This window comes from Gavia stellata, chromosome 4, assembly GCF_030936135.1.
Source record: "Gavia stellata isolate bGavSte3 chromosome 4, bGavSte3.hap2, whole genome shotgun sequence".
In the NCBI taxonomy this organism is placed as follows: domain Eukaryota; kingdom Metazoa; phylum Chordata; class Aves; order Gaviiformes; family Gaviidae; genus Gavia; species Gavia stellata.
Genome location: NC_082597.1, coordinates 16,640,508 through 16,767,749, shown reverse-complemented (window position 1 = coordinate 16,767,749; position 127,242 = coordinate 16,640,508). Strand labels below are relative to the sequence as shown.

Genomic DNA, 127,242 nt, shown 5'->3' with positions numbered 1-127,242 from the left:
TAAGGTTTGAAGCCTTAAACCTCTACCATCACAACTGACAGCCTTCAAAACTAGCTGTGCTGGCTGGTCGTTAGCACAGCAGCTCAGTAAGGAGCTCTGGCTGCTTCCAGGAGCGTGGAGTGAGACAGCACAAAATAGTGCCCAAGGGCAGGCAGATGACAGACTTAGGACCTATTTCTAAGTTTGGCTTGGCTTTGGAGGTAAAAAGGATGCGCAATACCTATAATCTATACTTTTGGCCTTAAAGAATACCTCTTCCACACAGTATCATTTTCCTTGACCTCGTTCAGTACAGCTGCTGTGGCTCGTAGGCTGGGAACAAGGGACGCTGAGCGCTTGCATGAAATGGAACACTCCTGTGCAGTTGCTAAAATTATCATGATGACTGAAAGAGAGAGAATGGAAATAGCAATTAACAGCTTATAGTTCCCCAAATGCTGATCAGAATTCTGTGTGACGCAGCAGAGACACTCCTGAAGCCCAGTGCATCTCCCCTGTTGGATATCAAAACCCTGTTATGAACTGAAGAGTTATGAGGGCTTCTTAAAGAAAAGGCAGCAACAGCCCTTAGAACTTAAATCTATTGCTGATACCAGTCTTCCCATCTTCACTCCTCTTCCTCCACCTTCCTTAATAAATGGCTTAAAACATTCAGTGCTTGAACATACAAAGCATTACATTTACATTGAAGTCACTAGGATTGTCCTTCTGTCCAGGCAGCACTTCAGCAAAGACCCGCCAGTAACAAGCATTCAGATACCAGAGAACTCTACCCACAGAATACAAACAAAAGCACCCTCACGGTACATAAACCCTCTTCCTAACCTCCTAAAGGAGGTTTTACAGCGTGTTCAGATGGCAGAGAGATCTTGCTTTTGCAGACAAGCTGAAGAATCTATTTATTTCAAATCATAGGTGTCTTGTAGGATGACCTGCTATTGTTCAATCTCTTTTATAGCAGGTAATTTCTAACTCACTACTTTCAAGGGCGGTTTATCAAACATCTCAAACAAGGTGATTTCACAGAGAAACACCTTCTGTCTTGTTTGCATGCTCTCCAGCTATTTGGAGCCAGCACTTTGCTGAATTTACAGTTCACATGCTTCTTAACCTTGCTCAGCTTCTTCTAGGCAGCAACTAGTGACAATTAGTCCTTGTCAGCCTCAGGCGTAGACGCAAAACCTACCATGCATCTAGATGCTTCCTTGTGCTTTTGTAGACGTTTCCACCTTCCGCATGGGGCTGACAGACACAAACGCTGCTCACATCACATAGCTACAAAAATGCCTCAGGAAGAAAAACAGTCTCTCAAGTAACATGTCCGCAGTTTGTGAATAGTGACTTACATGAAGAGAAAAATCAGGTACAAAAGAAAAGCCATGTTTCTTCTCCCATTTTCAATGTAATATTTTTCTTCAAGGGAGAAAATACCAATAAGAAAATTTTGCAAAGATTGCTTGCTCTTAAGTACACCACCCAAGATACGGGTTGCCCGTTTCACCCCAAAATAGTACACTGCTTTCTAATTGCCTCATCTTCTGAACATTGGGAGCCCAGAGAAATAGAGGCAATAAGGTGCAAGTGCCTAATGTCCCAGCCTCCTGGAAAACCAGGAGGACTGCTGGTGAGAGGAGGGGATCCCATGAAGGCCAGAAGTTGATCCCCTACAGGCAAATGTCCCATGGAGGCATTTGTGGTGACACATGCAGTACACCAGCCAGGCATCTCCAGCCCAGGGCCTCAGGGCCTGGGTCTCCCTCTGGATGCTCCTGCACACTTCTCCTTTGCAGTACGTCCAGGACCCAGTACTGCCTGGTCTTTTGCCATTTGCTGTATTAATATGAGCATTTCTGTGGAAGGGACCCTATGAAAGCAAAGGCTGGGTTTGATATGGGGTTGGAAATGTCTGTGCCAAGACGTTCTGATGAATGCTGACATAAGTACTATCCTTCCAGTACAGCCTAGCGTACACGCTCCGTAAAGGAACTACTATCACCCCATCCAGGTGTGCACAGACATCTGAATGAGAATAACAGACTTTTCTTCTTCAAGGGACATCTTTCTCTATAACCCCATGGAGGGCCCCACCTCTCCAATACATGCAGTAGTCAGGCTTTCCCCTCCCTGTGAGCATAGCGGTCACTGTGCACTGCTGGAGGGACAGCCACGCTGGAAACCAAAACTGGAACCCCTTCCAGATTTTATGGAGCGTGGGAGGTAAAAGGGAGAGGGCCATGGACCTCTGAGCCTGATGATAGTTCATTTAGATGAGTAGCCAGCAGGATCATTAAAGCTGCTGGTAACAGGCGGCCGTACTCTGACCAGCCGCAGACAAACTCATGCTCATCTGCAAGGTGTGCAAATGCGCCTGAAGCCCGTGAAGATACTGGGAGAAACTACTCTGCAGTTTCAAAGAAGAGGTGTAGTCTAAGCTGATGTAGGCATAGGGATGAAGTGGAAATACCTGTTCTGCAAGGATGCACGTGCTGGAGGCCAGGACCACGCTGCTTACTTGTCTTCAGGTTTTGCAATTTTATTGCTGTACTGCCACTTGTTACAGATTTAGTCCATGCTCATTCATGCAGACCCTGGCGACTGATAGTCCTCTATCAGCTAACCAGTACCTGCATGAGCTCTACTACAGTACCACGCGAGTTCCTCAGCCTGACCTTTGGCTTGTCTGTGCAACAGAAGCTCAGAGAAAGGGGCGTCAGCTTTTTATTTCCCCAAGGAACTAAAGACCAAAGGAGTCACAAGTTACAGTTAACTTGGAGCCGACTTTCTGAAATTGCACAGAGCCAGCAGCTTCTTCAGCACCAGCACGATGAATGCCTCTTGGGAAGGAACAAAATGGGGGAAAAGGCAGCACCTGGTAGCAGCTCGTATTTTAGTACATTCCTGTTAAAATTGGCAAAGAGGGGCCTAGGAAACATTCTTGGCAGCTTGATATTTATTTTGTCTTTTTCTGAAAAGAGGCAGATATCGAGGATGGGTCTCTCTTTGAAGTAATCTGCTGTAGCATTTTAAATGCAGCCTGGGATCATGAGCTACAGCCTAACTAGTAGCTAGCAATTGGAAAGAGCACGCTTTTAACTTTGCAGACATAGAGGCCTGTCAAACTGAGAAGAGCCATAGCATCACTTGAGAAACTCAGAACTGAAATGATATGAAAAATAGTAATAGCGTTTTTGAGTCACAGAGGTACCGCATCGGGCCCAGTACAGGCATGGCTTCTGAGTGTCCATCCTCAAAAGAAATTGGAACTGAAACTGCATTTTAAGATGCATTCATACCCTCTTTTCCTGTCACATTTACACCGGTTGAAATTTCACAACAGCGATGCCCACAATGAAATGAATAATAACTTTTCAAATAACCACTTGCTAAAAAGCAGCACAGGCCTTCCCACAGCTGATACCTCAGCTGTTTCCCAAGTTGGAAAGGACCATTCCCAGCATCTGCCTCCATGACTCCGACATGAACAAAATTGGACCATGGCAAGGAGTGGGAGAGAAAGAACGTAAAAGACCATTTGGGACAAGGAGTCTCAGGGACTCCTTATCAGCCCCACTAAGAAGTACATTCTAGCTTTGCAGTAGTATGGCTCTGGGAATAAGATGCTTTTCTAAGTAAAATATCCATAGCTACTTGTGGATAAATGTTAATGAAAATCTTGCAGAAATGACTGCGTATCTTTAGGTTTCAGTTTCTGGTCACGTAAACTATTTCAGCCTTACTAATTGCTCCTTAAAATCTGACAGTTTCAAAAGAAATTGCTATTAAAGTGAATTGCTAATGTGGAAAACAGCCTGTGATGCAAAGGAATTAAACCTTTCATGAAAGAAAATGTGGAAATCAAAATAAATGGTGGGAGTTGATGTACAGTCAAATATTCATTGCCAGAAATGAGACATTTCCCTCCCTACCCAGCAGTGTGAGCAGCCACCAGGCAAAAGCCACCACAAACAGGATTCTGGGGAGTCTTTCCCTGCACCTCTGTGACTGTGCTAACATAACCCATGGGGGACCATCCTGGTCACTAACCATCCCGTGGGGAAGGGCGGTCAGCCTCCGGTTGGCAGGAGTAAATGCTATTTGCAGCTTCCAAAAGGAGCAAGAATTCACATGCCGGGGGTCAGAATCATCCCCAGGGCATTTCAGGGGCCTGTGCTTATTGCACTTCTGGGGAGAGCCATCAAGACATGGCCTCAAGATCCGGAAGAGGCAAAAGGAAAACGGCTGGGACAGGGGTTTGCACATTGCAGCACTGAACAGCCGATGATGCAGTTTGTCTCCTGTACCCAGAAGGGCAGTAAAGTAAGACACAGGGCACTGTTCTGCCTCTGTGCAAAACCTTGCTGAGCTCTCATCTCAAGCACCATTTGCAGCCCCACACTCCACATCTCAGGAAGGAAATGGAGAGAGATAGGGAAGAAACACAGAAGGGCAACTAGAATGATGAAAGGGAGAGGTCAGCTGCCTTGCAAGGAGAACTAAAAATGCTGATGGGGCATACAAGCAAAGCATACAAAATCATGAAGGCAGAGGGAAAGTTAAATGCACAACTTATCCATCAAATCCTTCAAATACCAGAACTATAGATCACTCACTGAAAATAGCAGGGGATCAGTTTAAAACGTATGAACTGCTTTTTTTTCATGGGTTGTAGTGAACTTGTGGAATCTGTTGCCACAGGAAGCTGTAGAGGCAAAAGGTTCGAGCAGGTATTGTACCAGTTCATGTACAACAGGTCCATAAACAGATACAGAAGGAACAGATCAGGACTTTCCCCTCTAACATCCCTCGCACAATGAATGTGGCTATTAGAGGAGTACAAGTGGAATGGATGGCAGAAAGCAGCTAGATTTATGTGTTATCCCTAAACAGCATTTCTGATTGCCACTGTCAGAGACTGGTCTGACCCCATAGTGCACTTCTCGCATTCTTGGAAACCCAATGAGATATCCATGAGATTTCCATCAGACTTCAACTGATTCCTACACACCATCCAATAAACAGGTAAAGCCTTTGCTGATGAAGACTTTGAGGATGGAACTGAGATGTTCATAACTGGTGGAAGAGGAATAAGCTCCTGTCAGCCAACTTCAGGAACTCTATGAAGAAAATCACCAAAACGACTGGGGCACAAGCTCAGAAAAGAGCAGGATTAGTGGCATAATTATGGACTTGACTTGTGCAGGGTGCTGGAGGCTGAGGAGGGCAGGAGGCCACTAAAACACTAGTCTCAAAGTGGTCATACTGTGAAACAGGATAAAGCATGCTGCTTAGTGGTATAGTTGAAAATTTGGCCCAATTTCAATTTTCACTTAATTGGTTCAAATAAAGGTAACAAAATAAATACATAAATTAATAAAATAGAGATATAGCTTTCCCCTGTGCACTTTGGCTCTTTCTGTAGTCTTAGGTCTTCCCAGGTATAATACCAACACTACTACAACACTTACAACACTAACCTTGCTTACCAACCAGGGGCCGGTGATGTATACAGTATGACAACAGCACTTGTATTCAGGGTTTTTTACAAAACACTACTTTTTGGTTTTTTAATACCCGAGAAAATACTGTATTAGGGCAGATAGCAAGTCCTCAAAAAAGTCTACTCCTTTTGGACTTTCAGCAAATGCTTAATTTAAACACAAGGTGAACGTTACGTTCTTAGTCCTATGCCATGCAATTGTTCGTCCATGAGTCCTTTCATCATCCAGCAGGGTTTGTTTGGGTTTATTTTTGTTATTTTAAAATTCTTTCTCTTACTCTTATTTTTAGTAGTTGTTTCTCCTTTATCAGCCTTGGTAGCCACAGGTTCCAGGCCTGTCAACCCCAAATAACTAGGCTATCCATACCACTACAGAAACTACTTCGCCTTTTCCTTTCCATCTGATCCTGTCATGATGCTTTTTCATAGCCCTCTCCCAGCTACATTTCTCCCTGGCTGAACCACAGGCTATGGCCAGAAGCTACTTTTAGTGTTCCAAGTCTGGTGCTCATTTGCTTCAGCAGTGATTAGCCTAGCCTAATGCAACCATATTTGCAAGTTTATAAGGACAGCTCATGCTCTGATGATCTCCTCCGTGCTCAGAGGCTTGCCTGGCTTTTTAACTAAATTTAGAGTCACAGAAATATGTTTATAAATATTGTAATATATTATAAATATATTTTATATTGAACTGAATTTGTATTTCACTCTCTGGTAGTGCTTATTAAACACTAACTTTTATAAATATCATAAAACACACATGACATAAAAGGTAATAAAAATAGAGACAAAGGAAAGTTAGTTTCTCAAATAAAATTTAAAGAAACAGAAATCAGATCCTTAATCCAACCTTGTTATTTATTTCAAACTGCTCAGGAAGTCCACCCAAATTACCTGTATTATTAGTTATTACTGAAGAAGTTATTTTCTATTGTTGCTATGGTGGCCACATCTGCAAACCCAGCTTTGGAGTGAATGTCAATAATCCTGAAAGATTGGTCCTGAAAGAAATTGTGCTTAGTCAGTATCAGAGCTATTTGGAACTATGGAGATTAAACATGGTATCTACTAAAGAAGTATGTTTTTCTTCCTTTAAACTGAGTGTCAGAAGGAAAGGTTAATTCTACAGTTGACTTGTCTGAAGAGAATATTAGGAAAATTTCATAGTACATGAACCAAGAGCTGGACCCAAATCCTGACAGAGCAATGCTTGGGGCGACAGTCTGGTTCTCAATCATATGGAGCTCCATGTTCTTTTCAAATAAGTTTTGTTTGCTAGCATGAGACCAACCCAGTAAGTGCTTCATCTTCCACAACGTTTCTTGGTACTAACATTCTGTTAATCCAATCATTTTAAATTTACACAGTACTATGGTATTTGTCAGATGTTAGGAACTGGCTTTGAGAAAGCTTCAAGGCTTTATTTTAATCACATGGCATTTAAGAACAACAGACATGAACTAAAGCTGCAGAAATGGCCAAGCAGGAAAGCAGACCATTTTTTGAAAGCCAGCTTGCTAGTGAGAGAGCGATCAGCTTTTCAGAAGTTTAAGTTAAAATGGCAAACTAAAGAAACCTGAAAAACAGAATCTTTCATGGCCTACTTTGTAATGCACAGTCATAGCCTGAGATAGTTTAAATGCACAGGAATTATGCATGCACCATAAGTCTTTTCCATCTCACTCCAGAACAGATTAATACACGGAAAAAAATCATTTTCTAATCAAGACTGCAAGGTGAATCATAACCAGGTTTCTCACTTCTGGTATACCAAGTGATGTGGGTAACATTTAGCATGAGATAGCTCTTAGGTTTTCACCTGCTGCTTTTTAGTAGATTTTCTTCTGTCACTGACAGGTGTTTTAGATTACTTTAATTTTAAGCCTCCAAAGAATGCTATTAAGAAATAAGTCTGACGGCAGGAGTAGCAAAGAAAAGATATGACAAAGTTATGCTACACGTTAATGGAGACAGGTCTAAGGTCACACCTTATTTTTGTGCATTTGTGCCTCTCAATGCAATGGTTTAGGAACACTCAAAGTAGCAAATTAACTCAACAGCTGAAAGAAGAGAATAGGGAATATGAAATGCAGGTCACGGTAGGATAACTCATCTGTTTTTTTTTCTTACCTTCATAACTACTCCAGCCATTTTTCTACCAGTTCTCCATCTGCTACAGAACAGATGCAATTCACCAAGAGAATAAGGGCTGTATGCTCCCTGTTAAGATGGAAGACGACCACAAGAGAGAAGCTTGCATGGCTGTAAATCACAGGGCTTTGAAATGAACTGTACAAGTCCTATCAAAACATATGCTAGAAACCATCTGCGTAGGAAAGGGAACAGGAGGAAGAAAGGAAGGAAAGAACTAGAACCTAAATTTCAGTGCTCTCAAATACATTTTTGTTTTAGTATTTCCTCTTGTGTGTCCAGTAAAAAATATTTTGTAATACTAGAACAGGGTGCCAAAAATGTATAGTTTTCTGTCTACAATAAGTGGGTGACGGTATGAATATCAAATATCTAAGACATTAGATTGTTTAAGACAACCTGTACATCAGTAAAAGTAATTGTGTGTGATTAATCTAAGTCTGAGCAGTAACAATTGCAACATTCTGAGCTCTAACAGTATGATTCATCTAGCAGATTTACAATCTGTTAACACCTGAACCTAACAGCAACAACCAAAAATCAATGTGACTATTAATGATTTGAATTTGACCTGACAAGAATGGTATTTACATAGCATCCAAGAGACTATTAGTTAAATCATGCAATCAAAAAATTACCTGAAAGAAATACTGTATTTCAGGGCATAAGCAATCCAGGAGGTTCCTGGAATGCACTGATGATAACTTCCTTCTCCAAGTGACAGAGGACCCAACGAGGAGAGGTGCTGTGCTGGACCTTGTTCTCACCAACAAGGAGGGGCTGGTGGGGAATGTGAAGCTCAAGAGCAGCCTTGGCTGCAGTGACCATAAAATGGTGGAATTCGAGATCCTTAGGGCAGCAAGGAGTGCTCACAGCAAGCTCACTGCCCTGGACTTCAGGAGAGCAGACTTTGGCCTCTTCAGGGATCTGCTTGACAAAGTATCATGGGATAAAGCCCTGGAGGGAAGAGGGGCCCAAGAAAGCTGGTTAATATTCAAGGATTACCTCCTCCAAGCTCAGGACCAATGCATCCCAACAATAAGGAAGTGAGGCAAAAACACCAGGAGGCCTGCATGGATGAACAAGGAGTTCCTGGACAAACTCAAACACAAAAAGGAAGCCCACAGAGGGTGGAGGCAAGGACAGGTAGCCTGGGAGGAATATAGAGAAATTGTCCATGCAGTCAGGGATCAGGTTAGGAAAGCTAAAGCCCTGATAGAATTGAATCTGGCCAGGGACGTCAAGGGCAACAAGAAAAGTTTCTATAGGTACATTGGTGATAAAAGGAAGACTAGGGAAAATGTGGGCCCTCTCCAGAAGGAAACGGGAGACCTGATTACCTGGGATATGGAGAAGGTAGAGGTACTCAACGACTTTTTTGCCTCAGTCTTCACCAGCAAGTGCTCAAGCCACACTGCTCAAGTCGCAGAAGGCAAAGGCGGGGACTGGGAGAATGAGGAACTGCCCACTGTAGGAGAAGATGAGGTTCGAGACCATCTAAGGAACGTGAAGATGCACAAGTCCATGGGACCTGATGAGATGCATCTGTGGGTCCTGAGGAAACTGGCAGATGAAGTTGCTAAGCCACTATCCATCATATTTGAGAAGTCGTGGCAGTCTGGTAAAGTTCCCACTGACTGGAAAAGGGGAAACATAACCCCCATTTTTAAAAAGGGAAAGAAGGAAGAACCCAGGTAATTACAGGCCAGTCAGTGTCACCTCTGTGCCCGGCAAGATCATGGAGCAGATCCTCCTGGAAACTATGCTAGGCCACATGAAAAACAAGGACGTGATTGGTGACAGCCAACATAGCTTCACTAAGGGCAAATTGTGCCAGACAAATTTAGTGGCCTTCTATGACGGGGTTACAGCATTGGTGGATATGGGAAGAGCAACTAACATCATCTACCTGGACTTGCTCAAAGCATTTGACACTGTCCTGCACGACATCCTTGTCTCTAAATTGGAGAAACATGGATTTGATGGCTGGACCACTCGGTGGATAAGGAATTGGCTGGATGGTCGCACATAAAGAGTTGAGGTCAGCGGCTTGATGTCCAAGTGGAGACCAGTGATGAGTGGCGTTCTTCAGGGATTGGTATTGGGATCAGCACTGTTCAACATCTTTGTCGGTAACATGGACAGTGGCATTGAGTGCACCCTCAGCAAGTTTGCCGATGACACCAAGCTTTTTGGTGCAGTCAACACGACACACTGGAGGGAAGGGGTGCCATCCAGAGGGACCTTGACAGGCTCTAGAGGTGGGTCAGTGTGAACCTCATGAAGTTCAACAAGGCCAAGTGCAAGGTCCTGCACATGGGTCGGGGCAATCCCAAGCACAAATACAGGCTGGGCGGAGAATGGATTGACAGCAGCCCTGAGGAGAAGGAGTTGGGGGTGTTGGTTGACAAGAAGCTCAACATGAGCTGGCAGTGCGTGCTTCCAGCCCAGAAAGGCAACCATATCCTGGGCTGCGCATCAAAAGCAGCATGACCAGCAGGTTGAGGGAGGAGATTTTCCCGCTCTACTTTGCTCTTGTGAGACCCCACCTGGAGTACTGCATCCAGCTCTGGGGCCCCCAACATAAGGACATGGACCTGTTGGAGCAGGTCCAGAGGAGGGCCACCAAAATGATCAGAGGGCTGGAGCACTTCTCCTATGAAGACAGGCTGAGAGAGTTGGGGTTGTTCAGCCTGGAGAAGAGAAGGCTCCGGGGAGACCTTCTAGCAGCCTTCCAGTACCTGAAGGGGCCTACAAGAAAGCTGGAGAGGGACTTTTTGCAAGGGCATGTAGTGATAGGACAAGGGGTAATGGCTTTAAACTGAAAGAGGGTAGATTTAGATATTAGGAAGAAATTCTTCACCGTGAGGGTGGTGAGGCACTGGAACAGGTTGCCCAGAGAAGTTGTGGATGCCCCAACCCTGGAAGTGTTCAAGGCCAGGTTGGATGGGGCTTTGAGCAACCTGCTCTAGTGGAAGGTGTCCCTGCCCATGGCAGTGGGGTTGGAACTAGATGATCTTTAAGGTCCCTTCCAACCTAAACCATGCTAAGATTCTATGATAATATGTTGTGTTAACGCACCGTAAACACCTTGCTGTTCCCTGTCCAACAAGTTCCATGCAAAAGTACAGGTTTCACTGTCTGAGATCTTGTATGGTACACAACTAAAAATCCATCAGTGTATATACTTTGAATATCCTTGAACCAGACCTTAAATTGATAGCAAAACACCTCAAACAAAAAGTGTAGTTTTCCTTTTAATACTTAACCCATCATTCTAAACATGACATATGTAATGTGTCCACGAGTCCTGGAATCTTTCACAACAGAAGGTTCATCTTTTAATTTATTTCCATTCTCTTAATCAAAAGTCACACCAGAGAACAGACTCACCAGAAATATTTCATGTGGCAATAGTCAGAAAACTTAAACTTCCAAGGAAACAGAAAAAGTCCTAAACAAATGCAAATAAGGGCAAGTGAAGCAGATATCCAAATTTAGGAATCTTGTAATTATATCTACTTGGAAGTGGTTGCTTTTACAATGGTCAGCATTCAACCACAATTCAAACAGAAAGGCTATAAAAATATTTATAATGGTGACAGCTTCAGATTCAACAGATAGAGAAATTCAATGTCTGTTTGAGATATATGGTTCCATTTTCAACTGTGATTGTTGACGCAGATAAGACTATTGCAAGCCAAATGACATCTTACAAAAATTATGTCCAAGTCAGTTCAGAAATATCTCAGTTCATTCACCCAAACTGAATGATATCTTCTATGCAAATAGTGCAATTGGTAATGATGAAGATGCTTTCATTAGCTCATTGCTAAGGCAGTATACTTTCTGTGCTCTGCATCACATTAAAATCTTCCTTTTAACCCTAACAGGACAAATAAGGCTTGGCTGGTAGGTAATTTCAGAACTAGCAAAGGACAAATTCATTTAAGGAACCACAGATTAAAAATTATCACCTGGAATTCTCTTAGATTTCTCTTGGTACAAATTGTCTAGATGTGTACAAGGACTCGACCTGTTTACTTCTGATTGAATGAGATTAAAGCGCTTCTGTTACAAACTGAGAGCTTCCGTCCATTAATGGGACAGTAGAGAGGAAGCTGACAATATATCCTGCAATGCCCAGTACAGACAGGCTGCAGAATTAGTGTTATTTTAACCCTCCCAATACCAAAACACCCCACATGCAACTTGAAAGCATGTCTGGGTGGGAGTCCCCAGCTATCTGTATTCAGTGGGGTTCAACCCATTCTGCGGTATAATTCATATGTCAATTCTTGTAACAAGTGACTTCGCAACAACTCAGAAGGACTTTTGATTTCAGTTTTCTTTTTTCTTTTTTCAACAAATGATGGAAAATACAGAACTACTTTCCAAAACAGAAAACCTCTAACTCTTTCTAAGAAAAAGTAATTACAGTTGATCTGAAAATACTGTGAAACAAAACATTAAGAATCTTTTCTTATTCTTAAGTTTTCTTCACTGTCCTGGTGAAGTCAGCTTAAGAAACAAAACTACTTGCCTATCAGACAGTCGACTCTTCTCTGCATGATAAATCTGTTGTTTCATTACAGATTAGTTTGGTAAAAAAAGGAATCCTATTTTGACATACATGGCCTTGAACACTACCATCAGGCAGACGCTTACATCTCAGAGACAAACACTTTTAACATGCTATCCCTGCAGTAACTTGCAAAGTAGATGCTTCCTCTTGTCACTGAGTTTGGTTTCAGTATTGTGCAATCCTGGTCAACTTTGGGTTCCTTTCAAAGGCTAGGAGGGACTTAATGACTCTTTGAGGAGAGAAAAAGATATATCATTCAAAGGTTAAGGCTTAAATTCCCATTATCTCCCTAGGTAAGCAATGTTTTATCATAGCAACCTAACAATGCTTCTAGGTAGGCGCAGTGCTTCTTCAGCAGCAGGAAAGATAACAGGCTCTGAAAACAGGTTGTCTGCTTTAGTGCCATAAGCACGGTCCTTGCAATGCACAAACCATCCAAGTGGTCTGTGAGACCAATTTTATAATGCGCTGAAATATGATGAAAGTCAATCTTCATTCCATGCACACTTCCAGCATCAGATGCTGCTTCACTTGACAACTGGTACCCTACTCATTAGTGTGATCTGCTGTTGTCCTCCTGAGTCCACTGGCTTGTCAAAAGCCCTGGATCCTCTGTTAACTCAAGGATGGAATGATTGCATGCTTTTTAAAACTGCTGTCACAAGAATACAGGAAAGTAGAAAAGTGTGGTTCAAGATGATGAATTCACAGTGGAAATGTTTGAGCAATACATTTAATTAGCTAGACATTCTCAATTTGCCCCTACAAGGAGATAAAACCATAGTCAACGCTTCCAAGAAACTAAATCTTTTCCAAGTTTTTTTTCTTCTTTCAGCTGATTTCAATTGCCAAAACACCCCAGTTTCCCAAAGCTGGATAGATCTAGCACACTGTCAGCCAAAGTACCCAATGTAATGCCAGTTTTTTTGATCAAGCTCAACAATAGTTCAGCTGACAAACGTCAAGATTTTCACGAGCTTTAAGCCCACAATGTTACTTCACCAAAACATGATTTTGCTTCAAATCAAAAGCAATTGCTGCTGCCTTTTGGCAGCAGTGTGATTTTAACATGAGCAAAGTCGGTAACGACCTGTCCCCTAGTTTCACAAGGAGTAAGTGGAACTTCCTAAACTGAACTTGCCATTATGCTTCAACTAGGTCACATAAAATGTTAATATACTTGCATTTATAAAGATTATGGTAAATATTAATGTTATGCTATTACAAAAGTACTAGTTAGCATTTGTAAGTCTTTGCTATAGTAAAATTTTGCTTTACAAAGCAATTCAGAGTCTAGGAAGAATAACTAATATAAAATAAATTAGGCCAGAAGAATTCCCTCTCATTGTGATTTAATGGCATACAAAGTTTAGGCTCTAACTACAAGTAATTGGCTAGTATCCTTAATAGTATACACTTGTTTTGAAAATATAAGATAAACAGAAAATAATTACACATGCTGATCAATAATTTTAAACAGTCTCATGATGAAAATGCACAGAGTTTTGCAGCTCTCCTAGTCGTCTTTATCTGACTTTAATAAACCAAAGATATAACTGTTTTTCCCAGCGGTGGGAGCAGAGACGTGTACTCTAAAATCTGTTTATATAAGAGAGAGATAAAAAGAAAAAAGGAATAGTTCTTAAGGGAAAGCTTTCCAATCATTTTCCAATTAAAAACCTACCCTGAAACAATTCTGAACTTAGATAATGAGAACACTAAGGCAAGCTGTTAATTACTTTTTATTTCTGTGAAAATTGCAAGATTTTGAGAGTAATTGGTACAGCTCCTCTACAGTATTACTCCAAAGGCACTAGGAGGAGCTCTAATTGTTCCCCAAAAGAGACTAATTACCACTTAATAGCTGTTAAAGTCAGCCCAGTTTACTGGGTTTGTTAATGTAGATTTTATGTAAAAAGTATGAAATACATCCATACCACAGAAACGTAAGTTTATTACTAGAGATAAAAAAGACCTCCTACAGAACAAATTTTATCAATGTTTCTTGTTACTGTGATCTCTCTTTCTGAACACATTTTTTATATTTCTCTATCTATATATCTGTTCACACTGTTTATCCTATGCACATACATTATGTGTTCCTATCAGAAGCAGAATGGTGATGGCTACAGTTGATGAATTGGCCTCCCAGGCTAGTAACACATGCCTGAGCGGATATATAATGATGTACATATATTATATACAAACTTTTTTGGTTTGGAAGAACACTATGGCAACCAGAGGTAAAAGGCAACACTTTGTCGAAACCTGGTTTAAAATACTTTCTTTACACATGGCTTTTAATAATGTCTTTAACCCATTAGACTTACATATTTATGCTATATGTGGTTAGGTACCAAAAACTGTATTACAGTTACCTTAGGTTACATCTACATGGCCACAAACATCTCCCCTGTGGAGCATTTTCCTTCTTGCAGCCCAAACAGCACAATACAGACCACATCTACTCTATCATGTCCACACTGCACTTGCAGTGCTCAGTATCCATTCCACGATCTTAGGTGTCTTCTTCTCACCTGCACACTTCCTTAGTACAACACATGCACTCTGTGCACCATTTGCCTGCTCATATCACAGAAACAGATGCCTTAAGGATGGCTCCTACCTTTGCGTAGCACTCTTTGCAATGACATCTGCACACACTGGTCTTGATACCTCTACATCCACTGCATCTGCTCCTTGTAGTCCTGCCAGAGAGCTTCTGACATCTCTCCCCAGTTTGTGGGCCTGGCCTTTTCCTGCAGATGGAATCACAGGAACTGCTCCACAGATCCTAGGTTTTACTCCAGATTAAGGACTTGAGCTGCCCATTCAGGTACATGGTACTGTGGTGGCAGGCCAGCTCACCTGAGCCATCACCGTTCTATTTCTGATGAGAATGACTAATATATACACACATGATGAACAACAACGGGACCGCAACTTTCTGGATATCAAGGAGCCTAACATCTGCTATTCAGCACTAACACACCATGTCCCAGGATGCTATACGGCTGGAGATGAGAGTTACCATTGCTCTCCAGAGCTATGCCATCACTGACTCATAAAGGAGAGTAGGGAAACCCGTGCGTGTCTACAATGAGCCTGTTTGTGGGTGAAGATTGAGTAATTTGAATGTTGGCTTCCAAAATATATATTACATAAGATCGGGCAGGCCATACCAGCCAGGGGCTCCTCAGCTGCATTGGGGCCATCAAGAAGAACTATATCCCATTTGTTATCTCCCATAAGGTTCCTACCAAGAAATCAGTTGCAAAGGCTACCTCCCCATCACGCTTGGAAGACTACTGAGAAAGATGAATACAGCAGCTGCACTTATGACACCAAGGTCTTCAAGAATTCCTCTCTTTACCAGAAAGGTAAAGCCAAGATCCTCTTCCCAGGCACAGATACCAGCCTACCCAAGGTTCAAATACCAGTCTAAGGCTTGGCAGATACTGTGCGTGTCCTTTCAATGTAATCACACAAGCACTCACTGATGCACTTCCACTAGCCTTAACCACCTGCAAGACCTTGACCAGTGTGTGCATTTGTCAACTGACCATATGATGGCAAACCTTAAGGGACTGGGTGAATGCCAACAGCCCCAATCCCAGGTGCGGCTGCTTCCCCAAATATGCAAAAGTTCTGCAGTAGGCCCTGAGATAGTTTCCTAAAGGAAATTACTACAATTTTGAATTGAAAGGGCAGTACCATCAAGTGAAGAGCCATTTGCACACAACTCAAATGCTGGAAGACGCAGGTGTCAAAAGCAGAAAAACAAAGTTTCAGGGGCCCAGCTCCAGATGTAATTTGTACTTTGAAGATTAAAAACTCTGCAGCTGGCATTAGTAACAGTCTGACAGCCATGAAATCTGTAAAGAATCCTGACAGTCCTGAGGAAATTATATTTCTGCCTACATTCAGATGCAGAAGACATTGCTATACAGATCTGTGGTTAAAGAAACAGCGAACTTTGAAAAAATGGCCTGGGCAGCTGTTACTGCCAGGACCAATACTCTGGCCCTGAGCTTACGCTCATACAGCTAAACAGGCTTCTCCCACCAAAAGTGGCCTCATTCATATCACCCATTGGGAATAAACCTTTGCCTGCGTTAGCGTATATCTGTGACGAGGCCCGGGACTTTGCCTGCAATTAGCTGACTCTGATCAACTGCAAAACAGTTAAAGGAGTTCTTGAGTCTGGCTAGTAAAGAAGGGAGAGAGGAAGAAGAGCATTAGCTCAGGAGACAGACTGAGCCAACACAGTATGTACAAGAGTCACAGAAGCACTTTAGGCTCTCTGTGTGAACAGCTGAAGAACAAGTTCAGATATTGACTAAGAAGACAGTGCATCCCAGTAACGTCTGTGTACTGGTCCCAAAGAGAGAGACATCCTCCATTATGTAGTTTGGGCTTATAAAGTACACAGCTGAAATTCTTCATGGACTTTAGCAGCTACAACTGTGATTTGCAACAAAAAAATACCACCATAACTGAACTGCTGAGTGACCTGACTGGAAGCCAGGTCTGTTCACGTGAAACAGTCTGGAAAGTTCAAGGGCTAACAAGGAGATCCAGAATCACCAGACTACAGACATTCCTCAGTCTTTGTCTTCACTTCATCCCGCATGCAGCAAGACATCAGCATAGGAGAAGTGAGTGCTGTGCTCTCATTGCAATGATGCATCAAGGGTCAGGAACCACTGGCCTTTGCCAACCATGGAAAACTCTGGTGGTGAGACTGGATCATTCACAGCGTGGAGTTCATGAACTTAAAACAGGCTCTTTCAAAAAAGTTAAGAGGTTATATTTATGATGTCGACCTGAAGTGCCAATAACCAACAATTCTGTGCTGCAAAGGGTCCAGCTAGATGTTCCCATGCAAGATGGGTACCCAGTGAGTTACAGATTGAGCATTCTCAGCGTTCACACAGTGATCCATGATCTCAGCAAGATTCTGTTAATTATGTTGAGGAATTAATGCCCAGGGCCAAAAGCAGTTTTGGTGCTTGAGTAGAATGCCAGCCAGGAAAGACGTGCCTGAAGTCAGGACCACCTTCTAATATTTGGTTGAGAGGCAAACAGCACTAAAGGAGATGCAAGTGGTGGGACTCAGTGGTGTGTGCCTAAGTCTCAGTTGCTTCAGTCATAAGTCCTTCATTCTTCGCTCAGCTTTTGAACAGCATTATTCATTTTCTTACCTCAGGATTATCTTTGAAACTCAGTCTCTCGTGTAAACTTGGAACCTGGGTGTCTCCTCATCTGATTCTGTGACAACCTTCCAATAAAGTTACCAAATGTTTCAAACTGTATGTAATGCAGAGAGACCGCTTTTCTTTAAACAGGTATGTTTGCTACCACTGCTGCTTGGAAAAGAACCACACATCTGGGCACTGCTCCATCTATACATAGCTCAAGTCTCATAACCTTTAGAGAGCACTGTCAATAGCACTGTTATAGAACAACTGGCAGAAAGGTCAGTAAGGCCGGTATCTGCCCATGCAAGCTTGGAGAGAACAGCCCAGCCAATAACTCTAATTCTGAAAAAGAATCTCATCTCCAGCTATTGTAGTACCCATTTTTGGAATTTGCAGCACAGATCCAATCACCTCTACCTCAAAAGATGGGGTCTAAGACATACCATGCTGTATTGAGTGTAAGAGATGCTTATGAGTGCAATGAAATGCCCGCATGAGTGCCCACCATGGCTGCATTATTTTCCGTGTATCCATTCAAAGCCCACGACATAAACATTTTTTTTCCTTGGTCCAGCTGATGATCACCAAATGCTACTCCCACAACCATGTAGTTTTCCAGCATTCTACCTTCATCTTGGCATCAGGTATCTTGCCTTTGCATCTCCCTTCAGCATCCAGAAGGAATCTTCTTGTGCATGAGTGACTTGGATGACTCCCTCAATTCTCTGTTGTGTCTGGTTTTTTAATCTGCCTCTTCTTTGGCTAGATAAGGCTGCAGAGACACTATGGCTCCTGCTACCACTTAGCTTGAGCATCTTGATCAAGCCCAACATTCCCCCAAAAGAGGAAAAATAAAGCTGCTAATCTGCCACCTTGTCATGCATCAAGGCAACATCCTCCTCTTCTGCTAGAAGTCCTTGAAGTAGTTAATCTGATGAACATCTACAAATTCAAGCTTAACTATATTCAGTAAACACTATCCCAAGCTACACTGTTCCAATAATCCTGAAAATAACCTGCCCAGGAGGAGTTAGCCCTCTAAGGCAAGTAAGCCCTTCTTTACATACCTTGGAGTCAGTGGATATACTCCACAATTCTTACAGCCTACTGTTTTCACACTTGTAGATCTGGTTTTGCAGCATCTGGAAGAACATGGGCATCCTTGGAAGTCAGGAGTTAACACATGTCAATGGGTGATGCAAATTTTTATTTTGTCACCTGAACTATCATCTGTGGTAGCAGACAAGAGAGCTGAGGAAGCAGAGAAACGGTACTTCTCTAAAGAGAGATTTCAGATGTATTGGATGCTTGTGACACTGAGCAAGAGCTGGAGGAAGGGAATTAGAATCACTTTGTGGTTTCAGAGCTGTCACAGAAAACTGAATTTTAGGCAGGGGAATTTAAGAACAGGAAAGATGAAGTGAGCCGTTTGTAGGCAGGTCAAAGGATAACACTCAGAATATCAACAGTATGAAACTGTATAAAATGACAGCCTTTGCCTCCATCTGCCCAAACAGATTTCTGTGTTGAGTTTGGTTTTGGCAGGGAATAGAGATTAAAGAGCTTAGACAGGGACTCTAGTATTAAAACCTTTTCTCTAAGTCCAGAGCTGCACTTGAAGTCTGTTGATGAACAGAAGAGGATAGCTTTTCCTTCCAGAGTGTCATTGCACTGTCCTTTGAACCCAAGACTTGCTCCAGCTGGCAGTACCACCATTCATGCATACAAATCTAGCTAAAAACTCCAATTGCATGAGTTTTCTGTGTTGACTACCCAAGTATTCAGTAATAACCAGGGACTCTACCTGCTGAACTACTGACATTTTTTATACTGTTTCTTGACTTCAATAGCAGTTTTAGCATTATCATCACACTTACCCACTCCAACTTGAACTGCTCAGCACCAGTACAACTTGTCATGTATCAGTTATTTTCAACCACTACCAATAATCTCACACAACTTTGACTGTGCTTCAGTGTTGTTTGTTTCCTGCTTCAACTCACAAGACAGAGCTTCTTCTAGACTTTCATTGTAGATATTGGCTGGCCCAAACATCATGGCTTCAGCTCCTAAAAACCAATTGGATTCCACAGCATCATCACAGCAAGTTTTATCCTGACGTCTGGTGTGCAATATGGCACAAAGATGGCAGCATAAACCTGTCTAAAATCATGTAACACCACAGCAGGTTTACAGGAGTACTACAAGAGTATGAATGACATAAAACATCTTTAAGAACAGCATAAAAAACAAAGTCTTCAAGATAGTCAACACAGCCTTGTAGGTCTTCTACCTTGGCTCCTCATCAACAATTTCATGTATCACTAAGTTCTATTTATGTAATGCCATAAGATTTTATTAATTGCTGTTACCTCTGCAGGAAAAAAATGAAGATTTGGGGAGCATTTAGTATTATGCATTAAGTAGCTGCTGAATTTTGGCATTGACTGGATCACATCCATAAGACCGCCCTACATACAGCAGCCATAATTCCCACATCCTTCAAATCATACTTGCTGAAAAGTCATATAATTATATTCTGTTCAATCATTGCTAGGATTCTGGATATCTTCACACCATCTTTTTCTTTTTTCAGTAGACAAAAACATTAAATAAATTCAAACTAGTGCTTGACCATTTATTTTATATAAAACCATTGGTTTTCTATTTTTCCAGACTCTGGTGCCCTCTGTCATGTCATCAAGCTATTAGCTATTTCCATTTTGCCTTGGAGTCTCCATAATAATATTTGTTCCATGCTGACACTAATACAAATATTTTCTAGGTTGGAAAGGAAGAATTCAGTGAGTTAACAAAATATAGGGAGAGACTGGGATATGCATTTGGATGAAGGAAAGCAGAACAGAAAAAAGGAACCCTTTTTAGAGTCTATCTTCAGTAAAAAGCAGTGCCCACCCATCACTGCCCAAGACTTTAGCCCCTCTAGGATCTGTCTCTTAGACATACACAAAATTAATTCCTTCTCCAGTGAGGCTGGATATACCATTGCTGCGTGTACTAAAAGTTATGTCCAAGATCTACCTGAATCACATAACGCAGCTGCCTCAGCTTTGTGCCTAACCTCATGTGCTTATGAGCTGAGATAGTCCTTCACAGGCTAGATGTCAAGCAGTTCTTACTCACATACCTCCACAGGAACAAGATTCTCGCATAGTTACCGTCATTATATTGCCACTAGTCAAGATATCAAAAGCCACATAATCACTGAACAGAGATAGCTGTAAGTTTCTAACGTTATGCAAGCATTAGGAATCGCATCCATTCAGCTGATTGTCATCCTTAAACAGCTATTAGCTCTGGAGAAAGTGCAATAAGCAGCACATGTCCACATGAAGCCATTAGCAAACTACAAATCTATCACATACCATTTATACTATTCTTGGATAGGCAGGAAATTAGCCTGTCTAAGAGAAACTTTCAAAGTTTTCTGTAAATAACACTGATTCTTCAGGAAGCAAGGATCAGGAAAAGGCTGTCAGTGCTGAAATGCCTGTTCTGAAATCAACCACAAATACACTTTCACCGTATCAGAGATGGAAGCCTCTGTACTGCTAGTACAAACATCAACCTTTTGGACTGATACACTTTTACACCCACTTCTACACCAGTGCATAGGTATCATTGGTATTATTGGAATTTCAGATCAAAAAGGTGGTTTAGGCTTAGCCAACTATGCTCTAAATACCTCCTCACCCCTTCAGATGAGTACAAGAGTGGGGAGTGACAGAGTCAATAAGCAAAGGGCATGGGATGATGTGAAAGGAAGGGATCACAACATCAACAGCACGGGGCTTAGGTGGGGTCACCTCCAGCATTTACAGGTACAGCAAGGAAGTGCCTGCAAGGCACCATTATGGAGAAATTCCCAAAATCCTTTTTAGTAAGTCAACATGCTTGGGTGCCTCACTGAAGTGCCTCTATGCTAATGCACACAGCGTGGGGAATAAATGTGATGAGTTATAGATCTGTGTGCAGTTGCAGGGCTACAATCTCATTGGGATCATGGAGATGTGGTCAGGTGGCTCCCGTGACTGGACTGTTGCAATGAAGGGATGCAGGCTTTTTAGGAAGGACAGGCTGGGAAGAAGAGGGAGGGCAGTTGCCCTTTACGTGAAAGAGCAGTTGGAGTGCATGGAGTTAGCCTGGGGATGGATGATGAACCTGAGGGAGCTGGCTGACATCATTGTGAGGCTACTCTATATAGTCTTTGATTGACCACGGTGATTGGGAGAAGTGTCTGAAGACTAGAAGAAAGCAAATGTCACTCCTATCTTCAAGAAGGAGAACCCAGGCAACTACAGGCCAGTCAGACTCAACTTGATCCCTTGGAAGGTGATGGAGCAGCTAATCCTGGAAACCATTTCCAAGCACATGAAAGAACACAATCATTAGGAAGAGTCAGCATGGATTCACCAAGGGCAAGTCATGCTTCACAAGCTTGATAACCTTCTATGATGAAATGACTAGCCTGGTAGACAAGGGGAGAGCAGTGGATATAGCCTACCTAGACTTTAGTGAGGCTTTCAGCACTGTGCCACAAGATCCTCATAGAGAAGCTGTTGAAGTATGGGCTGGATGAGCAGACAGGGAGGTGGGTTGAAAACTGGCTGAATGGCCAGGCCCAGAGGGTGGTGATCAGTGGCACGAAGTCTAGCTGGAAGCCAGTAACTAGCAGCGTACCCCAGGGGTCAATACTGGCTCTAATCCTGTTTACCATCTTCATTAATCATCTGGATGATGGGGCAGAGTGTACCCTCAGCAAGTTTGCAGATGACACAAAACTGGGAGCAGTGGCTGATATGCCAGAGGGTTGTGCTGCCACCCAGAGGGAGCTTGACAGGCTGGAGAAATGGGCTGACAGGAACCTCATGAAGTTCAACAAGGAGAATTGCAAAGTCCTGCATCTGCGGAGGAACAACCCCATGCATCAGCACATGCCAGGGGCCTCCCAGCTGGAAAGCAGCTTTCAGAAAATGACCTGAAGAGAGTGTGTAAAGAGGATGGAGCCAGACTCTTTTCAGCCTTGCCCAGTGACAGGACCAAAGGCAATGGGCACAAACTGAAAAACAGATGATGTCATTTGAACATCAGGAAACAATTTTTCACTGTGAGGGTGACTGAGCACTGGCAGAGGTTGCCCAGAGGGGTCGTAGAATCTCCCTCCTTGGAGATATGCAAAAGTCTGGTCATGGTCCTGGGCAACCAGCTCTAGGTGGCCCTACCTGAGCATGGGGCATGGACCAGATGACCTCCAAAGGTCCCTTCCAGCCTCAACCATTTTGTGATACCATATTTATTGGTTCCCACATTGCTTCCCCTTCAGCTTCACTGAGCCATTGGAACTATTTCTCATTGTGGTGATACCTTCCATTTCCTCAGCTGCACAAATATTTTGGGACAAATTTCTCCCCAGCATTTGCACAATAAAGCCCTAAGTCTCAGATTACAGCACCACGCAAATAAGTAAGAACAGACCTGCCAGACGTCAAGGTTTGATCTGAGCAGTCCAGGCTTCAGCACTGCTTCCAGGAATTACCATCTCAGGGACTTCCTGAGCCAGAAGTGAATCTTTGTATTTAATACTCATTGACATATTTTTCTTCTATGAATTAATCCAATCGTTTTTGGAACACATGTAAATCTTTAGCATCTACAATGTCCTGTGATGAGCAGTTCCACGGCTAAATAGCATGTTATGATGTATTATATTTTGCATTTTTTTTGAACCTACCACGGGCTAGGTGGCTTTGACACCCACTGATTCTTGTACAGAAGGGGATGGAAGAAGTTCCCTATGTAGTTTGTGCCATTCACAGATTTATACATGCATAACCCAGATCAGTTGTCTCTTTGAGACCGAAAAGCCTGGATGAGGATTCAGTGAACTGTTCCTCATACAGGAAACATTCCATTCCTTCATCAGAAAATCAGCCATCTATTAGATAGAACATTTCCAGTGTTACTATATTCTTCTTGAGATAAGAGGACCAATTATAAAATGTTCAAGATGTCAGTATACCACAGATTTACACAGTAACATATCCATTTGGTGATGAACAGCTCAAGAAATCAAAGAGCACAAGCAAAGGATGTTGCTGAGAGAGGATGATGTTAATTGCATCTAAGCTACACAATGGAGCATGATGGCTTCAGAGCAGTGAATAAGCCTGGGAAATGCAACATTTCTACACAAGGCAGTGAAAAGGACTCTTGTGACAGAAACAGCAGCTGCAAAGAGAGGAACAAGTAGCATCCACAGAATTTATTTCAACCATTCATGAGGTGTCACAGCCACAGTGTTGATGTGCAAGACCACGGAAACAGAAGTTACAGCTGCAATATTCAATGACTTTTCCACTGTGTGTATAATAAAATGTGAACATACAAAGACTGAGTGAATTTTTGGTCTTCCATGAAGAAAAAACTATATTATAGTCATTTTTCATCAGCAAATATATTAAACAAGAGACCAAGAAACTTTGTTTCTCAGTTACTTATTTTCATAAACAAGAAAGCAAAAAGCCTCCAGATTTTTAGGGAGACATTCATAAAACCTCCTTGACTATACCACAGCACACAGGCATGTGCCATTTACAAAAATGCTGGCTGCTCTGGTCTGTAGCAGTATTAGGTTTACTTAAAATTTGGCAACCACTCAAAATTTGCTTATCCTGACTCCACAAGAAAGGCTTTTCTCATAAAATTTCCACATTTCCACATTTCTTGTATTTTCAGACTGCTAGCTTCATCATTTCTATGCTTTCACTGTTTGCCAAGCAATTGAAGCCTGAAAAATAGCATGTTAGCATGGAATAGCAGCAGTCACTAGATTTTCATGGTAACTATCTCCAAAACAAGTTCACATTATTCAAAGATGTATTCATCAGCAGGAAATGCAGACCTGACAGTAAATATATGGTGCATGAAGCTCTTCCAAATAAACAATGATTTTAATTTGCTAAAGATAGCTCAACATATTATGGCAATATCAGGAAGCAATAGTCACACTGATTATTTTCAGCAACATCTGTAAGCAATGTGCACACTGAGCATTTTTGCCCTAATGAACACTTTCAGGTCTAATACAAGAAGTGGAACAGAAAATTAAGTTCTCAAAACAGAGCCATGCTTAAAACAAAACCTCAGGTTCACCTCTGATGTTTACAAAGGAAGTGGAAAAACAATGCAAGATTGAACAATAAATACAAGGCTAAATACAGTGATTATTGCAGCGAGTGTAGTAAGGCTGATGAATGAGGATGAATTGCATCAACTTTTTCATTAGCCCTCTCTGCACTAACAGGATAATGTGGATATGCTAACATGGTACATTTAAGTCTCACCTGTGAATTTTTCAATTAGCAAATAAAAAAGAAGGAACAATAATACCTTTGCCATGAAAAGCAGACTTTACAATTTTTTTTAAATCCCTAAAGAGAAGCAATCTGACAGAAACAATGATAAGAGAAAATTACTGTCATCATAAATATTCTATTAAACTCATCTTGCAGCCCTAGCCTTGTAAAACTTCATACTTGAATTCTGAGCTTATTCTGGTTTTGTCTATGACAGAATTTAGTAAGTATATGATTTATGTATAGATTTGGACAATCTAGACTGCTAGCCCACAGTCCACCAGTTGTGCACACAACTGGTGCTCTGCTAACTAAGTTTTGTTTGCAGCAACAAAGAGATCTGTCATATATTGATCTAACCTTAACGAGTTAGGGCATATTTGCTTTCTGAGATTTCTGGCTTCACAAAGCGCAAATTGTGCCTGACCAACCGGGTGGCCTTCTATGATGGAGCGACTGAATCAGTGGACAAGGGAATAGCAACTTATGTATCTACCTTGACTTCTGCAAGGCCTTTGACACAGTCCCACACAACATACTTGTCTCTGAATTGGAGATATGGACTCTTCTATGGATAAGGAATTGGGTGGATGGCCACATCCAAAGAGTTGCGGTCAACAGCTCAAGGTCCAAACAGATCAGTAACAAGTGTGTCCCTCAAGAGTCTGTGTCAGGACTGGTGCTGTTCAGTATCTTTATTAATCATGTAGACAATAGGATTGAGTGCACTCCCAGCAAGTCTGCGGATGACACCAAGCCGAGTAGTGCAGTTGATATGCTTGAGGGAAGGGATGGCATCCACAGGGACTTTGACAGGCTTGAGGATTGGGCCCATGTAAACCTCATGAAGTTCAACAAGGCCAAGTGCAAGGTTCTGCACCTGGGTCAGGGCAATCACCAGTATCAATACAGTCCGGGTAATAAATGGGTTGAGAGCAGCACTGCAGAGAAGGAGGCAGGGATACTGGTGGATGAAAAATTAGATATGAGCCAGCAATGTGCGCTTGCAGCCCAGAAAGGCAATCATATCCTGGGCTGCATCAAAAGAAGTGTGGCCAGCAGGTCGAGGGAGGTGATTCTGCCCCTCTACTCTGCTGAGACCCCACCTGGAGTACTGCATCCAGCTTTTGGAGTCCCAGCACAAGACAGACACAGACCTGTTAGAGCGGGTTCAGAGGAGGGCCACAAAAATGATCAGAGGGCTGGAACACCTCTCCTATGAAGAAAGGCTGAGAGAGTTGTGTAGCTTGGAGAAGAGAAGTCTTCAGGGAGACCTTATTGCAGCCTTTCAATATATAAAGGGGACTTAGAAGAAAGATGGAGAGACACTTTTTACCAGGGCCTCTAGTGACAGGACAAGGGGCAACAGTTCTAAACTAAAAGAGGGTAGATTTAGATTAGATATAAGGAATATATCTTTATATACTTTTACTGTGAGGGTGGTGAGATACTGGAACAGGTTTTCCAGAGAAGTTGTGGATGCCCCATCCCTGGAAGTGTGAAGGTCAGGATGGATGGGGCTTTAAGCAACCTGATCTAGTGGATGATGTCCCTGCCCACAGCAGGGAGCTTGGACTAGAAGATCTTTAAACATCCCTTCCAAACCAAACCATTCTGTGATTCTAAGACAAGAGCAAATACTGAAGGAATGGAACACAGACAGACTTCACGAGGCAATGAACATCTCACTGCTGCAGAATCTGTATCCTCTAGACACAGAGCAACTGATAAGGTTAGACCTCCATGGGTCTGTGCATCTATCAGAAGGTCACTTCTTGACTAGAGAGCATAAAAATCTGCATTCAGTCATGAGCTGGCCAAGCACAGAGATAGCTGGAAGGGAGGCTATGCTCTGTGTACCGTACCTAGCGGCAGTGTCAAATGCTTGTCCTCGGAGCAGATCTGATAACAACTGAACCTTGAGCTATTTTCAAGCTAAATCTGGGCTGGCCTTTGAAAACTTGAGCTTTGGGACAAAGAGGGGTGAACTCCTCAATCCTGCAAGAGAAAGTCTCCTCCCTTTTACCTAAGTACTCTCTAACTGACCAAATAATTTTGGAATCCCTGTCCACAGGGGCACAGATCAGAACTCACATATCCATGACTGGACACAATTCATCTCAGGATGTGCAGATATGTGTGCATACAATGTTGCTATAAATATCTATACAATTACAGGTAAAAGTCATGACCTGCTATTCAAATCCAATTACTTCAGTGTTTTTGTCATCCTTTGGCCAGTGTCAAAGTAAATCACAGCCTGCAGTTAGTTCTGGATTATGATGTACCTGAAATGAAGTACATTTCATCCAGCAGTGTTTGTAAATAGCTTGTCTGTGATAAGTCCTGTAAAATCAAGCTGAATTCTGAGAAGTTACTGAAGACTTTGACAGGAAAATGGGCAAGATGTACATATGCCATGATCCAGATCTGGATCTGTCTGTAGTCTATGTTCCACTACAAATATTCTGTCCTATATACTTAATTTTCAAAAAATTCCATTTGTGCTGGAATGATGAAAAAGATAGCTAATTACAGTTTCTTAAATTAAACCAGGTCTGTAACAGATATTTTGGAGGAGTTGGCTATGTTACAAAATGCTTCACAGTCCCCTTTATGACTCTGTCCAAAGCCAAAGTCTGATTAATTGCACAGCAAAAACCTTGAACAATCTCCAGACAAACAGAAAATAGGATATGCCAAAATTGTTTGAATCCAAAATCTTCCAGTGCACACATTTCAAAATAGCTCAAAGCAGAATTTTTTTACCAATAAAAAGACTAAATCAAGGCATAATTGATCAAATAAGAACAAGGCTTATCTACAACCATTTCCAACCAACGTGATCAAAGGCGGAAAAGGAAAGCTATAATAGCAATACAGGGAATTTTAACTTTATTTCAGTGGGGCAACCAATACAGTCACATGAAGAAATATTTTTCTAATAAAATAGGAGTGAAATCATTTCAGCTAGTAGTATTAAAATTAACTCTCAGCTTCAAAGACTTCTTAGTCATGCCCAATGCACTGACATACTACATTCTATCCACTATTTTGTGGGAAAAGATTAGCAAAATACAACTGCAAGAGGCTGCACAAAAACTGCACAAAACAAGGCTTTAATTTGATGCATGACAAAAAATGACCAAAATAGTCTTCCCACCAAAACTTACTAACTTAAAGACCGTGCAATATATTTGGAAACCTCTGACAGATTGAAAAGCAATGCCATTCAGCAAGACTGGACCAAGAAATTGTTGCCTGGCTGCTGACCCCAAAATTCAGATGACTAGCACAAAACTACACAGAATTGAGAAGCAATACTAAAACTTTGAGTGTACATAAGCAGAGATTAAGACTTACTGAAATTTGTCAGCCACTAACATACATTAAGTCAGTTAAAAATGGCATTTTTTCTGTTCAGAGATTTTCATAAATATTTTAATAGCTTATAAAGCTTCAACTATTTTTGCTTCACTGATTCTTTAAAGAGAGTTCTGACAATAATAATTTCTACTAATTGTCTAGGTTCAAAATCTTTGCTCATGTTCATTTTGTCATGAAACAAAAGAATCCAAAAGCACGGGCTTGGATGGGCTGGACATGAGCCCTACTGTGCAGGAATGCTGAGAGAACAGAAATGAAATATAAATAATTAATGAAAGTCCAAGAATTTTTAATCTGCAACTAAGGGATGAGATTATCCAACTGTGAGGTTGGGACTGCCTTCCTTTAATAGAATGGATGTATTTGAGATTTGGGCTTTGCAAATGAGCCATAACTGAGGAAAGGAAATTTTTGCTGTGAGAGGAGAGGAATATGGTGATGTGGCTGCTGTTCGTGGGATCCTCTCTAGTACTGGACAAATTTTGTTGCAACTAAATTACTCTGGAAGGGAAAAATGAGGTATTATCTGAGAGTATCTAAGAAGGTTTATCTTATGGATAGTACAACTGCTGGCCAACATATTGACAACACAGGAACTTCTGGAATACTCTTGCAGTCCCCAAATAGTCACTCCTGTCATTATACCCCAACTCATGCATCTAAATATGGACTAATTTTATCTTGATAATAGACATGTGGAGACAGTATTCACCAAAAGGTTGAGGCCATACATCAACAAGAGTAAGTCTCACTTCACTGATTACAAAAAGCTAAAAAAGAAATTGGAAGTCTTCTTGTAGAGTACATTTGCGGGAACCAAATCTCACTTTTTACCATGGAGGAAGAAGAATGTCAGATCTCCTGAAAGTGTTAAATGCAAAGGGATCAAACAGCCAACTAGAAACTCTTCAGGCAAATCATCACGCTTTGAATAGTAACAGAAGTCCACGAGGAGTCTTTCATATTAGACTCTCTTACACTTGCACAGCAGACAAAAACAGCTCAGCTAATACTGTTAAACAGTACTTGTGACTGAGAAATGAAGTGCTACAGTTTGTGTTGCGTGGGACTATTGGCTGACTATCCAAGAGAAAGCAATGCAGCATTCTTCTATACCAACACACGCCTTCTATAACTTCTTTAGTTAAAACAGTTTAGTTTAAACACTTCTATAAGTGTTTAAAGACACTGGCTGCATCAAAAGTGATGGCTGATTATTCAAGCAAGTTCAAAGATACTTGCCAGGCAGCCTACAGATGGGTTTCACAACCTAGTTTTGTGCATTAGAGAAAAAAAAATAAAAGAAAACAGATCAGATCCAGGCTTGCTATTTCTATGCAGGGGGGAGGAATATCTCTGCTTTCCTCCTACTCTTTAGGGGGAGACTAACTGCAAGGTACTTTGTCACTCGTAGCCTCGTTCATGATGAGTCAGACACATGAAATTCTCACATGAACAGTTGCAAACTTTCTGAACCAGCAGCAGTGAGTGTAGCTTTGCACACAATTGCAAGACTCAGAATGTACCGCCAACTGATTAAACCATTCTCACACAGGAAACAGCAAAAAGTCCACACAGGCTGTGTCCATGTTACAAAATAGCCCTAAGAAGCAAGTCTGGGAGCAGCCAGCCTCATCATCCACATAATAAATACCTCAGTGATTCAAGTGACTCAGTCTAGAATGAAACCTTGGAGTGACTGAGGTAAGATGATAGCAGGGATTGCTGTTCAGAGGTTGTATGGACAAGACCTTGCTAACATCCCATCACCTTACTTGCCACTTGCCTGTCCCAATAGACTTGAGGCTTCCCAAGCTCAGACACATCTCAACACCATACTCTAAGGCATCCTATATTAATCGTTCCCATCTTTCTGTATAAACACTAACCTAGCAAACTGCAGAGTGGCCTTACCCATTATTTTGGGGCACAGCCTGTCTCTGCAAGCATAGCAGGGGAATATTAGAGCCCAGTGCTGCAGTCTATACCAACATCACACAGAAGAAAATGAAAAGTGAGCTAATAACACACCAGGGAGGATGGTCAGATGCCTTTCCCTGCTATGATAAGCTGCTTCAACAGCAAGCACATGTGTCAGCACTTGATTGTGCATGATCACTGGCCTAAGACCAGGTCTCTACTACTACCAAAGCTCAGGACAGGGAAGGGTAACAGAGCCTCTATGTCAGGCCCTCACTTGACCATGCTTCAGCCCTCCGAATGGAATCCCATCCTCCCAGTCAGGCTTCCCTCCCTCTCCTCTATGCAAAGCCTCTCACCTTCCACAGTGCCAAACTTCTTTGGTCCTCTTTGTGGGCCAGGACTTGAGCAGTGGCTTGGGGACACTCATTCCTGAGGCAACACAGTACTCAGGTGGACAGGGCAATGACCAACCCATACGAAGGCCTCATTTTCCTTTTGGTTTAAGAACTCAGCTGAGACAAAGCTTATTTAAATTAATATTTTTCCCTAGTAAACATCTGGCTAATTTTTTTTTTTCTCCTTTAAAGACATGGCTGCAAAAGGGCCACACATATATTCCAAATAAATGTTTTCTTCCCTGTGATCTTGCAGAGCCCATTGCACACTTCTCTTTCTAGCAGGTCCTGCTGTGAGTCAGTGGACAGGCCCACTACTGCTGTAGGTAACCAGCCCCTGATACGACTTAGAGTGTTATTCAGGGACTGAAGTGAATGCCAAATCAGTTCTGAGAGGCTTAATTACACTGGCAACACAGAGTAAAACAATAAGAACCTTGTACACAGTACTCTTGTTAACAGAGTGCAAGGAAAAGAAGTAAAATTGTACCCTTTCATTTCCAGAGTTGGAACATCACCCACTGATGTGGTAGGAAGCCTGCCAGAAAGCCAACCACTGCCAGTATTGATAACACCAAGATAAATGCACATAACAGCAAGCAGCTGTGCTACTGGAAGCACTCAGTGTTGCACCCCTGGTGCCAAAGACTCTGTTGTTTTTCTCATGAGCACTTCAATACTCATACCCTCTTTGGAAAGAGGCAAAAGCATGGAGGACCTGTCACACTTGCGGTGAACATTAACTGAGATATTTGACTGACTTTCTTGTGGCTCGTGGTTTTTATCTTATTGCTAAGATAAGATCAGCCAGTGTAAATAGTCTACAAAGTCTTCCATATCACCACCACAAGCAATATAGGAACTGTGCAACTTTGCTATGTTTACATATGCAGTATCAGTGACGGCACGTTGAGTATCAGATTATACTGCTCACACAGCAATGCATTTACTGAAGTGATTTAAGAAGTTTTCTGGTAACCGCAATGTAATTTCAACACTATAATCAGTTATGCACAGTAGCTGGAAGTGTACCATATATAGAGCTGGAAGTTTATATACCATAATGCTTTTCAAATCAGTTTAATAATGCTCTATCACAGTATTTGACAGTGCCATTATAATTTTTTTTGTATCAGTGTTGTCGAAGATCCAAGACAATCACTACTGGGAGCAGGAACAGGGATGGCAGGCACCTGGCCAAGCTGGAAGAGGGAGGGGAGTGATGGTGCAGCAGGACGTGACAGCAGAGCATGACCCTCTTGCCAAATGGGCCCCCAGCACACGTCCTGCCTTGGGGCAGGCACCACTCGTGCCTCCAGCGGTCTACTGAAGGACCACAGGAAACAAACATGCCAAATTCAAGCCGGAGATGTCTTGGGCAGTAAAAGTAGTTCTGTGAGGGACAAGAGTCAGGAGTAGGGAACAAAGACTGGAGAATCTCCCATCATACCGGCAGATTTCTGGTCTAATCCAAATTACACAATGTGCAGAGTTGGCGTCTTCGGGACTTGTTGTAGCACAGCCCTCATTTATCTCCAGCAACTTTTGCAGCATATGGAGCATCAGCTTACCCTGGAGTCAACACATATATGATACATATGACAGATTGCACAGCCCTTGAATATATTTAATTCACTAATGACAAAAAAAATAACTTTTTGCTATCAACGGATAAGGACTATAAACATTGTTGTGTTACTCAAATAATTTCTGAGATGAACCATATACCTCAGCCCCTCCCCATACTGCCTTCTGGCATGTCCAGAAGTTATATTCAAGGTAAAAGATTTTAGAATTTGCTTATAATTAAAAAAGAAAAAGGAGAAAAGAGTCCATTTGGCAGAACTGACAAGATAACTTAAGAAGCTGGACAGAGAATATGCAGAGTCTGTCTTTGAAGAAAAGAGAGATGCTAACTTATGCTTTGAAAATTATGGACTGGGGCTAAACCAGAGGAATATTCCCTTCGACGCCTGTTATTTGCTTCACCTTTGATTTGTTATTGTGATAAAAATTAAGAACTATAATAAATTAGAATAACAAGATTAAAATATTTCTTGATCCCAGCAGCATACTGTTACACAAAACCTTGCAAAAATAAATAATTAATGCATTTGATACAGTAGGTAATTTGTGGAAATATTCAGACATTAAAATTTATTGGGACTTAAGCTGCTCCAAAGATCAAGGGAGAAAATATTGATCAGTACCCACGTGCAGTGACAACAGACTAGTTTGAAGCACTTAAATATTAAGTTTCCGAAGAAAATTAGTGAAGTTAACACTAGTCTTACTATCTTAACTAAGGAAATAAAGGTGACAGGCCTTACCACTTCCATTGCTAACGAAGGCTAATCCAAATACAATCAATATTTTAAAGAAAGTGCTTGGCTAATTAAGAGCATTACCAACTTGTATTCCTTTATTTTACTTTGAGAATATTAGTAGATTGAAATTTTTTTTTCCAGTTTGAAAAAGGCAATAAATAGATAAGCAAATATTTTATAGAGATGTCCTCTTGGTAAATGGAATGGGAAGTTTTATACTATTTCAGTGGTAAGCTAGGACCTGCTACATGATAGCTTAATAATCTTTCAGTTACTTGAGATAGCACCAGAATGCTTGGAGAGACATAGGGACCCTGACTGTCTAATTGTCAATCATTTTAGCCACTTGCAAATCTGGTGAGTGCCTCTTAGAACAATTTTTATATTTAAACTAATGGAATAGGCTCTAGTAAAGAAAATGCCTTTGATTTATAACTAGTGCAAAAACATGTATTGGACAACACCACATTCTCTGGAAGACCTAAAACCAGATGTACTAACTCTAAAAAAAGTTTTGTAGGAAGTGGAAAGTTTGTATTTTATAATCATTGGCAAACCCAGTAAGATATTTTTTCTATTAACCACCAAAATATATCTAGCATAAATACTGAACCCACATGAATAACTTCCTATATAAGAGCCAAGAACCTCCTTCCTTACTAAAAACAGCGTCAATCAATTCACCAGTAAATGAAGAGACAGCGAGGGGAAAAATTATGTTGCTGGATTATGACTTGTCTTGGTGCCACATTCTTAAATTCTGCTTCAGGGATTTACAGTCATTTGCATCCCTGTCTTTATTTGCACTCTTTATAAAAGTTGATGACGGATAGCCGTTACACTACAATTAAAGAGACGCGTAAAAATTAAATTGGAAAAGACAGACAAAGCTGTAGACATAGGCAAAACACATCATACCTGGCCCTGTAAACCCACTGGTACTGTATAGTATTAGCTCCAGTTATTAACAAACTACTTAAAAATAAAGTAAGAAAGAAGTGATATAATCCCAAAATGAGCGGTGCTACCCAGGTCAGACAGAGTGCTGGCCTCTAGCTGGTGAGCAAAGCCATTTCTGTATGCATTGTAGTGTAGCTGGGATGGTCTAAGCTATAGGAAAGTAGTATAAGGAGAGGTATTACTTTCTAGTAGACCAAACATTATGAAGTAGACCATATTGAGTAAAACAATGCCCCACATTTCCTATTATATCCAGGGTCCATATGTTTCAGCCACTCTGAAAATGTTCATTCTTCCTGGCTCTAGTTTTCATGCACTCAGTGCTGTTTGATCCTCAGCCGTGGGGACCTCCTTTTTAAACCTACATCCCCTTGCAAGTCCATCACGACCAAGTGCTACATCCCCACAGATCAGCTGCTCCCTCTGGATCTGCTGGCCTTTAACCCTCCTTCTCCCAGCCCTCTTCAAAATAACCTTGAAGCCAGTGCCCAGGAATTTAGGCTTTACGTTGCACCTCCTTAGAAACCAGCCACAAGTCCCACTTATTAATTGTTCAGTTGCGTTTCTTTCCTTAAAGGTCTGATCAAGTGAAAGCTTTGCCTCTTTAACAGAAGCTGTTTAATCAGCTGGATACCAGCAGAAAACATCCTGATCATCTCCTTTGGTTTCTAATTTAGACACACAAAGTGCATCATCAGCTATTCAGCAGGAAAGAGCAGGAAAAATTGTTTGGGCTTTGAAGTACTGTAGTAATCTTATCTGCTCTGTTAACATACAGACCTAGCAGTACATGGCAAAGCAGTGCACCCCAAAGGATGATGAGAGGGAAAAGCAGGCAGGAGGAAGACAGGAATTTCAGGAAAGGTGGAGGGCAGAAACTCCAGGGACAGCCCTTTTTTTGAGCAAATCCAGGTCTTCTCTGGCATCTCCCAAGAAAAGCATAGTTTCAAGCAGCCTTAGCTTAACTTAGAGAACCCACAGGACCAAAGGATCCATAGACTGTGTATTACTGTATTAGGAGTACACCCACCACTAGGTGTCAGCTCAATTTAAGATATTATAGATAGATACACGTATCTTTAAATAAAATCTCACTTTCATTATACTTTAAGCTTCTAACTATATCATGGAAATATTTATACATACATATATAACACCCTTAAGTTGACTTTAAGGAACACACCTAATGACATTTGCAGAAAAACATACTGTCAAATACCTAGCACCTTTTTGAAACTCAGGTAGGGCACCTGCTTTCACAAAGGTACATTTGATACAATTAATTAATCATTTGGGTTGGAAAAGGCCTTTAAGATCATCAAGTCCAACCGTTAACCTAACACTGCTAAGTCCACCACTAAACCATGTCCCTAAGCGTCACATCTACACATCTTTCAAATACCTCCAGGGATGGCGACTCAACCACTTCCCCGGGCAGCCTGTTCCAGTGCTTGATAACCATTTCAGGTGAAGAAATGTTTCCTAATATCCAATCTAAACCTCCCCTGGCGCAACTTGTGGCTGTTTCCTCTCGTCCTATCGCTTGCTACTTGGGAGAAGAGACCAGTACCCAGTCTACCTAGACTTTAGTAAAGCCTTTGACACCATTTCACTGGAGAAACTGACTGCTCTTGGCTTGGACTGGTGCAGTCTTCGCTGGGTAAAAAACTGGCTGGATAGCTAGGCCCAAAGGGTTTTGGTGAATGGAGTGAAATCCAGTTGGTGGTCGGTCACAAGTGGTGTTCCCCAGGGCTCAGTATTGGGGCTGGTCTTGTTTAATATCTTTATCAATGATCTGGATGAGGGGATTGAGTGCTCCCTCAGCAAGTTTGCAGTTGACACCAAGTTGGGTGGGAGTGTTGATCTGCTTGAGGGTAGGAAGGCTCTGCAGAGGGATCTGGACAGGCTGGATCGATGGGCCAAGGACAATTGTATGAGGTTCAAAAAGGCCAAGTGCGGGTCCTGCACTTGGGTCACAACAACCCCATGCAACGCTACAGGCTGGGGAAAGAGTAGCTGGAAAGCTGCCCTACAGAAAAGGACCTGGGGGTGTTGATTGACAGATGACTGAATATGAGCCAGCAGTGTGCCCAGGTAGCCAAGAAGGCCAATGGCATCCTGGCCTGTATCAGAAACAGTGTGGCCAGCAGGACTAGAGAAGTGATTCTACCTTTGCGCTGGTGAGGCCGCACCTCGAATACTGTGTTCGCTTTTGGGCCCCTCACTACAAGAAGGACATTGAGGTGCTGGAGAGTGTCCAAAGAAGGGTGACGAAGCTGGTGAGGGGTCTGGAGCACAAGTCTTATGAGGAGTGGCTGAGGGAACTGGGGCTGTTCAGTCTGGAGAAGAGGAGTCTGAGGGGAGACCTTCTCGCTCTCTACAACTACCTGAAAGGAGGTTGTAGAGAGGTCAATGTTGGTCTCTTCTCCCAAGTAACTAGTGATAGGACAAGAGGAAATGGCCTCACGTTGCGTCAGGGGAGATTCAGACTGGATATTAGGAAAAACTTCTTCACTGAAAGGGTTGTCAGGCATTGGAACAGGCTGCCCAGGGAGGTGGTTGAGTCACCATCCCTGGAGGTATTTAAAAGAGGTGTGGATGAGGAACTTAGGGACATGGTTTAGTGGTGGACTTAGCAGTGTTAGGTTAACGGTTGGACTTGATGATCTTAAAGGTCTTTTCCAAACTGAATGATTCTATGATTCTAGAATACCTGCCCTACCACTGTAGGGCAATGAATCCATTAACACCACAGAGACCCTGCTGGCTACAAGAAAAAAGCAGATGGACCATTTATCAGCATTTTGTCCAAGAGAGAATCAAATAACTGTCATATCACTTCTGAACAGGCCCTGTCTGAGCACTTTCTGTCATTCAAATTAAAACCACCCTCTTTCCAATCGCAGGGCTTAGAACACAGAGAAAAATATTCAGAGTATTATGCCTTCAGTCATAAATATGCATGGGCTCTTCAAAGGAGACTTCAAAAGCAAAAAAGGTGGTTATGAAGTCTCCTGTAATTAAATTTTCATTCCCCTCTCTAGGGGGAGTATGATGAGACAAAACTGAATGTGGAAAAATGGACCTGACTGACATTGCGCTCAGTCGGAGGAGAGTCCCCAGGCATTACCTAACACAGCCTCTGCAGGCTCACCAGTGATGTAAAGCACTGCAAATAAAATAAAGGGAGAGCAGGAAGGGAAAAAAGAAAAGAAAATAAGAAACAAACAACCAGAACTAGCAATGGCCCAGGGAAAAGAACTGTTCCAGAAGACCACCTTCCTTTGCAGCAATGCAGAAAAAACAGCCTACAGTCTTTCCTTGCATACAGCCTCCCTCTTCTGTCAAAAACATGAAGCTTCAGTTCTGAAATATGCTTGTATCACACTGCAGCATACAGTCCTTTCACAACTGACCCAGAGTCTGTCTGTGTTTCCTGATCTGTCACCCTATAAGCACCACAGAACACCCAAATCAGTGTCAACACCAAAGCTGGGAAGGATGAAGAAATGAGGGAACTGCTACACAACTGATGGCAAGATCAAGACATGACTGATAACAAGGACAGACTGAATTCCAACATGAAGTGGGAAATTTTATTTCAAACATGGTAATGAATGTAGGGGAAAAAGGGCCCAAGACAGGAAAATGATTCTCAGAAGAGACATCAGATATGACTGAGAACAGAAGGCAACAATGGCCCCTTTACAACCCCAATCAACCTGGAGCTCCAAGCTGGATTTAATTTCTAAACCTAATCCTAGGAATGGGATAAGCCTCAGACCCAGACCCCAGCCATAACCCAGACAAAAAAGTTCAGGGGAGGAGCATCTGGTGTGTCTTCTAACAGCCTTCCCCTTCCTTTGGAGTCCCCTTTGCAGTGCTACTCCAACAGAAGCCCTAGGATTTGACTCTCTCCTAACCCTAAGGATGGGCACAGCCAAGCGCATTAAGCCAAGAATCCCAGCAACAGCCCAAAAACAATACTCTTGGGGGGGATATCTTTTGGCAGCTCAACCCTTCCCTTGGCAACTCCCTTCAGCCTACACCAAGTGGAACTTGAGGCTTTGCTCCTAACATTAGTCCTTCTCTCAGCCTCAGCCCTCAGACTCCAGCCCTGACTTAGACAAAGCAGGTCTCATGGGACAGGTCATTTGGCAGCCTAAACCTTCTCTTTATGCCTCCTTTGCACTCATACTGTAAATGGAGCCCTGGACTTTGTCCCTTTCCTAATCCTGTGATGTGAGCAGCCATAAAGGTGTTCTGGTTAGAAGGAAAAAAAATATTGAAAAAAAGAAAATGTCTGCTGAAAAATACTGGCAGAGAAATGACAGCCAGCCAGGGAACTAGGCTTGGGAACCAGAAACATCCTTGAAAAGTGCAGCTGCCCTCTTTGAAGTAGACAGCTGAGTACCTAGAAACCAGGCACATCCTAAGATACCATCAATAAATGCAAAACCCAAGAAACTCTAACAGCAATTTATCTGAAAAAGTAGAAAGTATGAGAAAATAAAAATTGGTCTGAAAGAGCAAAAACCATCATCTATTGGCTGTTACAGGTGAAAAATAGAAGTTAACAGCATCTATTGGCTGCTCAAAGCAGTGGTGTCCTACACCCTCTTACGTCCCTATAATACAAGGAAGAATTAATTTTTATCCAAAGTAGAGCTTTTCTTTGAGAACTTCTAGTGCGGCACATACTTTTTCTTTTCCTAAACAGGTTGAACTCTCCATACAAACTTTCTATGACATCTTGGACCACCACTAGGGACACCTGACTGACTCCCAACTCCGTGATGCAGATCAGCTTCGCAGTGAGACTTACTTTATTCATCCCCCTCCAGGCCCACCTCTGGGGTCAGTTCAGTTTGTTCTCTCACCCCTGAGATGCTTGGGTCCCCCTCTGGGATCAGTTTGTCCACCCCTCTCAGATGGTTTGGCCACTTCTGGAATCCATTTAATGCACTTGATACCATATAAGTAATCTACCATAAGTATATCTGCTGTTATATCATTGATAAGTTTGCTTCACTAGTGATGTTCGTAGTAACCTGTAATAATATATACTTGTTTGGTTGCTGCTATTATATTGATTGTTGCTATACAATTGATTTCTGCCATACTACTGATTTTTACTGTATTATTGATTTCTAATAGTAATTTGTAATAGCTTGATATTTATATTCAATTTATTAATCATAGGTATACTTGCTAGTGATGATTTTTGTGGTATTTGTGGTCATCTGTAATAAAGTAGAGAAATTCAGAGGATAAAAGCCTCCATGTCCTCACGCATGACAGACTTCTGCAAACCCACAGTCATGATGTCTGCACGCCTGCAGGCCAGATAACCCTTCAGGTTGTGATATGCTGTCATGGAGTAGCAATGCAGCTGCTCTGCAAGGAGAGCTGAGCGTGAAAGCAGGCAGCAGGGACCTCCCCAGCAAGGAAAGTGTGTCAGAATTGCATGCAGAGACAGGGATCTGGGCAGATACTGGCCAGAGATCACCCAGCAAGTCCATAGTGATGAGGCAGGTCCAAGGCCAAGCCAGGAAACCAAGCCACAGGTCAGGATCAAGGAGGTTTGAGACTGGAAGCAGACATAGCTGGTACACAGCTGTAACACAGAAGATGCAGGGGCCAGCAGCAAAGCCTCAGTTTAAAAGCAGCTCAGAAGGGAAAGCTTCAATATGCTTTTCTGGTGAGGCACTGGGGATCTTATAGACGCAGAACAGCTGAGCAGAACAAAATTGCTATTGACAAATTGGGGTGGTCAGGAAGATAACACTAAGTGACTGCCCCTTATCTGAGAAGGCAGTAAATGTTAATCCACACATACTCCTCCTGAGTGGAAAAAAGGGTGGGTGATTTTTAAGTCAAATAAAAGCTATAACTCAAGTCCTGATTCCTCCTTTTACATTATGAACATTACTACAGTGTTAAAGATATCAGAAAAGTATGAGGCAGTAACATTTGTGAGCATTGTTTATATATTGTATAATCACATCCACAGCAGAATTTTAGCCCACTCCGCCTGTTACAAGACTGTACACTTAACACAGGCACATGAATATATGGTCCCAGCTGCAGAATGATGTGCAGGTCTGAGGAATATTTACAGAGGCACAAGGTCTTGGCTATTAGAAAATTGGGGGTTTTTTCCTCACTACCATCAGTGCAAGGCCTGCATGGAAAAGCATCACAGGTGTAAAGGCTGGAAGTGTGCAATGTGCTATGAGCAGATCTTAAAAATCCAGCACCAGTGCTTCATGTCTATGATCAAAAACTGAGAAGGAAGGCAGAGCTATATTTTCTATGACAGAATGCATGCAGAAATGCATGGTATATACCAAATTACATTTTTGCCACACAGTTAGTACTGGAAGCACAAGAGTATGAAGAGGTAGAAAGGAGAGCTGGCAGTTTAAAGGGATACATGCCTTGTGGACTGAATTGCTTATAGACAAGTTTGAGGCTTTCTAGCACCTAACACTGAAGGCTATAATGGCTACTTCACTCTTAGTCAGCCTGTGCTCATCAGAGCACTAGATATTATCATACTATTTAAGAAAGTGGTTGCAATCACATTTGCTCCTAGAATTCTTTAACTCCTGGTTTTCCCTACTCAGGAGGACTGAGGACAGAGATACCTCAGATATTTAAATGGGAATATCAAAACTGAAAGTAGAATCACTAAATTAAAAATGGCTAAGACTGGAACAAGGTGTGAAAAGGTGAAGAGATATGGATGCAAAAATATTAGGAACTATATTGGTCTGGCTGAGATGGAGTTAATATTCCCCACAGCAGCCCTCACAGTGCTGTGCTTTGTATTGGTAGCTAGAAGGGTGTTGATAACACACCAGCCTTTTGGCTACTGCTGAGCAGTGCTTACCCAGCATCAAGGCTGTCTCTCCAACATTCCCCCCTCAGCAGCAGGCTGGGGATGGGCAAGATCTTGGGAGGGGACATAGCCAGGACAGCTGACCAAAGGGATATTCCATACCATATGATCTCTGTTCAGCAAAAAAAGCTAAGAGAAAGAAGGGGGGAGGGCATTCGTTATTTATGACATTTGTCTTCTGGAGCAACCACTATGCATACTGAAGCCCTACTTCCCAGGAAGTGGCTGGACATCTCCTGCTGATGGGAAGCAAAGAATAAGTCTTTTGGTTTCCTTTGCTTCCACACGCAGCCTTTGTTTTGCTGTATTAAACTGCCTTTATCTTGACCCATCATATTTTTTCCCCCCACTCCATCCTGCTGAAGACAGGCATGATAGAGCAGGTTGGTGGGCACCTGGCTTCCAGACAAGGTTAACCCACCACAGGAACTGTGCTGAGAAACCTCAAGATGAGAAGGCTCAAGGGGGAGTCTTATCAATGACAGATAATACCTGATTGGGGAGAGTAAAGACAACAGAGTAAGGCTCTGCTCAGTGGTGTCCAGTGACAGGATGAGCAGCAGTGGCACAAACTAAAATACAGGAAAGGCCATTTACGCACAAAAAATTTACTGGGAGGTGGTCAAACACTGCAATAGGCTGCCCAGAAAGCCTTGGGTTTTGAATATCTCCATGGACTGAATTGGACATGGGCCTGAGCAACCTGCACTAAGTGACCCTGCTCTGAGCAGGAGTTGGACTAGACAGGCCCTGCCAGTCTCAGCTCTTCTGTGATTCTGAGATTACTGTTGAATATTGACTTGGCAATGAAATAACAATGCTAAAGCCTGCAATAAGTGTATAAAACTCGAAGGTCAAGAAGCAGCTTCCAGGTCTATTTTACATACAGATAAAACTTAAGCTCAGTGAAAAAGCAGCTGAAGTCACAATGCCACATTGTCTGGTTAGATGTGTGGGAATTAGTTGTTCACAACTGGAGAAATACCAATACAATATCAGAGAAAGGTTAGTAAAAACAAACAACCTTCTAACAATTTCCTTTTTTTGCACATAAGAAAGGTCAAGATCAGATTATATAAACTGTTAAAAAACAGAGGTAAAAGTAACAGTTCAACTGTCACAGGAGATGAGGTCACAATAGTCACAGTTCTGATGACTAAAACATGCCAATATGAGCAATTATCTATACTTTGCTGGCTGTCCCATAGATTTCACAAAAACAATCAAATTTAGAATGAAGATTAGCAACAGAGGGGCAGTCTACTTCTCCCCTCCTCACCGCCCCCCCCCCAGTCCTGTCTGGACAAAGACATGTTGGTGGCCCAATGCTGAAAACAGATTCCACTTCCATGGACACACTCAGTAAGTTTCTCCTATATGTTCATAGACCTACCTGTAACACAAAATGAGAGAACTATTTCATACAGTAAAGGTACAATAACCAAGTAAGAGGATCCAAGCAAACATCAGTTTCTATGCCACATGTAAAAGGCAGAAGAGAAATAAATTATGTGGGAACAGGCATGTGCAATCAGTAGATAAAGAACAGCTCATTTAGCCACATTTATAAGGAGCAGGAGTAAAAAAAAATCAAATTAGTTGCATTATGCAGACAATAGGATTTTGGCCTCATGTCCTTATAAATCTTTGCTTGTAGACAACGCAAAATGAGTCTTAAGATTTTTTTGGGGCTGTGTTTTGCCATTTGGGACTCCAGGGTAATTATTCCTTATTCCTAACCTATAACCCCCAGAATATCTTGAGAGAGCATTTTGCCATGCTTCAACCAATTTTGTGTTGGTCACAAACAGTGCGTAATAGGAATGCACCACCAGCTGAGAATGAGATATTGAAACCACTGACTGCTTTGGTTAGGTTTGCCAGCCTGCTATAGGCATCATTTTCAAGAGGAAAACCAAGATTAGTCTAGGAAAAACTTGCCATGAATATTAAGTATAGCTAATGCTCAGTGGACACCTAGTGGTAATCTCCAGTGAGATTTAAAAAAAATGAAATGTTGCATTCTCATTAGTTAAACCCAGCTATCAGTCTCAGAAGAAAAATGTTGCAGACAGTTCAAGTTATTGCCTCTTCACAGAAGGCAAAATGAAAGAAAACCAAAGGTCAAGGAAGAATGGAATTGGCAGTAAGGCTCTGCTTGGTGAGATAGGGAAGCTCCCCAGGAATAAAACAGCACAGCTTCCAGAAGGCTTAAAAGCAGCTCATCATGGCAATCCTCTATAGAAGAAAAGGAAGTAAAACACAGTATCACTTAGATTAAAATTTCCTGAGACTCCCACCTGCATAGGTACAGTCAGAAACTAAAGTGCTAGACCAAATCCGTATCATATGAATCAGCTTCAGAAAGGGTCAAGTCACCATGGAGCCAGGTTATTGAACATTTCCAGGTAGTCAGCTACTGTAAGCATACAGGTTAGTTCGTGCAAACAGTTTAGTCAACACTACCTCTCCTAAAGAGGAATCTGATAAGAAAACATGGGAACTATTACCACCATCAGTTCCCTCTAGGTCTGATGGCAAAGGACCAAGATTATACACAACTCTCCTGAAAATGCGAAGTCAAGGTAAAACAGTGTCAAGGTCAATTCTATGAATTTGTTTGTAAGCTTATTAGGCTAGTGTTTATGAATATGTGAGCAGAGCCCATTGCTCCTGTCAGCTCCTACATCTGAGGACAGTAAGGAGGCACAGATCAGCACAGAAATCAGCCAGTCCCATGATCTGCACTCCCTCATTCCACAGCCCATATACTGCCTCACTATCACCCCATGCTCTCACGCACAGGCAGCACTGATGAACTTCTTGCATGTTTTCTTAAGTCCTATCCCAGTCAACTACTACATGGAGTTAAAACAAAATTCAGTTACAGTAGACTCAAATCTATCATTGCATTCACTTATGAAGTTTCCTATATGGTTCAATGCATCCTTCATTCATGCATAACATCACACTAATTCCAAGAAGGCATAACAATATTCATTTACATTGGATGATGAGGCCATGGAAATTGTTATACTAAATCAGAAGACTAGCTGATCTGGAGTTATAGCCTGTGGCCAACAAGAAATGCTTCGGAGAAAGAGAGAAAAAAGCCTTGAGAGAGATTTTGGAAAAACTAAGTTAAGATTTATTCCACAAAACACAAATTTTTAGACTCCAAAAGAAGCTTAACCACTTTAGCTCTGGGAATTCTGAGGAATATCCTGTGCTCCTTTAACTCTGCTACACATTTGTACTGTAAGGCAATGAGTCCTACAACCCTGCTAGGGTATTGTGAAGTCATTATTTCCTTTTCATTCATATCAGATATCCTGCCTTTCAGTGTAGGGCTAGAGTAATGGCAGCGCTTAAGCAAATGAAAATAGGTCACATGCAGAGAAATAGAAAAGTGTCCTACAGGAGGTGTTGTGTGGCAACAGCACAGGCCACAGTCTTGGAAAAAGTGACAGGAGTTCAGAAAAAGAATCAGAGCACTTCTGAGTCACTGTGTGGGTAGGTACTGAGCTACAGAAACTTATGCAAAGAAAATAATCGTTAAATGTTCAGAATCAGGTAACAGTGAATACTATTACAATCTGGAAGAACAGATACATTTTTGCTTAGTAGATTCATGACTGATTGCAAAAGTTTTTTTATATCTTCGTCTTTGCTAGCACTCATGGAAGTTTTTTTTGCTCTACACTTCAACAGCTCTGTCAGAAGACTGCCCAAAAGTATGAGTCCAATAAACATACCATCATGGTAAGAAAATTCCTTGCTGCTTTGCTCAGGCAGATGCTATGTTAGTGCTTATGATACTGCAACCATCAATGCCTAAGCCACCCCCCAGACTGCACTGACTCAGTGAATGAAATGCACAGATGATTCTGACCACCATTTTAATTTTCTATCAATTTAGATGTTTACATTATTATTCAGGTATCAGACTGCCCTTAGGAAATACATTGTCCTCTTCAGGGGAACTGACTTCCAATTCCTTCAGTATCTCTGCCAGGTCACTGCAAGGTGCACACCAGTTCCTCAGAGTGCCTATCTGAGGCACATTTATCAGCCCCTCTGAAAGGAAGCAGCTCTGAGGATGACATGATGCACACAGGTCACAGCCCTAACAAGCACTCTGCATGCAACCACATCAGAGGTGCAGCCACACTGCAGCTTGCTCCAGTCCTTCAAAGGTATCATGGACTGCCTCAAGTCTCACCACACCTTCTTAACACATCACTGTGCCCAGGCACCACACATTTGTCCACACAACTGCAAAACATTAGTGACATGATCCAGATGAAACAGCAACCAGATGTCATCTGCAGGAACCATAACTTCATGTCTCTGTGGAGCCAATGACTCAGGGAGACCTCTGCAGATTCATGACTGATGCACAAATTAGAGTATTCTTGAAAGTAATTTCAATGTGGCTGTCCAAAACCAGTTAGTTGTTTTTCTGGGAAAAAGTTGAACTAATTAAGAACATTAATATTTCCTGAGCAACAAGTCAGACTGTAATCTTGTCATTTGTGTACAGCCTAATAAAATTGTTTAAATAGACTAAGATTTGGTTGCTTTTTTTAACACTCTGCACAAAATTCAGGTGACACCAAAGCATAAGTGCTAAGAGTAACAAAAACCACTGGGATAATTGCTTGAAGCCAGTAAGCCTCACACCAACTATATCACATAAACTGTAACACAATACTAAAGCATCAAGTGGCAAAGCACTTCAACTACAGGTATCCCTAGCTGTATAGTAAAGTATCAGCATGCACTGAACATTCATTCAGGAAAAAGGAGGTTTAGATTAGACTTTTAAGTCTATACTTAAGTGTGATTTTACACTCAAGTGAACGCTAGCTTTGCTAGTCTTTGTCCAGAGTTCATCTGCTATATTTGTGGTACCACTTCCACAAGCTTTATACATTAGCCTGATGCGGGAAAAGTATATTATATGCCACACCAGACAGACAATTCCCATTTTAGGGAATTGGTTATACAGCCTTATAGATACCATTTTCTTTTAGCCTGCTTTGGACATTATGTTTTCCTGGTATACCTTCTACTGACCCTCCCATTTATAGTTTCTGCAAGATGCCTCTCAAATTCATTCAGTTATCAACTCCATCTTTCAAGACCTGGGATACACAGCTTCTATTGTTTCTTCTGTTGACACCTATGAAGTATAAGATCCAGGAAATCACAAGGTCTTTGAGCAGTTGTAATGAGGTGTATTGACTAGTCAGGCTACAATGAAAGCCAATGCACAGTGTACAGGTTACACGATACTCTGCCTACAGAGGCCCGTAGCTTCTGGGAAGCTACATGACAAAGTCAAGAAGTTGCAACCACCACCACACACAGTGGCAGAAAAGTTACGCTAAGTACAAATAATACTTCTTGGTACTCCCATTCCCCGCAGTCCTCTCTAGAGGGCGAGGAGGGCTAGTAACAAACAGAGCGGCCACCAAACCAAATGCACGAAAAGGATGCCTAAAATCAGATACTTTTACATGTGTATATGGTGCCTCTCTGTTCAACACAAGGGACAGAAATCCTTCACTGCTAATGCTACAAGCTGCACTGGCTGAGGACCTGGCATGGCATGCAGGTTGAAGTCACAGCCAAAGAACATGACCAGAGGAACACAGGACAGGCCCTGCAGAGGGACAAGACTTACCAGAAGTGGGCTGACACCTCTTGAGCCTGGCTTAGTGGCTGAGCACTCAGGGCCCAATCTTTCCTGTCACACAAACACATAGAATGAGGAAGAAACAGAAACCAGACTAGTACTTCCCCATGTTATGCGTGTAACATCTTAGACTTAAGCAGTCCAGGAATATGGCCCCAACATGAACAGTTACAGTTTGGTCCATGACAGCCCATTTTACAAGAAAAATGAAATTCAAACTCACATGCAAAAAAACTCTCTCCACCAATCTAGTCTTCCCTGATTATTTTAGTTCTGGCTTCATCAACAAAAAGAATAGGGAAATGACTACTAGCTTCTTACAAGAAGTTACCCATCTGACAAAGAAGAGACAACAAATATTTCTTGGTTTCTTCTGTTATATTTAGAAGGATTTACATCTGCAGTGGTTAAGCTCTTTTCAGCAACTGGCCAGCTGCACCTCAGACATCCTGTTACATGGCCCCACTTCAAGTTCTGGATTAGCCTTTCAGCCACATCCATGCATTGCCTAGAAGAGGTGAAGGTGCATGACAAATGCCTGGATTCCACATGAACAAGCTCTCACCAGATGCACTACCAATGTGATTACTCCCATCCCTAAAGAGTCCCAGACTCCCAAAGCCAGAGGCAATCAGTCCAAAAAGGTAGAGGATGTCACCAACTACAACAAAAGGTGGGGTGAATCAGAGTAGAAAGAGTGGGGTTCAAACACACCAGTTGGGAAATGCAGTCCCACAGCCTGAGCCAGCTTTGCTGAGCATGGCTGTGGTATGACCACGGCTGTCCCTGAGAACTTGGCCTGGCAACGCTGTCAGCTTCCCAAAGGGACTGAGCCTGGCAACTCTAGAGGCTATAAAAGGGCAGAAGCCAGCAGAATTTGTCTTGCTGCACATTGAGTCAAAACTGCAGGACACATACCAGCTTCAAGAAGCCCCAAATCACCAAGGATGCTTTGGCCCAGCCAGCCAAGCTCCTTAGGCTGGTATAAGAATGACCACATGCGTACGTGCATATCTGACTGTCTTCCCCCTGAATGCTATATCTTTTTCCCTTCATCAGCTCAACTGATCAATAAAGCTCAGCTGAACACAGATTGTACATGGCTGGTTACTACTTTGGGTAAGAACATTATTAAAAGTCAAAGAGACAATACAACTGCAGCTGGCCACTCCAAAAATTGAGAAGCATATTGGTTCACAATGCAACATGCCAAAAAGCAGCAAAAGCCCCTGGGGGTAGTGTTCACCAATTTGGTGAAGCCATAAACTGTTTCATGTCCTTTGGGTTCTTAGACAAACAAGGCTGGCTGCCAACTAATCGAACTAATCCTGCATGCAGACAAAACTCCTCACCTGGAACTGAAGGAACACTTTGAGTCAATTACTATTGAGATGAGTTTAAATAAATAAAGAAGATCCAACATCACCACAGACTCATTACTCTGCCAGTTAGAGGCCATCAGCAGTGGATTCCACCATGGACAAAACAGATCCACCACCCTAGACTTTGCTGGCAGTCTGGTCCTGAGAAGTGACTCATGGGAACAGAGGAACGCCTCAAATTTCTTGTGAAAACACTGGTTCACAAACCCAGAGGGCGAAGGGTCACGAAGTCTTCTGTCAAACCCAGCCATAATGCCTGCACAGTCAATAACTGCAGCCCTTGGATGGTACCCAACATTCTCAGTATCAGCATCCAGGCAACTTTAAAAAATATATCTAACTAAAAATTGATCTGTGAGTAGTAACAACTAAACCAGAACTACTGACAAAATTGGAATCTCAGCTTTTAGTATCAGAAAAGGTCTGTTAAAACCTTTCCAAAAGCTCACAATTTTATATATCTTCACAATCCCAAGGCTTGTATAACTAGTAGATGGAAGGTCCATACCTTCAAAGTCTGAATATTAACATCAAAAGTGCTGTTAAAGGCTGGGAAATATAATCCTTTAAAGAAAACAGATTACTTTACAGCAGCACAAAGGGCTGCAACTTAGAAGTTACCCACCTCATAACCTCACTGTGAAACTACAAGTACACAGATTACACAGAATTTCATACACACTGGATACCACCATCCTGAGAAATAGCTGTGGGGGTATGCAAAGAAATAGACTGACAGATTACAGATAGTCACTGGAGTTAGTGAAGAGACAAATATTACCAAAACAATAACCCTAAAAGTGCTAGCTACCATAAGCACTAACTGGATCAAGTGAACAATGTAACAGAAGACCTCCAGCCCAAGTTATATTTCCAAATTTCAAGAAGGAGAATTTTAAGAGATGGACCAGTTTGAAAGCTAGGGCTGTGGAGTAAAGCACTCTGAGAAGACCCTAACAGTAACAACTGGCTAAAGAACCATCAATGTCTGTCAGAGATGCCTGTTAACAGGTATTCAGCTTAGGGCAAATGGTTACTCAGTCAGCGGATTTCCAGGAAGAGGAAGACACAACACTAAGAACTGCAGACACTGCCCAGTCAAGAGAGACCTGGGCATGTGTTGTGGGGACACGCTCTTTTCAAACCATGTGCATAAAACAACACAACAAGGTATGGCTGATAAAGGGCAGAAGTGGAAGAAACACACTGAGCCCCAACAGAGAGAAAGAGAACAAATTATTCAAACCAGTTAAAAATGAGGTGGCCCTTCGTTATGGTCCCCATGGTTAGGCAGGACAAGCCATCCACATTCACTGATGGAGCATTAGAAAGCGCAGAAATATAAGAAATTTCCAGAACAGAAAAATATTAAAGAGGTGCTCCAGAGGTAAAGCCCTTTGCCACTTTCCCCATGCTCTGACGACAAGAAAGCCATCCAGACAACTACGCTTTACTATCAGAGCTCAACCTCTCTGCCAGTCAGCAAGACAAGACTGCTCAGTCTACAACCCCTAATCCCTTCTACAGATATTGATACCTTCACCAGATTTTCCTAGGAAAATCTAGTAAAACTATACAATATAGGCACTTACCGGGACCATATTATTCTTTCCATTCTCTTCTGTTTAACTAACACACTGCAGAAGACTTTTGGCAAACTCTCCCAGACTAATGGGGACTTAGCAGAAGTTGGCTTCCCTTCCAACTAGTCCTCCAGGGAACTACCACCTGCAAAGGAAAGAAGCTTGGGAGCCATGTTGCAAGTTTTGGGCTTGGATGCCTGGATTTCAAGAAGCTCATTCCTTTATTTATTCAGCTGCCTCGGAAACACTAGCATAGTTTTTTGTTCTTTACTAACACAAGTAGGAAGAGGAGGAAACATTAACCCAGGCCCAAAGCTGTCTAGCTCAGGAATTTACAATTGCAACAAGTTATTTACTCAAGGAGCAACAAATGGTCCAGGACAGTGTGCCAGCTGTACACAACAGGATGAAACAGACAGGGAGACTGCAACTACCCAACATTTACCATAAAGGTGGGTAGAAGATATACTCTGAAGATTTCAGACATCTGTGGTTTCAGGCAAGACTAATGTGGTAGGCACCAAAAAGGACTGTGGTGGGTTGACCCTGGCTGCATGCCAGGTGTCCACCAAAGCCACTCTATCACTCCCCCTCCTCAGCTGGACAGGGGAAAGAAAATATAATGAAAGCCTTGTGAGTCAAAATAAGGACAGGGAGATCACTCAGCAATTACCATCACAGGCAAAGCAGACTCAACTCAGGGAAATTAATTTATTGCCATTCAAATCAGAGTAGGGTAATGAGAAATAAAAACTGAAGCTTAAAACACTTTCCCCCAATCCCTCCCTTCTTCCCAGGCTCAACTTCACCCCGATTTTCTCTACTTCCTCCCCACCCCTGAGCAGTGCAGGGGGACAGGGAATGGGGGTTGCAGTCAGTTCACCACATATCGTTTCTGCTGCTCCTTCCTCCTCAGGGGGAGGACTCCCCACACTCTTCCCCTGCTTCAGCGTGGGGTCCCTCCCACAGGACATAGTCTTCCATGAACCTTTCCAACATGAGTCCTTCCCACAGGCTGCAGTTCTTCACAAACTGCTCCAGCATGGGTCCCTTCCATGGGGTGCAGTCCTTCAGGAACAAACTGCTCCAGCGTGGGTCCCCCACGGGGTCACAAGTCCTGCCAGCAAACCTGCTCCAGCGTGGGCTCCTCTCTCCATGGCTCCACAGGTCCTGCCAGGAGCCTGCTCCAGCATGGGCTTCCCATGGGGGTCACAGGCATCCTCCTTCAGGCATCCACCTGCTCTGGCATGGAATCCTCCATGGGCTGCAGGTGGATATCTGCTCCACCATGGACCTCCATGGGCTGCAGGGGCACAGCCTGCCTCACCATGGTCTTCACCACAGGCTGCAGGGGAATCTCTGCTCCAGCACCTGGAGCACCTCCTCTCCCTCCTTCTTCACTGACCTTGGTGTCTGCAGAGTTGTTTCTCTCACATATTCTCACTCCTCTCCCTGGTCCCTGCTGCTGTTGCACAGCAACTTTTCCCCCTTCTTAAATATGTTATCCCAGAGGCACTACCACCGTCACCGATGGGCTTGGCCTTGGCCAGTGGTGGGTCCGTCTTGGAGCCGGCTGGCATTGGCTCTGTTGGACATAGGGGAAGCTTCTAGCAGCTTCTCACAGAAGCCATTGCTGTAGCCCCCCCGCTACCAAAATCTCACCTTGCAATGCAAACCCAATACAACCGATTATGGCTTTTTGTTTACAGTACTGTCTAAGCTCATGCATTAGTACAATTTGCTTTCCCTGTCTCTTGTGCTTTCCACAGGGACACCTGTCATACATGTGAAAAACAAAAGATAAGATACCATCTTGGTACTGATTACCAGCCGAAAAAGAAAATTCAACAACTGAGGAATCTTGAAACAGTAAATGTAGATTTGACTGCTCAATTTTTATATTGCATAATGCTGCCAAAAGCCCATTACATACATATGTGATGAAACCAGGCATAGTGCAGAAGTGATTGCACCAAGTACATGTGATCAGACAGCAACATTCATACAGTCATTGCAGTAAGCTAGTGAATCCTAACAATGTTCTGAACATTAAAATTCAGCTTTAACAAAGTGTGTTCAATAGTAACCTCATTCCAAGTTCTGTACAAGAAAAATGCTTAACAGTGTGATCAGGCTGCTACTTTTTCACTGAAATTAAGAGACAAATAAGGACAAAGAATTCCTAATGTATGCGTGTTAAAATGACAATGAATACAGCAAAACCCAAACATCCACATTGTTCTATACTCTCTCTACAAGCCAAATCTCAGTCTTCAAGTTATGTTTAATATTCCACATAGCTCCACATAACTTCAAGGTCTTCATAAGCTACAGCAGGAAAGAAAAAGCAGGGTGGCCTTAAACAGTAGGAATCCCACGGATAATGCCACCACCAAGCAGTAAGGACCCAGTTCATTTAAACAAGTGTATCATAACTCCAGGGATCTCTGATGTCATGCAATTTTCCAGTTGTGATACAGGAATGCAAAAGCTAGAGGTAGACATCTGTTCTTATACATTACCAGACAGAACAATTTATTAGACTCTGATATGTTAGCATGTCATGTTATGTCTTTATATCTGTCTAGATTATATGTTACTTAATGAGTATTAGTAGTCCCATCTGAGTCTAAGAGGATAAATACAAAACAGTCCAAACTGGGTAGTTAGCTACCAGTCTCATTAAAAACAAAAAGGGGAAATAACTCTTCCACACCCAAAGCACCCAGCCTCAAGAACAAACCAGATGTTACATAGATCTGGAAGATTTCATAAAAACATGAAAAGGAAACCTCAGGGGAACACAAGTGCTTGGAAGTGAAAGTCATCTTTCATTTAAGGAGCAACAAGGGAGGTGGAGTGACAACAAAACCCCTTCATGCCTAACTAGGAGATGCTGAAGAAATTGCAGTTGAGATCTCTCAAGAGACTGAAATCTTGTAGAGTATAAATCAAGGTTACATTTTAGCTCTAATCATTGCTTTCTCTTTCCACTTATGTATCGAATACGCTGGCCTTAAGTTTGCTAAGCAGCTGACAATCATTTGGGACAGAGTTGACCAGGAAAGAACTAACACAGAGAAGGCTTTAAAAGCAGCAAAACAGAAACTATCATATACACATAATCTCAAGTGGTCTGCATCCAGCACACAGAGAACTCAACATATTTCAGGAAAAAGACCTGGTCCCCAATTTTCCTCAAAGAAATCCACTTTTTTCCACTTCTTACATTCACTGAAACTCTAATACATAACTTACACTTGTGCATTCTTATATAAACCACAGCACAAGGAAGTCCAGAGCAGCAGTACAGCTGCTCTGCTAAATGCACAAAACAGCCACAAATTCAGTTTAAGATCAGGATTTGAAAGTCATATTAATACATGACTTTATCAATATCACTAGCTGTAACTTACAACTGGCATTTCAGATCTGTATAAACTATGAAGATTGACCTTTAAAAATCTTTTGCTGGAGTTTGGTAATGGCTACAGCTTTGCAGATACTGGAGAAAGCTGATTATTGATATAACCTGAAGGACTATATTGGCATCCATACCATTTGCAAGATAAAATAATCTTGTCAAAACTGCAGGAAGCCAGCAACGAGGGCTTAAATCTAGAAAATAATTTTTTAGGTTTTTCCTTTGTGCTTGAATTACTGCTTCTGCAGAAAGGAAAAATATCTTTCAAGTGAAACTAATCCACTTAATTCAACTAGCTTTTGTTTTACTCCAGATGTAATGCATTCCACACATTTCAAACTATGAGTCACTATTTCATAAAGCTGTCTCACATTCATATTTGTTTTCCAGCGCTTCAAAGAGGGAGAAACTACCTCACCATTTAACAAGTCCAGTCCTAGTTAACAGGCTATAATTGGGATGCCAAGACAATAGTTTCTTTGTCCACAAAAACCTAAGAAACACTGAATGATGACAAGAGCTATGCACAAGCTTTAAGACCAATATACCAACAAACCAGAGACAGTTTATCCAGGACCATGTGACTTCAGAGGCATTACTAAACACTGTTTCTTAAAGTTTGTTTTGATAAATAAGTGACCTGTTAGTCAGCTATTTAATAAACATTATGCATTGCTATCAAACAAACATTGCAATCTAAGCAAAAGCTTCAAATCCACGATCCTCCAAAACATAAGACATTTGTCTAACAAAAGTCCAGTTCAACTGAAGAGTTTACTCATTAATTAATACTTCTATACTGAAGAGATGCATGCAAGTTCTTTATGTAGCACATTTCACTGATACTACCCTTCCAATCACCAGTTTTTTAAAAAAGTGATTACTAGTCTTCTACCCACACATTGCTATCCTGGAGGGGCAGCAGAGGTACCAGAAATACTGCCAGACCTCAGAAAGATTGCATCAACCACAAGTGAAGCAATGCACGCCCACAGCAAGAGAACCTTCTTATCTCCAAACAGCAATCACCCACTGCAAGGCTTGGAAGGAAATTTGACTTCCAAGTACAACAAAGGGCTTTTTTTTTTTTTTTAAACAAACCCACAGACCTGAGTCCATGAGGCCAAAGCACTCTGGAGCACAGAGCACGTGCCTCCCTCAGGCTGCTGTGAGCTGCAGCTTCACCTCAGCTGCCTCACCTCAGCCTGAAGAGCACAGCTCCCCCTCCACCTTCCCCGGCCCCTCACAGACCCACCGCATGGGGAAAGGCTGAACCCCCAAACACCACCTGAGGCAAGAAGGTACCTCACCAGATCAGGACCTACTCCCTGCCCAAGGAGCTGCATAATGCGTGCATACATTGGCTACAGCTGCTTCCCCTCTCCTTTCCGAGCCAGCAGGGCACTATATACCTATGTTATCTTCCTCAACAACGCCAAAAAGACAAGGCAAACAACGCCAAAAAGACAAGGCAGACAACACCCTCACCGCTCGCTCCCATACCCCACCGCCCACACCCCAGCCAGGAGCGCAGCCTCCGGACCCTTTTATAGCGCAGAAAAGCACAACGGGGCGGAACCTAGGTTCCAGCTCTGCGACTCTATTGGACAGCTGTGTTGTCAATCACCAGAAACGGGCGAGCTGCCAGCGTGCCTGGCCCCTCCGGCCGGCCCTTGCGTGAGTGACGTGCGCGCCCCCTAGGGGCAATGGCGGGGGGCGCCCGCCCGCCCACGAGGACTGGTCCGTCGCCGCGGTCGTGTTCCCGGAGCGGCGCGGCGGGAGGGGCAGGAGGGAAGGGGAAGGGCGGCTCGAAACAGCCGGGTGACGCCGGCCGGAGTGCGCGGCGGGCGGCTGTGGCAGCGCAGCGCAGCGCGGCGGCGGGACAGGACCGGCCCGCGCCGCCCAGTCCTCGTCCCCGCGGGCCGCGGTGGCCGGCGGATGGGGTGAGGCGCCAGCCGCGGAGGGCAGCGGGTCGGCCATGGCCAGCGCCGGCCCTGAGGAGGGGGAGGTGGCGGCCAGAGAGGAGCAAGCCCTGAGGAAGCTGGTTGTCCGGCTCCAAAACGTCCAGGAGAGGAAGCGGCTGGAGACGCTGGTGCAGACCCTGAGCGACCTGCTGGAGCTGGCGGCCCGGCAGAGCGGTAAGGCGCGGGCGGCCCGGCCGCCCTGCCCAGCCCAGCCCTGCCCCGCCCGCCCCCGGTCGGTAACGCGGCCTGTCTCTGTCCCCCCCCACAGCTCCCCGGCTCTTCAGCGGCAAAAACGTCCATGTGCCCTTGCTGCTGGTGGTGGACCTGTACCCGGGAGCGGCGGGCGTGCAGCAGGTAAGGGCGGCGCTGAGGGGCCGGGAGAGAGCGGGGGGGGGCCGGGGCCGCGTTCCGCAGTCCTTTCCCGGAATACAAGATACCGCTCGGCTTGTTTATTTCTTTTGAACTTGCTCTCTTCTGGGCCGCTTTATGAAGTACTGTTGATCTGTGAAAGGGCGCTGTATCCGCTTGCATGTAAAGGGACAAGTCTTACATCTTTTTGCAGATACCACTCGTTGCATCTCTAAACGGCAGAAGAAGGCCATGTACAAAATATAAATTAAGCAATGTGAACACAGTGTGGTATAGGCTTCTGAATTACAAATAATGTTATGTAATATGTTTTTGACGTGTCGATATTAAATTTTGCCACAGTTAGACAAACTTCTGAAAAGCAGAATTGTATGATATGAATTCATGCCTATGTAGCCTATCCTAGAAGGAGAGTTGTACTAGCCCAGTTTTTTAAGGGGGAAAAAAAATCTTTTAGCTAAGAGTAGGTTCTGCAATTTAAGGTTCTGCTTGGCTGCTCCTGTAACTTAACATTGGCCCAGATAGATGAGGTGTGGCACTGGCACAATTTGGTGTTGTACTTACAGTACAGCTGCCAGACTTCTCATATGAAACATCTCCTTCCTGGCAGGTATATAGTAAATTTCTGACTATGTTATGCTTCAAGGATGTTTATAAGCTCCAGATTTCTGTGCAACTCACTTGATTATTTTTTTTTATTAAGCCCATTTTTATGGTTACAATATTTTTGGCATCTTTTACTTTTTTCAATTCAACTAGAAGGCAAAACATGAATTATATCACCAACGCCTCTTAAATAATAGTATATTTTAAGGGGTTTTTTTGCCTAGTAGACATTAGCTAGAGGTCAAAAGCATAAAATTCACATTAAAATATGAAATTGTACTTGTGTAGTGATTAATCTGGAGTAACAGTGATCTTAGGTTTCCTTTGAAGAGTAAATACTCGTGCAGAGTCTGAAGTTTTAACTTATTTTACTATTCAATTGTCAACTCATTAAGAAATAGAGAAGGATGAATCAGCAGTTATTTTCAGGATAAAGCGTATTATGTGTATAACAATTTACAAAACCACTGCCCAGAAGTTTAGACTAGGAAGTAAAAAATATGAAATCCAATCACAACCAGAAGTAGGCCTGAAATGACAGCACAAGGCTCTCAGAGGTGCATAAGGAAGATAGTGATTGTTTAATTTTCATTTTAACCATGTTAAAATGCCTCACTCTTATTTGATTTAATACAGAATTTTAAAATTAGTTTTAATCTTCTCTCTGCCTACATTTGCAGTCATACAGTGTTTCAGTTAGAAGTTTTGGAGCTCCTTTGCATTACTACATTGTATTAAAGTGTGAAATTCATAGCTAGTGCAAAGCTCAAATCCTGTTCCTCATAAAATGTCATAGGCAGCTCTTCCTTCACATTCAGTTATGATATTTACAAACATCCATAATATGTTAGTAGAGTTCTGTCTTCTTGCTTCATTCACTGCGATTCATTTACAGTCTTTGTGAATACATAATTGTCACTTTATGCCAGTGGTGAAGTAATGTGGTCCTGATTTCGGTGCAGTTTCCTTACATTACTAATTAATTTTCATTGAATAAATGGATTAATCAACCTCTTTTGCATTTGGCATTGTAATAAAATTGACTCACATAAGAGAATAAACACAGTAAGAGACATGTATGAAGTGAGGATTTTCTTACCCTCCCCTCCTTAACTGATTACAAAGCATCATGTTGTGCTGCTGTTCCACTGGCTTGTACAGAGTAAATTTGCTTAATAGATCAATATTGCAAGTACCAGTGTGAGTCGGACTATGGGCATAAAACCTGCAAGCTCCTTTAGAAGTAGGAGGGTACTGGGCTGGAAAGTCAGTAATGCCTTAAAGTAAAACAGACATCTTTATGTAAATATGGTAGTTTCTTTCTGCAGTTACTGTCTGTCAATGATTGGAGCAGCTTACAAACTCTAGAGCAAAATATGTTTACACTTGAGTAAAGAGCAGTCAGCAGAGCTTTATTGTCTCACGTAGAAGGTGTGACCTAATGTAATATAAATTCGTTGCATGCTAGAAATGAAAAGGGTCTGATTTAAAAATAACAGAGTTTCAGTGCTGCCACCAACTGTTCCTGTGTATAGGGACCTGTTTAAGTGTTTATAAGAACGTCTTTGTTTACTTTTTCTTTCCCTGTAACCTTTAGGATTTCTGTTATTTAAAAGACCCTTACTTTCTTACATAATTATTAAACAGATAATAAGCTCTCTGTTATCTCAGGTTGTGATTTTAATATTGTAAAATAGACCACATGTCAGCAGGACAGATATTTCCATTGGTCTTCTCTGGATCCACAATTCTTATAAATGTTTGTCAATACTTGGAGCCGCAACAATCCAAGTAAAAATGTTTAATGGAAATATAAATTTCGTCAGAAACAGTTTTAATACAAAAAGGAATTTTCTAAAGTCATTAAACTAATTTTCATCAGGTTCTAAATTTTACGAGGACAGTTAGGATGGCATGAAGTGGAACTTCTAAAATGAAATCTTTTCTAAGCAATACACAGTATATGAATTAATTGTCACCTCTACAATGTCTTTGCCATGCAGATTTGAAATTTGTACCTGATTGACTGTCACTGATAAACTCTGTTTTGCTTGGAATGTGGAAAATTAGGTAATTACATATGCTCATCTTGGAGAGGACTGCTGATTGCTAAGACTATTCTGTGCACTTATGTTTAGTCAGGACTCAGTTACACAAATCAGCCTAATCTTCCTGAATGTCTGTAGTAATTGGTTTGCAGTCTCATATAGAGCAAGGCAGCTTACTCTCCAAGCAAGAGGAGAACATGGAAATTGGCTCATGGTCAAGCTCAATCTGCAGACATTAAGGTTGTAATTGGCTTAAAACAATTGTGTCTGCAAATCTAAACTGAAACAGAAACAAAACTACTGCAGGTAGTGTGAACGTAGCCCATGTAACCAAGCATGTGAAAGGTAAAAGCAGAATTCCAGTTCCCAGGGAGCTGCATCACCTTTTTCATATTCACCAAAGCTGTCATGAAAGCTGTCTAGATTCAAGCCTATGCTGTTCCTATGGGTGTCTCTACACTACCAGACTTGTGATTTCCTGTCTCTAGTCTTGCAGACTGCAAGTTTAGAGATCATGCACTTTCCATGAACTTTGCAGTTAAACTCTTTGGAGGTAGCCATTTGCATTCCTGTTGTTGGCTGTCCTGTCTTGACCCCTTTGCTTTACATAACTCTTCTGCCAAAAACTGATCCAGTTATGCATATAGTTTTTGAGCCATACTTAGATTATCTTCTGTCTTGACCCTATTCTTAAAGCACACAGGCCTACTTCCACATTTATATGGCCAAGGAAACTTTTATTCATTGTTTTAATTCCTTTCTGTAAAATCTGCTTCATCTTGACTTTTGACATTTCTCAGTTGACTTCTCTTTCAATACAGTGGGTTTTTCATCAGTTAATTCTTTGTACAGATTTTGCTTACTGCATCCTCACTAAAGCCCATTCAATCATATCAGCCTGCAGGCATTCATAAGAGAGCAGGTTTCTCCAATACAGAAGACCAAAGAGGACCATTTTTTGGTTTTGGCATTATTTAGAGATGTTTGAAAGTCAAAAGAATTTACACAGGATAGAGCAGATAATTATTAAGAACAAATATATTGGTTTTAGTTCATCTTTCACTCCTTATGATCTCAAAAATTTCACTGCTTTCATTATGTTTTGAAAGCACACAGTATTGAGGATTGATGGTGAGAATATGAAATATATAATATTGTGTAGGTATCTCATGCCCATTTAAAACTTTGGACACCTTTAAAAACCTATCCTTTCTCCTTATAATTTGCAATTAAATGGCAAATTCATATGGAAACAGCTGTTACTCTATAAAGCTGGACCTGTAATAGTGCGGTGGTCTTCCCTGGCCTACGACAACATACTATGGATCACATCATATTTTTCTCTCTGTCAGCATCACTTTTAACTGTGTGTACTTTATCCTCAAGTGGTGCTGAAGCACATTGAGAGTGATGTGTTCCTACAAGCAATGCATTCAGAATCATTAGCATATCTGTTTTACCTCCATCTTTTAACTTTTTATGTCATTTGTCTTGTGTTAATTAATTTCCCTTATTGATTTAGCTAGATAACTTTTCAGAACATCCGTCTTCCAAAAGCCAAGAATATTAGAAGACAACACTGAAGTTCCAAACAGAATATCTGTTCTAAAATAGCTGCATTTTTGTTTTACAGATGGGTTGGTCACTTCTTTGTAAATTAATAGAAATTTGTCCAAGTACTCTACAGAACATAGCTCCTAAGGATGTTGGGAAGGACTGGGAAGTACTGGGTGTTCACCAGTAAGTATTTTGTATGCAAAGAGTCTTCTGGAATGCTTGGTTATTACAGCAGCATATATATGCAATTGAATATATTTATATTAAGTTATTACATCAGCTTCTAAATGGTTTAATATTTTTGTGGGTTTCTTCAGCCTTCAGAATGGGAGACTCACGCAAGCAGGGATCTTATCTGTGTGTATAAATACCTGATGGAGAAAGTACAGGAGACTGAGCCAGGCTCTTCTCAGTATCGCCCAGTGACAGGATGAGAAGCAATTGGCACAAATTGAAATATAGGAAATTCCATTTAAATATTAAAAAAAAAACAAGCAAACTTTTTTTTTTAATTTTTATTTTTGTTGTGAGGTTGATCAAACACAAACAAGTTGCCCAGAGAGGCTGTGAAGTCTCAAGCCTTAGAGATATTCAGGACCTAACTGGACATGGTCCCGAGCAATCAGCTGTAGTTTACTCTGCTTTGAGCAGGGGAGTTGAAATAGGAGACCTCCAGAGGTCCCTGCCAATCTCAGTGATGCTGGGATTCTGTGGTTATCAAGGTCTTCCATTTTAATAGACAAATGCAGTATTACCTGGATGGTTGTGTGTGTGTTCTTTCCAAATGTGAGGAATTATACTGGCAAGCCTAAAGCAGTATAAACCGAGAAGAGGGGGTTTTGTCACACCTAATCTTATTGTCTAAAAATTAAGTATTTAAACTGGTCACCTCAACTACCTGTGAAGTCAGTGGACACAATTACCTTCAGAGAGTATGGTTCATTCCATCTTTTTAATAAGTTATCCTGGAGCAAATGATGATTTGGCCTTGCTCATTTCTGTCCATTAACCATTGAGGGAGCCTAAGCAACTGGTTTCTGGATGGCTGTGGTTAGATGGGATGAAAACCCACATAGGTTAGCTCTATAGCTGTTCCATAGCACAAATGTTAATTGTAGATGTAGGCATGATACAAATGGGAGAGAAGGGCTTGGTTTGGTCTTCTCTTATTTGGACAGATTGCCCCATTCAGGGCTGATAATGACAGCGAGAACCACAACCCTGTAACTCCCCTAGTGAATCTGCCTCTGCCTTTATAGTCTTCACCATACCCTTCCTTAGAAACATTGCTATTGTAAGATCATTTGCGTGAAGATGCAGTTTGGTTTTGTGGGTGGTTGTTTGTTTGTTTTACACTGGCTGGAGTACATGGCCAGTAGGGGAATGAACTCCCTTGAAAGAAGTGTTGGCAATTTTTGTTGGAAAGTGAAAGTGATTTTGGTTGCTTTTCATGAGCAAGAAATAACTGAGCTGAAGCTATGTAAGCTAGTTATGATTTCTTTGGCAGCTTAAAGGCTTGATAATTGCCTGAGAGTTATTCTGAGAGCTAGAAATATTGCTGTTCACTCTTGGGTCCCAGAAAAATAACTATTTTGGAGCTGATCTTTCCCATAGCCTCCTCAGAGCCCTGCAGTGTGTGCAGTTGAACAAAGCATCCTTTTCAAACTCAAACTTCAGTAAAGATCTGATGATAACATTACTATACACAATTCCTTCCCAATACCAATATTTTAGCCAACTGTGTATCCCTGCCTGACATGATGACAGTTTTTCTTGCTGTGGAGAAACTTGTTCTTAGTGGGGAGTGGGCTCAGACATTTTGGTCAGTGCTAAAGGCAGAGCAAGCCAGCTAAATTATATCTCAGGTTCCTTGTAGGTAGATTGGACTAGTACTGTAGTGCATCAACACCGCAATGAATACATGCTGTTTGCAGCAAGGGAGGAAACAGTTATGGTAGGGAAGAAAAGGTATTTATTTTGCAAGAAATTTTCACTTTTCTGTGTGTAACTATTTTAGGAGAACAGAAATCTTAAGCTGGAGAAAGCATTTGTTTCTTGTCTCTCAACCATGAGCCAACTTGACCACATTACAGTCATGTTTACAGACGGAATTTGGTATTGATTTAGGTGTTCTTGACAGACAGTGTGATTAAATAATTAAATAGTTGCTGTCACTGTGAGGAGAAAGGAAGGAAATTCCTTCAGTGTGTTTGCATCTTTTCTACAAGCTCAAAGGGACTTCATGAGATACTTTGTAATCTCTTCCGTTAAACTCTCATACAGTAGATGAGGTTTAGAAATTTTTACATCCTCACTCTTGATTATACTTGAAATGGGAGGGTATATACAGGGAATTTCCTCCTTCTATTAGACATGCTTCAGTGTGTGACTATTTTACCCTGCAGTATACTGAGCCAGTTCACATCTTTATATATCAGCACCTGCCTGAAACAGATCACCCTCTATAAAATGCCCTTTTCCTAAAGTGGAATTCCTTCCCCACAGAAGAAATCATGAATCATTGGTAGACAAGGGAGAGACGTTTAATGACTTCAGAGCATTTGATAACTCAGTGGGGTTTCCATTCATTCAGGTGTAAGGAGTAAGGAAGTCTTAGCCACAGCTACTTACAGAGCAAAGAGGTGAAGGAATCTTCACCCCATGTACAGTTTCTACGCATGTATGCATGTGCACACACACCTGCAACCACACAATAAAATGCATGAGGAATGCTTAAGACTAAAACGCTTTAGTCAGGAGGTTAAAGCAGATTTAAGGGTGTCTGTTTAGCTACTCTACCAGCTTGGTTAGGGTGGATCTTTGTTTTCCTTGATTCATCACCCTACTACTTAATCCATACGTGTGGACTGTGTGCTGGGACAAGAATTTGCCTCAGGACTGAAAACCCAAATGCCACCATCTCTCCTTGTCTGTAGACTTATAAGTCCAAAGTGTGCGTACAGAAGTTTCAGTGAGGTATCTAATCTCAGTTTAAGAAAAAAACCCATGCATTTAACTGGATTTTATTTTCCATTCTTAAGATCATGCCACACAGTATTCTGACTAACTTTAGATTTCAGTAGCGGTTTTGTGTTCATGAGAGTGTAAGGATCTAAGCAAGGCATGGTTTAGATGAACAGCCAATATATCTTTTATTGGACTGATACTGTTATAATTTCCTATCTTGCAAATGGTAAAGGATATTGTAACTCCCATCAGACCTTGCCTCTTACTTGTACTTTGATCATCATAGCTACGACAGTAGGGCTACACAGAGGAGAGAGAAACTAGCAACATCATAGTATGAAGGGAAAAGAAATAAACCAGTGATACATTCATTCTAGCTTATAAAGTTAGACTTTAGCAAGGCAAGCAACATTATTGCTAGAGCTGGGGAGTGAAATTTGGGTGAAACTTCAAGTGCTGCTTTTCGTTTTTTAAGAAAGGTCAAGAATATCTACTAAAGTGTCACAAATTATTGCACAGTCCATTTTTATTAGATGTTCTATATACAAAGACTCACATTTAAAAATCATTAAGATTGCAGAGTCACGCCCTCCAAAATAATGAAAATAAAAAAATGAAGGTTTCTTTAGGATTTTTTGTGTGAGCGTATCCATTTTTATTTAGTTTTTCATTACACAATCTGTTTTTTTTCCCCCTTTTGAGATATGCTTCATTCAGTGCAAAATCAAACCTTATTTATTTTCTGTCATCAGCATCATTCAATGTTTGGCCCACTGCCCTATTTACTGTACGTTAGTGATACATTATGTGAAAACTGGCCTATTAATTTTCTTCTCAGCTTTTCTTAGTCTTCATCAGCGTTGTCTAGAGCTATTAAAATTTTGTGTATTGAGAAGGTGTTTCGGATTTGTGGTCACTGTTTTACAGATGGTAGTTTGAGCAAAATATGTTAAAAGTATCAACTGATTTTTGGGTGCCCAGTTTGATACGCGCACTGGATTTTTCAGAGTACTTGGCATTGTTCGGCAATTTGTGTTTAAAAAGTCAGCTTTGATTGACTGTGATGCAGCATTTGAGAGGTTAATATCCATGGGTCTCAAGCTGGGCACTCAGAAAGTAAGGAGAGTGGAACTGGCAGTCTATGAAATGTTTCGTTTTAGTGATTTGTCCAGCATCACATCAGTGCTTTATGGGGTAGAGTGCTTAGATAGGGTAGAGTTCTTCAAGATGCTGTTCAGTTTCTTTATCTGGGAAACTGCTGCTTCTCTTCCAACAAACCCTTGATCATTCACTGTATCTTAGCTCTTGCTACAAACAGAACAGTGCCATACTGTCCTCAGTCTGCTGTGCTCCCCAACCCTGCTTTCTGTAAAGTAACCCTATCCTGAATAAGACTTTCCCCTGTAGAATTAATATATATAACTGATTAAAATTTAAGTAAAATTGATAAATTATATGTCATTATTTTAATGAAGTATGATAATAGTTAAAATACCAACATTATTTCATTGCTAAGTTGAAAAAAATATAAACTGAAATAGAAGTTTTAAAAAAAAAATTAATTGGGGGCTTTCAAGATTTTCCTAATTTCTGTAACTATTTTTGGTTTTAAAGTAAATGTTTGATAAAATTTTGTATATGTTAATATTTCTTTAGCCATAACTCTTTTTTCCTTTTTTTTTTTTTTTTAATTTTTAGGCTGATTCTTAAAATGCTTACAGTCCACAAAGGAAATGTAAATCTCTCAGTAATAGGACTGAAAGCATTAAATCTACTCCTCATGTCAGGTATTGTGTGTTTCATTTTCCTATTTTGTCTAAGCCTTTAAAACAGAACTGTGGTATAAGGTGTGTGACTGTACATGTTGGACCTGCTTTTTCTCTCTGGTTTACTCCATGAAGTCATTTGTCTTTTGTACTTGTATACAAAATAATAAAAGTACTGTTTTGCACCTTTTTTACCCAGGTAGAAATGATTCTCCCACTTGCAAGGCTGTGAAGAGCATGACCAATTAATTTTGCCAACTTGTTATTAGCATAGATGCAAATACGTGCTGTTAAGTAGTTAAGTAAAATAAGCAAGAGCTTATTTTTTCTTACCAAAGTATAAATTTGGTGACATTCTGACTTGCTTCCTCTAGTACTGGTTAGTACTAGAGGAAGTACTGGTTAGTACAGTAAATCATCTCTGACATTTCTGTTATTCTGCTCTGCAGAGACCTAATCTTACCAGGTACTGAGAACTTTTCTCATGGTGCTCAGATTCTTGATCTTCTGTTGAAATTAGAGACCCTAAGGGAGAGATTCTGATAGTTTTATTCGAGCTACCATATAATATTAGCACAAATTATTGTTAGAATAGGAATGTTTCCATTGACTTTAACAGGCTTTGGAATCAGCCTTATTTACAAACTAAGGATTAGACTTGACACTGTGTCATTAATAATAATAATAGCAAAATCTGGCTATTAGTGAGTAACTGTAACTAGCATCTTCTTTCTTTTGATTGTGAGGTATCATAAAGGGTCCTAAACTGTTGACTGGATATTCCATAACAGTTTATTCCTGACTGCTACTCTTCTTCTCAGCAGTTGATTAACCAAACTTAAACTCTCATTTCAACTACCATACTTCAGGAAAATATTTGAAATTGTATCTTCTCAGAAAAATCTCTTAGCATTCTTTATTTCTGTATGTCTGTAAACTTGAATTGCACTATAGCTGGAGCTGACAGGCCAGTGTGAATGCCATAGAGAAAGATCTTCTCTTTTTAAAAAAAAAAAAAAAAAAATCAAAAAACCACAAAAAAAACAGCTGCAGCTGAAACACTAGAACAGGTGTTATGAATTCTATTGTTATTGCTGTAAACTTGAAAAATTGTTATGAATATGAATCTTTGCCTACGCATGCTATAGAGAGTAATATTTTTTTTCAGAGTTTTTTTTAATGTCATAAGAGCAACAGTGAGATTGACTTTTTAGTTCAGCTCAATTTCAGGCTGAACGAATGGCTGAGAGAGTGAGAATAGAGTTTCATGATACAGATGGACTGATTTCATGGTTCACTGTAGCTGACAGGTACATTTCAAATCCCTTCTTGCTTTCCTCAGGTAGCGTAGTCCTGCCCTCTTTCTTCCACCAAACTTACTTCTTTGTGAAACTTTTCAGCTTGCCATGAATGCAGAAAGGGAGTTTTTGATGCGTTAATTTTCTACCAGTGTAGTGAGTTGAACTGGCTCACTGAGGGATCAGACAAGTACCAAAGCAGTGCAAGGTGGGAGCAAAAGTGGAAAGGGGAAACTGTCTTTTTGGCAGTAATGTTTTAGAACATCTAAGTTGTACTGTAAAATACTGCCTTAAGAGATAACATCCTAAGGTGTTTTACAAAAACCTGGATTTGAGCCATCAGAGTAAATTTCAAGGACAGTATTAAGGAATTTTTTATTTTAATGGTTAAGTACAGTGCTTCAATAAAAATGTTGAGAACTAATCAGTGCAACATGTAATCTCTTCTGTTATTCAGATGTAATTGCTTTCCTGCTCTTGGAGGAAGAGGTGGATGTGTTTTCCTTGGTATTTAATGCCATGCACACCTTCCCTAAAAATGAAGAGATCCAGCAACATGGATGTAAAGCATTACACAAACTTTTTGAGAAAGGTATTTATTTATATCTTGTGTTTTATTAAGTTAGAAAAATGCATAGGTTGGGAGGGGACTGCAGGTGTTTATTTAACTGCAATAAATGAATTCTTGCATTCTAAATTCTGTTTTGTGTATTATATCTCTTCTTTGAATGAGTTAGCACAAAACAGCTTTTCTAAGCAATATCACAAATTTTCTAAATTAGAGCAATGAACATTAAATTTTCAAAAAATCAAAATGCCTCTTCATTTCTGACTCTAGAGTTAACTGAAAAGATGGGATACAACATTAGTCAGTAACACGGGACCAAAGAGTAGTGACATTTGGTTTTAATTCTCAAGAAACAGGATTGTTTATTTAAAGACTGGCAAATTTTAGTAATGTGTAAACAATTCTAAAATCAAGCAAAATGTATGCACTTTAGAAAAATACGTGGTTCTGCTTTTGATCCTGACAATGCTAAAAGATGAGTATGTATCTGTATGATATTCCTGTGTTTCTTCTCAGAAATGAAGTCACCACGTATTGAATCTCTGCAAAATTTTCTGGAACTGCATGTGTAATGACCAGAACTCCCATTGTTGTAGCAGCCTTGCTTGGCATTGAGTTTCTTGCTTCAAAATAAATATTGAGAAATACTAGCACTCCTACCAAGTCTGCTGCACTCCTTTACTTCAAAGATAGTCTCCAATTCTTCAGATTTGTTCTTTCTGGCACCATTTTATATTGCTTTTTCTAAGTCTTCCTCCCACACACGTGTGCCTGGAATCATCTTGTGCGTTCCTTCCCCTCTTCCACTCTCCCTAAATACTTTTGTCCTGCTGTATTTTCTATTCAGCCTCCACAAAGGTCTGAGTTTCTTAGGTTTTCTGTGCATGTTTTTTGTAAGTGCCTGATTTTTACAGATCTACAGACTGCTCTAGGTACAGACCTGCATACCGTCTTCTTGATGGCAGTGTTAATGTAACAAGTTCCTAGGCTGCCACTGGCGTTTTTTTCCTGCCTCTGAGCCACCTTGTCAGTCATTGTAATGTGAATGTTTGCCTTGCCTTAGCTTGAACCAGACCCAGAAAATGATTCTGCTTACAAAATTTAAAATGTGTCATTCTTTCTCAACTGGGATCTGTTCCCTTACCTGGTTCATTGCACGGCCATGCAGCTATGTCAGTACAAATGACAGGGGCAGGGATGGAAAAACCTTAAGCCATTATCACAATGAAGGTAAGATATTATTAAAGCATGCTGTAGTCTTTAGGAAAAGAACTTCATTATCAAAAAAAGTTGAGAAGTGAAATGAAATCATGAACTATGCAAAATGGCATTCCATCAAATTGTTTTCACTGTATGCTTAGCCTTTTTTACAGAATGAACTTCAGATATTCCTCACCAAGACATTATATAAGTGAAGGAAAGGCTCAGTTTTTAGTAAAAGGAGTCATAACTGTGGAAGATGATGGTACAGAGAGTACCCTACCTTCTGTGAAACATAGAAAGTAAATATAAGGAAACTTGATAACATGAGAAAAGACAATTGTTTTTGTACCAGGATATGAATTATTTCATCAAAACATACTGTATCTCTCTTGCTTTTCAATTTAGTTCCAGAAGAGCAGCTGGCTGAATTTGTTGAAAGCAAAGATCATATGATCATACTGAAAGTATTTAAAGAGTTTCCAGAGAAAGAAGAGGTGATTCTTCCTGCACTTTATTCATTACATTCCTTAGCTGGTCCATGTAAGTGCATTATTGGAAGTTATTTTTAGTTCCTCATCTCCCATACTGTGCATCAGCGCACCTCAGTTTGCAGTAGTCTTTCAGTGATTGTAAAAAATCAGTGAGAACTGGTTGGGAGTTGCCAGACAAATCACTTTTCTGTTTTCTGTAGGAAATACTGATTTGTAGTTTTTCATGGGAGATTTTTGTATTCAGCAATTCTGATAAAGCTGAAATCTCATAAAGAACAGAAAGAGATTTTCTTCTGCTTGCAGTAAGTGATAACAAAGATGCTCATCATGGTTGTAGAGGTCAAAGTTCAAGGCGCTGCCCTGTCTTTTTTTAATTCTTGAAAAGTAAGAGATATATATATAAGTCCGTAGGTGGGTGATAGATCATAGAATGTTCGTCATCTAAATGGTAGTCATAGGCAGCCATTCAGGCTTCTCTGTTTAATGGGGAGAAACAGGCACCTCAAGAGGAAATTTACTTAACCCTAAGAGAGCTATCTGTTACAGGTGGGATGAATGACCATACAGAGTGTTCAGATCTCTTCATCAATTGTTGTGAGAACCTAGATGACCAAGTTTTGGTGGTTAAAATTAAATGAGATCCATTCCACCTCCTTTTCTTTAGCTTGCTCTGGGAAATGGTGGCTCCCTGCAAATGTACCATTGTTTGGTTCTTGCAGGATTTAAACATGCCTTTAATTATGCTCTCTCTGTAGTAAGCAATTTTAGAATCTTCTGAATAGTTTAATATGTTTATAATTGTCACCTGTGAAATGATAGCTTACTGTGAAGTAATGCAATACTTTTTTGTGGAACATACCTCTTAAAAGGTGGTTTCAGTTAAGAATGACATGAATAAATCACTGTCAGGTTAAAGCATTGTGAAAGGTACCTTCCTTCACTATCAAATAGAATGCTTCAGAAATGCTTCCCACTCAGAGCTTGCTTTTTCAACTTACAGAGTATTGTTATTTAATACTCAGAGATACATTATTTTGAAGATCTCCTGCTGCTTTAAAAAGACTAATTATCTTTAATAATACAGTTGTGAATATTTCTTTTATGTTGTATACAGGAAAGCCAAGCTATTGAAAGAACGATTAAGAAAGTTTATAGACCTCAGCAGAGTAATGCTAACTCCCTTGGAGTCAGTGACAAGACTCCTTTTCATTCATTGGGGCCAGAATTGTCCAAGATTTTTTGGGTTCATATTCTGTCTCATACCCTGGATAGACCTACTACAAGCATGCTTTCATACCTGTGTTTTAACTACCATGATGCTGTTTTGCCGTAACTTACTGTATGTGGGATCGCTCTGTCCTCAGTAGGAAAGGGTGTGCTCTGTCTTTTAACTGGCTCATGTGGATGTCCTGGTGGTTTCTGTGTCTGGCCTGCGTAATAAGCACTAAACAGGGTGAGGGTGACCAAGCACTGGCACAGGTTGCCCGAAGGGGCTGTGGATCTCCATCCTAGGAGATACTCAGAAGCCGTTTGGCCATGGTCCTGGGCAACCTGCTCTAGGTTGAGCAGGGGGTTTGGACAAGATGACTGCCAGAGGTCCCTTCCAACCTCAACCTTCTGTGAAATACAGAATTTGCAATGAATTTCAAAATATTGCTGGAGCATTAGATGAACATTTCTGTACCCTCAGTATACAATAGGCATATGGTAGAACTAATTTAAATTAATAACTTGCTAACTTGCCCCCTAAAAAAGAAGGAAAACTTAGAAAAGCATGATTAAATCAAACAAATGACATTTATTAGAAAAAAACATTTCTAAATTGTTTCTTAATTGTATGCCCCGGGAATATTACTGAAATACTGTAAAATGTTTACCTGCTCACAATCATGTTATAAACACCATTTATGAGATTGAATTAATATTTATAAAACAATTTGTTCAGCTTTAAGAAAAATGTTACATAAGAATAGTTTGTGAGGAGGTTTCTGTTACATGGCCTGATATAGAATGGAACAAATCCATAAATGTTAATATGGACTCTGAACTTAATTAGTTATTTCCAAGTGTTGGTAGTCATTAATGTCTTCTATGGCAATACCAAGGAAAAAAATGCCACCTTTCTCTCAAGTTGCAAGGCAAAAACTGAAGCATAGGACCAGTTTTCTAAATAAATCTATTTAAATGAAGTCTGAATTAGAACCCAATCAACATGGTTTTTTGTCTTAAGAAGCAATTTTTGTTTCTGTTTCTTTCTTTAGCCAGCAATGTTGAAGTGCTCATGTCTGGAAATGTTCGCTGCTACAATGTTATAGTGGAAATTATGAAAAGTTTCCCCAATAGTGAAACAGTTCAGGAAGTGAGTTGCTGTTTGTTGCATAAGCTTACGTTGGGTAAGTTCACAAAGTTGTTTATAGTCAGCTTACTCTGTGTAAGTTGGAGTTAACTGATAGTAAGTGTTACAAGCAACAAGAGAACTACTATTCCAGTTAATCCTCGGGGTGGTGTGTAGCTCCATGTCTCTAATGATGTAAACATACTGAGGTAATACTGGCCACAGTCAATATGGTATCCTTTTGTGTTAAACATTAGTAACAACAACAGAAGCTGCCGTAAAAGACTAGAGTGGAGGAAAAAACGAGACAAAAGAGCAGGAGAAGCACAAGAGGAGAATGGGAGATCGATAGATCCCATTCTGTATAAAGGTACTACAGAAAGGAAGAAAATTCCTTCTAGATTTCTTTTTTGAAGTGACAATGCTGAATGTTTGAGAAACAACTGATGCTACTGAATTACCTGAAAGGTATTCTCCAAGACTGTGTTTTTCCTCCTTCCAATGCATTTATCTTCAGAGACCTATGCTGCATTCCTGCCCAGCTATGGTGCCTGTCTTGGGGTCCCTTGTGCTGCAGCAGTGAAAGAACCACTGGTTCCTGGACTTCCCTTGACTTGGGCAAAAGTACTTTGGTTGTCTGGGCTTACATGGGCTAGTGTCACATCAACAGAAATGACGGCAATGTCAAAAAGGGATTTGTTGTGCCTCTTAGCAGCTCTGTACTCTCTCTTGCCGCTATAATAAGTTGATCTGAGCAGTTGCCACGGACCACCTAATAGGAAGTTCAAATGAAAATAAGTATGTTTTTCCCCCTGCTGCATACAAAAACACTGTGAGTAGCTGCCCAAGCAGCTCCCACTCCATGGCAGGTTCTTCCTCATCAAGGACTCAGCCAAGGTTTTTCTCATGAGTTAGACTTCCTGATTCTTGCAGATGGTGGCCTGAAGCTACTGCAGATGCTGGTATCAGTGCATAACGCCCCTTAATCAAGTCAGTCCCATCCTTTCACCATCTGTTTCTGCTTCTTCATGCAGATATTGTAGAAAATACAGATCAAACTTGAGTGCAACACAGAGCAACTTCCAGTTCCCCTTCAGAAAGCCAAATAAAAATTTCAAGAAAATGTGGTGGCCGCTGAGGTGGTATTTGCAGTTTTTTGGCAAGAGGTGATGTTACCCTTGACTGGTTTCCTGTGCAAGGCTAACCAAAGATAGGCAGGGAAACCTAGCACTTGTGGGGACACAGCAACTCTGTTGACATGCCTTGATCTTGCCCTAGGCGCAACCAGGCTTGTTTCAGTCACACATTTGTCATGTGTGTGTGCTGACCAATAAGTAATAGTGGCAGTAAAGCAACAAAAAGATCCATTTCTTCTTTTAGCATAACAGATGCCCTTCATCTTAATAAGGAGCCACTTCAGGAGACTTGTGGGAAGAGGTGTCCACAGTACCACGCAGTTAGGGAAACAGATGTGAAATTGCTAGGTGCTCCTGGAAATAGTCTGGAAGATTTCCATATAGCCAGTGTGGCTTCCCAAATTATTCTGATGGGCACTGTCTTCCTAAACCCATGTTAACTGTCAGTGAAATGGTAAAGTCAGCATCTGCTAGCTTCCAAAATCACTGTCATGTATTCTTGCTAATCTGGTAATGACTATCCTAGATTTGACTGTCATCAGAATTTTAACTGACTGATACCTGTTTGGCCAGTCACAAGTCCAATTACTGATCACATAGCTTAAGATTATTAATTTCTTGAGGTAATGTATTTACACAAACATACCATTTCCATTAAAATATGGCAAGAAACAGCAATGCTGATATAACATGACCACACTGCTACAGGGTAAGAATAAAAATACTGTTTCCAATTGCACTTATAATAGGTGTTAAGGCCAAGGTTTTAGAATGATGAATCTGGAAAGGACTTGGCCTTAAAGTCTGTTCTTAAACATTCTGTTAACTTGGTCTAATTGAACTGAATCATAAAACATTGGGAGAGGTACATACCTTCTGGTGAAAAATCTAGGCATTGAAGGTAGTCAGCACGTACAGGACTCAGGACCAGAACTGAGGGAAAGAAATTAGGTTAGCTTTTCTTCTGTATGTAATTATATTTTTGATGCTCAAATATGGGAGACTTCTTAATTTCGTACCTCAGCTGGAGGGTTTGAGAAACATTGATACAGATTTTAATCTGACCTTTCACATTGCTAGTGTGACTCTCATTTTTACTAATCAAGAATTAAACAAAATTGAATATCAAAATAGAAACCATAGCTATCAAACTATATTTTACAAAGTGAGTGTTGTTTTATTATTTTATGCATGATACTTGTTTTTACAACAAATGGGGAAGTTATTTTCATTTGCTTGCTTTTTGCAGAATTCCTTATATTCAATCTATAATATAAAATACTGTACAGCCTGCAATAAAAGTTACACTTTAAATATATTTATCATCAAAAGATAGTTCTTTTTACTATTCCTGAATGTAAGTATTCTCTATTTATAATGCTGACCTTGATCTATTTAATGAGGAGGGCAAAAACAGAGGGCAAAACAGGGTTAAACCACTTGCTTGATAGGATAAATCAAAGCATTGCAGGAATTCAAGACCAGGACTGCATTTGCTTCCTGGCAGGAAGTCTGCAAGTGATATACTGACTGTATTTTTCTTATTTTGATGACAATGTGCACTTCATTTTGCATTAAACCACAGTCTTTTGTGGAAAAAAACAAAGAACCTAGATCCCAAATTTTTTTTATCCTTGACCTCTTCTTTCCACAAATAAAAAATTGTTGTGTCATTGTTTGCTACAGACAAAGTTTGTGCATTGTGTGCTGAGAAATTTATGTTAAATGCATGTAAAGCTCTAGATATGTGTTTATATTCGTTTAATATCTTATGTATTTTCAGGAAATTTTTTCAATATCCTTGTATTACATAAGGTTCCAGAAGTCATTGTGAAGGCTGTTAAAACGTATCCTGAAAATGCAAAGTTACAAGCTGCAGGTCTCAGTTGTTTAGCCCTTCTAAGTGAGTAAATCTGTTCCTAAATACATAAATAACTTACTTCATTTATCTGTCCACTTGTTAATTTTTTTATACTGGTAATTTCCTGTAATCATTTGAAACTCCATTTCTTTAACATTAAAGCCTCAGGCAGGATAGCTTTGACAGAGCTAGATTTCCTACGTGCTTACAGTTTGTTGTTTTACTATGACATGCCTGTGTTCATATCATATGCCCACCACCTTCACGGTGTTCAGAGCTGGTAAGTTATGTTGACAGATCTTAACAAAGCAACCTGTTTGTTCATAGGCAAATATTGGACAATCCCTACTTAACATAAAATATCTAGAGATAATAACACTAATGTGATCCTGTGTTTGCCATGTGTTACAGTACTCATTATATTGTGGCAGTTGATAGCAACACCAAATCAATGCTTGTGCTTGAATTCTGAAATCAGTTAAAAGATTTAAACTTTTTCTTGAGTACACTCCAGGCATTATTTTGAAACAGAAGTTAGTTAGCTAGTGGCAAAAAGCTAAGGATCTGATTCTCTTAGTCTTTGAGTAATTGTTCCATACAAAAGTCAGTACAAATGCTGTTTAAGAGCCCCCAAAATAGCGAAGAATAGAAATCAGTATACACTTGAGTAAGCCTCAGATATTATGGTCAGTGTTAATACCTATTTTTTTTCCTTAAATGCTGAAAAAACACAAGTATAAAATTATTTCTTTTAAATTCTGTTGCACTTTCTGGGACCAGATATTTCTCTCTTAGCAACTGCAGTTTGTAATTCATTTTTTAACAGCACTGCTTCAGAGTGTAGATGGCTCTCTGATAAGTGGTTACGTGCAAATGAATCACAGTTACATTTTATGTCTGTGGTATTCTATATGTAAATACACAACAAAAAAAAGTATATGCAGGTCTTTTCAGAGCCTGCGCATTGACTGACCTGTAACTGCGTACCTAATTTAATACACTATAATGAAGTTTTTTAATCTCTTTTGTGGGATTTTGGTTTGCCATGCAAACCCAATACACCTTTATAACCTTAAAGACATTTCTCAAATCTGTCATAGAGTTTATGTCAAAAGACTTCTCCCTTCCAAGAACAGGCTAATTCTCCCACTGATTTTTGCATGTAGGCAGTGTGAGCACCTCCATGACTACAGGAAGGTTAAGACTTGTGTTTTGTTTTCACAATAAGAGTTTATTGTAAATATTTTATATTTCAAGCTGAAACAATATTCTTAAACCGAGACTTAGAGGAAAGAAAAGAAGAGGAGGAGGAAGAAAAATTATGCTGGTTGGAAGCATGTTACAGAGCATTAGAACTACACCGAAAAAACACACATGTGCTGGTGAGAATTTCTGGATGATGGGGTATGGAAAGACTGCATTATGCATTAAATAAAATGTTTAGCAACATCATTTTCTCCTTTATATCCTCAGGCAAATAAGGCCTTAAAGACTGGATTAGATTTAGAATAAATCTTACCTTTCTTGCCTTTCTTATCTTTGTTCACCTCAACTGATTTCAGTTACTCTTTTGGATCAAATGTAGGTAGTTAAGATGAGACTTGTTACCTGAAACTTCGTCCATCCAAAGATTGATGTTTACGTAGCTCCTCTGTATACAGCAGCAAAACACAGGCCCATCAACAGAAGAATTAATCTCAGCCTAAAATAAGTATCAAAATGCAAATCAAATAATGAGAATGTGGCACATGTTTGTAACTCAGCTGTATTCCAGCTATAAAGAATGTGACAGTCCACACCTTGTTGTATTTCTACATGAAACACCTTGTACCTTTGTCATGGACTGAAAAACAATCAAACTATTTAATTTTTTTCATATATTTTTTGATATTCTAAAGGAATATTTTCTTAATCCTTTTGTCTCATCTTGGTTTATATTTAGGAGGCTGCATGCTGGGCTTTGAAAAATCTGTTTCTGTATCAACGCAACCTTCATGAGAAGATTGGAGATGGAGATAATCAGTCAGTGTTAATATCTTAAACTGTGTTTCTGGAAATGAAAAAATGAAAGCCTACTATTAGGCCATTTGGGGTCTCATGTTTCAATTTTTTTTTTCTTTCTTGTTTCCTAATATATGATGAAATGCATGGTGATCAACACCCCTTGGGAAAGTTTCTTGAAAAGTGTACCTTGTCTCAGGCAAAATTGCTAGTGTTTTAATAAAGGGTCAGAACACAGCCTAATAGAGCTAATTTTTACAGTTCACAAGGAATTTCTTCTTCAGCTGCAACAAGGATAGGGAGGGTTAAAGAATGTAAGAGTAGGGAAAATAGAGAAGATTAAGATACCTGGTATGTAAGGAGTATGGAAAAGCAGTACTCTTTTTCCCACAAATCAGATGAAAGAGCATAGTAGAGAGGGTGCTGCCTCATCAGGGAAAATCTAGGCAAGGGTAAGACACAGACTTTCGTTTTGCTTGAACTGTTTCTCAGAGTTGCTTAAAATTTTAATAATTCAAATTTTAGTAAGCCTGTTTTGTACCCCTTTCTGGACCTCAAGTCACTTGGAAAGCATGGTTCCAAGTGAATTCAGTGAGATTCAGAGTAGGCTAATATGCATAGTTTGCAAAGGACTTTCCGTCAGCTGTTGCTCTGGAAAAATATTAGAAGCCAAGTACAATCATCTGAAAATTTAATTATGTTATGTTGCTTAATACCTTCTTAGGAAGCTGAACTACAGTTACAAAGTAACTGCTGAAATATGGTCAATGTGCAGTGATTTGTTTCTCTCTGTGAAAGGTTCCCAATAGATAGAGCAGTGATGCTCTCCATGCTGATGCACTCCTCTTCAAAAGAAGTGTTTCAGGCAGCTGCTAGTACCTTGGCAATTTTGTCACAACAAAGTGGTAAGGGAATTTAATTATCTTTACTTTCTAATTAGCAGAAAGTTATTGCTGTAATATTAAAGAATATTTAGTGTGCTGTTGTATGAATGCAATATTCCCTGTGATTAGAATATTATGCAGTTGTGTTTAGTAGGAAGTTTATTCCTTGCTTTAAAAAAGCTATTGTTGGCTAGTATCAAAGAGAGTATGTGGAAGTAAAGAGCACTTTGCCAGTTTATGTAGCAATTGCTATTTTTTGGAGCAGGAGACGTGAATAGTGTGTTGTCTTTGTATGCTTGTTTAAATATTTATCACGTTTCAATTTCATCAAGAGCAGCATTTGTTGAAACTCACATGAGTAAGGATTACAGCCTGACAAATACCATTTTCTTGCTTAACACAGGGGATTTGAGCAGTCCTGTTGACTTCAGTGAATCAAATAATGTGTAGAAAGTTAAGCATGTGCATAACAGTTTTCAAGATTGCTTTAGTCCTGACTGTGTCCCTAACATAGTTTCCTAACTTTTTTCAATTTGCAGACCCCCTCAAAATTTTTCAGTGGAGATGTGGACCCCTGGGTAGAGTATTTAAGCTTACTGACAGTTGGCCTGCTTTTATTAGATATCTTTCCCAGAACCTTTTGAAATGGTTATGGACCTCAAGTGGTTTGTAGACTGCACATTGAAAACCACTGGCTAGATAGGAAGATAAAGACTAGCAGTTAATTACCATTCTCTAGGTGAGAAAGCATTGTTTTATCACTAGGTTACTGAGCCATCCAAGTACATAAAACCTAATAATGAAAAGGTTTTATAGTTATTTATGAGATAAATATGTATCTATATCAAGAAATAGATCTCATAAATGTATGCATTCTATTATATATTATATCAGGTACTTTCATAACATGTTACTGATAAGTAGGCCTCTGATTCCCATTGGAAATTTAAAGCTAATTTTTATTTTTTCTTTTTTTTATTTCTTTTTTTCCTCCTAAATGAATGTGCTTACACCAGAAATTATAGACATAAAGAAGCTTAGTAAAACCCTCTGGCACAATGCAATATTGCTTGAATTAACCATTTGAAGTGGATGTACAGAACTGGGAATGACAACAATTGGTGGTAGTTACCATGACAATGTAGATTATTTTTAAAGTGTTCTGAGCTGTATTGGTTACAGTTATAGCTGTTAAGTTAAGTTATATACAGTTAAGAGGAAAAATTGTTTAAGAATAAACATTTTTGAAAGTAAAAGTAAAGCTGTACATTGTCCTTCCCTTAAGTTAACTTTCTGTAAGTAAAAATAGCAGGATTTATTTTTATAATTATATAATTATAATATGTATCATTAATATGTAATTATAATTATATAATTATAATGCATTTGATTAAACTATGGAAACAGAATTAATCTTCAGCTCAAATTTTTTCCCATTGTAATCTATACTTATGTAACGTGTGCTTGGTGAGGAAAAAAGTGGAAAAAAGGGGGGAAAATGTTAGCAGTTCTGTTGTTTTTGAGAACTGTACATAAAGAGAGAGAGATTTACTTGTAGGATGCTTGCTATTTTGTGTTGTAGTAAATACTAGGAAGACACTTTTGGCTAAAGGAATACATATGAATGTTTTGGATATAATGAGGAAACATCCACATTCTCCTGAAGTGGCTGAAAGTGCCTGCAGAATTCTGAATCATGTTTTCGAAGGAAGGTAATATACTTAGAAATACGTGGCGACTTTCAAAGTGCAGGTTTATGAGATTCAGTGCTGGAATTGATTACATTTAAATTATTAACTGTTTCACTGATACTAAAATTGACCACAGGCTGACAGCCCTGTTCAAGACATTGAATTTTGTAAGCCTTGTAGTCAAATGCCAAGGTATATATATGTAGGGAGCTGCACGTTCTTCCCTTCGTGGTTCTTGAGCAGTGAGGTTTGAATAGACTATTGCTAGGTGGTCTCCCTCTTGTTAGCCACACTGAATTCCATTGAGAGCTAAGAAATCTCCCACAGTATTAACTCTGATGATTAAAATAACATTGTGTTAATATTACTTTTGTGTCATGCTCTAGAACATGATTGGAAAACAACTTGTGACTCATAAATACTGATATACGGGGTGGGAACGTGATCCCAGGTGTCTTGCCAAGTTTTTTCAGCCTTCCCTGAAACCTTAATATATGCTAATCTGTCTGTGAAAAAATGACAGACTCAAGATATAGTCACAGAATTTCTTATAAATAATTTGATTTTATAAAGAAGAAAATCTCAAAACAACTTCCATAAATATGTTCACAGGAATAAGAAGTATTGTGAAATGAAAGAAGAAAATAACCTTAAAAGTTAATCAGAGGCCTTTGGCTACTGCCATTTCTAGGACTGCTAATGACATTGAGATTATCATTTTTTTCTTCAAGATTAGAACCTAACATGATTGATATCTTTCTGTTTATTCTACAAGTATCTGACAATTCATCAGTACTTTATGACAATTGTGGAGCAATGGATTAAGGAAGACGTATCTTTTCACATATCTGGACTGGAATCAAAGTGAAATATATAAATCCACCACTCACCCTGAATGAAATACTATACTTTCTGTGTATCGCTGTTCTGGACTGGATTGAAAATTACCTCTCAGTCTAGAGTGGAATTAATTACATAGACTAAATTCATGGAATGGCATGAAAATAATATATTTGTATATGAGGAAAAGTACTATAGTTTAATGTATATTTTGTAGCTCAAACCAGGTTTACAGTGTTCTACAGGGATATCACACAGTGTTAATTGAGGAAGCAAATACATGTAAAATTTAGAAATTAATTATTTTTATTTATTTTGTAAACAATATTTTCAGTTTCCTTCATCTGGATATAATGACAGTAGCTGCATCAGAAGTTGTAAAAGCCATGAGGAAACATGAAAAATCACTCTCTGTACAACTGGAAGCACTTCGAGTCCTTTTACACTTTATGATGCCCGGTAAGTCATCCAAAAATATAATCGGTGTGGCATCATACACTAAATCAGAGAACGGAATTAGATAGCTGGGTTTTAGTCTTTCTTATCTAATGAGACAGCCTTTAATGGTACTTCAGAAAATTTACTGGAGTTCTGTACATAGCTGAGAGCAGCTGTATCTCTTTAAGAATATACAAGATGGAGGAAAATTTTTTAAGTATTTAAGGTAAAAGACCAAAATTATCACTGCTGATTTCTCCTTAATTTCATCAGTGAAGAGTTAGCTCCATTAAGTCAGGGAAGGAGTGTGGAGCTATCGCTGTGATTGTGTATTTTCGTCATAGATATCCTTTAAGTGAGAGGAAACAATGGTAATGACATCAACATTGTTGTACCACAAAATGCAATTTTTTTAATAGTATCTCTTGGAAGGAACATAAAATTGGACCTCTGACACCAAAAAATAGAGAGAGTGATTTAAAGATCTGAAATATACTATTATATACTATTTTCTACAGAAAAAGAGAAGCCAAACTGACTAGCGTAGAAATTCCTTTCTAAAAAAAAAATCTTTAAAGGCAGTCCACAGTGGGAAGAATATGTTCTTTGTTAGTTCTATACCTTTAATAGAATTTGGGGGAAGTTTTAACTCTTATCAGCTTATTGCTGTACATCCTGGTTTTTTCCTCTGATATTGTGTGACAGTACAGACATGAGGTACTGATTTTTTTCAGACCAACTGTTTGCAAGTATCTCTCGGCAGTTTTAGTTGAACATTTACAAAACCAATAACACTGAAACTAGTAACTTGTCTAATATGCAGACTGATGTCAGGTTTTCAGTTTTCTTCTATTCTTTGGAGTATAATCCTAATACTTTCCTTTTTTTTCAATAAAGAGCAGGATTAAGACTTGACATATGTATTCTAACATGTAAGCAAGGCACTTTTTTTGCCAGTATCCTATAACTGAGGCCCTTCTAAAGTGTAATCAAACAAAGAGAATGCCAGCTGGATGTTGGAACTTGCAGGTTAATTAGGGAATAAAAAGTAATTCATGGGGAAAATAGTAATCAGAACAAATATGAATGCTGAAGTGACTTTTAAAGGATTTCTGGGTACTTTCTGTAGTGCCACTTGACTGTAAGTGCCAATAGTGACAAGAAATGTACATCTGAAAGATCTTTCTCTGTTCTTTTATTTGTACTCACCTTCCACTTACGTCACCTGCGGGTAAAATTTGGCCTATGTTGTGCTGCCAAGTGAGAAAGGGCAACTAGTTTATAGCTTCTCTATGGTGTGTCCTTTCCAGAAGGAAGAGGCATGCTAAAGTAGGTATCAGGAACACCAAGAAACCCCGTAGCTCAAAGAACTAATATATTGCAAGGTACCTTAGGCAAAATTCTTTGGCGTGATTTTGCATTTTCAGAGTAAGCAGTGAGCAAACATATGGTGAAATCGTCATTTCGAACACAATGTACTCACAATACAATGTAAATCTGGAGGGATTCCAGTCCCTGTAACTACAGCATTCTGAAAATGTCTTAAGATCTGAAATATGCCTCTGAGTCAGTTGTTAAAACCTGTGTGTTCAATTCGATTGTAATATTGGGTTAATAATACTGGATTAATACCAGGGAGAATATCAAATCTGTTCTTCTGAAGAAGGCTGTTTTCCATTGTTGCAGGTGCAAAGAATGAACACCAGAATGGTTCTTCCAGAGATGTGGGAGATGCTGCTTTTGCACTTACAGTAAAAGTGATTAAAAGCCAGTGTCTGTTGGAGGGAACTCATTCGTTGGTGCTTAATGCTTTGAACAGGGTATAGTAAAAGCTTTATTCTAATGAATTTTGTCACTATTTTACACTTGCAATGGTGAAACATTTGTAAGTTTTAGTTCCGCATTGATTTTACTAATGATTTGGCAGAACTAATCTTAACTCCTGAGTTTCATTTATCGTTTGGGGTTTCTTCTTACATTCTGTTCTGGAGTGTATTAGGTGATTCTTTATACAGTAACTCTAAAGGACCTTTATAAAAAACAAGGCTAATTTTTTTTCAAGCGTACAGTTTATTTGTGATTTTTTTAATGGACTAGCTTATACATGAAAAGTGTCCTCATACCTACACCTCAACTACACATAGAACTGAGTGGTTCTTTGGCTTTCATGGATTCATACTCCTTTGCTTTCAACAGAACAGTGTTTCTTACTTGTCTACATTCTTTTCACTGTTCAATTCTAGAATTTTTTCCAGCCACTGGAAAACAGAATGATCATATAGTGCCTTGAAGGGGAAGCTGAAAAGTGAAAGGCTGAAGCAGACTGCACTGGAAACTTTGCACAGCAAATTAACCTTAAATCCTAGTGATAGGAAAGGTTTAACTTCATGGCCTTCAGAAGAATCCCACCTCTACAAGGTTTACAAGGTTCACATGATTGCAATCAAAATGGATGTAGCAATTCACAATTTTTTAGAAGACTTCTCAACAATTTTAGGCTTGCCAAACACCTTCAGTCAAGGAAATTTGTGTCTCTTACATTTATTATAAAAGTCAGAGCAAATAATGTATCAGCAAAAGAGTTCTAGAGTATCTAATGGACATTTCTTGACCTGAAGATAGAGGATACAGGACTTAACAAGGGAAGCAAAATAATTTTTACTTCAGAATGTATTACAGTTGCCAGTGCTTTGTGACCATCCCGATTGTTTTTTCTGACCCAGCTGGTTTGTATTTTGGGGGACTACAGTATCAACCAGAAGGACTAGAAATTAACATATTTTAATGAAAAACTAGAGAAGGAATAAGGAGGAAGAGGGGCATGACCCCACTGAAATAATTTTGCAGATTTGCTGGTCACTGACAGCTGTGCACATTTTCAGATCTGGGCCTCATTTAGGTTTCCTCCATCTAGAAGTGGGGGAAAATTGGGAAAAATAATCACAAATAACCTATTGAATTGCTATATGACTAAACCCAAAGCTTTTAAAACCTTGATGGGGTGTGGTAATAGGTATGTTGCTTCATATCTTTTTCTTCTCGTATGTTTTTCAGTTGCCACCATGTTTATCACTTGTGCCGGTTGTCAAAGAACCCCATTTTTGTTCCTTTTTAAGCACAAAGGAAGTACATTTTCATACTCTCCTTGTCCTAGCAAAATGGTGTCAACTAGTGAATGGTTGTACTGAAACTTTGAGGAAAAAAAAAATCTCACTCTCCATTAGAAAACTAGCTAGGGAATATTTTCAGAATCAAAGGTGAAAATCTGGGGAGATTATGAGCAGCTGAAACTGATGGTTGAAAAGGAAACCTTTTTGAAATTGTGATTATTGTTATTTATTGTTACATCAGCTGTAATTTCACATACTTTAAGAACAACAATCACTTGTTCTTAAAGAACAACTTTAAGAACAAGCAACTCTTCTTTTGCCATTGTAAGCAGAACAAACTTGATCTGATTTTATATTTGTTTTGCCATTAGTTTATTGGAAATCCTAGGATTCAGAAGTGTGGATTAAAACTACTTGCTTCTGTGGCTGAGTGCACTGGTGCACTAGAAATTTTAACCCAGCAAGGAGCTACTGACACTGTGCTTCACAGCCTACAGATGTATCCAGACGAACAAGGTAGGGAAGGTATTTTGTTAGTTGAATGTGAATGATGTAGTAGGATGGTATGATTAAGCATAGAAGCTGTAACCTACCTATTACACTCTTTAGTACTGGATGTGATGTAGGTTACATGGCAAGAAAAGGCTGCAGTACTGCATGGTCCTCAGGTTCATCCACTTTGTAGTTATGCCTGGCCCTGTAATAGCTTATGCAAATAACTTTCTGGACTATTAGTAATACAACACTACTTAGGTCATGGGTTTATTCCACTCAGAATGTCTGAATAATCGAAGTTATTAATCTTTCTTTTTTCTTCTAGACATACAGTGTTTGGGTTTGAGTCTTCTATGCTCTTTGATTACAAGAAAGAGTTTGTGTATTGCAACTATGCATGTCCTGTCAACAGTTCTGGTTTCTACTCTGAGACGATTTAAAGAGGTCACTGAAATCCAGATGCATGTATGTGTTCTTTTTACGTACAAAGATGAAAGTGAAAGGCAAAACTTTAGAAAATTATTTTAATGTAGTTATATGTCTGCAGACACACGTTCAGTCCTCCTTGTGTGAAAGTTCTGCTTCCTCTGCTTCAGAAGCTTTCCCTGTTTATTGCCAGTTTCATTTTTTCTAGCAGAACGGAGCTTGCCTGTGAGATCAGCTTCCTGTGAGAGTTTCTGTACTTCTGTTTTAGATCAGTATGAAAATATCACAAGTACAGCCTCCTTTCTTTACTGCTGTTTTTCCCCCAACCCTTCCAAGTTTAGCTTAGCAACCAGTGTAGAGAGAAATCAAAATAATGTGGTGGAATGAGGAAGTTACTTGAAGTGATTTAGTCTCAATTAGGTTTGGACAAAGCCCGTAATTTACCCAGTTCACCCTTCCAGGTGAACTTTACTTGCAGAATCATGGGATAATTTTGTATTTATTTTTAGTTTTTAGATACACCTGTTAAATTTTTCATTTAGTGTATGTATTTTTTTCAAATTCAAAAATTACAGAGCAACACATTGGGACAAGGGGATGCATCTTCATCCCATATCCTTAAAAAGAGATTGTTTCCTCTGTACATTTTCAGGAAATCATGAGTACATTTGTCACTGCCAGGCAGGATGTGGCCAGATATTATGGTATATAATTTGGCTTTCCAAAGTGTCAGTTAATATCTGTCTAAACGGGTCAGCTAAACAAGCATGAAACTACAGCTATATAAACACAGAGACACCAGGTGTTTCTGCCTTCTCTCCTGATCTTCTCCAATTTGTGAATTCTTGCGTGTTTAAAAGCAAGACAAAAAAATTAAAGCACATATCTTTTGGTTGAAATTTTATTTTGGTGCATGACCTATTTTAAAATTACACTTTTAAACACTGTACTTATTTCAATTTTCTCATTGTGTTCTTAGGGATTTCAAGCAATCTTGTCAATTCTTGGTTTGTCACCTTGCTTTGCAAAGCTGCTGGTGCATGAATCATTTGACACAGTCATTTTCTACCAAATGTCTATGTGTTTCACTGACCAGCGAGATCGACAGGTATCTTCTCTTTTGACAGCTCCACAGCTGAAAAATTTTGGTGCTTTTTTTGTCCTAACTTTGATTGTTTGTCTTCCCATTCAGTTTCAAAGCCTGTGTTGTAAATGTTTTGCTAAAATAGCTGAAAATGATGATTTAAAAAATACGATGCTGGAAAAAGCATGTATTGAGTACAATAGTATTATGGCTGAATGTTTACTTCTACTGGGAGCTGATATTAATAAGAAGACAAAGACAAACTCTTTGATCTATCAGGTAATATATGGAAATATACATACTTTCATTGCTTTAAAATTTGTGCTTTTGGGTTCCTTTCTCTTTTCATGTAAACATATATTTAGCAGAACACGGCAGCAATACCTAGTGCAATCTAACTGTGACCTGAGTGGTGTTACCATTACTGCTCATGGTGACTTCAGGCTCAGTCTGATGTTCACTGAAACACCCTTCACTTTATTGAAGCTCACAGGGTCGCTGTCATCTAGAATGTGCCCACACTGCCAGTTTGGTTCTGATACAAGTTCACTTTAACGTCCATGCTCTCTGATTGTTTACCCTGTTCACATGCAAACCTGGGTTCAATCAAGTAGTGACTTAGCCTTAGTTTTGGAGTATTTTTGAGGAAGAAGACCTAAACTCAAGCTTTTCTAACTCCCAGTCATTTTTTCTGAACTGATCAGGAGTACATGGCATCAAACCCATTAGAGCCCAGGCCTTTAACTGATATTCCAAATTCAGCTCTTTCCAAGCTCTGTGACGCCGAGGTACAGATGGACCAGTAGGCAGCACTGTGCATAGATAGGTTTCAATGTGCTTAGTCCCACTCTGTTCTAGACCTGCAAAGAAGACTTTGCCCAAAATACCTGCCCTGGAAGGGCGGACTTTTTTTGCTTTTTGTTGTACTTAAAGATGAATATAGTCATCAGTTTTTGTGCTGATTTAACTGTTCTGGTTAGAATTCTGACTTTTTATCAACACAGTTAAAGTAATACAACATCTTGGAATGCCTGCAGTCACACTAGCTGGAAAGAGCTTTATCCAGACAGTGGCCACATACAGAGCATCAACTATTTGAAATACGTTGGTGTCTTAAATAAAGCCATAGACAAACATCCCATCTGTATTCAGCCATACCAATGGAGAGGCTGGTCCCACCTGCTTGTAAGTGCTCCTTGCTAAATGTGACTGCTTTTAAAATTTTTTTTGAGAAACGGTGTGTATGAGCACTTCTTAATTTTGCTGCAGTGTCAAAGTTTTAAACGGTCTGAGATAACCCCACCAGTACTGCCTGAAGTGAATTAGGAAGAGTTCACTTCTGCTGGCAGAGCTGTCTGGGTGATAAAGCACAGCTGAGTTTGGAAACAACCATCCATCCATGGAGTCTGAGGTAGGCAAATCAGTGTTAGCGAACCACAGTGTAAATATTGAAGTAACTGGAAGTATTTCTAAAAAATATTTGTAATATTCACAGTCAACACTGCTCTGTGTAGCAATGCAGTCTGAGAGATTGAAAGGAGTAAAAGTGACTGAAGCCGGTGGACCTGAGCTCCCTCGCACGAGGCAAGGCTTGATGAGTCTCACTGTTGTTGCCTGTTCATCTGATATCCAGAGGACATGGCAAAATAACCCCTAAGTGTCTTTTTTCCACTGAACAGATAAATAAATGGAGTTGCCATAGACTGCATGCAATAACCAAACTACATAAATTACCATTCATTTTTGCCTGGAAATTGTGTGCAGTCATGGCAGAAATTATAATTATAGAACTCAGGCATTTGTTATATTTTAGGCAAAGACTTCAGGAAAAAGGGAGTTGGTACTCAGATGCCTTACGCAAGCATATGCTCTGAGGGGTAGGGAATTGTGTAATTGAAAAAGAGACATGATTCTAAAAATATAATGAATCTGAATTTCAGACAAGTCTCTTAATGCAGTCTGAGCTGTTGTTTGAATGCCTCGCGTAAATATTTTTAATTGCTTTCCTTTGTTAGGTTTGTGAGAAAGGAAATAATCCTAAATTGGTGGAATTGCTATTAGCCAATGGTGCTCGAGAGCAGGATGTTCGGAGTGCTTTAACCATCAGTATAAAGAGAGGAGATAGCCAAATCATCAGCTTGCTCTTGAAGAAGCTTAGCCTTGATGTCGCCAACAGCAGTATATGTCTTGGTGGATTTGGTATTGGGAGACTAGAACCTTCCTGGCTCATTCCTTTGTTCCCAGATAAACTTACTCCATTAAGAAAACAAAGTGAGTATATATAGAATTTGCTATATGAAATGTGTTACTATCTCTTGATGGTACTATATAAGTGTTTTAGATCAAGACCTTCAGTTGAGGATCTCTTCATAGCATTCAGCTGGTTATAGAAAGACTGCCAAACCTTGAAAATAAATCAAGTTATTTCTGTTATTTTTTAAAGCTATTTGGATTTCTGGGAGAATATGCTATCGTTTCGGTTGCTTATACATACAGATGCAGGTTCTGCGCTGGCAAGAATGGTGCTTAAATTCCAGATGAAGAATATTTCAGAGGATAGATCAAGAGCCTCCTCTGATCTAAACTTCTCTGAAGATGGAGTGGATAAAAACTATGATTGGAATTTCATTTCTGACCCATTAGTGGAGAGCGTTTTTCCTTTGAGTGATGATATTGATAGTGAAGGTAATTGTTTTTCTTTTCTTTTTTCTTTTTATAATCCCAATCTAGTGTACCAGGGCTAGACCATAGCCATAAATCAGTTTTTTATTTGTATTTGAGATAAAACACTTCCCAAGAAAAAAATACTTTTATCTAAAATTTTGTTTGTGGTAACATTGGAAAATAGTTTATGGTGAGTAAGTATGTGCTTTATCTTAAAGCATTTTATTCAGTTATCCATTTAAAATTAGTTCTTCATGCATTCAGTTTCTTGTAGAGAGAAAAAGTGGGATTCATCCAACCAAATTTAGATAATTGACTATTTTAATGTCTGTTTCTGAGCTATTCTTGTATGCTGCCTTTATAGTCCACAGCAAAATGCAAGTGCTTCAAGAGCACAATTTGTCTCATCATGAAGTCAGGTGCATTGTGATCTAGAAATCCCTATTCCCTGGGTTGTCTCTAAATAAAGTGCGCACAACTAAGTCTGGTATAGAGGACTATATTGTTAACAAATAAAGTAAATGAAACAAGCCCTATCCCAAAGATATCTAATTGATAAGAAAGTGTAAATGACAAGTCTATGTTCAGTCCACATCATTCTTGGTAACCACGTCAGGAAATCTGAATACCTTTAAGTTATAAAAAACAGCATTTCTGTCTATAATATTGGTAACTTAATAATAACAGTACATGGCCTTAATTTACAACATGCCTTTTTTTGTTCAGATGTCACTGTTGTTTTAGAACTGTTGGATACTTAAAATCATCCCAGATGAAGAATTTGAATTTCAGAATCAGAGAATCCTAAGGAATTTTTTTGGTTCAGTTTTGTTCTTTTCCTTTACATCATTCAGCACCATTTTTCATTTCTGTAGGACTGTACCACAGACATATAATAGATACTGTTTGTTGTCCCACATAGAAAAGTTGTTAAGTCACATGTAAATTACGGTAAAAAAATACAGGCTTTGCTAACAGGAGTGATTTTAGGAGTTTTAAAAGTAGCTTTGAGAAGAGGAACACTAAATGTGTCCAGATAACCCTAAATCACCAAAGCCACAGTGGCATTTGATGATTCATTCTCAATAAATGTGGGAATACAAATTTTATCTAGTAAAATACAAAATTTTTCTGTTTTAAAAAGTTATTTACACTGCAGTAGCGCAAAGATGTGTTACGAAACATGTATAATAATCCCAACCCGCTGGAAATTTTAAATGATGAAGCATCAATGTAACAAGCTGCAGGTCTTATTTGGAGCATGTCAGGTTAGTGTGGCCTATGTACTCTAAAACATGTTGACAACATTCTTGTGCCTATTGCACACACAATTAACTGGTGAGATCCTGCCAATATTGATGCTTTTGAAATGTATCTCTGCTTGGTATGTCAGCATCTATATTACAGCTGAATTCTGAGCTTCATCTTGAAATACGTTTTCTTACCTTTTTGTCCTCCTGTGTTATTGTTTTGTACTAGGTAGTGAAGGTTCACTTTTTACAAAAAAGAAGTCCAATTCTATTGCAGTTGCTGACTTATATTGTAGGGAAATGGCATTTCAAAGAGGTTCTCCTACTTTGCCACGTCATTCCTACTCTGTGGTAAGTCAGATCCTTATTCATTCCAGTCTTTCTATAAGTTCATCTGTGTTACCTTGTCATGGTTTAGTCCCAGCCGGCAACTAAGCACCACACAGCCGCTCACTTACTCCCCCTAGGTGGGATGGCAGAGTAGAAGTGAGAAAACTCGTGGGTTGACATAAAGACAGTTTAATAGGTAGAGCAAAAGCTGTGCAAGGAAGCAAAGCAAAACAAGGAATTCATTCACCACTTCCCGTCGGCAGGCAGGTGTTCGGCTATCTGCAGGAAAGCAGGGCTCCATCACACATAACGGTTGCTTGAGAAGACAAACGCCATTATTCCGAATGTGCCCCCTTTCCTTCTTCCTCCCCCAGCTTTATATGCTGAGCGTGACGTCATATGGTATGGAATATCCCTCTGGTCAGTTGGGGTCAGCTGTCCCGGCTGTGTCCCCTCCCAACTTCCCATACACCCCCAGCCCACTCACCAGTGGGGTGGTGTGAGGAGCAGAAAAGGCCTTGACTCTGTGTAAGCCCTGCTCAGCAATAACTAAAACATCCCTGCTTTATCAACATTGTTTCCAGCACAAATCCAAAACACAGCCCCATACTAGCTGCTATGAAGAAAGTTAACTCTATCCCAATGAAAACCAGCACATGCCTACAGCAAAATTGTTAATAATCAAGTGTTAGGAAAGGTCATGTAACCATATGGGCTCTTGTCTCGCTGTTGCCATTTAATATTTCCTTCTATTGCTGTAAAATTACTGTGCTCCAGATCACTGTACAGATGAGAGTTTATTTCAGCAAAAATTTCTGATCAATAAAAAGTACACGTTCTTGTGAATTGCTCAAAATTCCGGTCTGATGTTCAAATGCAGATACAGAAACTCTTGGGCTAATCTTCAGCGTGCTACTGTGATCAATGAAGAGAGACCGATTCCTTAAGAAGACATAAGAGGGCAAATCAGTGGAATCAAAGTCAGGTCCTTCTGAAAGGAGCTTGTCTCTTCCCATTGACTGTAAAGGGAAACTGGAGAGACTGGCTTCCCTACAGATTTTTTGTAAAATCCTGCTCCATCTTATCACCCTAGTGAAAGTCATTTTAGGTTGCCAAAAGTGCACTACTTCCATTGCACTTTAAATCTACTGTTCTTTCATATTGCAGGTATCAGTAAGTTTTTTAAAGATGTGACCAATTGTTATTTTTAGTTGAAATGTACAGTTTCTTTGTGTTCCCCCTGGAAGTTCTCATAAAAAGAAACCACAATAAAAAGAAATTTACTGAATTCAGATCATTTCAGATATCTGCATATGTCCATAACTGTTTTTTGCTCTCTTTTGGGATTTTCCAGGGACCTAGCTCAGATTATGAACCATTAATGAAACAAAGAAGAAAATTCTTGCCTTCAGATGAATCCCCCAGTAAGTAGATCATACAATTTAACATATATAACAGATTTTTCATCCTTAATGCTTTCACACGCATAGCATGCAAAGATTTTAGGCAGATTATATATTTGTTTACAAAGAGGAGGATAAATTTTGGAAATACTACAGGGGAGTACAAATAATGCGTATATGGGGAATTTTTTTTTCCTGGACTTCACAAATAATTTATGTAGAATTAAACAGGCAATGAAATTTCCTGAGTACCCTTATAAGCTTTCAAAAGCTACTTCTGTTGTGCAGTGCATAAGCGTCCATCTCTTCCCTACTGTCTTATAAATTTCTGTCTCTTAATAGAAGTCTTCATGGATTTGGATCTTAACCAATATCCAAACATTCACTGTCTTCTGCATCTTTAGATCCCAAACTGATTTATCTTAATTTTAATTACGTGATAATTTAAACTATGCTATTTTTCCCATGTTTTTGTTTTAATAGAAGGCATCTCAAAATTTCCACCACATATAAGACCATCAGACAGTCTTTCTTCATTGATCTCAGAGAAAGAATATATTAAATCACTAGATCTTTCATCAAATGAGCTGGAGAACATCGATGCCATCAGCCAGAATAGCTGCTTAACTAGTCATCTGGAACATCTTGAGAAACTGGAGCTCCACCAAAATGCTCTTACAAACATTCCAGAACAACTGTGTGAAGTAATTTTGCATAATTTTATGTAGTACAAGTTGAGATTAGTTACAATAAATTGTTTGTCTCTAACAATGTACCCATAAAAATACTACTCATGAATATGTGTGTATATTTTTGCATGCTTCATACATTCACTCCATTTTCATTCAGTGGATTTATGTTCAGCTAGGAATAAAAATATTTTCATGGAACTATTTTAAGTCATTTACTGCAGAGAACTGCTTTAGGACATATTATATTGAGTAATATAATAACGTAAACGGAACCAAGAACTGTGACAATTCATATCTGTTAAATTTTATGAAACTGAGGTAATTAATTTTGAAGAATGCTTTATATTTTATCCTGTAATAGCAATATTATGGGTTACATTGGTATGTTTGCTATTTTCTGCTATTTTTCCTAGTGAGAGAAATATAAGTGAATTAATAAATTGTACAAAATACAACTCAATTTAAAACCTATAAATTCATATTTTCGTTAACTTTTTAAAAACAGATTATCCTTTTCTTTCAGAACTTGAAATGCTTGACATACTTGGATTTGCACAGTAACCGATTTACCTCTTTTCCAACTTATTTACTGAAAATGAATTGTATTGCAAATCTTGATATCTCTCGAAATGACATCGGACCTTCCTTTGCTTTGGATCCATACCTCAGATGTCCAACTCTAAAACAACTTAATCTTTCATACAATCAGCTGGTGTGCATTCCTGAATTTCTTACGAATGTAGCTGAAAATCTGGAACAGCTATTGCTAGAAGGGTGAGTTGCATTGGTAAATGGACTTTAGCATACCAAGCATAATAGAAAATGAAATATTTGTCATCCAGAATGATGACTGTTATAATATGGAAAGGATTGTTTAGTCAGCAGTGAAACACTGACATTGTCTTCCCAATGTGTAAGTTGCTACAATTTTCAGTCTTGTATTACAAATTACATGAGAATATCTGTGGGCCTTGATAGAATCTAATAGCACTGCAGTTTCAGTAACGTACTAAAAATGTAGTTCAACGTCTTTCTACTGCCTTACTATCCATCCACAGGACTGTCTGTGTTGTCTAACATGTTCAACTAGGTTTTCTGTATACAAAATACAGTTTCCAATGTATTTCGTATTCACCCAAGGTTTTTTGGAAGTATGATTTCTGGAATTGCATTTATTGGTATGGATATGTTTTAAATGACAGAAGCAAAGAAAATATGTAATTTTTTGTTTACCAGCACTTTTTATCATATTTGTTAGTGAGTGAGATAATTCATAACTATACAGAATTCTTAAGAATGCTATTATTGATAACTTTGTAAACTGCAGATACTGCCTCATTAATCTTCCATAATTTATTTTAAATAAGAAGGTGATATTTTTTACACAGAAGTTCACACAGTGTAAGGATAGCAATATATGTGACTAAAGCAAGCAGTATTAAATATGTGAGTCAAATTTACAAAAGCAATATTTTAAATTCAAAATCCTGTTGCATTTCTTCATTAGCTTTATTTTGAACTTTATTAGCAATATTACCCCTGCAAAACAGTGCTGCATTGTTATTTTATCTCTGTATTTTCAGAATCTTTGTCTCTTTCTGTTGTTGTTCTTCCCAGAATATGTTGTTTGTAACATTATATACTCATCCAAAATTGCATCCTCTATATGGAATTCCATTCTTTTTTTTTTTAGATTGATAGTCATTCTGTGATTATAATCCTGCAAACTTATATCTTTAGTTAACAGAACTACTCACAAATGCAACAGTCCTCTTTGTGTGGGATTGAGCTGCAGTATGTAATCAGGAAATGGCACCTTGTAGTACCTTCTGACATTTGCTTTCCAAATTAATTAAAACAATCGTAATATCAGTCATGTTATTCCATGCCACATGTTACAGTATTTTTGCTGACTGGTCAGTCTTTCTATGGATAGAAGTCTTATTTTCAGTTTGCCAGTGTAAGGATAGCATTATCAGGTCAATACTCTTTACTTTCACGTTTTAGCTAATAGTTTCTGAATAAAACATGGATTTTTTTTCTCTTCTTGTTATCATAGAAACAAAATTTCATCCTTGTGTTCACCCATATGCTTGAAAGAACTGAAAATTTTAAACATTAGTAAGAACAATATTTCATCCCTTGCTGAGAATGTCTTCATGGGCTGTACAAAACTGGAGCAGTTCAACGCCAGGATGAATGCTCTCGGTAAGTGTCTGTGGAAATACGATCCACCTTCCACAAACCATTCCAGGTCACAAAATTCCTCAGCCACCAGCATTTGGGGTCTTGTGAGAACAGAAAAGGAGAATACCACATTTGCTTGCCCTTGTTTATGCAGTTCCCTAAGCATCAGCTTTTGATCACTGTTGGAAGCCGTATACTTCCAATGGGGCTTGATGGACATTTGATCTTACTCGGCGTAACTCATCTTGTTTTTACATTTGTACTGGGTGCTGTAAAAATGGTTGAGTGTACTTGAGATCATGCATACTGTTGTGGAAGGTTCAAGGCAGAGGAAATCCTTCAAAGTTAGCTTGCAAATCTAGTCCTAATACATGGTTAATACTGTACTGAAATACCTACCATACAAGCATCCTGGCTTGTATCAGAAACAGTGTGGCCAGCAGGACCAGGGAAGTGATTGTCCCCCTGTATTCAGCACTGGTGAAGCCGCACCTTGAACACTGTGTTCAGTTTTGGGCCCCTCACTACAAGAAGGCCATTGAGGTGCTGGAGCATGTCCAGAGAAGGGCAACGAAGCTGGTGAAGGGTCTAGAGCACAAGTCTTATGAGGAGCGGCTGAGGGAACTGGGGTTGTTTAGCCTGGAGAAGAGGAGGCTGAGGGGAGACCTTATTGCTCTCTACAGCTACCTGAAAGGAGGTTGTAGCATGGTGGGTGTCAGTCTCTTTTCCCAAGAAACAAATGATAAGATGAGAGGAGACAGCTGCAAGTTGTGCCAGGGGAGGTTTAGATCGGATATTAGGAACAATTTCTTCACTTGAAAGGGTTATCAAGCACTGGAACAGGCTGCCCAGGAAAGTGGTTGAGTCACCATCCCTGGTATTTTAAAAGATGTGTAGATGTGGTACTTAGGGATGTGGTTTAATGGTGGACTTAGCAGTGTTAGGTTTACAGTTGGACTTGATGATCTTAAAGGTCTTTTCTAAATGATTCTAAGTATTACCACGCTATATCCAGCATTGTCTTCTGGATAAGATAGAATGTTTGATTCACTTACCTTGAACGCAGGTGTCATTTGAGATGGCCTGAATTATCCCACTTGGCTTACAGCTTCTGGTCCAGAAAAAGCAGGTCTTCCATAGCTGCTGTGTTGTATCTCCAAGCCATGTGCAGGGAGCTCAGGTGCCACAGGGCAGATCACCTTCACTAGAACCCAGTGTTTAAACAATTGAATTGAGTTCAGAGTGTGTTTCGGTGGCCTAGCATATTTTATGCAAAAGTGTCAAAATTAATGTACCTATGAAAAATACAAATTACATAAATGAGATTTTAATGCAGGAGTTCATAAGTTACTGTCAGAATTTATTTCTGTCTTCTCAACATAAAATCTTCCATTTGAAATTATTGTCACAATATATCAGAAGGTAGCTCTTATACCTGCATTAAACACAGCTGAACCATTAGAATCATTTTTATATGCATAAGACCCACCACTCACTGGGTGAATTACGGGAATGTTATGTATACTGGCAATACAGTAAAGTGTAAGTAAGATTATTTCAGTGTTTAATGCCAATATGAAATGAAGTATAAATCGTATGTAATGTGATAAAAGCCAATACGTTAACTCAGTTCTAAACTTCTTTCGTTTTGAAAGTTTAGTTTTAAATAAGCTTTAAGAAAAAGATTCAGATTCTGCCTTTGGTAGCTTGTACAAAGACCTGTGTATAGAAGGTGATAGATTGATCTTCTGGTCTGTCTTTGATTTTAGAAAATTTCAGTCTTAAAATTAAACAGTTCTGAAAAGTAATAGGATTAACCTCTTTTTCTGCTCTAGAAATAATACCTGACTTGTCATCCAGCATAACAAGCCTAAAATTATCCCAAAATCATTTTATTAATGTTCCAGAAGCAATTCTTCTTCTACCACAGTAAGTTATTATTTTATTTATTGAAGTTAATGTCAAGTTCTTGATGAAGAAAATCTGATGGCAAGACTTTTGTTAAGCAGAAAATACTGCATGTTTTACTGATTTTCAGGAAATCTTCTCTAACAGGTTAAATGCAAAACTTAGTAGCTTTTAACTGAAGACAAATCAGTCACATTTTTTTCATTATTTTGAGAAATTCTGTTCCTCAGATTCAAATCATTGTTATTGAAAATATATTGCTTGACTGCTGAAGCTGACAATTCTTGCTGAGAAGACCAGAATGTATTTACTATTTTCTTGAAACCAACAGTAAAGATACTGGCAATTTTTCCTTTTCAAGAAGTTCTGCAGACTTTTGCACAAGGCTGCTGAGTTTAGTTTCTCACTTTCCAAATATCACAAGATATTTATTCTCAAAGAATGACACTTCCTCTAGATGGAATTGTGATAAAAATTCACGTGATATTTATTTTGCTATACCTTCAAAGCATTACTCATGTGAAAATTGGACTTCTGCTTTTTTTTATAGAAGTTACTGACCTTAATAGGTCACTAGAATCAGATTGTGGAAGGCGTGCTTGGAAGGCATGATCAGATCAGTTATCTGGTAGATGTGGGTAGATGTGAGTGCTGATGGCCATGGGGACGGCAGATCTGCAGATTTGTGAACTTACGTTAATCAAATTTACATAGAGCACATCATTATTAACGTGATATTACACTGTTTCAGCATACTAATGTTTCTATTCACAGCAGCAAATTTAATGGATGTGTTGAAAAAGGTGCAGCTTTCCAGATCTACATCTCCCAGCTCAGACAAATCAATAAGGAGATGCATGGATTTTTTGCATGCTTCATGTTCCACAGTAACATAAACAGCATATTTGTCCGACAGATGACTTACAGAAATGAAATGTTCTTTTTCATTTATTTTCTTAAATACATGTGTAGTTGAACTATATAATTTATGCACATACATGTATTTACAAACATATATTCATAGAAGCATTCTGATAAAAGAGTAAGGTACCCATACCAACTGATGTTAGTCTCCTAAGGTAGGAGCAAGAAAGAGAGCAGTTCGGATCACATTGTGAGGCTCCATGGTTTATAAGTGGAATCTTGGGTTCTAGAAAGTTGATAATACCAGCAAGTTCCCCATTGATTCTCTTTTAATTTTAAATGTATAAAAAAGCCCATGAAAATACATATTAGTATTATGTTAGATTGCAATTACCTTTTTTAATACATTTATTCTAGTAAGTTAGACATTGCACGTAACAGTGTACTCCATGGTCCTGCACTCACCTGTAACTGGAATCCTGAGCTAAACTCTATTCTCTCTTGCCTAGGTATAATTGTATATTAACTATACTGTTTACAGTTGAAATACTGAATATTTGCACTACAGGAGTGTCAACCATATTTATTTGTGTCTTCTACTAATCTGAACAGAGCCATGCATGTCTGCAAATCATAGAAAGAAAGAAGTGGACTATTATAGCAATATGTACACCTACTTAAAGTGACTCTTTAATTTACTATCTGAAACACATACACACAGTACAGTGTGGATGTTTATTTTCATGACCAAGCAATTCCATTCACAGACAAATACACTGAAAGACTATTATACTGAATCAATCATATGTATTTTCCTATAATTTTTTCTGAGGTAATGAAGCCCTACTTACAGTATCTTAATTACTTCCACTCATAGTAGTAATTCTCTGTCTTCTTCCATCTACAGTCCTGTCAGAAAACTGCTCTGATATCTAAGCCATTTGTTTATTTATTAAAAATTAATACAGTTCCAGTTAATATCAGTTTTATTTTTTTCATTTGCTAACTTATCTCTTTTCTATTTTCATGTTTTTAGTTTGCGATCAGTAGATTTAAGCCAAAACAAGATCATAAGCTTGCCTGCACCAATGCACTGGAAATCATTAAACTTAAGGGAGCTGCTATTTAATCATAATCAAATAGACATCTTGGACTTGAGTGAAAAGGCATGTGCATGGTCTAGGCTAGAAAAGCTACACCTGTCCCACAACAAGTTAAAGGAGGTAAAGTGTAAGATTCTACCAAAAGAAAATGAAATAACTTTTCAATTGAATGCAATTTTTCAATGTTCATTTGATTTTCATGTCAACTCATATCACTGTGAATTCTATTAGAAAAATAGTATGTAAGTGCAAATAGTACTTCCTGTGAATGAAAGTCACTACATTCTGTTAAGCTTTTCTGTCTGGAATGTGTCATATAATCAGTTTGTATAATGAATTCATTATGAGTTCCTTTTTCTATTATGGTGGGATATTACGCCTGTTTATTAAAAAAAATTCAATTACAATGGTAAAAATAATACCAATTTTGTTAAATTTAATGTATTCACGCTCATACTTTTTTTTTTTTAACATTTAATTGCCCATTAAATGTTCTTTTATTTAGATTCCTCCTCAGATTGGCTTCCTAGAGAACTTGACTTCTCTGGATGTAAGTCATAATCCCGATTTGAGATTCTTTCCAGATGAAATGGGTAGACTGTCCAAAGTCTGGGATCTTCCTTTGGAAGGACTCCATCTTAATTTAGACTTCAAACATGTGGGATGCAAAGCCAGAGACATTATCAGGTTTGTTGCCCTATTGTTCTTGAATATTCTTGTTTTGCTTTCTTGGGATATGCAGCAAGCATTAAGAAGACAACATATCCTTTTGAAAATACGTGCTGATTCGTTGTATGAAATCCATCATACTACTCTATGGAAGGTATCATATCGTTTCATATCATATCAACACACACACATAAAATAGATTATAGTGATTTAGACTATAATAGCATTACTTCTTGAATGTGGTGCTTCTATAAACCATGCAATAAATGGTGCTTACCAATTATTTCTAATATGTTTCTTGTGTACCCAAGTGCATTGCACATATCACATTTTTAGGTAATCACAAAACAAAAAAAGACACATTCTGAATTAAGCTTTCACTTTCAAATCAGAAATTAGAATAGACTGTTCAAATCCCAGTAGTATCAAACAGATGTTGAATATTTGAAGAAAATGGTATGGGTTTAGATTTTTCCTTGGTCTTGAGTTCTGTTGGTATTTTCCTTTATTATACACTTCTGTGAGTTCTGCAAACTTTTTTATGCCAGATTTCTTCAACAACGACTGAAGAAGGCTGTACCTTATAACAGAATGAAGCTCATGATTGTTGGAAACACTGGCAGTGGGAAAACTACCCTGCTACAACAACTAATGAAATGCAAACGAACAGAATTGGGCTCTCCAAAAGCCACAGTAGGCATTGATGTAAAAGACTGGATCATTCAAGGGAAAGGCAAAATGAAGAAAGAGCTTATATTAAACGTGTGGGATTTTGGAGGTATTTCAAGACCTTATTGTCCTTTACTATTGTCTTTTCTAACACATTAATGCGTTACTTATTCTTGGAGTCAGACTGTGAAATTTCGAATTGTGGACAGTAGAATCATGCAAACTTACACCAAAAGTCAAGTGACAACTTATAAATTAGTGAATTCTGTAAATTGGCAGCTAATCCCTCAAATTTAATATAAAGCCTCAGGAATTTCTCATCCCCAGATGTGGTCTGACCACTCTTTTCAACCATAGTATTCTAGAACCATCATCTCACAATAGTAAGAAACTGCTTGTAGTCACCAGAAGAATCATCTTCCACTCAACTCTGTTTCTCCCTTTTATAGTCTGGGTCTCTCTAGGCTCTACAGTATCACTGTTTTGTAAGGTCACAGAAAACAAAGTGCTTAGGAGGAGTCTTTGAACTTCGGGCTTTTGGAAAACTTTCTAAGTTTGGGGGACTCCAGAAACATGTCTAAAATTCAGGGGTATTTTAGGCTATAGAAAAGTTATTTCTAAATATTGGTCCATGATCATTTAAATACAGTCTCTATCAAAATGGATAAGCACAGAAGAGCAACATTCAAGCTGAATGTCCAGCTTCAATTGTGATTTTAAGTGCTTAATCATGTGAACTTAGGAGTCTTATTTTGAAGTTGCTGAAAGGATAGGAGAAAGGGAGGGAAGAAGGAAGGAAGGAGTGAGGGAGAAATTCAGTATCAGAGTTTTAAGAATCATGACTTTTCAAGCTGTCTTTGCAGCAATGATGTTTATCTAGTCGTTAAATCTTACACTTCTTGATTTCAAAGTAGCTTACATATTTCAACACTACACTTCAGTCAATGAGCTACCTAAAATTCATAGTTATTACAGGTTTCCTGTCAATTTAGATAATTATCTGTAAGCATTAATTTCATTTGTGAATTAGTGATCTGAGAGTAACTGCTCTGCTGCCTTTTTTTATCATTAGGGCAAGAAGAGTTCTACAGTACCCATCCTCATTTTATGACCCAAAGAGCTTTATATCTTGCTGTTTATGATCTCAGCAAAGGACAAGCAGAGGTGGATGCTATGAAGCCGTGGCTTTTTAACATCAAGGTAAGCCATAGATATGTACAGAATGGAATTCCACTTCCCAGGGAGCTGTTGGTGAACCGCAAATTAACCACAAATATTTTTAGAGACGGGAAGAGGAAAGAAGCTCTTCAGCAAATAAAAATAGTAAGATGAAACAAGAGCCGAAATACATCATATATTGGATATGAAAATATTTGTAGACATGCAAAGACATGATCAGCGCCATTTTGTACTTAAGATGGTACAGAGTGGTGTGCAAAAGAATAGTTCATATGTTCTGGCAATATTTTGAATTGACTGATAAAAATAAGAAAATGGTAGTATTAAAGGGATGACGAGTTAAACCTGCTTTTTCTTTTATACCGTTGTAAATTCTGGGGAAATCAGAATTTTACTGATTTAAAACTGACCAGATGCAGGTTTGAAATCATGCTGTTAAGTGTATGCTTAGCATCCTATTGTTAATAGAAATGATTCCAGGACTGTGGTAGGGAAATTCATCCGAGAATCTGTTTCTATATTTTTCTTTTGCTCTAAGTGTTTTATTTTCATTTGATGGAATCACCCCATGGTAAGCATTGCATGTCTTTTCCTTTTGTATGATAGTTAGTCATGGCTGGGCAATGAAATTACATAAAGATCCTGTTTGTTAAACTTGTCCTTTTCATTATTTTCACCTTAAGCAGTGATACAGGACAGAGGTTTACAGTCAGTTTAGTGTTGATGAAGACCATTTCTGATGTGTTCTCCTTTGCTATGCAGTACTTTCTGGTGTTTCATTGCTGCACTGTTCCGATGACAACTAGCAGGGTACCCTTCGCTTTTCCATTTTGTTGGGCATTTTTAATGAAAAATACAGTTGTCCCTCTATTTTACTGACAATGTTATTAATCTGCAAAGTATGAAATCCGGATCTACACTGCTTCCTTTTAGAAAAAGCTTTTTTTGATATTTCTATTTTGAAATAGACTGCTCTCTGTATGTTAAAAAGTATGTTTCGTATTTATAGGCTGATGCATTTTTACTGCCTTATCCAGTCCAGGCTATTATATGGGATTGCAGTTTAAACTTACTCTGAATAAAGACATGAAATAGTATTTCAGATTTCAAACTTATTTAGAAGAGGTATATTTAAAGAGGGAGAAACAGTTGCTTTTTTCATTGTATTGATTGTTTTGACTAAATTGCTCACATTTTATGTGGATGTAAAACAATAACATCAACATTCGCTATTGAGTTAATCGACTGTATGGATCTTACTAACAGGCTCGAGCTTCTACGTCCCCCGTCATTCTTGTTGGCACTCATTTAGATGTTTCTGATGAAATGCAACGTAAGGCCTGCATGAGTAAAATTACTAGAGAGCTGTTGAATAAGCGAGGCTTCCCAGCAATCCAAGATTATCACTTTGTGAATGCTACGGAAGAATCCGATTCCATTATCAGACTTAGGAAAATCATAATAAAGGAGAGTCTTCACTTCAAGGTAAGCTACATACTGTTCATAATGTTGAAAACATACTATTTTTAGTTAAGTAAATACATTTTTAAACATTAATTAAACACATAATTAAATACATTTTTAGTGTCGTAGCAAACTCATCTTGCCTTCTCTAAAAAGTTACACACAGCAAAATAATGAAGGAGAATCACCAGTTTTGTTTTCATTTCATTTTCTACCAAAAAAGTCAACTTAGTAAAAATCTCAGCTAAGTTTTGTTTTCAAGCATTAGGGCAATAATAGAATATTTAATTAAAAATAGGCCATCTTTTTCTTACAAAGAAATCTGATCAAAGCTTGATTTTTGTTGGATGGCAACATGCAATTGCAATAATAAGTATTGCAAGATTTCAGGGGACCAGGAAATAAGATTTTGGGATTTCTGAAAGCCAACTAATTCTCCATTTACTAATTTCATTTTACATAATATGAAACTATTCCTGGAAAGAGAAAAGTGAATTAAAGCAGGAAAAGAAGACCCCTTGGACTGAGTAATCCTCCTAAACTGGAGAATCTGCACTCGTGGTTCTGTTGTCTCCAAAGTCACAGAATCACAGAATCACACAGAATCATTAAGGTGGGAAAAGACCTTTAAGATCATCATGTCCAACCATCAACCCAACACCACCATGCCCACTGAACCATGTCCCGCAGTGCCATGTCTACACCTTTTTTGAACACCTAAGTCATGCCTACTACTCATTCCCTGCTGTCTTCTTAGCCACAGCACAAAGCTGTAAGTGTGAATGACAAGTATGAAGAGACTAGCCCAGGCACGGAGCTTATAGGAAGACAGGATCCAATCTGTAGCAAAAAGAATATACATTTTTTATTTATACGTTATCAGTCATGTTGTCACAGGAGAAGAGTCAGAGATCACTCAAACAGATCTGATCTAGTAGTTAGTTTATTGACTTCTAATCAGTAAAGTCAGGTGTGTAAAATATTTAGTAAGTACAAATGGATTGGCAGTCAATACTATTTATTACACTTAAAGTTAGTATGGGATACAAAGATTATCACGTAAGCTTACTGTATGCATCTTAAATGTTATATGCATGCAAAAAATGTCACTTACCAACCCATCAATGTCTGGTGTCAGGTAAGGGATGTCTCAGCCTCGAGGGATAACCTTGAGAGGCATCCCTACTCCAGGGAGATCCCCGCCACACAGCCAGTTGCGATGGGGGGAGAGCCCAATGGACCCCGATGGCCGCAGCTATTTATAGTGGCTGATTTGTAGTTAGATTTTCTGCTGGTTTGGCTGCTTATCAGCCCAGTCTTCAGTCAAACCGGTTTTTTGGTTTTGGTGCTGTGTTCTGACTGAAAGCTTCACACAATAGGATGGACTTCAGTTAGGATTACTTGCTGAGCATCTGCCTGGACCAAAGTTGAGTTAGCTCAAACAGGAGTGCATCCGTCAAACACGCAGGGTGTCATAACATGTTAAAGAGAAAAGGTGATGTCCTGTGCTACTGAAGTCAATGGCAAAACTTCATAAATCATAGCAAAGCCCAAATTTCTTCTGAATTACTGCTCGGAATATTTTATAGAGCAAATGCTGTTTTTATTACCAGTCTCACACTGGAAGTGTTACAAAGGAGAGAAAGAGTGCACACACCTCTTGTTTCTCTCTCAGAAACTACCATCTTAGCCACATCCATAATCTGCCTAACTTCATTCCACAGTTCAAGGAATAGCTAACCAGTGCTAAATGGCAGTGAGGTGGCCTATTCACATGGAATGGATTAATTCCACTTCTCATACATCCAGTAGGCACAAATAGAGATGGTGTTTTTAAAGGTATATGTAGCCCTATATCTCACCATACTTCTTCAACACTCAGGAGACGTTCTGCTTTTTGAAAGTATTTCACTCTTCGGTACCTAAAAATTGTTCCTGTAACATCCACTTCTCTTGCGATTATGACTTAAACTGATGTTTAAACTTCTACATAAATGTAAGGTAGCATAAAGGAAAGGAGATAATTTCCATAAATAATGTAGACACTTTGTGAAAGGAGTGTTACAAGGTACCTGCTTAGAAGTTAGACAAAGTGAGTTAAGTATTCAACATTGTCATCAAGTGCTCCAAGTCTTTGAAATTACACAAGGTACTAATTACATTTTCACAAGGTACTAATTACATTTTTGACACGTAAAAATGCTACAGTGCATTGGTGTTTAATTTCTTTGAGAGGAATATTACAAAATACGAAGCCAATTTGGAAATGTTGGGAAAATTGTTTCCCATTTCCTCAAAAAAAAATTACTAGCTCAGCACCTGTAGAGAATGCAAAACTTGGCCGGGTGCTAGCTAATACCAAAGGTCAAAGGTTGTCTCTAGGAAGGAACTCAGGCTCAGGAAACAGGGGCAAAGCACCCACCTGTGTTTCCCTTAAGTGTCACTAACCTCACCAAATTTATTTCTTCCTCTCCTCTTGTCCACTGACTATCAGCAGTGGAGACTTTTGATTGAGCTACTGCGCTTTTCCCCCCCAGTTTATCTAAAGACTTGTCTAGAGATATTACAGATTACAAGACGTATCTTTTTTTTTACTCATTTGCCTATTGTCTTGTGTTAACCTGAGATGTATGACTGTTCATACAGTGTACATCTGTTCATACAGTGAATATTTTCCTTTTATTTCAAATCAAAGCTGCTCTTTGAACTTCTCAGAAGACATAGTTTTTTATTTTTTATGTACATGTAATATGGAAATATTTTCTTCTTGGAGTATTCCTTTATAGAAAGACATTCATATTATAATTCTAAAAGAAGAATTAGTTACATCTACCTTTCAGAAGCCATGTTAGTCAATAAATGAGTGTTCTTGTTCCTTTTTGCTGCTACTATAGAGTGGACGTACCCATCTTGCATCTTAGTTTTATTGTCTGCATTTCACATGAATAAATTAATACATTTAAGATTATTATTCTTAATTATACAGATCAGAGATCAACCAGTGGTTGGTCAGCTAATTCCTGACAGCTACCTGGAGCTGGAGAAGAGAATTTTGCTGGAACGTAAAAATGTCCCAGTTGAATTTCCCGTGATTGATCAGAAACGCTTACTGGAACTGGTACAAAAAAGCCAGTTACAATTAGATGAAAATGAACTCCCTCACGCGATTCACTTTCTGAATGAATCAGGTAAAATATTATCTTCAGTGTATGTTTATTAGCACTTTGTTGCAAATCTGCAGCAGACAGACCTGTATGCATTTTTAAATCTCGCACAAGGTTGCCACAAGGTGTTGAGCTGAAATGCTTAAGCTTGGGTAACATTAGTTTGATAATCCAGGTTGTTATGTCATAAAGGAATTCCATGATATATAGGATCACTACTGTAACAATTTATATTTCTTACCCGTCCTTGAAAACATCATATCTGCTGGTTAAACAGCACAGTTTCTGAAGAACTATAATAGCTTGAATAGAGTAGCGGTTAGGTGAATGTATGTAACAGCTTATCTTAGTGCCGTACAGACCTCGTAAGAGTAAGTAATAAACTACACAGAGCATACCTGCTTGGCAAAAACCCAAGTCAGATTACAAATCTAACAAAACGTCTGAAAGTAAAGGTAAAGCTGAATAAACTATGATTGCATTCTACTCTCCTGAGATATTGACATAAATTCAATAGCTGTATTTATTATTCAAATTGTTTATGTCAAATCACGTAAGAAAAACAGCCCAGAGTGGGTTGTATATTTTGCTTAATAGGGAGCTTGAGAAATGCATCGCTAATTACAATATTCTTTGCGCAGGTGTACTCCTTCATTTTCAAGACCCCGCGCTACAGCTAAGAGATCTGTATTTTGTAGATCCTAAGTGGCTATGTAAAATCATGGCACAGGTTAGACTCTGATTACCTTTTGTATATACATTCCTGGAACTTTTTCCCCTATCTCAAACCGCTGTAACTTATTAGTGATTCTTCTCCACCATTTCTTTACTGTTTCATGATCTAGAATTTTCTCAGGGCCCAGATTGGTTTACCTGGATCTTTGTTTCCTTTGCTTTCTAGACAACTGACTGTCTCAGGGGTTCTATGTTCTTACGCTGTGATGTGCAATATCATTTAAACTACACCAGACACAAAAATACATGTAGACTAGAAAAACCCCAGGAATGCAAAGTTATCCTGTAATATGTTGTCATAGGTTGAAGTGAAAGCTGGAACTTTGGATGAAAGTAGTAAGAATGGGGAAAGAAGGGTCATTGTATGCTTGGTACTGATGGCAGAGGAAAGCGAGTGATATGGATTCACATGTTGGGACGGGAGAGTAGCAGACTGACTGCTTGAGTAAAACCATCGTTGATATGTTGATCTAGAAACACTATCAAAATTTCTTATATATATTCAGATTTCCTAACCTCTGAAACGTTACCTTTCATTCAGTGCAGGAAATGGGATGGCAAAAATGTAAGTTTAAGCCTTTAAAGCTACTGGAATTAAGAGTGAGAAAATACCTAGAAGATCATGTTGTCAGTACCAGTATGCTTGTGTGAAGTGCTGATATGAAAAATCACTGTACATAGGCTCCATTCGGAGAATGCTTTCACAAACTAACTTGTAGAATAAATTTGCATATAATATGGAACAGTGAAAGCTACTGAAGAATGGTAGCACACTAGTGGCTTGGACAGGTTAAATTTTTTCACTGCTGTCTTCTTGCTGGCTAGCATTATGGAAATGTTTGGTTTCACTGTAAAATGGAGTCCATTTTTTCCCCATAAATAATAGGCTACCAGATATTTCAGGGAAAAAAGTTTGTCAGGAAAATGCAATCTGATGATGGCTGTACACCTGAAATTGTTTTACTTTTTTTGAAAGATTCTGATGGTGAAAGTGGAAGGCTTTTCTAAATATCCTAAGGGAATTGTAAAACGTTCAGATGTGGAAAAATTCCTTTTAAAGAAGAGCAAGTTTCCTAAGATCTACATGGCACAATACTTTAAGCTTCTGGAAAAGTTTCAGATTGCTTTGCCATTAGGAGAAGATCAACTACTAATCCCAAGCAGGTAAGCGAAGAGCTAAACCCACAAATGAGAGCCATAGAGATCGATCAAAATAAAAACCTTCCATCAGGCTAACTAGTTTAACTGACCATCAAAGCAATTTGGTATGTGAAAGCATGATGTATACTTAGTACACTACATTTTAGTAAATGCTTTCACAGATATGTTAAGCTGATCTTGTAGCAGATAAAGCTCACATCATACTAGCGTGGTGGGTAAAATGAATGTATAAATGATAAAATGCTTTATGAGGATAATACTACTTTTACAGTTACTACTTTTACAGTTACCGTGCTTTGAGACTACAGCAGGAAGATTATAATTTAGCTTGACATCATTACAGATATTTATTGCAATGTAAAAGATAACCATGAATTTCTATAGCCTATTTGCTTGGAGTGAAAACCACAGACAGGTTACTCAGAGGCATTATCTCCTCCAAACAGTCTAGTTATTAAATGTGGTGACAAAAACACGTTATGAATTTGAATGCAGTCTTTTTGCTTTGTCTGAAACAGGTAACACAGTTTCTCTGCCTCAGTTACAGATTTCCCTAACGTGTTTAACAATGCTTATTTTGCTTAATGGAGAGAGTGTTGCATGGTTGCATTGATTAGGGTTTCTACGTTCTTCAAAGTCCTGGGATAGGAAGATTTGATCTAAATGTCTTACCTGCCTTATATGTGTCTCGGATTTTTCTCACATTTACATTTGATTTCTAATGATTGTTAGTGAGGTTCTGTTGGGTTTAAATTACAGCAGAACTTCACTTTAGCACAACCAAGCAGAATAAGCATATACACTATCTGTCTGGTCCCTGATCATTGAATCATTCATTCATTAATAAATAATACATTTTACATAATAAATAATGTATGTCATCAGTCAGTTTGGATAAAGTACATCATTAAATACTGTCCAATACTTTTATTCTTTCAGTTTGTCTGATCACAGACCTGTTATAGAACTTCCCCACTGTGAAAATTCAGAAATCATCATCAGGCTTTATGAGATGCCGTACTTTCCTATGGGATTTTGGTCAAGGCTGATCAACAGGTTGCTTGAAATATCACCTTACATGCTTTCAGGAAGAGGTACAATTCTTTATCTTCAAAAGCAATAGTGAGCGTGTTTGCTTTGAATGCCAACACCTGCATGTTAAAGCTCTAACCCCCAATATTGTTTTGCTTTACCTAATTTCTGGCCACTTCACAAATGTGAAAAAAAGAACAGTGGTCATTTTTGTAATTTAGAAATATCCGGATAGGGCCTTGTCTTCATAGTGGTGTGCAAAAGAAAGTGAAGGTTGTAAGCAGCCTATTTCTCTCCTTACCATGCTTGCCAACGTGAAGCCCATCTACAAGAAGGGCCGGAAGGAGGATCCGGGGAACTACAGGCCTATCAGCCTGACCTCGGTGCCAGGGAAGATTATGGAGAGGTTCATCTTGAGGGCGCTCACAGGGCATGTGCTGGACAACCAAGGGATCAGGCCCAGCCAGCACGGGTTCATGAAAGGCAGGTCCTGCTTGACCAACCTGATCTCCTTCTATGACCAGGTGACCTGCCCAGTGGATGAGGGGAAGGCTGTGGATGTTGTCTACCTGGACTTTAGTAAAGCCTTCGACACTGTCCCCCACAGTATTCTGGAGAAGCTGGCGGCTCGTGGTTTAGACAGGTGTACTCTTCGCTGGGTGGAAAACTGGCTGGACAGCTGAGCCCAGAGAGTTGTGGTGAATGGAGTCAAATCCAGTTGGTGGCCGGTCACAAATGGTGTCCCCCAGGGCTCAGTTTTGGGGATGGCCCTGTTTAGTACATTTTTCGATGATCTGGATGAGGGGATTGAGTGCTCCCTCAGCAAGTTTGCAGACACCACCAAGTTGGGCGGGAGTGTTGATCTGCTCGAGGGTAGGAAGGCTCTGCAGAGGGATCTGGACAGGCTGGATCGATGGGCTGAGGCCAAGTGTATGAGGTTCAACAAGGCCAAGTGCCGGGTCCTGCACTTGGGTCACAACAACCCCAGGCAACGCTACAGGCTTGGGGACGAGTGGCTGGAAAGCTCCCTGGCAGAAAAGTACCTGGGGGTGTTGATTGACAGCCGGCTGAATATGAGCCAGCAGTGTGCCCAGGTGGCCAAGAAGGCCAACAGCATCCTGGCCTGCATCAGAAATAGTGTGGCCAGCAGGATTTCCTCCTGACCATAGAATTCCAGTTGCATCTTGCTATTTCACGTGAGTGTGATAGAGGGAGAATTTAAATCACTGACTTTTTTTCATGTGTTGCCTAAGATATTCTGTATTTGAACCTGAATGTACCTAAGCATTTCTGTAATCCCTACATGCATCACCTGCTACGTGACTTGCTATCTGATTAAATATTTAGTTTGTGGATATGCATTATAGAACTGAACACCAGTTGACATATATTCAGCTTTTGTGGGGCTATTCTGTCTGCAAAGTTGTAGCCTTTATTTTCTTTGTTATTTGCATAAACCTACAATCATAATTAAATATTTAAAGTACCATTATTTCACATATTTTAAAATATGACATTCATATTGGAGATCAGATTTTTATTCTAATTTTATATTTTCTAGAGCGAGCTCTTCGTCCTAATAGAATGTATTGGAGACAAGGCATCTACTTGAATTGGTCTCCTGAAGCTTATTGTCTAGTGGAATCAGCAGTATTTGACAACAACCCAGACAGTTTTTTGAAAATTACGGCACCTTCTTGCAGAAAAGGTTAATTATTCCTGAGCCTGATTTTTGATCCCGTTTGATTGCAGCTTGGCATTTTTGTTTGTTGTGCTTTTGCCTTTGGAATGTAGAGTTTAGCTTTGTAATTACAAGTATGGCAGATTGAGGCTGTAATTTCCTTCTTTTGGTTTCTTAAAGGATGCATCCTTTTGGGGCAAGTTGTAGATCACATCGATTCTCTAATGGAAGAATGGTTTCCAGGTTTGCTGGATATAGATGTATGTGGTGAAGGGGAAACACTGTTGAAGAAATGGGCTCTGTACAGCTTTCAGGATGGTGAAGAACACCAAAAAATACTACTTGATGACTTACTTAAAAAAGCTGAAGAAGGTATATATTTATGCCATTTGAGGTATATAGAGGTATACCTGTATGTAGATTAATATTATACAACATCCACTTTGTAACATTTGGGTACTTCACATTATTTAAAAATGTTACATTTCTGTACAAAATAGTTACGGTATGAGTCAAAAGCAACTTGTTCTTTTTTTTATATAAGAGCCATCGGTATAAGTATAGAATATGGGACAGATTGCAGCTACTCTGTATAGTTGTGTATAAATGGCAATAATGAAAAGAATTGTTTTGTTATGATACTGATAATGCAACTTCATTCATGGAATTGAATCCAGCACATAGTAAAACTGATACTAGATCTTTTGGTTGGACCACGTACAACAGTAATTTAAAAGGCAGTATTCATGGTGACGTTCTACGTACTAAGAGAATTTTTTCTTTTTATAGACAGAAAAAGAATCTCTTGGTTAGTTTGGTGTTGTTACATAGCAACAGTTGCTATCACATTTGATTGGTACATATACAGAACCTAGAAAATACTTAAACATGTAAGATACGTTAAGTTGAATGGCAGACTTAATTAGTGTTCTGTTACATATATTTATATATGTATGTTTGTGTGTGTGTGCTTATATATATATACACACACACACATATGAGTTGAATTTTAGGTACATTGATCATAGGCACTCACAGAGATCCATGTACCTTTCGGTGGCTTTTGAATGATGACTACCCTTTTTTTTTTATAAATTGTCTCATTTATTTTTCTTAGGTGACCTTTTGGTAAATCCAGATCAACCAAGACATACCATTCCAATAGCTCAGATTGCTCCTGATCTGATACTGGCTGATTTGCCTAGAAATATTATGTTGAACAATGATGACCTGGAATTTGATGAAGCTCCTGAATTTCTCTTGGGTGAGCATTATTTGGTAGGGTGTTTTTTACAGAGCTTATGTGAATAAACCTATTGAAGTCAGTTCTGCAACATATGGAAAACATTTTAGAGATTTCTTTTCTGAGGAAATATATTTTTTAAGGTATTCTGAATTTCAGGTTATTGAGTTTTGATTTTCCATTAACTTGTATGCTAGGACATTGGTTTTTATGTGTTTGGATTACTGATCGTGAAGCTTAACACAATAGATGATCCACACATTTTAAAATTGGACCCTTTCACCTATTTTTTTTGAGACATGGTTGATATCCCTTTGTTTTTAATATTCTTTTAAATTTTATCTTTGAAAAGGTGATGGTGGGTTTGGATCTGTGTACCGTGCATCCTATGGTGGAGAAGAGGTTGCCGTAAAGATTTTCAATAAACATACTTCCCTCAGGCTCCTAAGACAAGTAAGAAATACTGCCTTTTTTTCTGTACTGCTGCTCTTGGAATACCAACCCTAGTGAAGACCTTAAAAAGCTTAAGTAAAGTGCAAGTCTTCACTCCAAAACATTTCTGAGTTTACTTCAGAGCTACAGAGGTTATGCTATTTGCAGTATTTCATCTGATTTTACAATTCACAGGAGCTTGCAGTGCTTTGTCACCTCCATCACCCCAGTTTAGTGTCTCTGCTGGCTGCTGCAATCCGTCCCCGGATGCTGGTGATGGAATTAGCCCTTAAAGGATCTCTCGATCGTTTGCTTCAACAAGACAATGCAAGCTTAACTAGAACACTTCAGCACAGGATAGCTTTACATGTAGCTGATGGCTTAAGGTAAATGTGACTTCTACGTTGGCTGTAAAAACGGGATACAGCTGCAAGTAGGGTATACTGCAAATGAAAAGCTTATCGTTTCTTGTATCTCAAGCAGCATATTCCCTGGGTTAGACAAATGCTTGTATTATTATGACTGATCAGCTGATATATAACACAAACTTTTTTCTGCTAAAAAATGGCGCTCATTAAGTAGAGAAATAGCAAGAGGTCTGGGTTGAATTTCTATGTGGCTGTTGATTTCCTATTAAAATGTCAAAGACATTAACTTAGTGCATTTTTAAAGTTTTGAAAGTCCACAAAAGTCCTCAGGAGCTATTGAAGTGTGACTGTAAAACCACAAAACCTGCAAAGGAGCTCAGGGACCGATGAAGCTTAAACTTCTAAGATTCCGTTTTCAAACTGCCAGTGACACTTCAGATAAGACTTGGTACTAAAATACTGCAATGTTTATGTGCCAGTAAATAGTATTTCAGAATAATTCTAAAGTCAATATCCAGTAAGGCGGTGACATGTTGGTGATGTCTGACATTTTTTAACACAGTATTTAACATTTGAAAGCACGATGTACTGTTGCAGGACTAATGCATTCAGTGTGTGTGTATAGATGCATCCCTGAATTATGAATGCTTTCAATAAATACTTTTTTGATTAACAGGTACCTGCATTCAGCAATGATCATCTACCGTGATTTAAAGCCTCACAATGTGTTGCTCTTTACCCTGTATCCCAATTCAGCGGTTATTGCAAAAATAGCTGACTACGGCATTGCCCAGTATTGTTGCCGAATGGGAATAAAAACCTCCGAAGGCACACCAGGTATAGAAAAATGCTTTGTTTTACAGTGCATTATGTCAAAAAATAGCTAATATGTTTCTTATTTACCCTATACAAAGTAACTCAAATCTATACTCTAGTCAAAATCACAAAATGTAGTCCTAATCGTATTACAAGTTGTGATGCTAGATTTATACCTCTTGGCCTTTCTTCCTATTCATGTTTTAACCCCTTTTAGAAGAATCAAGGAGTATACTCTTTAGAATCAAGAGAACAAATTAAATTACATGCATTAATTACGATTTTTTTCTGTCTTGTTTTAGTATGGTTATTGTGATACTGAAATTATACTGCTAAAAGTATTTGTTGTTTTAATTTTCAGTAATGCATAGGTAAGTCTTAATTTTTTTTAAAGGCAATAAATACCTGCACAGTTCCCTGACTTTAAAGAGAACATATTAGCATCCATTGTAAAGCACTGAACAGTTCAACAACTTTGAAAAGTGCCTTTAGGTCTTGGAAATTGTACATGAGGGTGTGACTTCAAGTGTTAAATGTTAGGCCTTCAGTAAAGACTGCAGATTTGCCCTTCATTTTCAGTATTCATTGCCAAATGAATTATTTTATGTGTAATGGTGCAGGAGCTCTGTAACTGATGTACCGTCCCCTTCCCTTTATACTGATCACTGATATTTTTGGAGGTCTGCCACATGCAAACTATTGCCAGTCCAGAAATAGTGTGCCATTTTTGGTTTACTTCCTGTGACATTTTCATCGATAAGTGTTTGCTCTTAAAAGGATAAAGATGGCTTCCGCTTGGTATGAATCATAACTATGAATGATTTCTTTGCAGGATTTCGAGCACCGGAGGTTGCCAGAGGAAATGTTATTTACAATCAGCAAGCTGATGTTTATTCATTTGGTTTGCTGCTTTATGACATTTTAACCGGAGGAGGTAGAATAATGGAAGGCTTGAAGTTTCCAAATGAATTTGATGAATTAGCAATACAAGGAAAGTTACCAGGTATGCCTTGTTTCTTAAAGTTTTAACATGAAAGCGGACTATTTGTCCTGCCTCCTCCAAAAATAACACCTCTCATGTTTTATGTTGTATCTGACAGTGATCAAAGGAGGAGACTAAATAATAGCAATTTTAGAAGCTCTTCCTAATTTCACACAGTCTGGAAATAGTGAGAAATAGGCATCCATTCAACATCACGTTGGTTATAATTTCATTGTAATTTCAAGGGACCTAGCTGGTTCACTTTATAAAGAAATAGAGGTTTTGTATACTTGGGACTTTATCCAGACCTAGCTAAAATGGATGTTGCTGAAGGTACTTTCTAATGCCATGTCTGGACTTGACCCTTACATATTACTGTGATAATGCATATCACGCACTAAGATAAATACAATTCCACTTCTGTTCTTTGATCATGATACATTACATTAAAAAATCCATTATAGAGAAGCTGCATATCTTAAAATCTTTAAAAAACCCTTGAAATCTTATTAAAAAAAAGTGCCACTCCCTTAAAGAGCAGCCACCCCTAAAGGTTTTAAATAGGAATTCCCTTTTCACTTGTCAAGAGTGTGAAGTCCCTGCTCAGCTATGTAACGTTCTTCATATTCCATCTGCATTACAATATGTAGTTATTGGCTGCTGGAAGGAAGGTTAAACCAGCTGTCAGGCTGGACGTGATGTAGTCAGCTGGACAGTGTAACTCAGTATTTGGCAACTTCTGTGTAAAGAGCTGTTGAAGTTTTATAGTACTACAAGCTTAACACATGCCATTCGTATTTATTGCCCTGCAATAGTGGATATACTCAGGAAACATTCTTTAAGACTGAAAAGTCACTCCATCTAGGAAAAGGCAGCAACTGTACCATGGCATGGCTTCTCCATTAGGAGAGACAGACAGTTCATACATTTTCTACTCCGTAAAGAGAATAGTCCAATTCATAGCTCAGGCAGTTTAAAAACCCTCCCTAAAGAGGCCATCCCAAGAATTGATGACTAAGTATCTCTTGAGTGCAGCTGTCCATTTGACTGTTTTCTGTATTATAAGCCCTGTGAAATAATCAGAAGTATTAGTTTCTGCAGATAGTAGAGTTCCATCTGTGCACATGCTCACCATGTATATATTTCCACCAAAAAGGGCCTGGCTGAGCTCACAAGTAAACAAACAGTGGCTATCATTTGCTGAACAGGATATGTTCATGCACAGGTATTTATCATTAATGTTACCTCTGCCTAATGTAGGACTGGAATATCTGCTGTGGATCATGATGAACTAAAAGGAAAAGAAATACAGGCACCATTATTCATGAGTGATTTGTTCTTAGAGAGGTCAGCACCTCTAGTCATAAGATACATATTCAAAGCACTGAGTGGGAATTTAAACTTCCATATCTCACAAATACTATATGGAGTTGTTTATCTAAATTGCTATACATTTTATTGGAAGTTCATCTGTAGTCCATACACTCTGCCCAAACACAGAAGAATAAATGTGGAGAAAAATGTTCACAGGAATTGAAAAGACTACAGATGGAAATGACGTGCCCTTGAACGGTTAGCATTAATCAAAACACAACTTATACATATCTGTGATTCAGTCCCAGGTATAGGGACATTAAAAAAAAGTTAAAGCAAAATCCATTTGCTTTAACCACTTTTAATGGAAAGGACTCTAGCTCTGGCATTTCATGCTCTAGCATTTAATGGCAGATGAGCAATTCCAAGCTATTCATGCTGACATTTTACCTAAGAGTATGATACTTCTTAGAGCAGCTCTGTAAGAAGTTAGATGAATTCTTAAAATAAGAAGAAAGTTATTCAGAACACTCATTTCTGAACTAAAGAAGTTATCTAATTTTACATTTCAGATCCTGTCAAAGAATATGGGTGTGCCCCCTGGCCTAAAGTTGAAAATTTAATTAAAAAGTGTTTGAAGGAAAACCCTCAGGAACGACCAACATCTTCCCAGGTATTCCTTAGTGTATTTGTTTGTACTTTTGAGATAGATGATACCATGAAGTTGTTGTGCTTTCTAAAAAGCAATGGGATGTTTAAGTTAGTAAAAGGCACAGGGTTTTTCTGTTCTTCTTTTCTGGAACTAAAACAGCCGTGGAATATTGCCTGCTCTTGCCATCCAGGATAAACTGTTCCATTCAAACCTACCAACCTTTTATTCTAGCCTGCTGTTTTTCCCTGTGTTGCTGTATAGTGATGGTAGCGAAACAGGAGTCAGATTACTTCCTGGTCTTTACTAGAGCTATGCAAAAAGAACTTCATTATATAGTTTCAGTGCAGTTAGCCTATGCTGTTCCATGCATGTGAGAGGAGGAACTGCAGTGTGGGTCTGAAACCTACTGTTACCACACATCACGTTGCTCTTTGAAATCAGTGAAATTTTCAAACATGCCTTAAACCTGTTGATTTCCTGAAATTTTAACAGAAAAGTAAGAATGAATGTAAAGTTGCTTAGTGCACAAAGGTTGCTCATTAACAGTGGTAATACAAATGAGCAGACCTGCTGAGATACTATGTCCATATTCCATAAAACATTGTTATCCACTGCTTGTTACTTATTTATCACTGTACAAGCCATTGTTACTACCATGGTCATCCTATGGCTTTCTTTGTAGGTTTATGAGATCTTGAATTCTGCAGAGCTTATCTGCTTGATGAGGTATGTTTCAATACCCAGCACGTCCACAGCAGAGTGCATGGTAGCCACCAATCAAAGCTGCAAGAAGGCAGGAGTCTGGATAGGCAATGGGAACACAGAAAAAGCACAGCTTTCGTTTGTTAACCTAAATACAGATGGACACACTTGTGAGGTACGTGGGAAAGTTGCCATTTATTCTAATTTTTTGGCACCCAGATGTATTTCCGAAGAATTAATTTCTTTTTAACAGCAGGATATTAACGTCTGGAAAGCTACGCTTTGAGAGAGCAAAGATTGCTTATAAGTGAGTCATCATTGTATCTATGAAATGAAGCAAAAACACAGTTGCTTTTTCCTCTCTTCCTGCCATCCAGCCTGAACTTTTTCATAATACTGTCTTTCCACCGTTTCCTTTCCACAGCGGTTTTCTTCCACTCAGATGGAAGCTATTTCTAGCATGGAGGCTAGAACAAGGGGTAATAGTTATACAACCCATTGTATCTCTACCTCCGCTAACAATCCAGCTAGTCTCTTAATGATTCCTCTCTTCCCATGGATGCCACCTCCTTGTGTCACTTTGGGTGATACCTGCCAGATCTTTTCATTTGCTTTTTGTACGTCTCAGTCCTGTGCCACCAGAAAAAGGAAAAGGTTTTACCCAGGCTTGATGCGCTGTGATGAACATGTGCCAGAACTGAGTGTGAATTATCATCACAGTTGTTTAAGTTATATTTCCACCTGCCATCTATTGACCATGACACATTTGAGTTGGTAGCTTTGGTATAAATTATATGGCTTATTTTTCTAAAGCTAAAATGAGAAAAAGAACTATCAGACCAGTATTTTTATTGTTAGCAATTAAACTGAACATATATTTCAGTGTAGTTCCATTTGCTTAATTCTCTGATGGCTTTGTGATCTTCATTAGAATAGAGAGAGAGAAAATATTTTTTTCAGCATTCAGCTTAGAGATTTTCCTGTGTACTGTTTGAGGGGCCCTTCCCAGCACTTTGAAGATAGATGGCACAGTTGAAGATGTATCCTGCTAACAAGGAATTAGATTTCTTAATGGGGAGGTTAGGCCTTGGGTCTGTCCAGGGTCCGAGAAGATTGTACTTTAATTTTATTGCTAGCAACTTACTAGCATTTACCCTTACTGAAATCATAACCAGGTTGTTTTTCTTTTTTTTCTGACTCAGGATATTGCAGATAGTAAAATTTTAAGTTTGGCCTTAGTGACCCTTCCTACTGAGAAAGAAAACTGGATTGTAGCAGGAACCCAGTCTGGTTCTCTGTGGGCGGTTAACACAGAAGATGAAACAAGAAGGCATCGTCTGCAGAAAATGTCAGATTCCATCACTTGTTTATACTGTAATTCTCTTTCAAAGCACAGGTATAAATGAATTTTAAATATGTTGGGTTACATTTTGAAAACATGACTAAACAGAGATGTTCAGAAAAGGACATCTGTACACTCATGCAGTTTTGTTCAGACAACTGCTTATTTTGCCTGTATTTTCACTTCAATTTTGCACCCCATGTAACTGGAGACTACATTCCTGACCACAGGTGGTTGTATTTGCTTTTAGTGTTCAGTGAAACTCTTGAAATACCAGAGGCTACTCATTTAAATTTTTTTACCTGATTAAGGCATTTCTAGAATTCATTATTTTATTTTATTTCAGCAAACAGAAGAATTTCTTCTTGGTAGGCACAGCTGATGGCAGACTGGCAGTTTTTGAAGACAGAGCAGTAAAGGTAGACTTGTTCTTTGCTGTCTGTTCTACAAAATACTATCAGTAATATGTAAAGCAACTACCAATAGTAGCTTTATTTCATGCAGCTTATTTTTTTATTGCTTCTCAAACTAAAAATAATTTCTTACTGAAGTCTTAGAGGAACTGCACATGTTTTAAAATACCTGTTTTAACCAATAGAGTTAAGAGGGGAAAATTATTTCTTATTGCAGAACTTCGAAAGGCCTGGCAAACTGACTAGAGAGTGACATTAACGGTTGTTATTAAGAATATTCTAACAGCTTTAATCTCCTTTACTTATTTCTGTTATAGCTCCTTTTTCTTTTTGTTCACACTACATTTTCATAGAATAGATATCTTCAAAAAGACAACATTGTTTAGATTTTTCTGTAGGTCAGAGTTCTGCTCACAGAGCAGATAAAGATAAAGAAATGCTGGGAGCTGTTTATATCAGCAGCTCCTGACCATATGCAGCTTAGAACAGTTACGGAGTTGCAATGCATTGCAAAACTAGAATATGGTCCAGTGTGGGATTTCTGCAAGGTATGGATGTGACTTTCTGTCCAGTTCTTGAACTACACCAGGGGTTGCAGAAAGTATCAGTCCCAGCTCTGCCCTGTTTCCGCTCACACAGGCTGTTTCTATGGGACACCTATAATGAGACTGTGGAGCTTTTCAGTCTCTTAACATTCTGGAAAGGTACCATAATGGTTCAGAAAATCTGGCTGTGTAAGTTTAATTCAGCAGGCTGTGTGGCTTTGTTTCAACAGTTTCTGAGTGTTTGTATACTCCTTGTTTCTAATGGAGAGTATATTTTTTCTTGCAGTGTAAGGGTGCTACACCTTTGAAGATACTAACTATAGGAAATGTTAGCACACCACTGATGTGCTTAAATGAATCCTCATACTTATCCGAAAAAAATATAATCTGGGGAGGCTGTGGAACAAAGATCATTGCCTTTACTAGTGATTTCTCTGTTCAAAAGCTCATTGAAACAAAGACAAGTCAACTGTAAGTTTTTTTTAGAACTGATGTTACTTGGCTCTTTTGTTATTTTCATTAAAGATTTCTGGCAGCACTTTGATGTAATGTCTTGTTCTAGAGCTCATTGTTTGAGTTCTCTTGGTTCCATTCTTTTCCTTCCATAATACAGATGGAATACAATGTGCATTAAAATAAGATCAGTGAGTAGTGTTTAAAGTATTCATTGCTGCTTTTAAGCAAGGGATATGCATTTTTACTATATAAAGGATTTATGAAGTCGGTATCTCTTCAGAAAATGTATACATGCAACTGATCAGTTTTTCTCCCCCAGTTGCATTTGTCCAGGCCCTGGTTACTTTATTTATAATTATACACACATACTTAGCATACTATTTGTCCTTAGATGTTTGTCAGTATGATATGTGTGCATATCTTTGCCCTGTATAGTTAAATGATGTATTATTGCTGAGTTCTCATTATTTAGAAATTAGAAACTGAAGTTTTTGGAGTGTTTTATGTAATTCTCACATGGGCAAATCCTGCTCTGAAGTTAAGGGGAGTTTTTCCTGAGCGGTGAAAACAAATGTTTGATTTTGCACTAGTAGAGATCATTATTCTGGGAAACTAATTTGCTTTGCAAAATAACGTGTTAATATAAAGCAAGAAACTAAAACATCAGTAAAATGCAGTTTAATGGCAAGATGCAAAATATGTCACAGGTATAATTTGAGCTTTGTGGAGGCAAAACTGGGTACAGTTTTGAAAATAAAGTTGTCAAAACCAAGTAACGTTAGGGAAAGTAGCAATGTTACTGAGTGCTATGAGGCACCTGTGATATTGAGCTGTTCTTCAAGATGAATTGAAGAATCAGTGAAATAAGCTAACGCTGTTAAAATGCATGGCCAATAATATTTTGATACATGCAGGCACAGATCTGGCATGAGAAACAAATTCGTATGTAGAGGAAAGTAGTCAAAAAGGCTGTCAGCTGAAGTGAAACAAGAACAGAACAAGGTGAACTAAATTTCACTGCTGCTTTTTAGGCTTAGTCATCTTTGTGTTGAGTGAACCTTTATGGTCTTGCGGGGCCTATGAGAGCTATCGAGTGTCTCCAAACATTGAAAGAGTGGCAGGAGAAAGGTGGAGTTTGCCCAGCTGTGATGTGAGCACATGTGATTTGAGCAGATAGATGGGAAGTATTTATTAATAGGTTTTGGGCATTAATGCGCCTCCAGGATATCATCAGCATAACTCCATTACTGTGAAAATTTATGTCAAACTGTAGGAATATTATAGCAAACCCTTTCAGCTGTATCCTAGCCCAGTTTGGTTTTAAGGCTGAATGATTCTGTAAGAGTTAGAGGGAAGCTAACCCCACTCATAAGAGTCAAGTTTTTCTACTAGATATTTTCTGTGTATCTAACTGGAGTTCTTCTCTCTTCTAGGTTCTGTCATAATGCTTACAGTGATGCAAATATTATTTCAATAGCAATAGACAAATCCATCTACTTGGCAAAGAAAAACAGCCATTTTGTGGAAATCTGGGACAAGAAGACAGAAAAACTTTCTGAACTAATTGACTGTACACATTTTCTTAAGTAAGTGTTTTATTTTTGACTGATGGCCTGATGCATGGAAAGATGAATATCAGATTGCCTTCTCTAGCGTAGTACTTTAACCTGCTGGAGGTAAGGGATTTGCCCAGTTCTTTGGGCAAATGTAGAATTTCTTTCCTCTCTTTTGGCCCAGAACTTCAGAATATGCAGAATCTCAATTTTTTAAGACCCTTATTATATTTCACAATTAATCTATGATGTTGAGAAGATTCATTTAACTCTGCTCAAGAAAGAAGAAAGTCTTTTGCTGCCCTTCAGGTACTAATGCTTTTGCATCCAATTACTTCCTGCATCCCCTGAATAACAATGTCTTCTCTCTCCAGTGCACAGGTTCAGTAGGAGATCAGTTTTATTAACAGTGATGGTGATTTTCGTTTGCATTTAAATTATTGCTCTCCCGTAATGTGTCACGTCCATTTCATTTTCATGCTGAGGTTAGGATCAGTTCTAGGTGTGCTCCTCCCACTTCACAGTGACATTATTTTCCTGCAGACTGGGAGAGAACAGAGAAGTATACCCGCCTCCTGTTTAAAGGTCTTCTGAAGCAGACCAGCTGTGTCTTAGAAGTCCAGTAGTTTTCATCCCAGTTTGTTTCAAGTCAATCAACTGATTAACATGAGATTTTTGCAGCTGCTCTTGATGAATGATTGTTTAAAAGGCTGGTATTGAGAGAGCCATTTTAGCAGTTGTGGAATAGTGTGCCCCCAGATTTTGATACAAATTCTCTCTGTACTCGTAGGGACAAAGTGGAAAAACTAAATAAGGAATCGAAACATAAAGTGGCTTATTCTGGAAGAGTGAAGACAATTTGCCTGCAGAAAAATACTGCACTGTGGATAGGGACAGGAGGAGGACATATCTTGCTGCTTGATTTATCAACACGTCGTCCTGTACAAGTTATAGACAACTTTTGTGATTCTGTTAGAGTCATGATAACAGCTCAGCTAGGTAAGCAAAACCATCAAATAACGAGTACTTTGAAATCAATGCCAAGTTTAGGATTGCTGTCTCCTGTTTGGCGTGGTGTTCCAGGAACAGATTAGCACTTTCCGTGTTTTGTTCATTCATTCTATTCCACTGCTGTCATCTTCAGTCAATGTCAGACACTCCGGTGTTAGCTGAATACCAGCAGGTTGTCATACCTGTGCCCACATAAAACAACAGCTCTTCCCTGGCTTGTCACTGATCAGCACATGAACACACCCCACCTTCACTGCATCCTTGTGCCGTGCTTCAGCACAGCTCTCACCATCTTCTGTCTGATAGTCTTTGTCTTGATCTGTGTCTGCCTGTGTTCTTTCTCCATCTTAAGTCTTACGCTTATGGCTTCTCTTTCTGTGGAGCTTGCTAGGTTTTAATAATTTTTCATTAATTGCTTATTGCCTAGTTTTCTTCTTCCATCCTTATTCAGGAATGGTTCTTGTAGGTTTGGGTCACAGGCAGATCACAGCAAAGCTGCAGAAGTGCTACACACTTGGACTCAGGGTGCAGACTTGTACGTATGTGCTGTTCCTGTCACCAGGGCCAGTTGTTTCAAGCTGCTGTAGGCAGACAGTAGTTGTGGTAATTACAAACAGCCAGAGTAACGTAGCTGAGTATGGGGCACTTCTTGGCTGTTGTAACTTCCTTCATCTGTACACTTTCCTGCATCTCTCCTAAAAGTAATAAAGGCTGTACCAACTCAGGAGTTCATTGTACTGCAGTGGTGGGTATGCTTAAAATACACATTACTTCAAAAAGTACTCTGTGGCACAACATGTGGATTCCCATCACCTTCCACAGTGTTTTGAAAACAACTTTAGAGTTCCCTTGTCAATGTGATTTAAAGTGTGTTTGCTGTCAAAAAAAGACTCTGAAGCTGTTGTTGTGGACTCAGAAACATACTGTAATCCTGCTAGCAGACTTCATAGTTGCAGGCTGTGGATGTTTTCTCGTTACCATCATGAACTTAATTTGGGGGCTGTTTTTTCCTTTCTGGCACCAGAAGTATCCATAGACTACAGTTAGCTCATAGTGCTGACAGTGTTGTATGAGTCAAAAAAACTCTATCTTCCTCTGACTTGCCTTTGCCTGAGACAGCAAGTTTGTAGAGTCTGTTCAGTCCTCAGCTATTAAGAGTGCCAGCTATAGAGTCCAAATTCACTAGCGCAGCATTTTCAGTCCTCCTAGTCCTGATAGCTGCAATGTTAGTACTATAAAGGGACATTTTAATTTTAGCATTTTGTAAAGAGTATGAAAACAAAATTTCTGCCTCACTTATTACTGCCATTGATAGGGAAAGTATATTGTGTAGAATAATACAGTGTGGTTTAAAAAGCCTTGAGTCTCATATTCTTTGTTTCTAGTCACCTCAACTTTTTTAATCAAAACTTTATGTATAGAAAAGTTAATACTTAAGGAGAAAGAGTTTAGCTGCATTTGCACAAATCTCAAGAATGGGAAATAAGATTGATACATGCGGTTTGATGTGTACTTTTTTCCTTTGATCATTTTTTCCCAGCAATTATCTATATTGGTTGGGGTTTTTCCTAACTTCAAAGACTTTGTTTTTACTGGGATTTTCACAGAATCAATGAAAATGGCACTGAAGCGGCTGAGCAATTCTTTAATAGTAAAGCATTACTTGTGTGAAATGAGAGAAGATAGAGGGAAATATTTTTTTATTAAATAGTTTCATTTAAGTTTAAAATTTATAATGTCAATCAGATGTAAATATTTCAGGGAAAAGAGATTGCCAGACTTTGAGACATCAATTTTATCTGTAGTTCATCTATGAATATGGAAAGATAATGTCTTTTTCTAATTCTCTCACCTAACATGTTGATGTAGACATGAGACTTGTCATAGAGAATGATTTATATGTAAATCTGTAGTTCATTTTACAAGTGAAAAATTAGATTTCTGTATAGTAAGAAAGGACCCTACTCTGAAAAAGAAACATTATACTTAAGTTCCAGTCACTTTTTTACTGAGTATGGGTAGGACTGGTTGCAGAAAAAATTGAAGTGATGAAAAATCTGAGCTTGGAAGGTGTGTATGGTTCCCACCAGCCCTCATCTACCATGAGCAGATTCACATCAATATCAAAGGAGAATATGCTGCAGATCTTCACAGGGCAGGAAAAATCTCTCGCTATTTTGCAGAGGTCCTGGGGGACCCACTAGAAATGTTTGCTGATTCAGAAGGAATGTATCGGAGGGGGGACACTGCAGTGTGGTCACACAAAAGTTTCAAGACTGTGGCTTTCACAGTAAGCCATACCCCAGTCTATTTATACCCCAGAAACTGACTCCCTCCTCATCTTTTCCCTGGGGGATCGTGTAAGACTTCATGTATGAAGAGGTGTGGGGAGATGTGGGGCGCAGTGCTGCAGCTGGTGTGTCTGCACACAGAAGGCTGTTCCTTCCATGACCCAGGTAGGTAGGCTGGGTCCTGTATTCCTCTACTAGCCTACAACCAAGGGTTCACTGCCCTCGTGCTGCCAGTAGGACAGGGAGCTTCTGTGGCAGGAGAATACGTAACAATTTCCATCTGTCTTGAAAGACATTTATAAACATGTCTTGTTGGGAATAAGCAGGAAGTTGATATTGAAACACTGGCACATTCAACGTAGCTCTCTGTGCTCCAACCACTCCTGTCTTCCTAGTCTTTTTTTGCATCATTCAGTAGTCACCTTCCTAAGGTAGGAAATAGAAATCCCCTATTTCTACTTCCCTGCTAACTCTCCTTTCCTACCTACGTGCCATCGTTAGTTCAGAACACTTTTAATTAGTTTGTATCATATTTGGTTGTTTTGTTTTTTTCGTAACCAAACTGATTACTGGCACTTTCTGTTTCTGCTGTACACTGGGACTTCATTTGCAGCCTGTCTCTTCACTGTGACATCTGTTTCCTGTGACTACTACCTCTGCTTGCGGCATAATAGGGTGCTTTGTTCTTGGGCTTGTTCAACAGGCTGGCCGGCTAATCCAGTGCTTATGCCTTTGAACCCTGATAAACTCCTACATTAAATGGAGACGTGAACTATATTGTTTTCATGCCTGGGTTTTTCCTGGTTAATGATTTTGAATAAAGGGTCCAGTTAACTGAACTCTGCTTTCTGTCCTCTTGATGGCATGATGTCATCTACTCTTTCTGTCCTTAAATTACAAAGTTCCCACTAAAATTAAAATTTGATATTTTATTTCTTTGAAAAAGGGAATCTCAAGAGTGCAGTCCTAGTTTTGGGATATTGCTATAAGAGTGACACTGAAGACAACAAATATCACAAAGGTACCTGAACTGTGTTTTATTAATTTGTATTATTAGTGGAGTAGACACTATTATGCTTGACTACCCAGTGAGAGTGGAGAGTTGATTTGATATAATTTTATTGAAACATCATTTTTAGTTTTTGTTGTCTTTTGTGTTTCTGGGCTCCATACAAACTAACAGTAACTTCCAAAAATGGATCAGAGGAAGCCAGTATTTGAAGTATATAGTATAATTTGCTGGAAAACTGTATTTGGAGAGTAAATGTCATTGTCTAATTGGAGAATGTATCAAATGGATTTCCAAAGGGGTCTGTACTAGGCCAGGAATCCTCAATGTTTTCATGAATGATGTGGATGAAGGAATAGTGAATGTGCTTTTCAGATTTGCAGACAATTCTCTTCTAAGACAAAACCACAAGCACACTGGAGGGCAGGATTAGAATTCAAAATGACCGTGACAAATAGAACAAATGGCCTGGAAGGAAATAGGATACAATTCAGTAAGGACAAATGCAAGACCTTTTACTTAATTAGGAATGATCCGTTTTACCAACATGAGGAAATGATCAGCTGAAACAGCAGTGCTGCAGAAAAAGGATTATAATCGATCACAGGCTGAACATGAGTCAACCGTGTCACGTTGCTGCAGAAGAGGCAAACACTGTTCTCACACCTATCCAAATGTGGTGTCTGTAAGACACGAGCTAATTCTTACACTCTGCTGAGTGCTGATATGGCCTCTGCTGGAGGAGCGTATCCGTTTGGGACATTGCTGAATGATCTGGACTATTAGGAATAGTCCAGCGGAGAAAAATGCAACCTGTGAGGAAATGCTACAAGAATTTAAGTTGGTTAATATAAATAAAGATTAGAGAGGACGTTATAATAGGCTTCAAATATGTAAATAAAGAGGAAGGGAATAAAGACTTCTACATATTTCCTGTGGGTAGGATAAGGACTAACCAGTTTCTATTACAGCAAGGGAGATTTAGGTCAGACATCAGGAAAAGCTTCCTGACAATTAGGATAGCGAAGTGCTCTAATAGGAAGGTAGAAAATCTCCATCTTTGGGTTTTTCTATGAACAGTTACAATTGATGCTCTGATCACTGCCCTTCTTCACCTTTATCTCATCCCATTTTCAGTGACTCCTAAAAATGTGGCGATGCCAGTATAAAGTTAAGGGTGGCAAGTGTAGATGAGCTGACTGTTTGGAGTAAAATAAGAATCAAACTTACAGCAGTGGTTTTTATATTCTGATATTCCCTGATTATTACCATAAGAATACCTATTAGCTTTTTAGCCTTTTTATTGTATTTAAGAGTGCCATTAATTATACAGAGAGGAATCAGAGACTCCCATAAACTTTGGGCCTTAGTTTGTGGGCCCCTACTCATGCAAGTGTTCTTAATTATCCATATTCCACTAAAAGCAATGTGAATTCTCTGTGAATGAAGAGTTGTTTGCATGAACGGAGGTTGAAGAAATGATCTTTTTCCAGTATACTGACTACCTTATGAAATCAGTTTTCATTTTTAGTTTACAGTGAGTGGGTTTTGAGTCTTGTAAGAATTTAGGGTATATCTGCCTAGGAAAACAGAGATGAAATTTTATGCAGACACCTCAGTACTAGCATTAGCTGTAGCTCAGGTCAGTACCTTATGGCCTACAGGCACCAGAAATGTTTTTTCAAGCGCTTTTAAAGGGTATACTCTAAGTTTAGGAACTGGAATCCAAATAGTTGTGCAAGTACAAACAGCTTGTAACCCATAACTGCATTACCTCACACAAAAAGTGTCATATAACTTGTCTTCCAGGTCCTAAGCATCACACTTCATTGAGGCAATTTACGAGTAATTAAAAAATAAGCAGATAAGCAAAACCATTTCTAATTATGCAATAATTCTCTGTTGCAGTTTTCAATTTTTTTTAACTTTTTTTTCCAGAATTACAATCCTGCGTGTCAGTGTGGGACATTAACCTGCCCCATGAAGTGCAAAACTTGAAAAAACATATAGAAATGAGACAGGAATTAGCAGAAAAAATGAAGAGCTTTTCTTTGGACTGAAAAGTCACCCTGCAAGTGCCATTTGCTTTTTTAGTCTTCCATCCTAACGTACTGTGCAATATTTACAACTTCTTGTTGCTGGGGTTTTTAACCAAAAACCAGGACGAAAATTGCCATGAGAGAAGCAGTTGGTATCCATAGGATACCAAGAAAAAAGAAGTATAAGTTACTTTTAATATTTGGAAGTGCAGAAAACTATTGAGAATTTCTGAATCTGAAGTGTTACCATGCATCTTTTTGTTTACTTGTGAAGTTCTGCTCTCAGCAGCTATGGCTCAACTTCAATATAACATTGTTCATCTGGTTTTTTGATCCCAGTTAAATTGGGAATAAGCCAGGAGACTATAAATGGTTCCTATTATTTACTTCATTATCTCTACTGAGTTGACACTGTAATAAGAAGCAAAATTTAAGCCTCTAAGTGTTTATTGCAGTTTGCATGTATGAGTTTGCTCTGATGATTCATATTGTAGTAATAAGTAAGTCAGAGCTCATGACCCTGAGTATATGAAGGAAAACATTTATTTTATATACTAGCAGTGTTTAAAGAAACATACAATGACTTCATTACTCCTTGAAAACAGCAGGCAGAATAGTCTTGATTTCTTCCATGAATAATTGACATTTTTTGTTATGATCAGAAAAAAAGTTGTGCTACAAGAATAAAATAGCTCAGAATTCAGAATTTAAATACACAGACAGGCTTCTGCAGGTTGGTGTCCTCTTGCAGTACTGCAGTCTGCCTTGTTCTAGGAGATGTAGTCACATTGTTATGAACATTACCATTCACACATATCTGTTGTACAGCTCACAATGAAAAGCCAAGAGAAAACAGAAAACACAGGCTGAAAGCTCTGATCTAAATGCTGCTACAAGTTGTACCACAAAGAAAGCAGCATGCTGCTGTAGCCAGACTGCTAGTTCTTAGTCCAACTTGCGAGTTTGCTTATCTCAATCTAAAAAAAAAAAAGGAACTTTCACTTTGATATTTATAACATGCAAAGTTTCCATTTATTCTTGTTTTAATTTGCATTGTTATTTTAGGGGTAAGTAGAGTAACCGTGAGCAGTATAAGAATTGGCTACCTCTTGTGTATAACTACCAGAATTTGTTGCCACCCATTTTCATTTGAGAGATGCCTTTTACTGCTCTCTGGCTTTAAGTCCAAACTGCTTCTTACAGCCTGCACTGACCTGCTCCAAGTAAGTAAGTAAGTGCCTTATTTCTGTCCATCAGAAGACAGGTGTCATTTTCTTTTTTTTGATACCAAAAGAATCTATAGGGTGCTCCTGAAATCTCCAGGAGTGGAGTATCCAGAGCCATTCCTGAGTTTATTTCTATAGAGCTGAACAAGGTTGAGCAACCAAAAAGTTCTCAGTTCCATTTTTGAAGTTTTGGAGAAATTATATACTAGGACAACAGCATTTATTGTGTCCAACTGTATCGTTGTTCTATTTTCTGCCATTTGTTGAGTGCATCCCAGTTTTTATGTATTCTTGTATTCTGCATACTGAGAATAGTTTGCTATTTATATGGGATTTTATAACTCAGAAAATATATATTATCTTATAATGAATACTTTTTTAAAAAATAGAATATACATTTATTTATGTCATTTTGAGATGTAAGCCTTAAACATTTTTATTAAAACTGTGCTTTGTTGATAACATAGTCTACTTTCTGATTGCTGAATTTCCAAGGAGGACGTTTTGTGTGCAGTTTTTGTGGAGCTTAATCCCTTACGTCAGTATGATGCAAGAGCCCAGTTCTGTGGGTTGTGTTGACACAGCTGCATTCCCACTTGTTCTCTGTCTCATGGCAGACATCTTGAGCCCTTTTCTTTTCCCTAGTTTGTCTTCTACTTAGTGTTCCTTGTAGCCTTTCCCAGAGATGGGAGGTGACCTGTAAGCAGTACCATCCTTGCAGTTTTTAGTCACTTCTTCCACAGTTCTCTGGAAAAGAAT

General features: G+C 39.3%; 1 protein-coding gene across 1 annotated transcript; it reads left to right on the top strand.

The window, feature by feature from the left end:
• The first annotated feature begins 54,774 nt into the window (after window positions 1-54,774).
• On the top strand, window positions 54,775-126,823 carry LRRK2 (leucine rich repeat kinase 2). Its single transcript, XM_059816542.1, has 51 exons — window positions 54,775-54,934; window positions 55,029-55,114; window positions 59,417-59,523; window positions 64,006-64,094; window positions 65,829-65,963; window positions 67,548-67,682; window positions 69,895-70,026; window positions 72,888-73,007; window positions 74,223-74,347; window positions 74,908-74,987; window positions 75,765-75,871; window positions 77,433-77,562; window positions 78,716-78,840; window positions 80,506-80,639; window positions 82,301-82,445; window positions 82,750-82,889; window positions 83,830-83,958; window positions 84,043-84,213; window positions 85,950-86,205; window positions 86,431-86,619; window positions 88,078-88,199; window positions 89,533-89,602; window positions 90,065-90,285; window positions 90,797-91,047; window positions 92,333-92,481; window positions 94,296-94,389; window positions 96,269-96,455; window positions 96,841-97,022; window positions 97,553-97,782; window positions 98,746-98,873; window positions 100,119-100,337; window positions 103,303-103,504; window positions 104,122-104,210; window positions 105,192-105,379; window positions 106,316-106,470; window positions 107,970-108,116; window positions 108,270-108,461; window positions 109,207-109,353; window positions 109,685-109,785; window positions 109,960-110,150; window positions 110,809-110,969; window positions 111,781-111,951; window positions 113,817-113,917; window positions 114,579-114,773; window positions 115,801-115,994; window positions 116,287-116,359; window positions 117,185-117,369; window positions 118,788-118,940; window positions 119,698-119,906; window positions 123,156-123,230; window positions 125,157-126,823. Exons 1-51 carry the CDS (start codon window positions 54,775-54,777, stop codon window positions 125,276-125,278), a joined length of 7,599 nt encoding a protein of 2,532 aa, XP_059672525.1. The 3' UTR covers window positions 125,279-126,823.
• The last annotated feature ends 419 nt before the right edge of the window (window positions 126,824-127,242 follow it).

Coding starts and splice junctions, on each gene's coding strand:
- LRRK2 (XM_059816542.1), top strand. CDS start 54,775: ATGGCCAGCGCCGGCCCTGAGGAGGGGGAGGTGGCGGCCAGAGAGGAG. Junction 75,872..77,432: donor AATTTTGTCACAACAAAGTG/GTAAGGGAATTT, acceptor TTTGTGTTGTAG/TAAATACTAGGAAGACACTT. Junction 94,390..96,268: donor GCAATTCTTCTTCTACCACA/GTAAGTTATTAT, acceptor TCATGTTTTTAG/TTTGCGATCAGTAGATTTAA.